Source organism: Rhopalosiphum padi, chromosome 1 (assembly GCF_020882245.1).
Source record: "Rhopalosiphum padi isolate XX-2018 chromosome 1, ASM2088224v1, whole genome shotgun sequence".
Classification (NCBI taxonomy): domain Eukaryota; kingdom Metazoa; phylum Arthropoda; class Insecta; order Hemiptera; family Aphididae; genus Rhopalosiphum; species Rhopalosiphum padi.
Window position 1 is genome coordinate 64,440,344 of NC_083597.1, and position 144,179 is coordinate 64,584,522.

The window sequence follows — 144,179 nt, forward strand, 5'->3', positions numbered from 1 at the left end:
AATAAATGATCAACTGATTTTGTTCACTTTTCTAAAGAATTTTAACTTAGAATGTAAAAAATGTAATAAATATATGCAAGTGACTCATTTTTGACATATTGAGATGAATGTGGAAAAAGTAAATTTTCAAGTGAACTCTCCAAACAGTTCAAACACTGATTAAAATAAAATTAAAAGTTAATAAAAATAATAGAGATTGAGATTAGTAAAAAAATATTTTGTAAGCAACATATAATATATGATGTCATAAAAAATAGAAATACTACATTATTAAGATAATATAATTTTCATAAGTAAATATCATATTAAACCAACATAAAATTATAATATAAAATTTAACTACAGTAGATAGCATTGAGAATATTGTAATAAAAATAGTTTACCTTAAATTTTTGTAATTCAGACTTAGATATAGTATCTGCTTTGGCAATTATTGGAATCACATTTACCTTAGTATCAAGTTTTTTCATACATACTAAATCAATTGATTTTAATCTAAAAAAACAAGATGATAATAATCAAAATTAAATTGTTTACATAATTAATTTATACTAAATGATCAATTTATTGAATTACTTTGAATCATAAATATTTTCAAAAGAGAATGAAATTAAAAATATCAATAAAAAATGTAAATTTAATCATGATAAAATAATAATAAAAAATCCTCAATTAAATATTATATACAATTTTATCTGAAAGAAAATGATTAAACACAAAAGAAAATGCAATGTACCCAGTAATAACTACCCATATCCTACTCTTTATAAATGCGAAGTAGCTACATTTTTTCGGCAAATAGAGTATAGATAACAGGTAATTATAAATTAAATATTGTATTATTGATAGTTGATACATTTAACTTAAAATAGTGTATATTACTTAATTAAAGCAAAATACATTTTAAGTAAAGATTATAACATACCCATGTCCTGTAGGACAGATGAAATACAAACAGGTATGAACTCTAGTGTCATGATATGTCGACAATAAACGTTTTACTTTCAGTTCTTCTTGTAAATAATATTCAAATTGTGTATCAATATAGTCTACAATAGATTTGAAGCTGTCTTCTTTGTTTATTTGATCACCATAACCAACTGTCTCAACAAGTGTTAACTAAATAAATAGAATACAATTAAAACATCATTAGTAATAAATAATATGAGTTGATTATTGTTTTTTTTATTTGATACATTTGACATAAGAAGGGATCATTAGTATTATATTTATTAACATTAGATAATTTGCTTGATTACAGTTTATTGAAATTTACTAAATTGACATCAATATTTTTTTCATTTCATAATTATAAATTGAAAACTTTAAATAGTTTTCATATCATTAAAATTTAATGACTGTTATGAGTTGATGAGATAGTATTATTTATTCCTATTTTCTCATATTTTGGTCATTTTAAACAGTTTGTAGTTAGTCCATTTCTACATCAAATTGTTGTACTCTTTTATTATGCTAACTAGACAACATTTAGAAACTTAGTATACTATCTACAATTTTGTTTATACCTAAAACTCTATTTAGTTTGGTAAACATCCACATTTTAAAACAATGTCAGATAGACAAACCAAGTATCAAAAAGTAATCAAAAACAAAACTAAAATTGAAGCTCATATATACATTTTTTTTAATAATATAAAAAAAAATATTTTAGTAACTTAGTAAATGGATAATAATCATGTTTTATGACTTATGAAATCAGTAAATATCTATTTAGGTGTCTAATAAGTATAATTGGTTTATAAATAATAATACTCCAAATATATACCTTAAGTTGAACATTACTCTCTTGCAATTCATAAGTGTGAGCCTTGAGTTTCACGTTTGGCAAACTGTGTGTGGACGGGGTAGATTCGAAATTGGTATTAAATAGAGAATCCATAAGTGTTGATTTTCCCAGACCCGTTTCACCTGAAAACATAACAAATAAATGGTGTTAGATTTTAATGTCCATTTGATAGTAGATTATTCAAACCCACCGATGCACAATATGTTGAATACGAAGCCGTTTTGCGCAGACTTGTGCGTTAACTGGTCGGGCATGCTGTCAAAACCTACATGTCCGTTTAGATTGAGGGTGCGCATTGTCGACTTGTTGGTCTCGTCCACCTGTAACACAAGTTGTAAAATAAAATACTCTGTGTCATTGAATGGGCATCATTAAAAAATCTCAGAACACATACCTTCGGTCTGTTCATCACTGCGGCCATGATTCCAAGGAAACTACGAGTATCCGCTTGAAAACGATAAACGTCTGTTGTCACAACAACGCGATTCTTGTGACTTGTGGAAAAATTTATTCGACAACGCCTATTAATTAAATTTATAATTCATATAAAGCAATGTTTACTGTTTTAAATGTTATTTTTACTTTTTTTTTTTTATCGTCGAATTCCGTCTTGATAGCGTTTGCGATGACTCATTCTCATTGGATGACTAGTCTAACGCCGTTTTTATCACACGCACTCTCTAGTCTCTTGCGTTGCCGTACATAATTGACCGGCAGATAGCGTGCCGGTATCGCCGCCATCTATTATTCATACAATTAATTTTCTCATCTATACACACCATGTTGTTATTCTAAATTTTCATTATATTACGCGTTATTGTACAGTATTATAAGTACTAAAATAAACACTGACATTACTAACCACTACAATAATACGTCAATCGTCCACGATCTATCAAATATTCGTTCGAGGGTATTCATTAATAAAATAAAAATTACGATCACATTCACCGTGATGAATAGGTTGTACCTGTTTTATATCCGCGTTTATCATAGCTAATTACGATCCAGTGTACATACAAAAAATTCGTGGTTTAGATTTCAGATATTGTAACATAATAACATTGTGTACACTCATAAAAGGTTTGTTTTTATTGCTGTTCCGAAACGATTTATTTGTCTACAAAAATATTAACTGGATTTTATAATAAACAATAACACTACTGTCTATACTAGGAAATTTTCGTAAAAAATATTAAGATGCACCTACATAGTAAGTTATTTATATTATTATTTATTATCAAGTTATTTATTATTACACATTTTATCACATATTTCGAAATAACGTCAAACTTATACGTAAGAAATCGTTTAGATCGCTAATTAATAGTTACATGATGCTTTAAATCTTTAATATAATACATAGAAATAGTCGTGTTTGTTAAATCGTCTCGTAGTACGAATACAATCGACAATGTGTGTAGAAAAAATTATAGAATCAATTAAATTGTTTTTGTTAATTATTGTTATACCTATTCATTCCGGTTGACGGCCGTATCAAACAAGAATATAATATAATATAATATATACAGATAGTGGTTCAATCGGGAACCACTCGGCATAATATCGCATCTATTTCAGCTGTGTGTTGTACGAATTTAATTTTTAACTTCAAATGTCAGAACTGAGAACCGTGTATTTAAGTGTACTCTTATAAGAACTTAAAAATTAAAATAAAATCGTACAATGCTCGGACAGTCGGACAAGATATTGTAAGGTTTCAGGTTTGTGATAAAAAATAAATAAATATTGTCCTGTACACAGCGTTTCACATATACGTAAAATAATAATAATATTGTGCGCAATATTGTTTCATATAATGAAATCAATTTGCATATTATAAATAAATAATATATATAACCATGTATGGGTAATACACATCAGTAGGTACTACACAACGACATGACCGTTGTTATTTATTATTTTTACCAAACGACAATATTATAAAAAAAAAAACCAATAACAAATTAAAATAAATGTGATGTACGATCATATACCTACGCATAAATATAGTATTTTTATTCTGATAATTTAGTAAAATTATAACTTATAACCTACTAACTAGTAACTACCCAGTCATACTTTTCTTGTCATATACGTCTATTTATAAATATTAATTCACAATTGTGATGAGTCATCACTGATGACTGATAAATTACATACCAGGAGTATTAAGGGCTTTTTAATTATTTATTTATTATTTTTTTAATAAAAATTTTACAATGCCGCGATGGGCATAATTTTCTAACATATTTTTTTACAATTTAATTTTATTTCTAATTTTAATAATTAATTCAGAATTAAAAAACCTACCGGAAAATACTACCTACTTACTTTGAAATTTTTTTAAAAAAATGTATAATGTATACCTATAATGTTACCTTCAACCTTTGTAAAATTCAAGTCCATAAAAGAACTATAAAATTTTTTGATATTTTTCAGCTTAAAAAAGTTTTTAGAAGAAATTAGGAAAGGTTACATCATAAGAACCTGCTGCTCCTGTCAGAAAGTGTATAAACTGGAAACACATAATGTATACTATATGTTATATATTCGTAACTAAGTCAAAATAATAGCAATATTAGTTATTAAAAATATTGCCTATCGTTAATTTTAGTTATTATTCAACTCGAATCTAGAGTTCAGAAAACGTTGTGTTTTCCCTGCACATTTTAATGATTTAGTTTGTTAGTCTGTGGGTGTGGGTGTGCGTGTCAAAGCTAGTATAAACAAAAAAAATAAGCTGAACAATACAATTAATTTGACGGACAGGTTTAAGTCTCTTTACATTAATTACGTTTATTATATATTTATATACCCATGCAAAAAATAATAACTCTTAACTCTCCTTTAAATTTTAATCGGTAAATTAATTTAATTTACTTAATTAATTATATTTTTTTAACCATTAATTCTAGTAATTTTACAATATATTTATATATATACAGAGTGATTATTTTAAGACGTATCACTCTATTATACCTCTTTTAACATTTAAATTATTTGCGAGTAGATTTGAAATATAAAACGTATTATGTTTGCATAGTTTTCAAAGTATTTATATATTTATATATAATTATATAGATACACTTCTACATAGTTGACTTGGTTAAGTAGCGTTAACTTACGAATTTCAATGTTAACAAATAAAATTGTATTACTATTATTATTACATAGTGTTGGTATATAGGTACGATATACTTATAGTTAATTTTCTTAGCGAATAATTTTTTAAATTTTTATCGTTAAATTATTAAAATGTTAATTTCTTTAGTAATAGTCGAATGTACGTCAAAAGCATTGATATGTCTTACCAATATAATAAATATTAATATTATAAATTGTCATTATTATTTATTACAAATTATCATCTGATAAGTTCATTATAATATCATGCAGTATAAAAAAACTCGTCGAATAACAATTATAATTCATAGGTACTAACTGCAAACAAAGTATAATTTATACTATCTATATTCAATATCTATATCCTAACTCGACCACATTGCTTTTACGTTAAACGTCATTGAAATTATTTATAAGCTATCAAATGTTTGTTAGTAATTGTATTTGATAAATATTAGAATTTTTTGATTTTTTTTTCAATTACTCGGCTTTCTAAATCCTTAAATAAGCTTTTAGCAACAAATTCTTGAAATTCTGAAGTCATCATTATGATTATTTCTATCGTCATCAATTACACATCTAAGAGATGGTTGAATTTGTACACCATTGATACTTTTAATGTTATAGGACGGCTTATCGCTGAGACTGTTGCCGTAAAGATGTTGGTTAGTACATCATCCAGTTTTGATTATTATACTGCCATTGATTATAATAAATGTATAAATAATAAATATAACATTTGAAGTTCATGGTTCTACAAACATAATAAATTATATTATATAGATATTCATATGCTTTGATGGCGTTGCATAAAAACATTTAAAATACTGTTGGTATTAAATGGTAGTAAATACTGTGTATACAAACATTACAAACTACCTGCATGCAACATTAACTATTATGTATAAATTATAATTTTAAAAGTCCTGTAACACTGCTTATAAATACATCAAACATACATTTTATTCGGGAGGGGCACCCATTTTTTTTCTCCATAGTTTTTAGTGTATTTACAATGTTGGAATACCAATTTGTTTTACATAGATATCTGCATTATTATTTATAACTTTTATTTCTTATCTAAAATCCATGCTTAACAATATTATTTTTCATTAATGAATTCTGATTCGTATCATTTATGTTGTTACGAATGACTTAAAAATGTAACTATTTACAAATATAAATTACAAATACCAAATTTATCAAAGATTTACCTTGTATTATATTAATTAATGATATAAATTAGAAGAACTTTTTGTACACTACACTACGATAGAACGGCCTATAAAAAAAAAAAATAGGGGCGAGCCGGCGAGGAAGGAGTTTTTACTCCTACATCAGACTATGCTACTGAAATATATAGGTAATATTTTTAATAAATTAAATATAAAAATAATTACATCGTTTATAGTATATTATAAAGGTAATTTAATTTCGTTAGTTTAACTTTAATAGAATTCGTCTTTTAATTATTCTTGGATTGATTACCTACTATTAGTACTATTACTGATTAACAAAATTCTAAACATAAAGGGTATTTCAAAATTTTACATTTTAAAATTGAGATTATAGATAATATAGGTTTTTCTGTAATTGTAAAACAAGTGTTAGTGCAGTATAGTAAAATACACTATACTATACTTACTCCCAGTTATTTCATAAATTGTAAAAATGTATAAATCACTAGAATATATTCAACATGAAGATATATTTCTTATAATGTTTGAATTTTTTCTTTGTTAATAGTAGTAAACAATATGCAATAGTTAAAGTTTATAAATTATTCAATCAAGATAAATTACCGACACTCGACCTTTATATATTTATTAAAATATTACCTCGCGACACTTGTAGTCACTGGTCATGTTATATTAATTGTTAGGTATCGAGTTTATTAGTTAAATTAGCTATAATAATGATTACAAACTATATAAACCACAATGATATACGATATACCTAAATATTATTAGCCAGCCATTTTAAAGTTTAAAAAAGGCTACAAGATAATTAAATTTAGTAGGAATGTTAAATAAAAAATATTTTATTTGTAGTTTTGTTTAAAAAATTACTTGTAACTTATAAGTTATAAATCATAATTAATTTATGAGTAATCGACGAATTATATACCTAATACTAAAAATACGTGTGATGTGAGTTAAAACTTTGAAGGAAAGCTATGTGTTATAATGTTTAGAAACCATTTCTGTTCAGTATTTTTTACTTGGTTATGTGGATATAAAAATAAAAACCATTATATTGTTTTACACATATTATGTATCATGTGTGGTAACTGCAGAATTTTATTTTATCGAATAAATAAATATAATATATAATATTATTACTACAAGTTAATATTTAATACTTCTATATTATAAACCCTCTTACATAATACATAATACAAGTACACACCCCAGTAATGTTTTTGAGCCTTAAATGTGTATGGATACATAAAGTATGTCATTTTTCAAAATTATTTGTAATATATTATAACATTTTTAATGCACGCGTTTCGTTGCAAGATCACTTACCGAGACAAAACTTAGAAAACATATATTTACTCATTATTTTTTTAAACTTTGAAACACTAAAACACACACACATATATATATATATCCAATTACATAAATATCTTTAATTCTTAAAAGACATACATATAATTTGCAATGAATAAAACTGTATAGTATACGAGTACATAGTATAGCCACATAAAGTACACAAAAGTATGTACACTTGTCCTATGGTTCATATAAATACCTAAGTTTAAAAAAATAATTAGATTATACATGACGTTTTTTAATGAACTCGATTTTTTCAATTTGGTTTTCTTTTAATATTATACCGTAGTATTTCTAATGAATTTTTCTTTGTCTATTATATTAGTCTATATGATTATTTAAATAGGTACGTATTTAATAGTTTTATATAGGTATTCTCATTGTATATTTTTCAAAACATCGATGAAAACTAAAACATTTCAAAATACATTGTTGTACAACATGCCGTTGAACTTTAAATGAATAGCATCATATCTATTAGTAATTCATGTAGAAGTCGTAATTATTAAATGGGCCGCAAAAGTATATAATATTATATAGGTATGAAAGACACAATTTAAAATAGTAAATATTAAATGGTTTGAAACTGATTAAGATAGGTACAAAAACCCGGATGTAAATTCTGATTAGACCTTTTTCGTAGCTATTTTTGGGACACAGCTATAGTATATAGCCTTTGTTTTATATTAGTAGTTACCTACCACCTATTATAGTAATATAGTATTACCTACTTGGTTATGAATAGAGTTCGGAAGTTGATGACCTTAAAACATTTAAAAATGCAAATAATGGTTTAAAATTAATTAGTAAAGATTTATAAATAAAACATTTTTTTTTTTTTTAATTCATAAAATACAAATTATATAAGCCTACAAATTACTCGAATTGATTACATTTTATATGCTAATAGAGTATATTTTTATTTACAAAATTAAATGAATGCCATTTATCGAATTGTAAATGTTTGTATTTAGAAAATTCCTGCCCACGTTCACTGGAGTGTCTGAAGTGATTAGAGAAAATTTGAAATGATCCTAATATTCAGCACTGAAGTCATTAGAAAAAGACTCGTTTAAAGCTTCTTCAACATTAAAATTGCTAACGTCGTTTGAAATTCAGTATTTTTCTCAAGTACAGTCTTCAATTTGTTTTTAATTACATATCCAATGCAATTAACTGCAACTGATTCAATTTTAATCTTGACAATTTTATGATTTATATGATGACTTACATCCTGAAGTTTTTAACTTGGTAATAAAATCAGTGAACGTCTAAAAGTTAGCGTTAATATAAATTAAAATACTGTTTACATTATAATCTCCCATAAGATCCTGATTTTTTTTCAATCGATGTAACATTAATTTATTCATTTTTGTTTGACCCAAAACATCTAAATTTAAAAATAACGGTAACAGCTTTTAGCCATGTATCTCATTTAGTCAATACCGGTTGTGGCGGGAAAAAAAATTTAGGTGTGATTTGATTAAAATATTAAACGTGATGGACATTTATTTTCAAAAATGTTTTTTCAAATCTCTTCTTCAAACATAAACAGTGGGCCAAACAAGCCCACAAGCCAATATTTTAATTTTCAGTATTTAACATTTTTTTTTATTATTTTTATTAAAAGAATTCATTACAATTTATGCATACGTAATAATACAATAAATAAAAATTATAATACGTGTAAAGAACGTCATATAGTATTGAGTCATTGAAAGAAGGGGAGTGTCCAGTGACACCGAAAATGTTACAAAAAAATAATAAAAATATGTACTTATATGTTTTCAACTTAACACGACAGAAACATGACAACAGCGATTTACTCGATGACATAAAATTGGATATTATATCTAAGTTGTTGCCTAATTTCATTAATGGTTAACGAGAACAATAAGAAGGGAAGCATTTGGACTAATTATTAAATGTAGATACATATACATATAGTTATTATTTTGACGAATGATGAAGGATATGATTTAATAATGAGTTTTTAATTAACTCATTTATTTCTTTAACTAGTGGGAAATTAGTAAAATAATAAAAAATTTCGAAAAATGACCCAAAAAGTAAAAAAAAAAAGCCCGGAAAATGCAAAATAAAATTTATTTATTTAAATTCACATGCTATTAAAACACGTTTTTAGCTATAAGTAAGCATTACCTATAAGAAGATTTAAAAACATATCGACTTCCGAATTTTAATTATATGTCTTTTATGAGTTTATGACTATTGTATATATTACTAAATTATATTATATATTATAATTATAAAAAAATAGTTATTGCCAAAGTATACCTCACGTTCTTAGTCCTCACCAGCAATAGTAGGTTACCTAGTACGTTTTCATTTGAAAAATAAATAAATAATAAAACTAATAAATAACCATAAATACATTTAGGTAAATAAGTAAATTGTTCTTTTTCTTGTATAGTAATAAATTTCTTTCTGAGGACTAAAAAAGCTCGTAAAATCGTGACAAACGTAATTAACGTATATAAAAAATTTAAATATAATATTAATATATTACTTTATAAATTCTTTAAGAACTAAAATATCATTAAAATCTAACGCGAGAGCACAGATAATGTTTTTACCTTTAAGTTTCATAATAAGTAGATTCACTTTATATATTAAAGCTAACAATAAAAAAAATTTAACTGCTGAAGTTTATTTTGATATATTATGCTTTAGTAAGATGGAGCAACACATGCGAGTACAACACCCTAGTTAATCGAATTTTGATTATTCGGCGATGTATACTTATAAACAAATAATAATCGGTTAAAACGATCAATCTATGTGGAATATTGATTAATTTAAATAATCAAATATCAGGTTTATTATGTACTATTAATTATTATATATTACACTTAAATTAATACATATAAAACATTAATACATGAAATACAAACTAGTTAGATTTTCAATTATATTACCTATAGTAATTTAGTGGCTAATTGTCTATATAATATATCTATTAGACGATAATATAGTACAGTAGAATTATTAAAAAGTAAATAAAACATAAAAGTTGTATTTTATAGTGTTAACTGTTGAAAATATTTAAAAAAAAAATCGATTCGTGATCTTGAATCTAATACGTATAAAATATTGTTGAATGTAAACTGAATAATTCATTGAAATATTAAGAATCAAAGCAGTTCCTTATTATTTAAATGACAATTATCGTACAAGATACGATTAAGTTTATTTGTGTAAATATATTGTGAAATATTATTGTCGTTGTATACCAGTAAGTTGTAGCCTGTAGGTATTTCCTGTTTTAAATATTTCTTCAATCAAGCATTGATTTAAGTTGTGAAATACGTAGTCATGGAAATTGTCCAAAGGTTAAAGATGTATAAATCACAAAAAAAAAAATCATTGAATACCTCCTAATAATGAGGTTTTTGTTCGGAAAATGTTGATTCATAATTTATGATTAAATTGGAAAAATAAAATAACAAGCGGTTATAACAGCGGTCAGCGACTATTATATTATAAGTGTTATAGAGGGATGTTATATTATAGTAAAATACTTTTATAAAACTATAAAACTCCTACAGTCAAACTTGATGACCGATTGTTTATTTTTCTTGACTACAAAAACTATGGACGAGGGGGACTCGTTTAGACCAAAGCCATTTTAATTGTTTTAAAATTAAGTTGGCAATGGTCTTTTAATAATATAATATTATATCATTATTTTTTACTAACATTTTTGTTAAAAGTTATTTCAAATTGTTATTTTTTTAAATTTCAACACTTACTTTTCACGCTTATATACCTGTTAATTTCGACAGAGCAATATAAACATAGGTATACGTTTTTCGTTGTATTCTTGTTTATCCTTCTTTTTTTTTTTACTTTTTTTTGGGGGGTTTTTCAACACTATTTATTTTGATAAGTTTCTGAATGAATATCATTGCGTTTGCGTATAATATTCAACCAACTTATGATTGATAGGGAATCAGAATAAAAGCTTTTATTAAAATATGAGTGAAACACTCGTATACAAGTAATACAAGTGAAATCCACACGAATTTGTTAATTAAATACTCGTTGAATTTTACACGCCCCTAATGTTGGATTAATAACACTGTCCTCAGAAACTTTTATAACAATGTGGAAATTCCTTCATAATAGTCATCATTTCATTAATTTGATAAAAATGTTTACATGTGGTCGAAATATATTATGTGATCTCGACCACTTCGAATCTGCGTAATAAATATTATGTTTTGGTTTCTCGTGGTTTTCTCTGGATAACGATAAAAGAAACTCAAAATAATATATTGAAAAACAATTGCCAACTTAATTTTAAAACATCTAAAATGACTTTGGTATAAACGGGCCGCGCCCAGGTGAACGATATCGGTTTGTCGATTAATTATTAGGTATCAGTTATCTGATATTGTCCAGACCCGGTCAGCGGAAGACGATCGTAATGATGCATTATGTAGCCTCTGTGCTGAAAACGATACGTATTGGATGAGATCGTTTTCGTTTAGTCGACGCCACAACCAATCAGAATACGTTGACGAGCGCGCGCACCCTGTACATTTCGTGTGTTTTATACTTTTATAAATGCAAACCTGATCGCGAAGAATTTACTTTAGAACAATTCATCATAAACCGTGTGTGCACCGTGTAACTCTATAAGGAATAATTCACCACACCACGTATTCACTGCGATAACGTGAACCATATATAATTTCTGACGAAGCTATCATCTTGAAATATTATGGTAAGATTTTTATGTGATATTCAAGTGTTTTGTAAATCTTTTTTTTTTAATATTCTAGCGTACTTGCGTACCCTTTCTAATTGTATTTTAACCTTTAAATTTTAATCAATAATAATAATTTTAAGATGTTTAAATTTTACTATTAAACTTCCACGATAATATATAATGTATACATGCAGCATATTGCATATACCTAGTTATATCTATCTTTACAACAGGTTCTAGAACACAAATTTATTGCCATCATAGGCGCAAATAGTGTTTGAAGTTTGTAGGTAGCTCAGTTCTATACCGGTTTTCCAATGTATTACCTATGTAGTTAAATCATTAGTTTTTTTTGGGAGGGGGGGGGGCTATAGCAGTTCTATAAGGGACTAAGCCTCTCCAAACCCCACCCTATTAGCACCTATGCGGATGGCTATATTTATTTATAATTTATATAAGTTGGCTTCAATTTTGCTCCAGATTTTTTTACGTCCAATATTCTTTCTATTTTCTTTGCTCATACACTCATAACATCCATTTTTTTCGATTTCACTGTAAAAAAATTGTATGCACAATTCACTCACTGTCACCATAGATATATCTATTAACATATTATATCAATTTGACCACAGTTGAAATTATAACTAATCAGACTACTGATTGTTATTAAATCGCACAGTGATATTTATGTGAATCCAACTATCTATAGGTTGTAAACTATGGTAATAAACGATAAATATTTAAATAAAAATTAAAAAAATTCTCTTAACAAATATAGAAAATTTTATTTTATTGTTAAACAAAATGTTTAATGTTGCATTTTTAATAGAATGGTACTAAAAAAAGTTTTGGTACCCGCACAGCTGCGCTTCCTACCAGCAATACGCTAGAATCACCACTAAATAATTCACAACTCTGTGAATAAACCGACCAACACTCAGCAGGAGATTGATTTTAAATAAAATAACAACCAATGGAAAAAATAAACCGCACAGCCGCATTAAAACATTTATGTGGTGAGTAAGTTCGTTTAGCTTCTTATACGATTTAGGATTATATGTCGTCAATACTTTTATATACATGACCTCAAATTGTATATACGATATAATATCTAGGTATAAAAGTACACACACACACACGGACACACTAGACTTTGAAACTAAAACACTCATTAGCTATAAGAAAAACAATATAGCCAATATAGGTATAGACTATAGAATAAAATATAAATTGAGGACGAGGAAAAACAAATGTAAAAATACGCAAAACTCTTTGTTTTTGTTTTTTATTACATTTTTATTTTCAACACAACTTTTTGTTTAAAAATTAAGTATACATGCATACAAACGAAAATTATTGATAAAAAGTCGCTTATAATTAATGTATGTCTGAGTACACGAACTATAAAGACTAATCACACAACATAATAATATAATAATAATAATAATAATAATAATAAATAATTAATATTTTAATTTAAACAAATGATGTACTTATTGTATTGTAAATTTTTTTTTGTTTTTTTTTTTTTGTTAGGTGTTCGGATAAGATCAGCTCTACTACAACCTATATTAATATATTATTATATATTTTATTGAGCCGCGAACGGCGACCATCGATTTCACAGTTGTGCTTTGAATTATTATTCGAATAAGTATAATACGAGTATAATACTGTTCAAACTATTTCGAAGGTTATACATTAAATACATAATATAGGAAATCAGTAGAGGGATACAATAAAGCAATTATTTATAAAATCATATATGATTATACACTATATATAGATATGGTCTCCTATTACAACACAGAGAAGTAAAAATAGGTATTCAAGAAAACAGTTGGTCCTTAATAGCGTAGTTTCAACCCCATTTTTTAAATTTTTTTTATACAAGTAGTAAAACGTTTTTTGCAATAACTTAATATTTATTATTTTATTTTTTGATCAACAACAACAAAAATGTTCAAATATTATCTGAGCACTAATATAAGCAAATACCGATTATTTAACTCCTTTTATACAATTCTCAAATAGTTTTAATGAAAAAATAGACTTTTTTGCCAAAACAACATCATCAGTCTTTGTTCAAGTACTTTTTTTTAACATTTAAAAAATTCTTAATTTATTTTTCTTGGCGCTACCGTATATTATAATGTCTACAAGTGCGTTTCGATGTAAAACATTCAGTATTGATTTTATTATATCGTATTGATTGTTAGTATTATAATATTATTATATATATTTTTTTTAACATTCGTTATTTGTGCATCGACATAGCGTTTTTTGATTTACTGTTATTATTATATTAATACATTAATCGGTTTTCCTGAACAACACCCAGTTAGACTTCCACGCGAACAAGAAAGAGTTGTGTCTGAAGGATACAAAAAATGACGATTGTCCTAACAAAAACAACGCTTATACATAATAAAACAGTTGTGAGGCACCTAAAAATTAATTACGATACAATATATGAACTTTGTTTTTGTTTAAGTCTACATAATATCATATAATAAATGTATCATTTTCATTTTTTTTTTCAAATTTGTTTTTCTAATGTTTACGTTTCACAAATAATAACTTAATATAATAATATATAAAATGCACTAGCGTACACGTGCGCTTAAAATATTAACAACGCGCCTTATTTTTAAACTTAATATCTTATTGAATAAATAGCTAGCCTAGATATTGTATAATATGATATACCTATAAAATAGAAATTCAAAAAAAAATTACAATAATGTTAAAAAAAATGGATACCAATACACTACAGGTGTGGATTCCACCCGCAAGATATGTAACATATAGAGTATAATATTATGTTTTACAAGTACCTATAATACATAAATATGTATGTTTCCGTTTTCCGAGCTTTTTTTGGGGAGGAGGACCTCCACGCCGCGACAAAACATTAAAAAATATCGCATACACATAATATATACTATAATAAATTATTCATGTGACTAGAAGTATATTTGGGTATGCATAAAGTGTAGCTAAATAAGTTTCTTGTCTTTTTATAAGTATTATCGACCTATACGCATCGTACGAGCTTTCTTGCCTTAGGGCTTAGATGGTCGTCAGAGAAAAGGTTCTATCAAAAAAACATAATATACAGGTATAATATCAAACGGCATACCATTCTACGTGAAACATCATATTAATTATTAATATATTACTATGCTAAACAATTACACTAAAATCCTACTTAAATATATATATATATATATATATAATATGTACGCGCACACACACACACACACACACACACACACGCGCGTATACATATATATTATATATTTAAACATACAAATAGAAATACATGTATTATTGTATATTATATAGATAGTTATTATATGCACTATTATAAATGTTGTTGATAATATATAAAAAAGTATAAAAATATTTACATAAAGTAGACTACACGAACAAGTGGTGTAGGTATATTATGCATAATTATTATATTGAGTCCGACTGACATTTTGTTTTTATCGACCCGTTCAATATTTATTATTATTTTTTTTTCAATTTTATATTCTTAACAAGTGGTAGAGTAATAATGTGATTCGTTTGTTTGAAAATGATTAAAAAATTAAAATCGTGAGCGAAAAACAGAAAATTACATTCAACTTCCATAATATATATATGTATAAAATTGACATACGTTTTTATCCTATATATATTATCAAATACCTATCGACCACCATTGAAGCAGCGGTTTTCACGATCATTTCGACTAGGTAAGTATATATACTGTGGACACATTTTTTTCATCTAAATAGGTATGTACCATAATAACACAATAATATCTTATAAAATATAATAATAATAATAATAATAATAATAATAATAATAATAGTAATAATGAATAATGATAGTAGTGATAATGATAATAAATAGGTAACGAAAAAAATAGAGAAATAAAAATTGTACGCATTAAGAATTGACACGAAATATGTTAACATAGAAATGCACATATGGTATATTATAATTATTGTCATAATAATATAATATGCGCGTATATAATATTATTATATAATGTAAAGGTACCCGAATGGGATGGAGTTGGACCCTGATGTGGCACATGCGTTATACAATATAAATCGTTGTATTGAGGACCCGACACCGGGGAAGACCTATACAGAAAATTGTAACGCTATATTTTATTAAAGATTATTATTCATAATTAATTTATTCGAATTTTTTTTGTTTTTATTTTTTGGTGCTTTGCCACAGATTTTTCGTATTTGATTATCATAAGCTTGGCCGACACGATATAGGTACTACAACACCCCTAAACTACGAAGTGATAAGAAAAATAAACACGTCAACGACGGTGAAATATTATTATAATTTATAGGTATATAATACGAAATATAGAATATATAATATATAATAATATATCGATTTATCTTTCCTCTCTAATGTAGTAATGTATTATTTTGAAGTATTATATTAATTTAGATGCCCTGATAGTAGGTACTATACTGTTAGCACATTTAACGATTGTATTTATGTTTTGTCCTATACACAGGGAAGGTATATATTTTAATAATACATTATATTATTATTGGCCCCACGACAACTATCCCCAACGCGAAGCAAACGATGGTTGACTAAGTACCTACGTAAGAGAAGAAAACGATTTTTTTGAAATCGGTATAGACGATCTCAATTAAGTACATTATTATGTTAAAGCGTCACGTATCATAATAACCGTAATGATCTATCTATGAGTGTGTGTCTGATAAAAATCGATCATTAATCGGCGGTGAAACGATGAGGAGGGCAATTGTTCGAGATCGAACTTTTAACGTGGTAAAATATAATTTAATGACACATTGTTGTGAAACGGCTACCTCCTACACGATAATTGACATGGGTTTTTTTTTTTAAATTGTTATTATTATATTATATTATTATGAATACGGTTAAAAAAGACTTAAAATATTATATGCAATACATTATACCTAAAAATTGTATAGCGAAGTAATTATGTTGGCGATAATATGCTACGATGACGCTGCGTATGAACCAATCCATATCACGGTCGAAACGTACGAAAAAGTAAGTTGGTAGGTGGTGTGTGGCACCTTCCATTGGGAGGGGAAAGTGAAAAACGTCTGTCGCGAACACAGCGCAGAATTTGTGCATGTGCCCGTTGATTTTGGCTGGATAAGCGCACTAATTATCATGGTACAACAACAATAATAATAATAATAATAATAATAATAATAGAAATAATAATGGCACATAATCAACAAAACATTAAATATTATTATTGGTAGAAGTGGCAGAGGGGAAAATATAACTGAATAGCAGAATTAACCGAAAGTAGTAATTTGTTATCATTAGTAGTCTAAAATAGTAAAATATATAAAATATAATCAATCGTAAATATTATGTCAAACAAAACTTAACACGGTCGAAAAATACGCACCCTGATTAAATTGTTCGGAGTTCGGGAATCTATATTATATTATATATTTTTAATATTAGTGTCTGTTACCAATACCAATTGGAAACGCTCCCATCTTTATGGTGAGCGATGATTAATGAAAACGAACAAAAATTCACTTTACACGTCATCGGTGGCGATGATGATAATTATGATAATAACATAGTAAATTTAAACAGGGGGGAAATTTCTCCTCTTTTTCCCTACGTAATATTTTTATAATTATTATTCTATTGCTATAAAAGTTACGTTGGCACGGTCATTATTAAATAGTAATAAATAATAATATTTATAAATATTATTAAAATACACGTTGTCTACAAGTCTAAAATATCAATAATAATAATAATAATAATAATAATAATAATAGTAATGATAATAATAGTATTAATAGTTATAATAATAATAATAAATTATATTATATAATATACGATAAAAATAAAAAATAAATGCACTATTACAACTATTATAATATAATATAAGCCATTCGTCGTAGATGTCAATGGTATACTGTTCCAATGACGACTCTATATGGACATATTATATATAATAAACGATACATAGGAAACGTGAAACCAGTGTACAAATACGGGCGGGGCGAACACTAACCTTACGCTACTAAGAATGATTATTACCAATATGAAAAGGCACGGTTTGTTTGTTTTCACACACGCACGACGTACCGATGTCATTACCATATTTATTATTATAAAATATGTCGTAAGTGTGCGACGTTCTAATAACTACGGAATAAAATTTATAAAATTAAAAACTAAACCGAAATATAAAATATATCATACAAACATTAAGGGAAATACTTACTTAATAATATCATCTAATGTCAAGCGAATAAAATCTACTTACAGAAAATATAAATAAAAATAATTCAAAACCACACACAAAAAATCACTGACTAGAGGAAATATTTTTTTTCTTTTTTTTTTTTTAAACCTTAGATATAAGAAAAATAAAATAATTGTGGAATGTATATGTACGTATGGGCCATTAAAAACTTATATAGGTAAAAAACACACGAGGAAGTAATAAAAATGTTAGTAGGACGTTTGGAAGAACTTACACGTTAATACAAATATAGTAATATTATGTTACTGATTGGAAAGCGACATCGCTTGGAAAGTAAAAAAATAAAATATTTGGAAATATATTTTCGAAATTAATTATCATGTATTATAAAAATTATATTAAAAAAAAATGTATAACAAGTTTTAATTATCTTTAAACAAAAAAAAAAATAAAAATAAATAATAAGAAATAAATAAAACAAAAAAATGCGCATTGCCGTATAAAAATAATTATAGGAGACAATAATATAATGTGTTATTATTCATTGATAAACATAATAATATTTGATAGTGTTCATATTGTTTAACTTATATTACGATGACGAGGACATTATTTATTACGTTTTCTATTTTAACTTGTTTTCAAATCGAGAACACGAACTTTAGCAACTAATCACGTAACTTAAATGGAGAGACAAGCGCAAGTTTACAAAGCTATTATTAGCTAACTAAATGCCTCATTATTAATTAATATTATAATCGTCAATAATAAATAATAATAAATTCGAAAATATCATTAAAAATGCAAAAATAATAATAATAATAATAATAATAAAAAATAATAATAATAATAATAATAATAATAATAATAATAATAATAATAAACGCGTAAAACACAAACACAAACACTACATTAAAGCTACATTATCATATTAATTTTATTTCTTGGTGCATAAAAAAAAAAAATTAAGAAAAAAATTAAATACTGTGAAGACACTATTATCCTTAACTATAAGAATACGAAAGTACAAAAAATCAATTAAGAATAAAAAGTCTAATGGAATACCGCACATTATACTTTTTTTATATATAAAAAGATGAAAATTAACTAAAATTAAACTCAACAATAATAATATCCAATAACTACTTAGACAAAGAAAAACAAAAACTAGTGAGCAATCCCACTATAACAATTATTACTCCCAATTAAAAAATTATAAATTTTTGTTGATTTAGTACTTTTTGTTTGTACGTTTTATAATTAAGATTTCGTTTTAAACGCTTGATTATTAATATAAAATAACAACGCAAAATATGAGAATTACACACTTACACAAAAATTGATTTAGTAATTATTATAATTCTAGTATAAGTAATTATGTATAATAAATGTATAATTAGGACAAAAAATATTGTAAACCTGTACACGTACTAAAATATTTTTGAGTTCGAATATATAGAAATGAACGAAAAATAAAGGATAAACAACTTAAATAATATATTTTTAGGTAGGTATTTTATCTCAAATAATACAGGTTAAAAAAAATATGGTGCGAGTATCCGTACATTAAGTGGCGAAAAAAAAATAGGAGACTCGGAATCCGAAATTTGACTAGCAAAGTCCCATGGAAAGGAACGCTTCAACAAATCAGAGCAGATACTTTGATGTAATAACAAAAATATTAAAATTAAAATTAAAACAATTAAACAAAATTAAAATTAATTTAGTTTAAAGGCATGTTGGTAAGAAAACTATCCTGGGATTTCAGTACATTTTAATGAATACAAAAATAATAACAAAAATAAGTAAGTTTCGCGCACTAAAGAGGACAAAGACACTCGCTAGCCTAATTATTTTTTTCTTCTACTACTTTTTAAAAGTTATGTTTAATAATAATTAATTCACATAATAATAATACAAAATAACAGTCCTTAAGTTACAAATTACAAGTCTCAGAATTTCAATCTAACCTGGTTACAATAAAATATGTATTTAAAAAAAACATCCAAAGAATAAAAACCCCGCGAAGTTAAAATATTAAAAACGTTAAAAGTTAGAGGTAAAAAAACACAAAAAAAAAAAATCATAATAAAACTAACATGTAATGTTGATGGTTTTTTTTTTTTTTTTTTTTTTTTTTAACTGACATATATTTTTTGTGGGTTTAAGTACTCAAAATGTAACAGGTTTACACTGTGAATTTGCTAAAATGAAACAATAATAATTTACTCAATTAATAAAAACATAATTATGTAACTGTACTCCTGACAGGCATTAAACGCTCAGGACATAATGATAATATATGTATATGTATGTATATAATAAACGCGCACAAACCTGCGACATTTTTTTTTTGCATAACAAAATAATGTGTGATGAGCAGTGGACACAAAGAGAGCGAACAACTTTTTTTAGTTTGGGTGGGGGAGAAGAAAAGAAAAAAATGTTAACAGATTTTTTTTTACAAAACAAAAAAAAATACCGTTGACATTTTTTTGTTTTTCATGGCGACTTGATTCAATTTAATTTTTAGGAATGCTTAATAATGAGATCTACATTAACATCGGAGGTATTTGAATGTAACGGTAGATGTACAGCCGATAGTCCTTGCTGGCCAGCACGACGGAGCCGTCGTCCATGAGGGCGACGTCGAAGCACTGTGCGTGCTTGACCTTGGACTCGAGGGCGGACACCAGCTGGCCCTCCTGCGTGAATATGGTCAGATTGAAATTGTTGTGGTTGTCGGCGATGAGTATCTCCCCCGAGGCATTTATGCCCACACCGATCGGATAGTTGGTGATGCCCTGACTGCCAATCTGCCGCAGATACTGGCCCTCGTAGTTGAATACCTTGACGCAGTGTGCCCGGTTGTCGGATATGAATATCTCCTGTTTGTCGTTGACCACCACGCCATTGGGGAACTCCAGGTGTTTGGAGCAACCGAACTTGACCAGCACGTTGCCAGCCTGGTCGAAGATGATGACACGCATCACTTTGCACTCAACCACCACGATGCGGCCTTTATTGTCGACGGTGATGCCGCGCGGGTGCTGCAGTATGTTAGCGCCGAACTTACGGACGAACTGTCCGTACTGATTGTAGATCTGGATCTGGTGCGTAGGCGACCGCTCTGTGACGATTATGTCACCAGACGGCTTAACCACAGCCACGCGGTTCGGGTACAACAATTGCCCGTCCCGTTTGCCACACTCGCCAAACTGGAACTTGAATCGGCCCTCCTTGTCGAATATCTGGATTCGGTGGTTGTTGGTGTCCGCCACAATGATGTCGTTCTGAGCGTTCACTGCAACGCCACTGGGCTCAGTGAACTGTCCCTCCATAGCGCCGAACTCGCCGAACTTGCAGTGGTAGATCATCTTGTGCCGTTTGATTTGGGACTTTGGCGGAAATATAGACGCAGTAAACAGCTTGCTGGACAGGTCTAGTATGGAGTCGTTATTGTCGATGGTCAGCGGGAAGTCAGCGCTGCCGTTCTGGAATATGTCACCACTGCCGCCATTGGACCACTTCTCGTACGGGTTGATGCTGTTCATACCACCACCACCGCCGCCGCCACCACCGTTGCCACCATTGCCACCACCCATGCCGTTAATTCCATTCATGTTGCCGATGGCGTTCAAGTTCAAGTCACCAATTGAGCTGGCCGAGAACGGTCCCAAACTGTTTACACTATTGAATCGCTTGGACAATATGTTGTTGGTGTCGTACTGGCCGGATGACAGCGGGCTAGTGGACGTCAGCCCGTTAGAGTACGGACGTTCGATGATACCTCCGTTGCCGCCTCCACCGTTGGTGCAGTTTCCCCCGTTGTGCTGCTGCAGCAGGTCCGCGGGACCACCACCACCGTTCATGCAACCGTTGGAGATGATTGCCGAGTTTCCGTTCATCAACGACCCGTTTGTCGGACGGGCGATTGGCGGCTGTTTGCCTGGTCCGATCACTCCCAGTTCGGTGCTGGACCGCACGTACCCAAACGTGTTCCGTACGCCCACCTGTATGGCCTGATAGTTGGACACGAATTCCAGATCACATATGTTCTGTACGCTGTTATCGGGTTCGTAGCTCATCAGCGACTGCAGCTTGGAGTCCAAAAGTTTCTTGAACAGCAGGCATTCGACCACATTGGCGTTTTTGGTCAGACGGTCAACAAACTCGCCAGTCTGATAGATCTTGTCCACCACCTCCAAGCCTTTCTGTGACGCCTCATTTAGCGTCAGCTGCTTGGCGCTGTACACGCTCTCTACTTCCTTCAGTAGCTCCTGTTTACGTTCCTCAAGCATGGACCGGTAAAAGGCGAACGTCTCGTTGATCTCGTTCTGTGCTTTGTGGTACTGCACCTGCAATTTGTTGGATGTGTGTTCAATGTTCTTCACCATGTTGCGGATGTCGGTCGCCTTGACCTTGCTCTCCTGTACCGTTCCGTTGAGTATGTCCAGCAGCTTGACCCCAATGTCGCTCAGGTGCTCCACGTCATGCATGCTGAACTGATGGTCACTGAGCGTACATTCCTTACACACGGGTACGTTGCACGTGCGGCAAAAGTATTTGAGCGACTCGTTCTTGTGACGGGAACAGAACACCACGCGGTCACCCACGCTGGTCGGTATGAACGCGTTCTTCGTATCGTCACCGTTCTCGAACGTCAGACCGTGCAGGCGGTGGTCTTCGAAACAATTCATGAATTGGTGAGCCATCATGCAGTTTGCGCACAGCGTTTGCTGACAGTCGTAACAGTATGCTACTACGTTTGTGTTGAGATTCTTGCAGCCTTTGCACACGCCCGCAAACTTGTCAGGGTTCACTTCGATCGATCCGTTCACGGTGAAGTCTGGCAACAGTCCGGATATTCCGCGGTTTGTGAGGATGCACTCCTGGTGACAGTTGGGGCACGTGATTTTCTCCGGTTGGTCCTGGTTATTCTCTAAGCAGGCGTGACAGAACGTGTGTAGACAAGGAAGCACTCGCGGGTTTGAGAATATCTCATGGCACAACTGGCATTTGCGGGGACCAGTGTTGTTGCTCGTTCCACTGCCACCTGTGGACACGCCCGAACCGCTGCTATCTGAGTCGGTTGGTGAGTGGCTAGATGACAATGATCTATTGTAGTCCGGGCCGAACGTGTTGAATCCGGATAACGAATCTAGAGACGGCGTAGGAGAAGCCATCATTTAATCCAACGGGTTTAAATCTATAACACATCAAAATAGACAGGTCAATAAAAATGTTATACTACTATAACGTAAAGCGATGAATATAATATTAATATTATATTTTTCCATATAATTATTATTACGCTAGTGAGCAATTCGTCACATAACGCAATTAAAACAACTAACAACAACAATGATATACATAATTTTTCAATTCATATTGTTTGTTTATATTTTATTATATATAAATATATGGATAATAAAAGGCTCATGTGTTTGGTGTATTTCTGAATTTTCAAACTATGAGTCATCGCGAACGATAACTATATAGCCGGTGCGGGGTTACTATGGTTACCGACGCTGCATCATCATCTGCACGATTCCACGGGGAGAAAACGCACACTTCCGCCATTGACCTCTCTGCCGTCACCTGCGTCCACCCACCTACTGGCCCTAACTATGCAGCGCACGCGCATCCTATAGCTTTTGTGTTGACACTCAGTTCGTGACTACACACCGCCACAAGGGTCAATGAACCATAAACATTTCCGACCGTTAAACTTCTGATGTTGTTACAATAATACCAAACGTTTTATCTTTAAACTTGTAAACAAAATTATTTAAGATAATAAACACCTATGACTATGAGTCAATATTAGCTTGAAATTTTAAATTTAAGGGAAGACATAATTAAATAATAATAATAAAAAAATCTAGAAACAAAAATGAATTAATGGGTAGTATAATTTAATATATTTGTTATTGTATTTAATGTAATTATAAAAGGACTTTTGGAGTTTATAAATAAATGGGTATATTTTGGTACATTCTACACAGAAAGCGGTCAAAATGTTTATTCTAATACATATGGGTAAAGTATCTTTGTTCAAGTTCAGTTTAATTTGGTAATCTACTTCAGATATTTATTTGCCAAAAGAAAACATTGAATTCTTGACACGCCCGATGCCCGAGAATATATTATAACTATTAAAGCAAATTTTAAGACTCGAGGAACACCACTCAAGGTGGCCCGTTTGTTGATTTTGCCGTTATTTTTCTACTCCGCACAACAATAGCTTGAACATGTTTGTCAAGGGGCGACAAAAAAATATAAATGGCTCACCTACCTGAGAGAAAATAATAAAATGTTGAAATAAAAAAAAATGCTTTTGTTAATACGTCGATTAACGTTATATAAGGATTAACATAATTTTTCGGACACACACATGACTGACATGGGTTTCTATACAACTAAGAAAATCTGTATACACAAACTTGTACCACCGTGTATGAGAACCAAACAATTTGTAGGGTAATGAGACCGCTTTTACATGGTGGTGAGGACGCGACGTATAAACACATAATATGGCGGGACTTGTGAGAAATAACGTGACAACGGGGGGGCCCATCTTCTAAAAGGTGGTTCCCTTGTGTGCATTTTCCCCCTATCCTTTCATGTTTATTAACTAAAAATATTTTAAAAGGATCCACACCCCGCGGATTTTTTTTATTAAGCGGTTTTATTGCTATTTTTCCCTCCACTGCTAATTTTTGGTTTTCAAAAACCTCCTTATACCGTGGTTGTTCTTACAAACACGAGTTGCTGTACTATATCTACTTGTTATTATTGTATTTATTTACCGACTAAAAGCCGTACGAATGATATTATTTCTCTGTTAGGCGAGAATGGTTAGAGAATAAACGCATTATTATACGACGCGGCAATGCGGGGGCGAGAAAAACAGTATACTAGTGGTCGATTGCTTTCGTTTCCACGGCAACTAGTTGTTGCTCCCTCGTACAAGTACATAAGACTAAAACAATGGCATTATATGCACGGTGTGCATATATGGTCGTTTCTCCGGAAACCGAACATAATATAACAACGAAAAGAAGCTCAATTTCATACAAAATATACATATTATGTTTATGCGTATAAATAGCAAATTACGATAAAGCAATGCAATCAAAATATTTTCAAGACTTTATTATTAAATTTAAAATGTTGAAGTTAATAGTGAACATTGCTCTAAAGCTTTAATTACGATTTTCAATAATCTTAAGTACTTATGAAATATTATCATAAATAACACACCTGCTGTGCAATATCGAGGTAATTCAAGTTTTTCACCTCGAAATAACATTTAAAAATGTTAAATCTTAAGGACCTACTGTTAAGGCACGTGAGCAGTAATAAATAATAATTAGCAATCGCTCTAAATTTCGACAAATAATTTTTTTTTTGCTGCGGGTGGTCTGAAATCTGAAGGCTTCTTTAATACATTTTATAACAACAACGAAGAAAAAATATACACACACATGCACAATCGACCTTGGCAGAGTGTCTAGACGTTATATTCTTTTGGCTCCTCTGGTCCAGCTGCAATGTACAAAACGTGGGCGGGCGGGGTTATCCCCACAAACATTATTATTTAGCTGTATAACTCGTTGTTCTTTGATTCTTTTTTATTATTGCCTTTTTTTATTGTTGTCTGGCGCGATTCTTGGAAAATTCTAACCTGCAGATAAACGGCACATTCGAAATTTAACCATGTGGGTTCCCAATACAATTAAAGTGTATACACCTACCCAATAAATAAAAATCAAAAATATCACTGCAGTTTGTAGCCTTCAAATTTTCGGTGGAGTACCTTATTATATTATTTTTTTTATTATAATGTGGTTAGTAATATCCGTATATAAGCAACAGGGACAAACAGCGTGGATTATTGATTCGCCTTGGGGGAGGACCTTGAGCCCGGGCGCTCGCGTGGACAACTGGGGTCGGCGACCGCAATTCCCGACTAAAAAAAAACAAACTTCCCGTTTCCCCTAAAAAAATACAACCAGAATTGTTGGAGGGAGTTGGCAAAAAATATCTAGTAATTTTTCAAAATCAGAAAGAATAAAAATTGTAGCAAACTTTTGTTTTTATTCATTACAATACGTATTGTAAACCTATTGAAGACGTTAATTAAAATAAATAAAACTTCTATTTTTCTTCCGAACAATCTCTGTCCAAGACTTTATTATAAGTCTAACACGGTCAGTGGTAAATGTTTGTTGAATATTTTAACCGTTGTCAAGTAAACGCGCTTGTAAAATGTTTCCGGTTTTTTTTTTAAATCAAATGATTCATCATTGGTACAGAAATATTGAAAAACCAGAACCTTTACAAAAATACATTTAATATAGCCTAACCGCGGTAGTATCTTATGGGGCCATGACTGCAGGCTCCGATAGGGAGTAGCAACTTTTCACTATTATCATTATGTTGAAACTCCTAATTAACCCGGGTACTGAGATCATTACCTCTATAGAAACACCGATACCGATAGCGAACAATCAATTTTCTCATTTTGTTTTATTATATTTTTGTTTTAGTTTTGACCCGGATTTTTGTTTTGTTTCCTTCGAAATCTATCACACCTCAGTACTGTAAAACAATTGGAGGTGCGTCGACCAAAACCAAACTAAATAACGACCCCATTATAATAACATAATATATCCATGACTCCATGTGCCATACTGTCATTTATGATGATTAGAATAATAAAAAAAAAATTATTCTGAATCGAAAAAGAAAGAAACGCATGAGGCGCGGTGTTCCCGATGGTAGTGGCGGCGGAAAACAGTGTGACCAACAGCGATCACCACCTCCATACGAACCTTAACCTTGGCGTGCGTAAATGTTGTGGTAGGTCGAAAATGAGAAAATTCATACGCATACACGACGGAGAGTATGGTGTTAATCCGGTTTTTACGCATCGCGTTTGCGCCGGCGGCTACGCGTATACAACTTTGCCATAAATATTATATATTTATATACAATATACATATATACATACATAGGTACCTCCATTAAATTATACACAATATCACATCATATTGAACATATAATATTGAATAACATTTTACGATGGTTGGGGGTCTTCGTTTACTAACTATTGATATGACGAATCATGTACACAGCACACACGTGGTCATAGTTATAGTGGCGTACGTGCAGACCGTGTGCGAATGTAAATTACTATTACATCGATATATAGTATATATATGTATAATATATAATATATTACATTATACATATATTATTTGTATCGATATACCGTGCGCACGACCGGCTGTGGAGGCGAGTTATTAAGACGAAACGTTGGCAAAAACGTTACAATACTATATTTAATATAATTCGTTATATTTCGTCTCTTGCATAATCCGCTTGGTAAACGACACAATACATGATAATCATCATTACGTGAAAAAAATAACGCCGATGACAGAGTGGGTGGAAAGGGAGCCTTTACATATTATTATAATATTAACAATATTCGAGTGCGATACACATTTTCATAGCACATTAGAGAAAGTGCGTCGAAGAAACAACGTTTATTGAGCGAAGGGAAAAAGAGAAGGATAAAAACCTTTTTTTCTTTTGTTCCACCGTGGCGCCAAATTGAGAATACGACATACGAAAACCGCTGCCAAAACAACAACGCGGTAATTGTACGGAAAAAACACGGCACGCAAGTCTTTTGTCGGCAGCGGGTGCCGGAGCACCTGGCGGCGGCTGTGGTGGTCGGGCGAGCATAACAGTCACCTGCTCGATCGTCGGTCTTTTGTTGGGTTTCGCGCAGTGAAAGGCGGCAAGCAAACTTCAAAAAAACGGTTTCAGGGCGTCGGCCGATATACACGATGTTTGGTCACAAAATAATAATAATAATAATAACATAGAAAATGCGATTTGGGTCGTCGATGTGTGGTGTGTGTATTTTATTATATTTATTATTATGTGCAGTGACCGGCGTCCCGATGATTACAGCCTGAAGCTTGCTTGCGTTTTAAAACTGCACCCCTACTATGATACTAATAATATTAAAACTATAATAACAACAACTTAAGTGCACACGCGTTAAAGACGCCAAAGAGGGACAAATCACACGCGTGTATCGCAGCGTGGTGGGAGAAAGTACTATATACGCACGATAAATGGGGTTTAGATCCGGTCTGATATACATATTATTATGATGTTACACAACACACATACATACACCACACATAAACCGGTGACATAACACGGACAAAAGCGTACATAAAAATATAAGTAACGCATAGTAAAAAGGTATCATATCCTTTTTAGTAGAAAACCACACATTATTTATTGCCTCGCGTGTAGATGTATATACGAAAAGACATCGTAAATTATCGACGATCGCACGTCCAAGAAACATAACGCACTAAAAGATATATTTTACCGACTTTAGGAAAGTACAGGTAATTAACGTTTATGACTGAAATTATTACATAAACCGAATGCTTTATATTTGTTCAAGTATGGATGGACGTCATACGTCAATCCGTGCGAAATTATGATCGAATTGGGTCACTGGGTTGCGTCGAACGTATTTCGCGCGTCCGTTAAACAATCGCAAGTGTCCTCGTCAGCCGACCGTCGACGTCGTATGTCAAGGTCCGAAAAACCATGCGAAATTTGGTGCAAAAACGAGGGGAAAAAAGTCATCTCTCAATGACACACGGTACGATTAAACGGGGCGGATGCGAGGACGGTGCAAAATTATAAAGCCGGAGTGGAAATCACAAAAAAACCGATCGAGGTCGTCGTGATCGCGTATTAATTGTTGATGCGCGTTTTACATCAACCACGAGGACACAGGGTGTAAATGCGACTTTTGATAACTCGACCGGGAAGCACAAACTCGGATGACTGGAGGACGACCGAATGCGCGAGCGAGAATTATCCAACCATATAATCAATATATGCCTCATCGTCGTAATTTGCGTGTAAAGTATAATATTATTATTATGTTGCGACCAACCTTCGACGGACGATGATAATACAACATAACATGACCCATTGGCACAGATAAGTCTCGCACTAGCACACAATATTAAACATACAACATACATAATAATAATATGAGAATAATAATGATAATAAGACGCGCGCAATCGGACTACTTTCTAACAAAATACACGTCGTCGCCTATGGTTACGTATTGTGTGCGGCGGCGACGACGACGGGCGTGTGCGCTGCACGACATAATATTATGTCTTTCGATTCTGCCAGATATAATAAAATACGATTTACAGTGTTACGTGTGTAGTGTGTTTGTCTTGGCATGACGACAACGACACTATACGTTTCGTGGAAGAGAAAAAAAATCGAAATTAACAAATAAAAAATTTGAGATTTCCGAAGAGCCAAGCGACCGCCGGCCCGTGAAGGTCATCGTCGTCGAGGCGACAACGGCGTGAAAACACACGTACCTACAATACATGTTGTGTGCACGTCGCGGCGGTGCGATCGACCGGCCGCCGCGGCAACTAGTGGGAAATCGCATATTAGTCACGCGAAGCGCAAGGTCTTCGGCCGGAAAACCATGCGGTCCGGACCTGCTTGCCGCCGCCCAACGACTTTTCCTTTCTATAAGATGACTACCATAATACGCGTTCACCCTTCACGCGTCTTCTGCAGCCTTCACGGATCGCGTGTAATCCATCATCTTCGCGTCATCGTTGTCGCCGTCTTAGAAATTATATTATTCAACGTGGCGTTACCAGCTTATGATATTACGTATCAGGTGAGTGATTCTTTTATCAAAGAACATTAATTATTTCAAAAACATTGACGTTTTTGAAAACAATTTTTATTAGAAATAGAAATTAAAAATTCTATTAAGAAATGAATAAAAAAAAGATAAAAACTATGGTCAATGATATAATTTTTTCAAAAATGTAGTTTTCAAATGACCTAAAATTGTAATTAAATACTAATAGAAATACGTCATGTGTGTGATATGATTATTTGTACACTGTTAACGAAAAAACTACCATAGTTTGTTGTATGTATGACGACAACGACGATTTCGAAATTAAAACGCGCGCACGCAAAAATATAATAATATTGCAAATACGATTAATGTATTACGCGAGCGGAAGATTTGGGTCGTTCGAGAACGAGTTACGAAAACGTTCCTACTATTGGACTACTCTGCGTGACGTATTATAACGAATTATTATGCGAATCCACCGCACTGCGTGACAATCCATACAAACGTTTAAATTATTATTATTAATAATATTATATTTCCATAATTTTTTCTTCAATGACTGCCACATCGGTATTACTGCCGGTACATAGCTGCCCACGTAAGAAATCATCGCCGAAGACGACATTGTACGAATATTCATTATCAAAATAACGAGCACTTTAAAAAATACTTGTGTGTTATTAGGACCGCGTCCAGTATTGTTAGCTCGTGTCAATTTCAAAAAATGTACACTGCAACGACGGCGGTGGTCGTCGTCGACATAGAACTTATATGAGACGTGTAATGGATAAAAGGAAACAATAAAAATGATGATAATAATAATAATAATAATAATAATTTGACGATATTGTGTATTCGCGACAACGTATTTCCGCCACGTGCTTGTTGCTGCATTGGTTCTCAAAACAAATTATATAAACCATTACCGAATATATTTTTTATGGTGGGGGTGAGCAGAGGAGGTTGTAAGAATAATTATTTTTTTGAACACACGCGACGAAGAAACGGGGTCGTCAAGACAAAATGACGTAATCTGAAGCAAAATAAATGCCGTTCTCGTTATAAGTCATCCTCTCGGTATATCTCGAAGTCTACAAAACCATAGTCTAACGCGAATTTTTATTTGCCATAATACGGATTGCGCAATTTTTGTTTTTGGCACACACTACTCAACTACCGTCGTTACCTCTCCGTCCGGTTATTAAAATACAGTGTAACCGAGGAGAGTTGCACTACACCCAATAATATAACATATAATACCACAACAATAACAGTATAATATAATAATAATAATAATCGTCAAAATGTCATAACCGCGTTCGTCGCAAGAACTTCAAATCGTAGAGAGGTTGAAATAAAACCTAATCCGGCGTAATTGTTACGCAATATTTATTAGTATATAATGCGTGAAATAGTAATACTGGAGTCTCCTTTTACAGCGTGGGCGCAAATTATTATCATTATTATTATTATTATTATTGCACGACAAACAGAAAACTCATTTTTTAAATATCATTATTACAATAATTATTATTGAATAATGATATTACTTTACGACGACAACACCCGCCGCCAAGTAGTGGAAATACTGGTTGCGGCGGCCACTACCCTGGGCGGCGGCGCGACGGTTAACGCCCGGGAAAAAAATAAAAGTGGTCCCGCTGCCCTACCGTTCGTTGTTACAGACCGCATGCGAACGACAGTGAAATAATAATAAAACCGACAGGCGCGCTAGCGCACAGCTCACTATACGGTGGAACGCACACGATCGTCTGTGAAAAAAAAATACGACGAACGAGCTGCAGTTTCGACATATTGTGATAAATATACCACGCGTGTGCGTATATAATATTATTCTTATAAACATAGTTTGCATGTCGTAATGCACGATCGGAATCCACGACGATTAGTACCATAAGCAAAAATAAACGATATTATTAAGTATTCTCGTCGTAACGGCATTTCAGAAAACCCGATAAGTTTATGAAAAAATACAATTTAAATATTCTTCTTTGGATACCACTATAAAATATTATAACAGAAAGGATTAAAACAAAATAGGTTAGCGCGAATCATAAACCAGATATTATATTATTATTTATGTTTATTGTAAAGCCAACGCGGTCATTATTTAATAATAATAATATTACGTAGAGTATAATTTACGTAATTGCACACAACACACGCCGTCGAGTACCTATTGCTAATACGAGCGGGCGCACGCGCGTAGGAGTAAGTAACGAGACAACACGCTCGGTTGGCCCGCCGGTGAGTCACAGCGACTTACACTTGCGCGCCCATGCGATCTTAAGGAAAACAACAATCGCGTGTAAACGACCGGCGAGGCGGCGGAGGGGTTAGATAATATTACATGTGCGATGTGCATCAGCGGACTATAATATATTAGCATAAATTTAAAACTCCACTGTCACGAAAGTTTGAAAACTCGACTGGGAGAACTAAACTTACCTACAACTACTAAAATGATATTATATATACCTAGTGTGTGTGAGAGAGAGTGTATGTATATGTGCATGTCACCTGCCGGAAAAGTATATAAATAAACAAAATAAACCCAACAAGAGTAGACGCGAGAGATAACTTTTAACGTATCCGGCGGGCAGGTCTGGTGGTAATCCAGATTAATTGGTCAAGCGAAACGTCCGAATCCTAAGTACCGCCGTACCGGGCTAGATGCTTTAAATAGATAACGTCGACGACGGAAGGAAAAATCGTTCGTGTGTTATCGCGAAGGTTCCGAGGATCGCGATAATATGCATTAAGCGTATTATAGTGTACGAAACATCGTCGTATAAAGTTTTTTTTATTTAAAAACTATATAGAAAACACGCAACCATGTGATTAAAAGTTCAAAAAACAATTTCGAGTCATCCATGACGTCATTATCATCGCTAGAAATATTTAATGTTAATTAATAATTTTAAGTATAAAAACATAAGACATAAATCTTCGTATTGGTTAAAACAATAACCATTTTTTCCAAGAAGAAAAATATCGAACGGAATTATTACAAGTGAAATTTTCGATCTAACAAAAAAATTTATTTTTAAACACAATACAAACGACATCGTAAATAAAAAAATACAATTTTCACAAACACTAACGACATAACCAATAATGTTGACCACGTTTTTGTGTATTGGATATTTCACCGAAACGATGGTATTGCTGCTGCTACTGCAACAAAGCATATTATACTATTATACAACTCGAACGTCGTAGAAGATTCATTTACGAGTGTTGGATCGAGTTTATTACCGACCAGTTTTAATGACGATCATCTGGATCAGCAACAGAGACCGGCGTGGCCGACTGGTTTTGAGTAATGAATATAGTAGTGTCACAAGGGTAAAATATCTGTACGAAATGTCATGTAATATTATTATTATTATCGTTATTCTTGAGCACCAATAAAAAATCTAAAAAATTGTCTTTAACGTTATGTTTTAATTATTAGCATTAATTCTTCAAAAATCGGTTGTTTTATAGTTAAATAAAATATATGAAATGAAAAACACAAGCAACAGTTCGAATGTCTACTACCGTGTATATTCGACGACAATGAAATCGAAACGAATGTAAACAAAAACGGGTTTTGAGAACCCCTTGGGTATTTTGGGAACGCGCGCGCCAGCCAGGTCCTCTGTGCAGACGCGTCGCATATTATTATATATTGCTGCGACGACGACGACGACGCAAGGGGATCAATAAAACGAGACGGAGAGAAACGACATCGTCGTAGTCCGTCGAACACAACACGTGTGTATGTTATGTGTATAATATTATTATGTGTGAGTGCCACTGTACCCCATCGTTCTCAACACACGAACGCTAGCAGACATTATGTACGTGTATAATAATGATAATAATAATAATAATGAAAATAAATGCAGCGATCAGAAACGTACCATCATCAGCACAGGTCGAGCCATACGGTCGTCACAGTCGTTCTAAATCTCCCCTCGTCATACCACCGACGCCGCCACCACCACCACAAACTCATGGCTATTATATGGCATAGAAACCATGAGCGTCGAGCAAACAATGAATGAAGCTTTTGTTTTAAATTTTCATAAACAAAATGGAAAGGAATTCTGTCGCATAACACGACGACCGCGACGGAGGAAAAATAAAAAAGCCCAATTAACGGTGTTTTGGACTGCAATGTAAACATGCGACACAAACGGACCACGTGTTTTACGCCGCCAGAGTACAAAATGCACAAGACGACGACCGTGTGCGTCTATAAATATGGCTATGGGTAAAATAAAAATAAATAAATAAAAGGAAGGAAAACGGGAGTACCACCCGGTAGCTGACGCTTGGCACCAGCTGGTTTTTGGCCCAAAGAAGAATATAATATGTGTTTGGATTAACTCTCCGTCGCGCTCTATCGTAGTAATCTTTCTCTCCTTTTCGGTTTTTTTTATCTCTCCGTCACTCTAGTCAAGAACACCCCTCCAGGCACGAAAAAGAATAATATACCCAACGAATTACACACATGTGGCCCCGACACGTAATTGTCGCTCTATTTATTACACACGCACACGGCCGTAACCAGGGCCACCTCGAGTAAAGAAGTTTACAAAATAATATTATAAAATATATTCAATATAATGTGTGTACCTTTTTCTTATTTACAATACGATTATTTAAAAAGTTACACGAAAAATAAATATATAATAACGTATACTCGGCGGACTACGACGACGATGATAATATTATACAATGTCGTTAAGGAATAAGGATATGATGAAATAATACGCACTCGTTATTACACGATTGTGTTTCGAATAAGAAATCCAATACGTCTTTATTGTACAACAACTAATACTACTGCTGCTACTACTTCTACAACTTACAACTAACTACTATTACACTGCAGCAGCATACCTCTCTAATGTATTATGTTATTGCTTGTTAAACGAATGTAACGAGTAAAGACGACGAATCATTACGACAAATTGCTTTCGTACCGTTGTCGATTTAACGTATTTCTCGGGAAAATATCTGGGATAATAAACTACGTCCAAAAACCACCACCAGTCATGTGTGAAGCAGATTTTTCTTCAAAACTATAGGTTCGGTCGAAAAACCACGTAAAATAAAAATCGGTATACATTTTGACGATACAAAATGTGTATTCGATTAGAATTCGGTCGGGTCGAAACACACACAATATAATCATACAAATGCGCCGAAAAGAGATGATTACAAAATGACACATGCATTGCCCACAAAATAATAATAATGACATGTACGCGTATATAAATCGTCCGTAGCACATTACTCAACAGCGGGAGAAAGTCTAGTCGTCCTTGAAAACAAAAACATCGCTATGACCCTAACCTCCGAGCCAGCGGCGGGTCATTAAAAGTCCGCCCCCTACTACTGCTTAACACTACTCTTCTTCTCCCGTCACGGACGGTTCTCGTAAATTTTCGTTACCTTTTGAAAAATACGATCATATACCGAAAAGACGTCGCCGGTTTTCTCACGACCAATGTGTGTGGGTGTGTGGGAGTACCCAGTACTTAACGCGGTGTATACATAATATCGTTATTACCTGTACCGCGCGTATGGTATAGATATATAGATATAAACGTGGGGTAGTCGACCTGTTGGAAGGACAAAGGTATATCTTCGACAGAGATGGACCGTGACGTCGGCGGCGGCAGAGAGCCTCTCCGCGCCGGTCGACCGTAACAATAATTGGTGTGGGACGACGGTCGGCGGGCAGAGGAGAGCATCCGTCCGAAACAAAGAACCTCGGTCGACCGTCGTCACTGCCGCCGCCTTGCCCCTACCCCGTCCATATGCCGGCCATGTCGGTCGGTCGGTCGGCTGGCAATGTTGTCGCGTCTGCCAGTAGCCACCGCCGCCGCTGTAACGACAAAAGAAAAAAAAAAGCGCGCGAGCGTTCTCGACGAAAAACTGGTCGCACGCGACCGTCGGATCGGCGCGCCGCTCAAAGGTTGTCGACCGGTCGTACACGAGTTTTTATTTTTCTACAACACACGACCGAGTTGAGCACTTAAAATAGTAAAAGTTAAATAATTAATAATGATAATATTATTATGTTCTATACCGGCGCCCCTCAAACAAGGCCGCCGCCGGCAGACAATGACCACGTGTCTCACGCCCACACCATGCGGTCTCCCCCGACATAGTACTCCCCTCTCCGCTTTAGAACAACGAGGCTTTACGCTTTTCTCTCGGTCGGAATGACCTCGGTTGGGTCACACTCGTCTGTACTGCTCTACAACTAACATCTCAGAAAATGATATGATGGCGGCGAAGAAGAGCGGGGTGAGGTGACTGGAATGAAGGCGTTGTGATCGTGTATGGGTTTTTTAATTTTTCGAGTTTCGTTGTACGAATTTAGTTTTTCAAGAAAAAAAAAATTTAACGCCCAACGTCGACGGGTGACATAGATTAAGTACTTGTGATGAGTTCTCAAAAGTCGGGGAACGAGCGCAGCAATTTGATGTGTTGCATCATCGATTTGAAAATTTGAAAGAGAGGGGAAGTGAATAAAAACAACGGATTCGACAGAAACGATTAATACTATTTCAAAAACAACGCATAATATGATATTTTCATTTGTTTTATCGAAATTCTGCAGATTATTATTATTTTTTTTTTTTATTCTAAATGTGTACATTATTTTGATTTTTTTTGTTTTTATCATATGTGCCGACGTCCGTCACAGTTATAACAAAACGTGCTCGCTATCGCCGTCGTCCGACTACGATATTGTATGCATGTGTGCGCGAGTTACTAATAAGTAATAACTACTAACTACGGTATTAAAACATAAATTTACTTCCTCGGCGGCGATACAAGGGCATGGCTATATAATAATATGACGGCCAACTGCGCAAAACCCCACGAGTGTTGTTCGTAACGTGTCAAGGGCCCTGCGTCGCTCTATCGTCGCCTAATAGGAGGAGGAGGACGTGTACATAACGTGCACAAAGGACCAGCTGATTTTTACCTGCCAACGACTAAAAACTACCCCCTAAACCTACAACAATACACCTTGTGTGGAATGCACACCGGGAGGGTTGAGATCCGTCCGTAGATTCGTCGTCGTGGTCAATAAGAATTACCTACGAAAGAACGTTTTTTCAGTTGTTGAATATAACACGCTCTTAAGGGTTATTATTATTCTAAAAGGGACGCTAACTCGAAATCAAACGTGGAAAAATATCTAATATTAGCTAACTAAATAATGATAATATTATCGTGAAAACGTCTCTTACCTTTGACACTGTTCAACAAATTACAGCAATTCGGTCGTCTCAATTCCATTCTGAAACACGAACAAAATTTTTCCACATTAGTCGGGCTAAATATATAACATGGCATATAATATCATAACACGTCACATTATCGTTGTGTACGTCGTTCGCTATACACGCGCGGAATATATATATATATATATATATAAATTAACGTTAAAATACACACACACACGCGCACGGCGTGAATTTAAGCGGGATACAAGGAAATTCCGTTTGCGCGATAAAAACATGGGAATAGATGCGTGCGTGCAAGTGTGTACGGCCGACGCGACTGCAACGGCGGTGACGATGGCGACGAAAACTTACCACCAAAGTCCTGTGGTGCGCTATTGTACAGCGTGCGTGCGTGTTATTCTTATTATTCTGCTGTGTGTATTTTTTTCTCTCACCGATCGGAAACGAACACACTTGCGGATCTTCAACGAATGATTAAAAAAAACGTAATAATAATAATAACACTTAACACTTATAAAATAAAAATATAATAATAATAAAACAAACAAACAAACGAGCGAGGAAAAATTATTTGATAATAAACAAAATATAACAACTATACTGTTGCACACACGCGCGTGCGGTCGTGACGATTTTGTTATTACTGAAAATTTCCTTTTTTTTCCATTCGTTTTTGTTTCACTTGAACATTTTTTATTTCATTTTTTTTTGTTCTTAAATCACGAGGAAAATAAAAAAAAAAAATCAATAATAATGAGAAAAAAACTTAACAGCGGACTAACACACACATACGGAATTTAAAAATTAAAAAAAATTAAAACTTATTATTTCCATCTACTTTACAACAAAACATAAACGTGAATTTTTTTTTTTTTTTTTGAACCGGCTCGCGCACGTAAGCGACGTCTGCATGAATGACGGTATGGGAACCGGCCGATCAACTAAACTGCGTGATCGTCTGCCGTGGCGCGGTGGTGACGGCGGCGACCCGGTAGCCCAGGTGATGGGACCGAGTGCGCGCCGGCTACGCGCCACCAGCAGCGCGCTCTACCGGGACACGCGTTTTCTTCTCTCGCCGTCCCCCACCGGCACCCGTTGCAACCGCCGTCCGCCGACGCCGCAACGCTCCAACAAACCATCCGACCGCGCTTGACCGGCCATTGATTACGCGACGTAATTTCATTATTTTTCATTTCCACGCCATCGAAATAGAAAACAAATGCCCACCCGTTACACTACGCACCACCATCACGAGTTTAACGGTCTCAAAGTATTCGAAAACTCGGTTGAATGGCGCGGATCAGGGAGTTGGCAAAAGGCGATACCCCTCCCGGTAGTCAGTATGATTGGAATACATTGGTAAAATATGTAAAAAATCAGTTTTTGTTTTTTATATTTAAGCTGGAATAGTATGCAATATGTGGAGAGGGAAATATGTTCTGTATCCACGTTTGGGATAGGTAATCGTCTGTACATGCAATTTACACACTTTAGTTGACTATCCATCATTACACCGCACTGGTAAAGTATTGTTAAGCAGACTTACAGCGGCGCTGCAGTCGTGAGAACGAGTAATATTTTTCACATTTGGTCTTTGCGGGTCTTAATAAAATAAAATTCCTACGATATTATCCAAGTGTTTATTTGAAACAAAATTTTAATAATTTTAATAGATAATATTATGCTTGTAATTTACAATATAGATCACACGATTATTTTTTATACTGTAAAATATTTTATTTTGGATTCACAACAATTATTTACATATTTAAATATTTAATATTATATTTATATTATTAAAAGTATTTTGTTTTGTCTAAAAATGAGATTAAACAGTTAGTTAATACTAAATACACTGCTGTTAGTTATACTTATACATTGATTTATGTTATTTCTGCATGTTATCTGGATGTTATTTAGGTTTATTTTCCGTGTTTGTAAAATAAATATTATGTAAATATTTGTTATTCATTTGACATTTCAACTTTTATCGAACGAGTAAGTAATATCGAGTGCATACGCGACTACGGGAGTGTACATACATATTATCATTACAGAACAAGAGTCTATAATTTGTACACTGTTGTAAACATGATATTATAATACGTGGAATAAAAGTATTTCTATTTCTGTGCCATAAGACGGATAAACACGAACTTATCGATAATATCTAATGATTAATATTTAATACCGTCTAGAACGTTTCAAAAGGCATTTTATACACGCATGTTATTATAGTGTTTCACCGAGTTTGTAATATTTGTACAGGTTTGGTCTAAAAAGTTACTACCGAAAAGAAGTAATAAAAACGTATGCAGATACCTACACGTACGGTACAAAAAGAACCAGCGCTAATGATACTATTGTATAACAAAGCAATATTATAAATTATAATACATAGCCACATAAGTACTTTCGTGAAATAACACGATGACAAATAATATGAAAAGCACACATATTGTTTAATAAATTATAATAATATATGGAAAAGAAACGAAAGAACGAGGATGACGAATGAACATTGAACGCGCGTACGCTGCCATAGTAACTTTTTAGTATACAAAAAATAAGATATAGTACCTACTACACTATTATTGTAATACACATAAACAATATAATTGCCGTGTTTGTACACGTACAAATATTATCATGTTGAATAAAATGTACGCAACGTAAACCGGAAAGAGTCGGAGAAAGAATATTTTCGTGACAATAATATTATATTATATACCTACGATTCGCTCAGAGCACATACGTCGTTGTCATCGTCGTCGTCGTCGTCGACGCCATCGATGACACGCCAAGTCATAAACATCCGGACAATTTACAATAAAAAATAATAGTAACGATAAACAAATACAACTTTATATAATATGATTATATACTATTTATATTTTATATTACACGATAATATATTATTATTACATTATTACTGTCGTAATTAAAACTCCGAAGAACACACATTGTGTAAACAATAAAACTTGTACAATAATTATAATGATGATAGTATAGTAATAACAATGATAATATATGGAGAAATATCGAGACAATAGAGCGGCGTTGGCGGCGGCGCGACAACAACAATAATAATATTATAATATAAATCTAAATGGTTCGCATTTGTTGCATGTTTTGATATATTGAAATAACTACTGCCGCAGAAAGCGGAGAGAGAACGTGGTTTATTGGCACGAACCGACCGTCAGAGTAATGTTTAACGATTCTAATTAAAAAAAAAAATAATAATAATAAAACCTCTCTTTGCGTACTATTACTTGTACCCCTCCGATCCCCTTTCCATGCCTATCTTCCGGACATCAATCGTGTGCAGCATAATATCTAATATGTACACGTGAGAATGCTTGCCAATTACAATAATTGAATAATATATATTATACACAGTATACGACGAATAAAGCTCGGGAGACTGAGAGCGACTTTTCGTTCCGCACCGATGGGATTTACGATTTTGTTACACTTTGCATCCTCCGCCGATACTCACCTCACCGACACTGCTGTTCGCCGATTTAACCGGAGAAAAAGTCGAGACCAAGAAGTTTTTAATACTTTGGTGTCTCGCCGTGCAGTAGATATAGTATGCCGCGAGCGGTGTACATTCGGAAACGTTTCTTTTCCCGCGCGATAAATCATTCCCCCACCAGTGACACTATATACCGCGTATAGACTAGAGGACTTAAATCTTCTTCGGAAAAACAATTCAACGAGTCATTAATTTATCACTATCTACCGCCACCTTTTTTATATGACCAAAGACGGACTTTGCGGTAAACGGAAATCATAAATACACACACTGCACACATACTCGTACATATAACCGTATATAATATTAAATTTGATTTAAAAATATCATCATAGTTTTACGTAGATAAGCTTTTGCACTGCACAAGAAATATATTAATGTTTGCTACTCAATTTAGTTTGTCAATTTAATGAAATAATAATTATAATGAATGAAAACAACGACCGTGCAAATATAATAATTAATAAAGTGAATTATATTCGGTTGCTTTACTTTTTCTTATCGAACGACAAAAGTTATTATTAAAATTATTATACATTACATTTAGGCTTTCGGGTAGTCGGGTGTACAACACAATAAATTAGCCCACTATTATAATTACTGTCACAGTATTATCATATTTTTCACGGTGTTTATCGTTATATTATCGACGGTCAGTACTCAGTATACATAATATATTACACGACACACGACGTATATTAATATATTATCATGTATGCGCAAAAATCTCTGTTATCGATTATTATTATGCTACATTAGTTTAATATATAATGAAAAAAAAAATGGTAATAATTTCGATTTTGAGCAGTAGTGCGAGAAAAACGTGTCTGTCGGTGTGTGGATTAAAAACCTCTGAAGAACACAATGCATATTATAATATATAGACAGAAGTAAATTGTTTCTCGCGAATGACACAACCAATTGAGGAAAAGAAACAGCAGCAGAAGAAAATCTTAATCACGTGTTGCATGTATAACGAAAAATCGCACACAACAAAAAACCAGAAATTGCCCATTTTGAATACAATTTTATTAATATAATAATATGATGCATATCAATCATAATATAGTAATTTAGTTTATTGTAAATTATCCCTAATTCGTAAATTCGTACAATGTAAAGATTAAGGAAGTGGATATGGACGCGCTCTTCGCGTCCGGTTTGTCGTCGGTTCATTGTTTAGGAACGTGGTTGTGGCGGTCCGTCTGTAGTGGACATAATGTTATTGATTATTATAAAATAAAGGTACCCATTTCGAAGTACAAATAATAATAATAATCATTATCGTTTTCAATGTTACGGCTAGCAACCAAAAGATGCGCGTGCAGTGCATAATGCGTTATACTCCGGAAAATATTCTATAAAATATTCTATATATGTATAGTGTTACACGGCGGTGGCGGAAATAACCGGCTTTGTTGTCATCGTCGTCGTCGTATATAGTTCGTGGCGACACAAGGTTTCTCGTCGTGTACATAATAATATTAATATTATACGTCCTCGTTCGGCGCGCGTTGAGTGTAAAAACAAAAAACGGATAGCACAATATTAAGTGTCTCGGTGGGTCATTAGAGAGACGGAAAGAGAGAGAGACAGAGACAAAGAGACACACCAGTCCTCACTTAACCGTATGCGTGCCACGGGGAGGTTCGACCGCCACAGGGTCGTTTGAGAGGTGCGCATTTCACACGTGTCGTCGTGTCGCGTTTCTTCAGCGTTATACACTTATACATAATATATTATTATATACGTCGCCGAAAGAGGAAATGTCGGCCGAAAAACACTGCACGTGTGGTACCCGCACGACGAAGTTCGGGTTACGTCTGGTCTTTGGTTTGGTCCGTACGTGGGAGAACGTCTATAATATAATATATATCTTATTTACAACGTATAAAATATATATTATATATGTAACACATGGTATTCCGTTGCGACCTTTTTGGATTCATGATTTTGTACGTTCCAGCAGACGACGACGAAACTGCAGAGTACATAAAATGGCGTATGCTTAATCAATAATAAAAAAAAGCGTATATTATGTGACTGTCCGACTCAAGAAGAAACCGGTAATATTCGATTATAATCGATCTATCGGTGACGAATGACGATTTCGGGTTCAGAAGATCGTATAAAAAGAATATCGGTTTTAATGCGATTTAACGCGGGCGTGTCAAAATCCATACCCTGGTGAGTGGTGATATACCATACATTATAATTTATAAGATGTTGTTCAGCAAATTAATGTCGAAGGCGTGTGACCAGAACGATTGACCGTTATTACAATATAGGTATTGAAGAATAACCGTCGTCTGTCGAGTTTCTTTTTTTTCTCGGGATATAGACGACGTAATTTTGTGTTGACGAGATGAGAAGTATCGATTTTCTCCCAAACCATTGAATAACACTCACATACGAAGAATCCTACCAGATCACTGATCAGTTGGCTGGACGCCCACGCCGGTTCTGATCCGACGAGCGAATACACTTATAGGAAAGCGCCACATATTATACTATTATAAATTGCACAACACATAGAAAACAAAGAGTGGCGACAAAATAGTCGTGCATAATATAAATCATCATGTATACTGTAGTATATGAAATAAAACCAGCTAACCTGCACGTCAACACCTGCTTTCTGCAGGACTGAACACGTTATCTATTACGAAAGAAAACGACAAAATAAACGCTCACTGGAATAGTGGAATTTATTCGATAATACAACATGATTATAATAATGTTCATTTCGTTAATAGATGCAAATGTATGCGACTCGGTCAATTGATTTTACTTTCGCTCTTGGCTCCGGAAGTATAGATCGCGTACACAAACAAACACCAGTGCAGCAGTGTGAGAAATCTTCGGTATAAAAAATGCGAATATTTGCAGCAGTGGACCTACATTATGCGCTTAAAACTAATATATTCTGTAGTGGTTGACGATAACGTGGCTTTTTAATGGTGTGGAATTCCGTTTTTGTCATTAAATCCGGTTCATTTAATCTTATAAACATATACGTTTCGTGGAAAATGTGCGCATGCAGTGGTTCAAACGCCATTGATTTGTCAGAATATATTTGAGATAGAAAAAAAATCCACGGGGGATAAACAGATTTCCCTCAACACAAGGGTGTATTTTACACATTTTTTTTCACATTTTAAATGGTTTTAACATAAAAAATACTACGAAAAGAAAACGTATACTACTCATTTTCAATCTCTTTTCCCTCAGAACAAAATGAAAATAAAAATGTTTTACAAACTACTTTCATTATTTGACATAATATTTGTATTAAAAGTTTATAGTATTAATACTTAATAGTATTATCAACACTACGCCATACCAATAATATGACATGATGTATATATATATTTCTGTTTTAATACTGCACATCACACGGAGCTATTGTTCATTTCAAAATTGTTTGACGAAGAAACTTTTGGGATAAAAAATAAATGGATTGGAAATTAAGTATAGTATACACTACACTTAACCAATAACCTATCAAAGTTCAATGTACAAAGTAGTTCAAGGTTAATTGGCACTTGTCATACGTCCAAAATAAACCGATAACCAATCGTTTATATTATAATAGTTTTATATATACAGTTAACGTAACGAGCACCATACTATGCATAATATATGCATTAAATTAAGGATATGTAACAACGTAACAATATTGATGTTTACCCGAGATATAAAAAGAGAACCACATACCTTTAGGTATTTCGTCAATTGGTTTGATCTGTGATAGCGAACGCTCTTGGATACAATATAAAATGAATAATGGGATCAAGTTTGTCAATTTAGTTAGGAGAAAAGAACATTTATTATTTTTATTTTAATCACGACGAATATAGCCATATAGGCGGTAGATAACAAAATTAAAAGTGTTGACAAGTGACTATAGTCTAATATTATACATAACATAAACCTATTCAACAAGGTGATTGACAGAAACCTTACAGGTTACAGTTAGCATTAATATTGCATACCAATGAAGATTATATTGTTATGAGCCATTATAATATTAATGTATATAACAACAGTATATGTATAGATTAAATATAAAAATATATAGTTCAAGTTCAATTAAAAAAGAAACAAAACAAACAAACGAATTAATAATTTAATTTACAAATCTCATGAACTAGTTCGCGTAACACCGAGGTCAATTAAATATATGTATATAATGTACTGAAATATTACACAGTTACATGCGTATTATTACGTGAAAAAACACGTCCAGACTTGTGCACTTTATTTAGTATTTTGAAATTTTCGAACACTTGATAAAAAAATGTACCTATAGAAAATGGTTCTATCTTAAATTATTAGGTATACCTATATTATTTTATACACCTTTGAATTAAGAATATTTTTTAGATTTTCGAAGTCTTAAGTGCGAATGGTGAAGGTGCTATATAACCCCACATCAAAAACCGTCGTTGGACATATTATGCGCGTGCATTTAGAGTTCATTATAATACATGAAATAGAATGAATAGAATTTATAAAATTTAAAATCCAAGCTGGTTGGCGAAAAATATTTGTATCCCGGTCGCGCCCTTTCTTTAGACGTTGTGCGAGCGAAGAGCTAGCCATGTATATAATACGACTGCTGCTTAAAATAATGTGCACACGGCCGCGACGAAACGTTTCGTTTCTCACGTCCCTTTGACCTCGACATAAACATATTACAATATTATATAATATCGGATTACACTATTGTGCAAACACCCAAAGAAAACGGTCACAGGGTGATGTGCTCCTCTCACCCCGCTGAGCCCGCGTGTATTGCCGGAGATACCACTTGACCCTCCAACTTCAGCTGACCCACGCGCAGCTCCCACAGCTCCGCTGCACAGAGGAAAACCCTCGAAAATCGCTCCCCCGCCATAAAGACCGGTTTTCCTAGCCGCCCCCGAAATAAAAAAACAATAATATTATAATAATGCATTTATGCGCACTCGACGTTAATACGCAGAACGTAATAACACTGTGCCATCTGCGATCGCGACCAACGACGACGACGACGTCAAAACGGTATAACATCATGGGCGACGTATGAACAAAGGACATAATATATAATATATATATATATAAATATATGTATTAGGTATTTATTATAATATAGTATAGAGATTGGTGGTGTACACGAGCAGAGCACGCGGGTACACCTCGCGGGTTCAAAGCCCGCAGATGATCTGTATGTGTTCGTACGCAGTCGTGTGCTCGTGTGTATGTGTGTGCATGTGTGCGAGCAATGCTCTGCAGTAACTGCGTTTTATTCTTATGTATATATAATAATATGTGTGTGTATGTGTGTGAGTATAAATATAACAGCGTAGTTTACCCATCCCCCACCACACCCCTTTCACAATGTATTCTCCGTACGTACCTACATATATAATATATTACACACACACATGTATATATATTTATTTATTATCCAAACACATAAACGTACGGTTATATATATGTATGTAATGATATACGCGAGTGTATATATATTGTACATATAGTAATAATATTCTATTCTCGGTAGGTAACACAACTGGTTCCACTAAGTAGTAGTGGGCGAAGGGGCGAAGGGTATACGTGCGTGTGAGAGTGTGCAGAGCTACATAATATTATAGCGATCTCTGTCTTTCTGAGCGCGCTGGGGGAAGCGGCTGCGTTATGGTGGAGTGGTGTTGTGGCAAGGGGAGAGCGTTAAACTTTAGCAAAACCGTCGGCCGCCGTTTAATTATTATAATAGCGTCCCGCCACACCATTCACGACGACGACAATCGCGAACGGGGTGGACTGGTCGTATCTGTCCGTTTTTTTTCGCACCGTTAATTAAAAACAAGCCAAATTTCTCTGCATCGTTGTAGTTTGTTAACGCGTACAATAAATTATTATTATTATTATTATTATTATAGACACGTCAGATTGTTTCGCGTTCAGTAGGATTTCGAACTTCGATATTTTTGATCTCCGATATGGAATCGTGTCGCTATACGAAGTGACGATAAACCATTTGTATTATAGGTGTATTATATAATAAGATATTACTACTATAGGCAGGTTGTCCCATTACACTGGCGGCGTGGTGTGAAATTTGAGCCTTTTTATGATGCGTTGTGCCGATCGACGGTCACAATTTATTATATTTTTATTGTTGTGTTACCGACGGCTGTATATCGTAGAAAATAAATAATTCTACTAAAATCTATCATACCATAATAATATAGTGCTATTATAATTTATAGTAGATTGTATAGATAATCGTGGATTTAACAAATAGTAGAGACAGAGACATTACAATAATATTATGATCTTAATTATTTCATGCTGTCGTTTCGTTATAATTAAAATGGCGGCTTGTGGTCAGTTAAAAAGTATTAAAAAGTAATATTTTTTTTCAGAATCAAATTTACTATCAGAAATATTTAAAAAAAATACTATTGTTTAATTAAAGATAGGTCCTAGCTATAGTACTAAATTTCTATTTTTTTATCTACTGTCAAGTATATAGCAACAGTGAATATTATTGGTGCATTTATTTAATGAAAATATATAAAAATTATTTTTTAACTTTAACTCTGTTGCCGCTAAGACTTAAAATATAATTTTTACGGCTATTCTCGAGATCAGTGCTCGAATTTGGAGAAATTAAGTAGAGGAACTCAATCCAACGATTTAAAAACTGCGTTCCAAATGCATAATTACTTAACACAGACCCATGGCAAGCTTTGCCCCCACACTCCCTTACCAACCTTACTTATATATTTTGAACACCACTTTTCAGCTATATAGATGTTTAAATTCAAAGTATAATATATTTTGATAGTAATACCTACGTCCTATATGTTACAGTAGAAAATAAAATAATAAGAATAATCAAAATACATAATTTATTCAATATACTAAATAGATAACAAAATTAATAATTATATTGTTTTTTATATTAAAAATTGTAAAATTCGTTGTATAATTGATGTAAATTTAAATCCACATTTTAATAAAAATTATTTTGGACATAAGTTTGAGCTGTCCACCCGTTTCAGTAAAAAAATCTAGTTGGGGTACGTAAAAAAAATAAAAAAATAGTAGTTGTGCTCTGTCCCCATATACACCCCCTCCCAATTCGAGCACTGCTCGAGATGCTGGAAAAAAAAAATATTCGCGACAATCATCGTTTGATTATTATGCTTTTCTGATACCACCGATATGACTTAAATAATAAAACATTTAATGTACATAGGGAATTTTTCAAACTACACTCAGAAAAGTCAATTGTTTTGTGAATAAGATAAAAAGCGTATTAAAATTTAAAACGAATCAGAAAAGTGATCAAATCAGATCGATTGTGAACAGTAATCTCTTCATAAAGTGTAAACGAAAAGAAAAAGTTTGACACAAAAACTTAAAAAAACTTTATTCTCCTTACTTGTAGTGCTGCGAAGAGGAGCATAGAAGCTCGTTATAGAAAGCTCCCGACGATTTTGTCTGACAGTAAACATGTATGTATAATAATATAACCGTCGTTCGTTATATAGCGTAATAAAAATATAATATTATAATGAACACTGTACTACTGTATTAACACTTCACAAACAAGATATGCATTTTGGTCATTTGTCTAAACTCAAATTCGACCGCCGAATGACGTCGCGTTTTCCACAGAACTCTATATTATACACTCTCGCGCCACGTAAAATCATATACAAACACACTTGTTGTTCGTACGACGCACCAAATCTATATAGGCGAGTACGAGGCTTCTATAAGCACACTATGTATACAATATATACGTATAGTTTTTTTTGTCCTCTCTCACTCTTTGGCTCTGTAATACAAACACACACACACACACACACACACAGATAAGCGAGCGCGCACATACTTTGGGTTCACTATTCCCACCCGTCGTCGTGTGCAGCCCACTGCAACACTGCAACTGAACAGTGACGAAATACCCGACTGTAAAATACGTAAATATAGCCTGTAGTAGTGATAGAAATATAAAAACTACAACGGCAAGTGAACACATTATTATAATAATATTGTGTACACCGCGATACGAAAAACGAAATAATATATCGGAATTGGGATGTAGTACCTACATATATTATATAAGTACGTGTATCGGTAGCGATCGGGTGTCGACGAAAACATATTGTCCGGTGCAGCTCAGCAGCTGCAGCAGTCGTCGAACGAAACAAAAATATTACATATTATACATTACCACACAATGGTTAATTCTAATTCACAAATGCATATATAATATATATGTACAATGTACATATTCCGTGGAGACGTTTAAATAGGTGTAGGTACAGGCGTGCGTTGTGTATATATATATAGGTGTACATATATACATAAATATAGACGAAAAAATGTGTACAAGTTCAACGTACTTATCGCGTCGGTATTTAAGTAGATATATGTTTATTCTTTCAATTTTTTCTTCGCTTGAAATTTTTTTTGTGTGTCCGCAACTTTTTTTGTTGATGTGAGCAGAGTAGTAGTGATGTGACCCGAATGAGATATAATATTACGTCGTGGCCTGAGACTATTATTACTGAATAATATAGAGTTGCATATCATTGCACTGTCCCCGAAACCGACCGACTACAAAAAAATAGTACATAATTTCTATAATAATAGAAAAGCCCGAAACCGCGGCGTCGGTTTGTATACGTTATTATTTTTGACGACACGGTAAACTTGTATTGATACTCGTAGGTATAGTCGTATGCGACCGGCACGACCGCGGTAACACAATATCATCATATTGTACGATATCCGTTGTCGAGTCTTTCCGCGACCCCTTCCCGCTTGACGGGCCAGCATATCGCGCGTATTATTATACCCGCACCGCTACGTATAATATTACACACCACGACGTCTAGTGTTTTAAGTACTTTATTTATTTTTTTGGCGTGTGCATTCTTGTGGACGACTTGTTCGCAACCAGCACTACAGCGGCAGTGGTAGCAGGAACTGCTGACGGTCGGTGGGCACCGCATACACATATATAGGTATGTCTCTATATAATGTATAATATAATATGTATTTATATAGGTAGGTAGATAGATAGGTATTAACTGAAGCGGCGCGGTGAAGCGCAGGGTTTACAATAGGATATACGGCGATTATTAATAACGCGGCTTTTGTAATACGCGACACGGTTTTGACGGTGGTGAGGGGGAGACGCAGAAAATTATTGCAGCACCCGGTGGTGGTGGTGGCGCGGCCAGGTGAAGTCGGCAAACACAGCACACATATAAATATATAATATGTATTGGTAAGGACGTGAGGTACGATTGTATATAATATATATATATGTGTGTAACTGGTATAATATTATATTTAGGTTTACGCAGGTAGTGTATACAATATAATATGTATACACGCACGCACTCGGGGCGTCATTAATAATTCCGACATTAGGACACCCTGTGCCCGCAGCAGTGGGCCTTTGCACAGCGGGACTCTACCCGGTCGATAATAGAAACGTTTAGCTTGTTGAATCGAAAACGTCATTATTCGGAAACGAGAGAGCCGAGCGCGACGACCGTGCAAGCCATTGGGTGGCAGGGAGGTAGAGACACAGAAACACTGTGGAGGGCATATCGCATAAATACATGTACATATTATTATATTGTTATTGTGGGGGTAAACCAGTTAAACCGGCAAAATTTCGACGGCGACGATGTGTAGTGTGTTAGCGTGGAGGGTATTGTGTCCGTGACAAATGTCGACGAAAAACCGAAATACTATACCGCCAACAGTATTTCCGAACAATGGGACACTCCCCTCCCCCAGATCGATCAACGTCTCCAATGATAATAATTATTGGACTTGACACAGAATTGCAGCGATACACGCAGCGCAAACGCATGGATTGGTTTTTTTCCATGCCATTCCATCAAAACCAGTTACATACGCACAGATGTTCCGGTGAATAAAAATATCGTGTTAAAGGGAGAACAACCGAATATATACCCACTTTCCAATCATTCGATATCGAACGCGTCATTAACTTTAAATAATAATAATATTAATAATAAGTAATGTGATGAAAAAAATTCGAGATGATTTCAATAACTGTCGTCTTTGTTGCGTAACGCTGCGTCGTACTCAACATATTATATTTTATATATATGTGAGCCATGATGGATCAGACACACTTTAATATTATTATCTATGTACGTATGTGACGAGTGAATCGAGCGATTATATTTTTCAAAACGTATATTAATTAAATACGTGCCTATAGTACACAAAACATTGGAAACATACGGATAGGCTTATTGGATCTGCAAAATAACAACAATTTATCGGTAAAATATTGTTAAACAACAGTTGTAGGTAACATCACAGTGCAAAGATATATTACATTATTACCCTATATTGCATATCAATAAATATGCTAAATTAAAAATTATTAGATAATATGTTTATCAGTGGCGAATTTAAAATTGTCTCTGGGGAGGGAGGGAGGGAGGTATACTGTATACACATTTTTTATGTATATATGTAATGTATTTAAAACTCCTTTATGCGTACAAGTGAAAAGGGTACACAATTTTAATATTGGTACGAATGGCTGAAATCAGTTATAATAAAATTAAGTTGAGCTTATGTGGAAATGGTGACTTACTACTAATACGAATTACAGCCGTTACGGATGCCAAGACGATTGACTTAATGAAGTACTTGGATAATGATGGATGTTTTAAAATGTGTATAATAATGTAACTATTACATTGTAACTGCAAGTACACAATACAATGATATACTTGTATATTATTAAGGAGGTGTCACAGTAATCACGAAATTGCAACTATAAAATACTCTCGACTGTAATAATAAATAATATGTACCCGCAGCTACAGTAGTAGCATGGATTTTGTTCTTTTGGATTCACTGCGCGTGTGTGTCATGAGTGGGTTTATATACAGTTTAAGTGCCGTGTATATATTATATACTATATACATATAATAATACATAATATAATACATATTATAATATAAGGTATGTACGGTTTCGCATATATAAAAGTCGGGAGTTATTACTGAATGATGAGTCGATGAATGTATAATAATACCCGCCACTTGTATTATTGTATATAATATAATATATTATATATAGGTAGATATGTTTTAATGTTATAATGTATACGTATAATAATAATACAATGCCCCAGCATAACATAATAATAATAATATTATTATGATGATATTTTGATAAGTCACAATTGTGCAAACAATTCACTACATGTCTACATCGACATCTCAATTGTAACACGTTTTTAATCGACCAAAACAACAAAATATGATCATGTACACGCCGCGTAATATTAACACGAATGTACAAACGTATATGTTAGGTATAGACAGTACTGTGTTTTTATTATGTTGTATTTTTACAACGTTTATGCGGTGTTCATTCTGCAGGGTCGACCAGAAACGATGAGGTGAACAATTTTTTTCCGATTTTTTCGACCTCAAAGACCGACGACAATGGGAACCGAAATCTTTACTTTCTCATGGAGGCGTCTCGTCCACCCCTTCACCGACCTTGATTCAATAGGATTTTTCGACCTGATTGCACAACGGTGTCTACGCTTAAACTGCCGCAGTGGCATGCGCACATATTACTCATATACAATGTCTACGCGCTCGTCCTCGTTAATTTATGTACCCTGTTTTTTTCTCACTCTCTCTCACTCTGCGAGTCATGTGCCGTTTGTATACATGGGAGTGAGAAGCGAAACACGCAGCGTCGTTGTCTACCTGCGACTATATGATATATGTGTACCTATATTAACATATAATATTATATATATATACCGTAGACTTTATACCACACACGCGGATAAACGACATACCTATATAATATAATATACATTATAATAAAACCGCGACACCGGCAATATCGTCACATCTTGAGTGCCGCCGCCGCCAAACGGATTTCGTTGCTAAATTTCGGGGAAAAACTCGTTTCGAAATGCAAAATATATGTATAACAATTGTATATATATCTTAATAATATTATACGTGTATGAAAAGCCGCGCAGTGCCGAAAAACATTCGTACCGCGACGAAAGCTGAAGTTATGTTAAAATAATGTCTGGAAAGACATTTATCAAAAAAATTATAAATATTATTTACAATTTTAAATCATAAATGAACCAAATGTCAAAATTTGAATTCAGTATTGACTAAAATTATTATAAATAAATACATATTTTGGTTCCCTAAAATAAAAATATATAGCCTTGCGGGCTGTTAATGATATCATGCTTACTACTGAAATGTCGAGGTTATATTATAATACGGAGTCGCGTGTCAAAGGTGAATTATCGGTTTTTATTTTTAATTGCCTGGTGTCTGGGCGTGTTCTAAAAATATCTTGTCTTAGGTCATACCTACGCCGCGTACAAGATTGTGTCACACTATTATATTATATTTTGTGCACATATTACACACACATTAATATTGATTAAGAAGGAGGCAGATGAGACTTAAAACAATACTAACTAACTAGTAAGTACTCCTCAATTTTAAGTAAAATCATTTTTATCTCAAAAAAATCATTGAAAATAAAAAAAATTAATTATAATATTGTTTTTGTGATTCATTATTATTTATATCTGTTAGGTGATATAAACACACCGATGACAAGTGTTTAAATTTTTTCGATAGAAAATGTGAATAATATGTAATGTAATATTGTACCACATATACCACCTACCTGTTTGTCAGCTGTTCCTATTTTAAATAGATATTATATTGAATGTAAATGATGTAACAATTGATCTAAATAATAGTTGCTTAATAATACTTCTCGTAGCTTGTATTTGTTTAAAAATTACAAAAATTAGTATATTGTATATAGCCTGTATAACTGTATACTATGTCGATAATTATGAATTTATATAGATTGGAAGTTAATAAGAAAGTGCCGAGTTGAGTAGCTTCGCCTCGTGTTTTTATAAATCAATATTATAAATTTATTAAAACTTCCCTAAAAAAAAAATTGGATATTTTCACCTATACATGTACCTACAACCTTCATACTAATATGCAATACGTGATTTTATTATAATATATAATCTATACATAAAATATGCGCGAGGGACTACAAGAAATAATATTGTGTACCGGTGCGTTATGTTTTCTTCAAGACGACGCGACGACTACACGAGACAACGAGACTATCGTACTACACTGCATCCAGCTAATATAGTATTATAGCTTGTTGCGATCGGTTTCGTTTGAAATTCGGTGCCAATAAAAATAATAATATATTAACATACAAATATTAGATAGATGGCCGGAAATCTCTCGTTCCGGAAACGTTTCGAACCGTGTCGGTAAATATTATTTATTAATCTTATTTTCTTCGATATAGCGTAGTTGACTGCCCCGAGTTAAAAAAAAAAACAAAAATTGTCACGATGGACCGTTGCCAAGTCGAATTCTGGTGAAATGACGTAATCCAAATGCACAAAATACCGCGTAGACTCAATCTGGTTTGTGAATAATAATAAGAGAAGACGTGACCGCGGATACATATACATCGATCAATGGACAGATATGAGTAAATCATCATTGTCGAGTGATTCGGCATGAACGGATCTGTGACATTTGAGTCATGACAACAATATTTTTGCGCGCACAGTGTGATTTATTGCTGAAATATTGTCGAATTGTCGATATTGTGTATCTAGAGATATAATTTCAGAATTATTTTGCGTGCTAATGGAAAATAGTAAACATTGGCCAACCATAGTATAAGAGCCGCTAATAGTCATAAATGAATACTCATAGATTAAAAAAAATATTACACATAACAAAATTGATAAATTGAATAATTGGTATTTTTTTAAATACAACTGAATAAGCAAATAGGTACATACATAATGCAAGTCAAAAATATTATTAAAATTTTTATTCTAAAAAAAATCAGAATATATATTAAATTATTAACTAATGTTTAATAAATATATTATCTAGCTAATAGAATTTAAACTAAAAATATATCACTTATCGTTAAAATTGTCTAGAACCATCAATATGTTATTATTTATGTAAAAAAAGCGTCAATCAATGTCAATAACAAATCTCTAGAATATAAAACGCGTTAGTTATGGGATGGGTATCTCTGAGAACGAGGCTGTTCCGATGATCGGAATAGAGAGATATAAAATATACAATACTCGCGTTTTCGTTTTAAATTTTCCGTCTTCTACGGTTTCTGACGTATAAATAATGCCGAATATATATAATTCCAAAAACCAATCGACAATATTAACGATTCGGACAATATTCAATATTATTAGACGTCTGTTGTAGTTGTTGCACGTTACGACTGTTATGAGTCTCGTGACATATTATTTTTATACACTTAGGCGGGATAAATTCCAAGAAAATCGTAAAACCATGCAAAAACACTGACGGGGACTCTCGGAATCGAAGAGAATAATATTGAAACTTTTGTGCATTTTGAATATTACTCGATTGTTGTGTGCCTATATCTCAGAAATCGGTCGAACCGCACGATTCGAAGAATCACAGAAGTCCATCCCTATTGTCAACGTATTATTTCCACAATAAAAATACGCTGCCAAAGGGCTCCTCCTACGTGTGCCGACTGTGCCGTACTAGTAAACCCGTTGGAACGTTCGCGCATAATATAATACACTCGACCCGCGACGTCGTTTGCTAGTTTTGGTGTGTGTTAAGGAGTGGGTTTCGTGTTTTTATCGCCGTACAACGAATAATACAATAATTGAAACATAGCGCGTGTAAACGAAATAATAACAAAGGCGCGTCGTCGATGTTTGCACAAATCTCGTGGAACGCCTTTTATTTTGGGTTTATAAACAACAACCCCTTTCACGGAAATTATGTATTATTATTATGACGTTATGCGTGTTGTTACCACCGTTAATATTACCTACGTAATATTTTTGAAGACTTAACAATAGTTAAACAAATAATTAGGTAAAGTGAAATCGAAATTCTGTGAATTATTGCGGAATAGCATTAATACTTTTTTAACGCATCGCGATTATGCGAGTATGACGATTATTAACATACATCAAACACGAAACAAACTGACTTGAATCGTCTTCACGACGAGAGACGATGATAAAACTGTTTCATTTGCAGTGTTTAATGAACGTTTCTCCGGTTCACAAATGATTCCAATAATACTCCAATATCGACTTAGTGCCATTAGCATATTACTGCTATAGTGCTATTTACCTATATACATATGCCGTAATCAGTGTATGTACGGAGAATCGAGTATTTAGTGTGGGATTCTGCTGGGGTAACTATAAATCCAAATCATGACGTGTGGTTTGTTTCAAAATAATTACACGGCGGTTCCAGCGAACAAGGGAACGGAGATTAAATAATACATATCTATTGAAAAACCATAAACGTAAAGTTTATAATTTATTTATTTATTTATTTTGTTAAGTATATAAATGATAATTTCGTAATGTAATCCATATTTTATAAAATTATGGTCTTGGTTGTTAAGTTCAACAAAAGTTGAAATATGATAATATTCACTGAACAAATATACAATTTCTCCTTAATATATTCTCTCAAGTGATACAAATTTACTTTTTATGTAAAAATAATTCAAGAACATCAAAAAATATGCTTTAATATTATGCTAATTTTATTTTTTATTTTATTAGTAAATGATATAAAACATTTGTAAAAGTAGGTCTCAAAATTAAAATTACGCTTAAGTATCTATTTTTTTCATTAGGTATTTACAAACTTAACCCCCGAAATATTCTCAATTATTCAAAAAAACTTTTTCTAGATGAACGAATCGCCTACATTTTTTAATCTTATCAAATTTACTATTATTATAATATGTAAACAATTTAAAAATCTGGACCCGGGTTAAAAAAGTTCAATCTATAATAATAATTAAAGTTATATCCATCTTTCGTATTGACGTTCATTTCGCATATTTCCATATGCACATCGTATTTATCATGAACATTTGATGGAATATAAAGTTATGTAAGCCGAAGACAATATTAATAAAAACAATAATATTAATATGTACATAATAAGAAAAATTGGTGTTGACCTTTTTTGAAACAGTTTATTTCGTGTGTTGGAAATATATTTATAACATGTACACGAATTTTCACTCGTATTATAATTATAATGGCCGTATGCAATAGGAAAAAACTAGTAAGGTTCAAGAAGTACTACAATATATAATAGAGATCTATGATTTACAGTTTCATTTATTTATATGTTGTTTATCGCCATAGATTTTTTTATCCATTTACGTGAGGTACAGTAATACAATATTATTATTACATCGCATGTAAACAATTTCGCTTTCTGATATTATGTTTTATTTTTTTTTCTGTTGCGGTTTTATTTCTATTGACACGGATCCTATGGCATTCGGTTTCAAAGGGACGCATGCCGTATGCGGCGTTCGAGCAATATTTGATTTGGACGTATAAATACACATACGCGTAACTCTAAAGGAAATAGTCTGGGGAGTTGTTGAGACATTTCGAATAAAAAGAATCCCAGAACGTCTTGTTAAATGTATTTCCGTATCGCTTAGTATTTTTCCCGGGTTGTTATCACGCCGCAGCAACTACATAATATTATATAATATTATATATATATGTATATTGTATACTGTAGTTAAAAAAAAAGTCGATTGGTTGACGAGACTATAAATCCGTTAAGTTTCCGTTCGGGTGAATAAAAAAAAAAATCAACTCACCCGTCACAGTGGCAGGGAGGGATTGGGGTAAACCATAAATTTTGACGGAAAACTTTGCAGCGATCTTTTTTATTTTATACGTGATTGTGCTACACCACATGTGTGGTTTTCACGATCTCTTTTTCTTTTGTCCGTCCGTCCAGCAGCGATGAGCAGCTAATGAGGCTGGCGAACATGTTCTCCATTGTTCGCGGGAGACAAATCGTCCTGCCCTTGAGATAAACAAAAACGGTGGCGGAAAAGCGAAAGCTATTTCTGTTGCCTCTTTACAGGGTGAACCAATTGATTTAAATAATGTGTACCCATATGACACGATGTGGTAAGAAATAATTATGTAGGTAGCAGTAGTGGCGCCAAAATCAATTATTAATAAGTAATAACTCGTCCGTAAACCATCACCGCTAATTTTTTAACACATACTACACCCCCTCAAGACCTTACTGAATTTAACCCTTTTATTAAATCATTTGAAAAAACGTTGTCAAAAGTTAAATAAATATAACATAAAATTATATTTATCTACTTAAGTTGTATTGTTCTTGTATTAAACTGTTTAAACTTATATAGTCATATAGGTTAACTATTACCTAAATATATGTCACGTTATAAATACCTCGACGAGACGCATAACTTAAGATAGTAGATACTCAATCATCTGAATCTCAATGGATTACTATAATAATATTTTAATCCAAGATATTAACATCGATTAAAATTTAAAATATTTTAATATAGGTACGAACTTCCATATTAGTTTATTACTTATCTTGAGACTACACAGAGCAGTAGAGCACTGTGTAACTGCAAAAATTAAGTTTATGCCCTGTAGTGGGTTCAGAGTAGATAACAACCGATCACCACCCACCCATAACTTATATGGCGACCACAATATATGTACATATTATATAGGGATCGGTACCACTGATATGTGAGTACCTTGATAGGTATAAAAAATGTCTCGACCGTCGGCCATCGATCAACGGGAGTATAAAAAACGAGGGACTATCAACACGACCGTCGTCGTCATATTATCGTCGTTTAATGTCGTACGTCATCCGAGACGTCTCTCGGCGTTTGAGACGTCGTTTTTTTCCATTCCGTTTTCTGAACAGGTAAGACGACAAAAAAAAAAAACCCCGAACAAAACGCGAAACGGACTGTTTGTTTATTTTTTTCGCTGTTCCCACCGATTGACGAACGAGCGTCGTGAAACAATGACGGACGTCGGACACATAATAATAATAGCGATAATCATTATTATTAAAGCATAATATTATATCGTTGGTAATAAATCACAAAGCTATATTATATTATTATTTTATTATTAAGCACGTGAGCTCGTGTATTGTAGGTACTTGTATTATACGTGTCCGTCGGCGATGTTCGACGAGCACGACTATAAAGTCGATCCGTCTCTAGACACCTCTATATAATACCGCCGTTTCTTTCGTGGGATGCTGACAATAACAATATGCGATATTTTAATAAATTAATATTATTAAGTACTAATTACTCAATATTATACGTACACACATTTGGATCATGATAATACTATAACATGTTCCGCGGTATTTCGATCCGATTATTATTGTACAATTTGTATTATATTATTGTGTTTGTCACTAATTGGGGCACGCTGTATATACCTAAAATACTCATTGTATAGCCTGTGCATAATCGTATATATTTAGACGGGACTAATGGTGTAGCCGGTTTGATCGCGGAGTCACGCGATTATAATATATATATATATCGGTACGATATTATTATGAGTGTACACTGTTACAAGTACTGTACACAAGTTGTAACTTTATAAAACTTTTCTATACGTACAGCGGCGACGCATGAATCATCATCACGAAAACTGCAAATCATTATAATAATACACGAATGAATGATCCGTGGCCGAGACCTACCAGTTGACGTCTCGTTGCAGAGTCGCATCAAATACATAAAGTGCAGTAAAATTATTATATATTATCAACTCAAAATGGTTTAATAAATAAAATTATAAATAACTTATAATTTTTTTATTGTACTTGAAAAACATAGCAAAACATGATATTTGATTCATAGAACAAAAAATTATATAATTTACAATTTTTTTTCTGGATTGCTATTTACTTTTCGAGTGGTTCATAAAATTCCAATTTACAAGCACACAGTATAGTTAATATTATCGAGTTAATTAGTGTGTTTTATACATGTTTTTGTTTCTCTATCGAGATTGTAGTTATTGTCATAATATAAAGAAATATGAAATTCAAAAATTCGATTAAAACACAACAAACAAAAAAAATCGTTTTTGCCATTAGATATTTTAAAAACATTAATTCTGTTTTATTTGTAAAGATTAAAATATGGTATACATTCAACGAATTACGAAGGTTTTAAGCACAGATAGATTTAGTAAATACTTGAAATCCACACATTTTTTTTTAATGTTGTAGTTTACAATATTATGTCTTGTGTCATAATAATAATAATAATAATGGTAAATTGGTAAACATCTAATCATCATTATAAAATATTGTGTTAAATCATTTGTGGTTGAATAACATTCAATGAAATTAGTCTACGAAAATAATAATTAAAATGCACTTTGACATCATCATATTGATACTTAATTGCAACTTTTTAGTTTACATCAAATAATGATTGCCGCTTTAAAGAAAACAACAATAAACAGACTTATCTCGAAACGTATATTTTAAAAAAAGTTATAATTTTACAATCACGTTTGTGAGAGATAAAATTATATAACCTATAGTCTTAAGCAACTACTTGTGTAATGTTGTATAATTTGAATTTAACTCCCGTGGTATGTCACCGAAATACATTATATGCATATCATAATAATATATATTATATTGCAGTTGTTATTTTTGAATTCATATTTCATAAACGATGTCATTAAAATGACCTTATGATTAATTAATAACAATTTATTAATTCCGGTCTGATAATAAATCCCGGCGGATACCACACGCGTAATATGGGTATACGGAGCGAAAATATCACATAATATACGTGAGTCTGTGTGTACACAAACATAATATAATATAATATAAACAGATAAAAACTCGGATCGTAGAAAAAAAATAAATAAAAATTACGTCCGAGGACCGTGGGTCGTTGACACTCGGTCCCTATCCGTTCTTTTGTTTCAAGTCCGGAGGAGAACGCTGCTTTGAAGAATGCGTCGCGCAGCGGTGGCGGCGGAGGAGTGACGATACGCGGGTAAGTGGGGAGGACTACGACCGGCCGGCCGGCGAGCGCGTAGCAGCAGCAGCGACTACATACACACGACTCCCCCACCGTGTACGACGTCGAACAGGTGTTGTTATTATTATGATTATGATTATTATTGTTGTGTTTTCTTCACTCACCTTGACTCATCAAAAGGAAACGGAGTGACGCTGAGAAATTGACTGGAAAACAACAGTGTTTATCCGTATCACCGCAGTGGTGTGAGACTGGCGATGGAATACGCACGCGCACGCGCCGCAAAACGGATATTATTTAAAAATACGCTTGTCGTGACCACGATATTTCAAAGATATTGTGTGCGGCTATTCCGTCTTGACGATTACGTTAAAAACGGATACCGGTCGATAAAAAAACTCTTTTGTTTACAATAACAATAACATCAGCAACAACAATAAAAGTATTGTACTATAGTGTTAATTCGTACGGGGATCACAAGGGACTAGAATCGGTTGAAAATAAAATATAGACAATTAAAATAATAATAACGTATTATATAATATTATATAAGTACCGCGGAATAATTCGTTTTTGTACGTACGAGTCGAAAACAACGCACTCGCGACGACTACTGCACGATTGTTGTTGTAATGATTTTTTATCTGAACAAAGTCTGTGTGCACGTTTATAATAATAATTTACAATATTTATTTATTGGACGAATGTTGTGTGTGCAACTTTCGGACGGCGCGCTCGGTGTCTCGCGTTGGGAACGACTAAATCGGCGTGAGCGCACACGACAACTGCTTGCCGGCGGCGTTGTTTTATCCGACAGGGTCCCTGCCGCCGCCGCCGCCACCCCTTTTTCACGTTGCGGAGGGGAAGAGTCCATCCGCGCGTTCCCCGCTCGCCCGCCTGAACGCCCGCCCGACCACCCCTATGACGCCGTGGGGTGGGAAACATATTATACCCGATTTCGAGGATCCCTTCGTCGCCACTGCCACACCAGCCGGCCACGATACGGTGGCCGGCCACCCACCCCCATGCGTGAAACGGTGGCGTTGGCGGCGCTCTCCCCTGCAGGGTGCTTTGGGTGAGGGAGGTAGCGGTGGCGGTGGCGGTAGCAGCGGCGGTAGGGTGAAACGATCGCAAGCGCGATTGACAGGGACTCGCAGCGACGGCGGCGGTGGTGGTAGCGCGGCAGGCCGACGCGCCGGGGAAACACCACCGCCCCGCGACTGGTTAGGGGTGCGCGCGCGGTCGATACGCGAAACCATCCCCTTATTGCCGCCGTCTCTCCCTCGTCAGTCGCACATACCCGCCCGCCAGCCGACGGTTATCACCGCGCTTTACACTTTTTTCACATATTTGTATTTTATTTTTCTTCGTTATTTTCCCAACCCGGCTGATAGACTAACTGTACAATCCCTCCTCTTTTATGCATAATATGATTTTATCACGCGTATGCTGTATGCACGCGGACCACGGGTTTGGCGGCGGAAGAGATATACTTTTACGTTTGATGTACTTCCGCTATCCAAGCCACATATATATACCACATGTTGTTCCGGCCCAACCGTATACACCGTAATACGACCGTCGTCGGACGTTTAGACGATCTTTCCCCATAAGTTGTTTGCTTTTTGCCCGTTTTCATCACTTATTATAATTTATAATAATATGTGTGTATAATATGTAAATACGTTTATTATACATGTGAGCAGTATGTTTAAACTGTGGCTACAATACAATAGTGAGGTTTTCAGATTTTATAGTTAGGACAGTTTTTAGTGTTTAGTCTCGATAAATCTTCTGCACGCGCCTTGCACACGTATATTTCATACATGAATTATAAATATATCATTGTAAGTTAATACTACCTATATATAATAATTAATAATATAGGTATCTACGGTTGTAAATAGTAATAGAGCGAATAGTAAACTTATGATTATACGTATAATAAAACTGCAGTGACACAATAATTGTTTGCAGCGACGGTTTAGGGATTTAAACGCGGGTTGGATGCGCGGGGATAATAGTTTGGAACGTTTTGGTGCTCAGGCTGTGTTACATTATACAATGTATGCAATATAGTTTATATATAATATTATTATATCAGTGCCTATACTGCCTGCACAGAAAGGCCGAAATTCTTATATCATAATATTGTCTGTTGTAGATGCTGCAGCCTGCAATCTATACCAGCGATTTGTTACCAACGCCGCTCGTTCGAAATTGTATAACAATTTATAAATGTCACATATATACTTATGGTTATTGAATTCGATTTGACAATGTGTGCGTTTAAATAGTGTATTATGTACGTGCCCCGGGTTATCAATAACCGCATCGTTTAGCTCCGAGCTATGACAGCTGAAGAGCTACAATAGTGCGCATAATATTTTTTTCAACTTCTGTAGCTTCTCGATTAATCACTATATAATCCCTCACCGTCGCAGCGTGGTAGATTTATTGAAACGTGTTGAAGTTATGAATAGAAAACTAATGGCAGTGCAAACCAGGGCCTAAATTGCCGTATAAATTGTTTATATCTCGAATATTGTTATATACGAGGCTATTATATATAACGCACATAGATTGTCTCATATATTCACATCACTGATGTTTATATGTATTGCATACGAATAAAAATAAATTAATAATTGAGGTGTTCTCACAATACAATCAACAAGTGACTAAACAAAGAATGAAATAGTACTTCCAACGATTATTTAGCTATTTAAGTGAATACTGATGTATACGCATCGTTTATATCGTATATACTTAAGGCATACTTATACAGCGGACACGTAATATATTCGATGACACGCTAGAGACAATAATAGTAATAATTTTATTTAACGGAGGAGTATTAAGAAACTTATCGAAGAATCGATTGTTCAAATTGTAGTTGTATGCTGCCGGTTATGTATTTTAAGAAGGAAAAAATGTTGTTTTTAGTATTTACCGTCTATCATTTTTCCATTCGACCTACACCCTGAAATATTAATGTAATTTTTTTTCATACGTTTTTTAAATGAAAAAAAGCCCTCGATATTCTCTTTAAACCACCTGTGATGGGTCATGGTTTCCCTGTCAGCAGGCAAAAACATACTGATGGCCTTATATTATATTATTATGTGGCGAATTGTTAATCAAATAAACAATATTCATGACCTAAAAATGTATTAAGTTTAAAATCTATAAGGCCAAAAAAGTACTTTTAATACTATTTTCTTGCTTTACAGGGTCGACAATAATAATTGAATACAACATCAATAATAATATATGCTCTACTAGGCATTAATATGTAATTACTAGTATAAAAATATTTATAAAAAATATTATTAGCTATGTCAGGATAAGACAAACAAATTACTTTTTAAACTATTTCATAATTATTCATCAGTTAATACTCGTTACTTATTAGTTATTAGTTATTAGTTTATTACATATTATATCTCATACATTACCAAAATTGCAAAATATATTGACCTGTTATGGATAGGTATAATAGGTACCTACTATGTGATAAGTAAAGTAGTGTACACTTTTGAGAATTAAAAATTTATCTTTTTAAATATTCATGTTTAATTTGTATATTTTATTATTTTTTTAATGGCAGACGAGGATTTCAACTAACTATTTTATTTAATGCTTAAAATATTTTAATTTATTTAATCAATTTTATGTACAATTTGTATAATTACTATAAAATAAATTATAGATATGTAAAATATTATAAATGTTGGCATGTTGCGTTTAATAATTTCAAATTAAAACTGCATCTTACTGATTTCTCAATTGATGAATGATTAAAAAAAATAGAATAAAAATATAAGAATGACAAAAAATAATGTAAGAATAATATAGAATAATTAGAAATAATAATAATTATTATTTATTATTTATTAAAATAATCTATCATAGTTATGCTTAATATATTTATAAAGATGTTTAATGTAATATAATATATATTTATAATATTTATTAGACATGTTCGTATATTGTGATAATGCTTTAATTTACTATAATAATGTAATAATATTTTATTAATTGACAAATAGGTTAAATTGATAAATAATAGTTGGCAGCGTTGTATCACTTTTATCTTGTATTATTATTTTTAATCATTGCACTAAAACTAAACGGATGAAATAAAAATTTTATATTTTTAGGTCTTATTAGTTATGTCTTATTATGTGTGTAACCTGTACTTACAATAATCTTAATTCTATAACCATCATAAAAGTATATAAATTCAATTTAAAAACAAGTGTTGACAGTAACAATTATGATAATAATAAATTTATTGCTATTCTTCGATTAGCTACTTAATATTGGGTAAAAAATTAATAATTTGATGCCCATATTACAGTTATTTATTTAAATTGTTTTAGTAACGATCTTAATAATAATAAAAATATTACCAAAAACCAATTTATTTAGAATTTTATTCTTCTCGAATATCACCAATATAAGCTCATTACGTTTTAATTTATTCTTGGATCAAATATAACATTTTATTTCATTTTACTCTAGTTATAAGAAACAAAGAATGAAAACCTGTTTTTTTTTAGAAAGCATAAATAATTTTGGGTGGTCAAAGTCCTCTCGCCCTTTAAATATGCTATTGTATAGTAATAACCATTAACGTTAACGAATTATGTATTTAAATCCTGCTCTGTCCCTGTTCAGCCTATTGGCTATATCTGATATCATATTATAACAGTTTGACAAAGGTGCCCGTCGTACTCGTATCGGCTGTATAATATCGATTTATCTCTTTGTCGTGTTATATTGTTTAGTTTTTATTATACATTCTAGATTGAGTTATGTTATATTTTATAATACCTACCTAGTAAATGTGATTATATTGTGATGTAGTATTTTGTATTATAATTACTATATACCTAGTATTTTGTTGTTGTATAAAATATGCATAACAGAATACGCATATAAATTATTCTCATTACCAGAAACATATTATAATACCTATACGAATGTGTAATATTTTAGTGTACCTATAATATACCATTAAAATAAATAGTATCACTAAATAATGTATACTTGAATTATTATAGAAATCTAATTCTAGGGATTACACTTGATTACTAATCTATATAATACACTACCGTCTGCTATGTGTATATCTATTAAACCTATAGTACAATATTATTATAATATTGTACAAGTAGCTGTTAGTAGTGCTGTAGTATAATATAGGTTAACTAACTAAAAATTGTATTTGTTTTTTATTTTTCAATAAACATGGTAGATCGTTCTATATAGAAATAGAATTATCTTTACAACTGCAGCCTGTACCCGATAAATAAATTAAGCGCTTGTATAATGTATATATTATGATAATTACCTTCTCATTAGTCATTAGATTCGTATTAAATGTTGTTTATTGAGTAAAAAAGACGGCAGGTGGTCACTAAAAATCATTAGCAGCGACAAATGACTAATGAAAATGTCTATGTTGATATTGACGATGTGCTTCAGGCTTCATAATACTTCTTTAACAAGTTTACGAATACAATTATTTATTACATGCATCTGAATGTTTTCGAAATAGTATTTACACATAATACCTGTGTATAATGGAGGCGTATAATCAAATAAATTATACATATTAATGCTAATGCACAAGTATCATCGACATAATCTTAGAGTAATAAACTCGAGTAAAGATCGTTATAACTATTTTTTTGTAGATACTATATTCGCGTTAATATACTCACCGAAAAGGGAGAAAATTTATAGTTTCGTTTGGCAGTTTTAAAGTATGTATACTGTATAGCTGGTTAGGTAAGTTACATATATCATGCATGGGGTCAACTCAATATATTATTTTGAGATCAGAATTCAGAATACCTGATTAAATAACTAATAAATTACCTTGTTATTGGTCGGGAAATTTAACAGAAAAGGTACACAGCAAAGGCAATAATGGAGTGTACACAACGTTACTTTATCTAAATGTCGGGTCATTTGTTTCCAATTTCTGATAGTGGGCTATTGACAAATTACCATCGTCAGAGATAAACGCACTCGTCATTCGAGTACACAGAGAGCTATATGATAAAATAATGCGTGTTATATTTTCGTGCTGGTAATTTTGTTCACCCGTAGCACTTCTACAAGTTATTCTTGCTTTCCGAAAAAAAAACGAGAAATTGATGAGGAATCGACATGATTCTAATAGTGCAATAATGATAGTTGTTATAATGTAATTATATTTAAAAAATATAAAAATCGATAGTATACTGTCTACGCCACTTGGTTAATATAATACATTATATTATACTATCTGTGTATCTAATATTATATTTGTATATAATATATAATATAATAGCCATGCGTTGACGCGTGTGAACATCCAATTTCGTGCGTTATTTTTTTCCAAGGTTAACCATAGGACGATCGAGTTAATTTAATGTAGAAAATCCGTAAAATCAGAAATCAAGATAATCGTAGCGGGTTCTAACCGGAGCAGACTATAATATAATATTATTATTGTGGTATTGCGAGGCTGTACGAATTATGTTTAATAATTATTGAGGAGGATTCGTGGACTATGAGATATTCAAACACTTGAAGTTCGCCAAGTTATCAAGTTTTGCATTTTTTTCGTCATAATCTACTATACGGAAATATAGATGTATTTGTACCACCACCGAGTTAAAATTTATCACAAAAGAGTGTCAAATTCACAAAATCAAGCGAATAATCAATTAATTGCGTTCTTGATAATATTAAAGTTTGACACATCCTTATTATTAATAATATTTAATAATAAAGTCTATCATTATATCATATATGTGTGCTAGTAAAGAGTTTCCACGCTTTAGGTAGCCTATATCGTGTATAGTTGTTACGACCGCATGGTGTTTACTGTTTATGGAAAACTGTCACGTTCGGCGGGTGGTGAAATCGAACTTCGAACGCTCAGCGACCGCACCAAATCGACCGTGCGCCGGACACGTTTTCCCAAAAAAAAAAAACGATAGAAAGAAAAAAAATAAAATAATAAAAACGACTATACATTTAAAACCTGTCGTGTATATGCGTTCAATTCCATTAGGCCTCTACCTCGCCATCATCCACCGCGACCCACCGGGGACATTATTAATACTATCAACATTATTATACATTATGTACTTGCGTTTTCCACCACCTGTCACACGAGCGCGCGATCCACATATAAATTTATGATATAAAATATATATTATTATTATATTCGTCGACCGCCAACGCGTGTACATACTATTTGCGCACACGGAAATTACATTTATTATATTATATATAAACGGAAAGTCCGCAGTCTTGTTGAGTCTATATTATAAACCGTCATAGTATTTTTATTTTTGGCAGTTACATATTTATTGTCCGCAGCGGAAAAGCTCACGACGATGGTCAATGAATACGTTGCATATTAATTTCTATTAACGGGTTTTATAAATATGTGAAAATTGAATAATAGAAATTGTTTTTTCATACGGTCGTTTGAAAAATAATAAAACAGGTCGATCGCGTTCAGAGTAGGAATATAGCTTATTTTAAAATGTAGACAATTTAATAAAGTATGAAGATAATCTTATCGCCGCGGTCGTAAACCTATATATATATATTATATTATACGTTTTGCCGTCAATTAAACTTCAACAATTTAAACGTCGATGATGGAAAACAAAGGGCAACGGTGCGATTTCGATAGGTATGTCTTCAAAATACTGTTGAATTAATAATAAATATCTTAACTCAATACATTATTACGATACTATTTGATCTGCATATCAATGAAAATTTACAAATAATTTTAACACAAAAATGAATGTCGTCATTTGGGAAATGTGAATTAAATCGCTTCTGAACATAAAATGATTATAAAATGAATATCGGCCAGAGTATACGCACATCCGATTGTGGGAAGTCGAACTCAAGTCGATGAACCGCATTTATTAATGTACGGGTAATAATTTCCGTACTTATTTATTATATTAAATGTTATGTGTGCGAGCGAACGATTTTGTCAACGGGCAATAAATACAAAACACTCGTGAAACTCATATACTCAATTTATATCGATTATTGACATTATAAATCGTGAATTAAAAATCGATTTCAAATTATTTACGATGGATAAAGTGATTCGCAAAATAATAATTAATTAGTATTACGCTTGTATGGCTCGCACAGCACGTAACCTTCGCGGCGTGCGATTTTTACCTTTGTAGATACACTTGAATAATATTATGTATTAACAATTTAAGTTTGGTAAATTGATTATCGTCTTTTTCCAGACATCTCGGCGTCGGACCCGTTGAGATCGTGTGTACAGTCACACGCTGTACCTCGTAGAGGTCATCATTAATTTATCAAAATATGAATTAAATGTTATGTAGTTTTTTTTTTTTAGTTTTCTATCGATCGATAATAATATGCCGGACGTCCGGATAATATTTATTATGGTCGATTTTAGCCGACTAACCATAGTAACCCATTTTATAACTTTACTATCATCATACACCACGTACACTTCAGTCGCCCAAAAAATATGTGTCTTACGTAGACGAATATAATGAAAAGTGATGATAATAAAATCATGCTTAAGTATGTTATTATTATTATTATATAAACAAATACAAATTCTATGTATATACTTACGTTTTATCTTTTATAAATAATATGTTAGAATTATTGTTAGATCAGATCATAAATACAAATAATACAATTACTAATTAAAGTAAAATAGTGTAGTTGTAGTTGTTCTTAAATTAATTTATCGTGGTCTGTTTTGGGTGCCGGGAGAGCGCATGCATTTAATTTCGATGAGATTAGGTCGCGTCTCAAATCGCGGTAAACAACATAATATTATGTACTTTTTGATTCGTTTGATATTGTCTTGTATTTACCCTCTCCACATTCCTGATCCTAGCTGTATTTGTTAAGACGTATGCGACGACAACAACAACAACAACAACAACAACAACAACACCAACACCAACAATAATATGATAATGATATAGATAATAACAGCGGTATAACACACGCATATATATATATATATATATATAATATTATATGGGGATTCACCAAGCATATTCCCCTTCCAATTTTTTTTCATTGAATTATTAATTTATTTAAATTCTGATTTTTGGAAATTTTAAATATACATAAAGATTAGTATAAAAGGGATATTAGGTATGTTTGAAAAACCGAAGTACGCATCTTCATTCTTCGCGGAATACTTCTTAAGTATATTCGTAGTACAAAAATTCTTAAGTATTTGAAAATATGGACATTAAGCATAATTGAAAATTTCTAAAATCATATTTTAAACAACTGCATTATTGAAGCAAAAAAGGGGGTGATCATGCTTGGTATACCACTCTGTAAACGTATAGCTGTGCATTATATATTATAATATTATATTATGTTTTAATTATGTATATTATATGGTCTACCGGTTATAAAATATAATCGTTGGTAAAATTAAAAAATTGTTGGCGAACTTGGAATAGTTATTATTGACAGAATTGATTTAACATTGACATTGAACAAATCAAATTAGTCTTGGACCTAACCGAGCCACGGTCTTCGAACCTTGAATGAGTACAAGGACCCCTCTTGGCGACTTAATTTTCGCATACAACAAGTTTTTTTCCCGTAATAGCTCTGTGTAATGTGTGTACTGTGTGTACTGCGAATACTACACAAGATTCATAGTTCATATTATATTCAGTTTCATTTGCGCCAAAAACAAGGACGTATTATAAATTCATTATTTTACCCCTCCTCTAGATTTTTTTTTAAATAATATTTCTAAAATTGCAGAAATATTTTATCTTAAAGTATATGATGGTTCATGTCGAGGTTACTGTATCGACTAAATACTAAAGAAAAAGTGCTACTACCTCACTACGATTTTTATTATAAAACCAAAACTATATTTAGTCATTTTTTAACACCAGTCTGTTAAGTTAATATCCGCCTTCCCTATCAATTATTTATCACTCGTTATTCATCTGGTCTGGGACTTGGATCAAAAATACGTCATGACGGTGTTACGTATATCAAATTATAGTCAAAGTTACGTTATTTATATTTCCGCAAAATAAAATACTGTAAATTATTTTCAAGGAAAATCAAATCCATACAATTTATTTTAACTACCTATAATATATAAATTATATTATTATATTATCAAAATAAAATTTAAATTAAAAAAAGACGCCACAAACTTAATATAAAATTTTTATTTTATTTTATTTAGTTGGTATTTAGACAATAATTTGATGATTCGTTCATCAATAATTTTGTAACGAGTAAAAAATTAATTTAATTTAAACAAATTAACTAGATAAATGGACTAGTAATTAAAATATATTTTTCGGGGTTATACGATTATATGAAACGAAAACAAAACACAAAATCTAAAAAATCTTTACGAAAAAGAAGTTGTTATTGACAATTTACAAAAGAACTAAATTCTCAAAATATTATATCTATTTGTATTTCAACAATAAAAATATACAATGTAAAATTACTTTAATATAGTATATTCATTCTAAAATCTTGTACCTCTATTTTATAATTTAAGATTTAAATGAGATATTATATTATATTAAACATGTTAATATACGTCGCACTTTCAATGTTAAAATGATTTTAAATAGAATGTACGTGTATTCTACTTTATACATATTATATAGCCAATATTATCTAGTATAATTAAAAATTTAAAAATGAAACTTTTATCATCAATTTAGTGTAAATAATATTTGTATTGGTATTTATCAATATTATCCAACTAATATTTAAAGGAATAATTTTTTGTAAAAGCTTATTTATTTTAAATTTCAATGATAGTTAATATAATATGGATTATATATATATCATAATATATATGATATTGTTATATTCATACTTTTTATGCACCTAGTTAAATAAATAATTATTATTGCATAATAACTTTCAACATATTTTATTCCTTAACCGTTTTTGTTTCATAATTATACATTAATACATTTGAGATTAATGGGATTAATTATTATATATTTTTAATTTGAAATTTGAACTATACACTATAGAAAGATCTATTGATCTATAAAAGGTCTTTTAAAACTGGTATAAGTGATTTTAAAATAATAATTATTAATTTAACTCAAATTTATCAAAATTGTAAATGTTTATTTTTTAATAATATTCACCTTCTTTTAACATAACTATTTAAATTGATTAAATTCTCTCTTTTTACGTAGTATATATAAATACATCAATTACACGCTCACCCAAGGAGACAAGTAGTAGATCCCGTGAAATTTCCACCAAAGTCGAGTGAAGTGAAACTATACTGCCTAATACAGGAATCACTCAGCCGATTTTTGTTTTTTTTTTTTTACTAATTGTTCTCATTTATTAGAATCATATTTTCGAAGGTAAAACACAGGAAGATTAATTGATTAATAACAATCAAGGTACTTTGTGAAAACAACTAGCAAGGTCAAAGCTTAGATTTGAAGAAATTGTAAAGGATTAGAAATTATAGGTAAGTAAATGAAACTTATTGAAACATATCATAAATTCATAACAGAAATACAATCAGGGTTCAATAATTTAAAATCTAACACTATTTTTGTAAACTCGACGAATAGATTTATTTCAGAAGATATTTTAATTTTAAAATAATAAATTAACTACGAATTTAAATATAAATTGTATTATTTATTCTATTTTCATGACATTGTGGTGGTTTTAATTTTTTTGGTATTGGTTCTAAGGTCAAAATAGTTTTAAAACCTCAAATTTAAACTACAGCACGATAGTTGAGGCCAATGAGAACATGGCCTTCAAAACACCTCAGTAAACGTTTATAAAAAATAAAAAAATAAAATAAAAATTGAGTGATTTTATTACAACGGTTGAATACATGCAATACATGTGTAACTATAATATGGTCAAAACATGTCTGAAAAGTACTTATTTAATTTGTGTTCGAGGCACCCAATAATTATTGTTAGTTCAAATATTATTGTTAATAGTTAATAAACTAATAATATAAATTAGTAAATTGCATTTAGATGGTGTTCTACATTTATTGTGTACTGTGTATCTGTATACAACTTCCTAGCTTTGTTTTTTAAGCATCAATATGCGTTTAAAATAATAATATTACACTACAAATATTAATGTTCTATATTGGAATATATAATGGAATATTGTGTAATATTAGTAAAACAAATATATATATATAAAATATTATTAGTATATTATATTACTATTTAATATTAATTCATAATTTATTCACAAATGTATTAATTTAAGTACTATGTATTATTTAACTTTGTTGAATACATGGTATTTTCAATATTTATGTAAAGAGTAAATGGATTTTGAACCCGGTTAAAAGCTTATTATATTATACAGTGTGGTTGCAGCTCTGGAATAAATTTGAATAAACAGTAGGTATGTTATATAGTTTTAGTTGGACACTAAAGTTGTGTTATATTATATTATTAAATACCTGTAAGCATTTGTTGAAGTTTATAGATTATAAATTATAATTAATAAAAAAAAGAAGTCCGTATGCTAAAGTATATATGATTGAACATTTTATTCAGATCATTTTAGATTATTGGAAGTATAATATAAGTATTAATAGTATTATAGTATATAATTAATTATAATATGCATTTTTAATATAGCCTATATAATAATTAGTATAGAATAAAAAACTTAAATTTAAAGTCGACAGCTCAAAGTTTGTAATTATGCTAAACTTAATTTTACTTAAATATAAAAAATAAGGAACTGTAAGTAGTAATTTTTGTTTTAAATTTATATTAAATCCAAAATATTGTGTTAGATAATTTAAATTTTAAATTACATAATAAATATCATATTTACTTTGTATACAGATGTACACAATAATATTATAGATTATACTGTATAATTAAATATCTCTATTAATGATAATAATAATAATTAATTATTAATATTTAAGACTTAAGTACCATAAGTAAGCTAAGTTTGTTAAATATTAAAAAAAAATTCGAATTGAATAATATGAGTATAAATACAATAATTAATTATTTTAAGTAATTATGAATAAAATATAAGTATAGAATATCATAATATAGGTATACCTATATAGAAGTACTTAATTAAATTACATTTTTTTATTTAGTATAAAATATTATTTACCTAATATATATGTTGGTTTTATTTATTATGAAATTGTTTCATAAGATCCCATTGATGTCAATAAAACTTTAAATTCTTTACGTGCTATGAAACTAATATAATAAATATCTCTACTTATACGTCAATTTATTTAGTTAATTGTTTTAGAAGTAGTTGATAGTATGACTCATCAATATCAAATTTTAAATAAACAATCGTCATACTTTATATGGTGTAAGTATATAAATGTAGAACTTATCACAATATACGCAATTTCTTTAAAATAATCTTTTCCATGCTTTATTATAATCAAAGAGTGCTTTCTCGATATCAATAGACATTAATTTTATTAATAACACCTGTATATAAATTAGTATTATAATAGTTTTGTAATATAATATTTGTATTCTTTAATAAATTAAGTATGGATTTTAATTTTATATTATAAAATAGAATTATTTAAAGTACACAACAACACAACCGCTCAGTAAAATACTAGTATTAAGCATCTGATTAATTTTAATATATTATATACACTATAATATAGGCTACAATCCACATGAGTATATATTATAATATATATAATATTATTATTATATCGTTATTATTAAAATATAATTTTTATTTCAATGGAAATTATATTATATAATTATAATTGTGTGTTTTTTAAGTATTGACTAATTGATGAGAATAATAAATAGTAAGTATACTCGTTTATATTAAAATATGTGAATCAATTTTTAAAGTAAACGTTGCAATTTTTGTTATAAAACTTAGATATATTTATGTTAAATCACCTGAAGAGAGAAAGTTATTTAAAGAGGAATTCATTTTTTTCTATTTATCCTACTGCTTAAAGGATCAAAACATTTTGTTGAAAAGCTGTGTACTTCTTATATTGTATATGTATGTACACGACTGTGGCATCGAACGGATTTTGATTGAATTTTTATCCACGACGCATCTAGCATAACAATTGGACCTTTAGAAATGTTACGTTTTCCCTGAAAATTCTATCATTTATTGTATATATTAGATAACAGGTGTATCTATGGATGACTTGGTTAAATTTTTTTTTACAAATAAAGAAACTTGTTTTATTTCCTTTCTCGAAAAATTCCAACAACTAATAACTATAAATGTATCTACATGACTGCATATATATAATATGTAAGTATATATAGGCACTGAAAAATTTAATTTTGAAAACCCATAAAAAATAACTACATAAGACAAAAATGAGTATTATTTATTCAAATATAGATACTTCAATAAAATAAATAATAAATATTCTTGTAAAAATTATGTTGAATATATAAAGATACGCACCTAAAATACCTATTAGAGAGGAGTAAGTTAAAGTTTTTTTTTAATATTTATTATACAAATAATCATAATATGTCTTTGAATAAATATTTAAAATGCGAATTTATTATATTTAAATGTATAGTACTATAAGTCTATAAATATAGATCAAATTAGAAGTTAGATGTAATGATATTTTGAAAAATCTATTATTTATTTTGTAGGTTATTTTATAAAGTGAATTATATTAAGGTTTTATCTCTTTTTATGTTTATTAAGTTTATTTATTTTTGAATTTTCTTTAGTTAGGCCCATTAATTTAGAATATCGTTATGCAGAAAATATTATTGGTTGTTTGTATTTAATAAGAGGGGGTATTGATTACTTATTTATTATATCTATTTGTTATTATTGATTATTTTAATGCCGTCCCCCGCAAAAACTTAAATTACCTATTGCAGTTAATATAAGACAGACATTATTGCACAAAAATCAAGGTACCTAATGATCAATTATTACAATTTGTACAAAATATATTCATAATTATTAATTTGTATTATTATAACACTGCTAAGTTGACGCGCACAAACAGGTTTAAACTAGGTATATTATAATTATTTATAATGGTAGTATACTATATATTATAAAACGTAGAACAAATTAGTCGAAGAAGCATATCTATTTTAGTGGTTTATTATGATAAGGAGGGATGAGTGGGCTACTAATTAATATGAATAGTATTCAACATCTTGCAACGAAAAAAATGTACGGCGTCTGAAATAAATTATTTTTATTTATTTTTTAATGTCAGTTTAAATGTTAACAAAATGTTCCATTGAAATAAATTGGTAATACCTAATATTATCATAGTATAGTCCTCGCATGCAAGTATAATTGCCAATTGGTGATGGTTGATGGTCGGATAGAGAAAGTGAATGAACTGAAAAACGACACCCTGTCAAGAGAAGGCACCCCTTCTATAATAGACGATAAATCTAGTAGCCGAAATCAAGTATAAAATAAGCTCTGCGTACTTATATTTCCTCAGTTTTATTTTGGGGCGATTGGGTAGATTATATATTATTATTTGAGCGTTAAAATGTCTGCCGTCCTGGGGCTATAAAATCCTAGTTGTGGTATTAGGGTCTGGGAGGAATCTATATATAAGTATGTTATATAAATAGATATTGTATAGAACGTATTTTATGAAGAGGGAAAATACGGTTTCTGCCATACGTAATGTCCGTGATGTGAAATAGAAAATTCTGTCGAGTTTAAATAACCTAGGATAAATATAGGGTAACAAGAAATATATTTTAAAATAAGTATTGAGAACAATAGGATTAAATAGGAATTTATTATGTAGATTAATACATTTATATTAAGTGTACAATTTTACTATTAATAAATATCAAATTACATTGTAAGTATAAAAAAAAACATTTAATAACTTAAAACTCTTTAATGTAGATATATATGTCTAATGTGTTAGGTCACCTATTTTTTAACCTTAAGCCTTAAACATAAAAAATTATTAGAATTTAAAATTATATATATCAACAAATATGTTATATGATATCGATACATGTAGTACCTAAAAATACTGCTATGAGTTTAGATAGACAGATAGTAAGTAATGGTAAAAGAAACACGATAATGATATCGTAGTGGTATAAGTTTTATGGTACTAAATTGAGAACTATTGTATTTTATCACCTAAGTGTTAGTCCAAATAGAGATGAGTCGATTCCACACCAGTTAAAAAAATAATTAATAAATCTTTTCTTATTGCGCGTTAATTTATTTGAAAATAAATAAACAAGATACAAGTCGTCAACCTGTCGCACAACACATTAAAGACGGATAAAATATAAAATAATATAGTGGCTTGAATCCACGAAAACATCGTCCACTATAATTGTACAACAGTAAAGTTGTAGTTCGTCCTCCTAAACGGTTTGATGCCATTGATGGTGTAAACGACTCGTCGTGTGCACGTTACAGGACGTCGACAGTCGACTTGACAACCTTATCGCGGGCGTTCACTCGCGGACACGATATTATTATTATATGATTTAGTGTGTTGTTTCTCTCACTCTGTTTCAGGCGTCTTGCCGACATCGCCATAGCATTAGTCTCCCCGAGCTCAATATCGCGGAAGATTCGCTGATTCGCACCGATCCACGGAAATGTTTCACCGTGTTTACGTTTGGGGCGGCGAAAAACCTGTGCCACCGTTGCATTGTCTGCAGTCGAGTCTTTGACTTTACGTAGATGTGCGTATGTTCGAGTGTGTGTATGTGTGTGTGTGTGTGTGTGTGTATTATAATGAGATCTCACCGTCACGACCGTGAGAGAGCTCAGGTTGATTTATCGTGAGCAGCCAATCCAATTATTATACAGCGGTGGCTGAAGGTGCTGTGTGCGAGCGAGAGCGCGCGCGCAAGGCAACAAGGTCACCCACCTCCGCCGCCACAGCCGCCGCACGACAAAACCCGGTCAACGCCGCCGCCGCTCGCGAGTTTATATTATTTTCTTCTTCTTTTTCTCCTCCACCTCCACGTCATCCTACTACTTCGCCTTCATCTCTCCGTCGTCTCCTTCATCTCCGCGGCGCGCGAGTTGACCCCACGCCGTCGCCCCATCGCCCGCCGGTCCGTCCGCTGCAGTCTCTTGGACATTTGCACCGCGCCGTACAGACGACTATGATGGCGACGGCGGTGTCGGCAACAGAGTTGGATGACCAGCGGCAAAATGAAGTAAAAAATAAATAAATAAATAAGTACAAAAAGAACGCCATGTGTGCACGTCTCGCGATATACGTAACGCGTATTATTTGTATACCTATACGATAATAAAACGCACGCGAGATGTGCAACGGCCGCGTAAACAAGACCACTGCCGCCAAGGTCGTCTCTCTTTGTATACGCGCGCGCGCCATCGTCCCACACGCGCGCGCCGCGCACACACTTTGCGTTCGATACATCGCGGCGCGGCGGTGCATAGTATATATGTATATATATTATTATATATATGCTACTTGTGCGTCCCGCCGAATCGTAATCGGTATGAAAGTTGCGTCCGGCCAATTATTATCACTGCAGGCTATAATGACGTATGGGTATTATATAGTCTGCGGCACAACAATTACGATAAAAAAAAAAAATTGATCACTGCTAATTTGCGTCCCCGCGCATAATACGTAGGTATAATATACTTTTATTTTTTTTTTTTTTACCAAACCATAGGTACGTCCGTAAACGATACTGTAGCGGGCGACCAACTGTTTTATAATTTATAATAATCATCATTCACACGACACTTATTATAATATTTCGAACAAGTTGTTAACTTTCGTAGGTATACATAGATATCTCGGATAATATAGATTAAAATAACCAGTTGAAAATTGATATGATTATTATTATTAGCATTACTGTCGAACAAATTAATTACAATATTACAATTTAAGCCTTTACTGTATATAGTCATTAGTCATACAGATCTACATAATAAGTAAGAACAATAAAAACAACGCATATATATGTAGGTATATGTATAGGTGTATAAGGTATAACTATATAAGTAATAATAGTTTATAAATATTTAATGAAATTTATAAGACCAATATATATATTTTTTAAATTACCAATACTTGGTAAGTATGTTTTATATATTATTATAATAATACATTTTTTTTGTTGATATCGAATTGTTTCATATTTTATAGTATATAGCCAATATGGGTCTGATAATTTGCAGGAAAAGAAATAAGATTCCTATTAAATTTCATACCTGTTTATTACGAGTATAGGCCTTTTTTGGGAGTTAAGTGCTAAAATTTGTGAAACCGTTTTCTACCAGTGTTCAGTATAGTATAGTTCCCTTATTGCTGTGGGCTGTGTGTTCGTTACCGGTTCACCCAGCAGGTTGGGTCATGTAATAGTACTGTCGTGTACACTGCATACTAACAATTCCAATGGGGGGGGGGGTATTTATATATGTATATTATGTTTTGTAAAACGAGTTAACTTTTTTTGAATTAGCTTATTTACTAGGAACTTCCGTAGAATAATTCATAAGAGATAAAAAATAAAAATAAACATCATATATATCCATTGAAAACTACCATTAAAGCATTTTCACGATTTTATGCAGAGAAAAAAGCCAAGGTAGGCTATTGTGTAAACCACTCTAGTATATTTTATCTCGTGTAATTCGATATGATATTTTAGAAGTACCATTTCCACTCCTGATCACTTGCATTACACCCTGTTATTTATTATTATTTATATATTGTGTGAAGAATATAATGTGTACAGAATTCCAACCGCCGGGCTATAGTCGAATTGTACCTATTAGACGCAGAAAATTTTTAGTTTTTATATTTTCGGCGTCACGACGATTAGGAGTCGTTTCTCGATATAATTAAAAAAGTACTTGTGAGTTATAAGAGATTTCGTGTAGTTAAAAATGATTTAATTGAAAATAAATGTTATTCTGTAATATTGATGTTATTATAATAATTATTACAAGCAAATTATTAAATCAAAAACAATATCATATATATATATGTCATAAAAAAGGTAGTGATTTGAATATTAACATTAATACTTTTTATATGCTATTAAATCATATATTCCATATAACGTATGACTTTCCTAGAATCAGTACACAAAGTGTGATAAAAAATAATACAATTGTACACACAAGTACATTTTTTTAACTGGGTTATACTGGCCCAATAAATAATTGTGTTGCAACACAACTCGATTTATCCGACGAAAAAACCTACTCTATGTAAAAGTATAGTAATAATTTAACACATTAAATGACGAAATTAGAAAGATCATTTGGAGTTTGAGCATGTTCAAATGCATTGCAATCACAATAATGTTTGTTGTAAAAATTGTATTATCTTTTAATGTTCTTAAGTAAATTATTGTTAAACTCGATATTCATTGAATTTACTAGGTATATACTTAAATGAAATCACATATCTACATTCTACAGTCCTATAGAATACAAACAATTCGTTTTAAAGTTTTTAATAATGTTAAACACTAGTTTAAATTACATTAATCTTGTGTGAATTTAAGTTTAGATAATGAGCTTTAAAATAATTTGTCTTGTTATTGAATATAATTTATTAACATTTTTTAAAAGAATAAAAAAAACCTAATACAAATATATTCTTAATGATACATATATATTGTACAAGTAACTTAATTGTGCTTATTTTAATGTTATTTATCTTTGGGTCGTAGAAGATAACAAACATTTTTTTAAATTTAATTTATACAAAAGGCATGGTTTGTTTTGTTTAAAATTGTTTATCATGCTGTTTTTCTAACAATTGAATTTAACAAATATTTGTTATCAAGGAGACAACGTAAAAAAATATTTATACTAAGTTTAAAACAAATATTATACTGAAAATTAGGTAAGAATAGTATGAGTATGTCAAGATCTTCTAAAATGAAATACGCGTATACACCGCGTACAGGTAGAAGTGGTTTTGAGTAAATACTTATGTCATAACTTATGCAAATAACTAATAATAAGTGAATGCGGTTGTCGTTGAAGCAAATAGTATTAATAAACCATGTTTTATATCATACACAATTTCGTTTTAAATGCGTTTTAAAATACATATAAAATATACTTCAACGAGTTAGAATAACATTCATAAATTACTCCGATGAGCACAATAAATGTATCGTATATGTTATTTTTATAATAAATAATTGGGTGAATCAACTCTAATTATATCATAGATGATATTTACACAAACTGTTAATTAATTACATTACAATAATATATCTTGATTTTAAAAAAATCATTACCTACTCACAAAAGTATAGTTTTAGGTATAATAAAACGATATATAAGAATTTATCATAACATTTGAAACAATATTTAAATGAGTAAAAATAAGTTAGTCATTTTTGTTCGGTTTAATCTTATGTCTGATAGAGGAATATTGTCTACAAACACAATTGAATGAAATTGAATAACAAGGCTAAAACACAATCTATCAATTTAAATAAATACATAATATATGCTTAGAAATAATGATTATGGTAGATATTTATTTTTTGCAAATTTTTACTTATTAGGTTTTGTTTTATTTAATCAACACAATTATAAAATATATTCATATCAAGAAAATCAATTAATTATAAATTATAATGATAATATGTCAATGTTATTATTACTAGAACAATTAATATGCTGTACTCTATAATATTATGTAAGATGTAACTATATACCATAAATAGGTGTCAAGTTCGCAGAAATAAGACATTATAATCAATAACTTAATCAGGTTTTTGTTATACTTGCATATTATATTATGTAAAATAAACGTTAATGAGTGAATTATGTAAGTAAATATTTGTAATTGTCATACTGTTGAGGATTATATTTAGTTTAAACTTTAAAGGTTAGATTGCTAATATTTTTAACCAATTATATGCGAAGCCCATTTTGGTACTAATTAAATTACATAATTAATTAACAAGAATTTAATTTTTCATATTATCTGTATTTTGCAGTATTCACAACTTTGTGTATTTAAAAACAAAGCATTTTTTTAAAATATCATTTATTCGTGGTTTTTATTTTAGTTAAAAAAAAGTTCTAATTTAATTGTACTTAATGAGATTTTAATTTGTAAAAAACTTTTTTCTCAATTTTTTAGAATCTTATGATGGTTTTGTTATATCTTGCTTAACATAGTTTGAAAAATGTTTATTAAAATATATAATTTACACAAGCTTTTATTTTTCAGATAAGATGATTTAAGAAGGCTATAAATATTTTTAAATAACATAATATGACGATGTTTAATTCAGTTTTTTATTTCGTTCATAAATACAGAGCTCTGAAATCTATGAACTCTGGAGTCTGGACAAACTGTTTATTGTATATGTAAAATATGAAACATTGATGTGTACGTGCGTATATAATAATAAAATGGTATTTTATGTATTCATTGGGAATTTTTAACCGTTGAAACTTATAAGAATATACTTTCTCGTAATCCAAAACTATAAAATTAAGTATATTTTAGTATTATAAAACATTTTAATTCCTTAAGATAATATCCAACGAAACACGCACATTGAATAGATTTAATGCACCATTTATTTTGGATATGTAAAGTATAAATGTACAATAGTACCTAACCTTGTAAAAAATATATTACTTAAAGTTGCATGAAGTAAGTTATATTATATAGAAAAAGGAACCACAAATAGAAATATTAAAAATAACTCCATTACAATTAAAATGAACAACATATTATCTAATAGAAAATAATATTATTATAAGTACATCCTCGTGTAAAATTTAATTATCGATTATATATGTATAGGTTTATAAAAGATAAATGATAATAGTATGCTGTACTAAAACGTTAGTAAATTAAATTGTTGCATTTTTTGTATCTTATTCTTCAGTGACTTAATTGAATTCAATAAAAATATAATAATGATTCCTTCGATAGAAAATTAGTAAATAATATTTTATCGAAACTATGTATATATATTATAATAAACGTGTACATTATTTGCCGTGTAGATAAATTTATTTGTTTTATAAAATATACCCGTTTTCAATGTTGTTATAATGATGTTATAAATTTATGATGATAAATCTAAACATAATTAATACATAATAATAACATAATAAGAATTAAGAATAGGTGTTATCTTTTTTCTTCGTAATTGAATATCCAAAAAATTAAAATTAAAGATAATTTGCAGTATAAATGGAATACATCTATCGAGATCATTGGAATTGAACGGAGTAATGAACCATCTGTTTTGTTTATTCATCGTTGACGACTTTATGGCGATGTCATAATATTATGCGCGCGATAGTATTATGCACTGATAACGAATGACATGCATTAACTATTATTTATGATACGAAATATAATAGTACGAAGCATCAACGTTTGATTTTCTACACAGTTATACAAGTACAATTCGTATTCATTTTTATGACCAATACCAATCACACGGTATTAAGTGCTTTCCCGACATACCCACACACGCGCACGCGCACAATTTCGCAGTAGTGGTACTTCTATAACTTATAAGTAGTTACTTAACGCTATATTTCGTAATATCTTTCTGTGCGCGGTTTAACGTGGACGGCGGTCCTGGAGGTTGGACAGACGGCCACTGTATGATTGTACTCAGTGCAAGATCAGTAGGAAGAGACTATATACATATAGAGGTACCTAGTAAATTTATGTCGTAATAACATCGCAATAATCAACGGAAACGTATTTGTACATATTTTAAATCTCGTGAAAACCAAAATAATTGATGAAATCAATATTGTTTCCAAGACCTTTATTTTTCAGTACTTGTTTCAAATTTCTATTCGTCACCTGTGTTAAATTAATAGTGCGACCGTGCTGATATTATTTTACATTTTATTGGCGAAAACATTTTAATTGCATATTTTGGGATAGTTACGAAAAAAAGTTCAATCGTAGAAAATGTTTCAATACAATAATAGAACCGTTGTATAAACGGTGTCACGACATTTTTATCCACTTTGCGTTTGAGACCACCTCGCAGGCCCGTCTAGTCACAAACAACAAGCGGTTAATCGTGCACTCTTTTTTACACGGTTTGGTATGGTAATATTGGTAATACATCATATAATTGTATAATATTATTTTAATAATAACAATTGTACCTATCCGTGACATAATGATTGTATACACTTACCTATATCGACGACGGGCGAAATGGAAGACAACAATCGACGAAACGGGAACGCGAAACGGACAACTGTGTATAGTAATGAATTGCAATGGTATACTTATTATTAGTTATTAGTTTATTACATATTATTATTAAATATATGTAAATCAACGATTAGTAAAAACAATGACGTAGATAAAAATAAAAAATACCAATAACTTGGACGAAAATTAGCGCGCGTGCGCACAGGTGGAGTAGTAGGATAGATCACGGTAATTATTAACGAAAACGACCGACGGATGGGGGAAAGGGAAGGAAAGCAAAAGAAAATCCCGATAAGCCGCAGTAGAGTGATACGATTAATAAAACAGCCGGCGACTGCACAATAATAATAATAATAATAATAATAATAGTAATAATAACAACAACAATAATAATAATAATAATAGTAATAGTAAAATATTATCACGCGTACGGAACGTCTTCTCACTCTCAAGGCGTGTCGACTGCACAAAGCACGACTCCGGAGTGCGCGACGCGTCGCCCAAGTTCAATGTCAAAAACGCGGTCGGCGCATCCCATCCCCTCGCCGTCGCGCCTACATCGCTATAGCCGCCGCCGGCAGCAGGGCTGCGGCCGAACTTTTTTCACGGCGACCCGCGGGCTGCACGCACGTTTATAATATTGTTATTATAAACGTGCGTACTTTTATAATGTATTCATAGTTCATCACGACCACAGTAAGTAAGATCGTACGAATAGCCGGCAATAACGGTAATGATAAAAAAATATTTAACATTATGTGGACTAAGCATATCATTATGTAAATGTGCCCATCCGCGGTTGTTCTGTGCAGTTTACTCGACTGTTGTACAGTATACACGTATTGATTAGTGCGTGTCACAAAATTGTATCGATCGAATATCGTATACGTACATATATACCTTTATAATCATGTTAAAAACGAACTATATCAACATAAAAAACGTTCGTATAACTTAACCGATAGTCGATATAGGTATACGTAGTATATATTATGACAATATTGTTATATATTACTCTATCCGTTTTTATAATATTTCTACACGATGCACCCGGGTCATGTCGAAAATATGAGCCACAATTTGAACAACTGTCTAAAAAACCGTAAACCTTATTCACTAGCTATAGTTTATCAAAAACAGTATATTGTGTACCACTACGGCACCACTGAGCATTTTTATTTTTTTCACACTGTTTATTGTCTTCTAACTTATTATAACAATAGTATAATATAATATTTTATATCTGTATATACAGTCAACAAACGTGTGCCATATACGTTACACCGTTATAATTCCCCGTAATAGTCTATCTATGCACACACATTGAAGTGTAGAATCTTGCATTACACATTTACACAGAGTGATCATTATAATGTCTAATCAGCTATAAACTTGTCATAATAGTACATGGTGATTGTATAATATATTGTCCGACTATATACACTCTATACAGGCTGATATTTTATCGAACAACACTCATTATTATTTTAAAATGTATTAACGTTTAAAAAATATTTTTTTTTACACAATTTCCGCAGTCGAAATAAAATAATATTTTCTTAAAAAAAGTTATATTTTTAATTTCATATTCTGAACCAGGTTAGGATACATATACAAATCGAAATTCAGACGAGTATAGTTCATGAGTAATAAACTTAAAAGTATTTAAAGTTTAGGTTAGAGGAGTGGAGTGGTTAACACCACAAAATGTTGGTCTACTACTATACTCACCTAAGCTTCTTATAACTTTTAAACTACACTTCCAAATTTTGATTTTTATGAATCAAAATTCTGTGAAAAATATACTGATTTAAAAATATGAAATCAAAAATGTGTGTCATTCAAAAAAGTAAAAACATAATAATTTTAAATAACAATTATTTAATAATTAAGTAATAAGTATGTATTAAATTATTAGTTATGACAAATTACTTTGAACGCAAACTCATAAGAAGTTTTTATTAAATTTTAAAATGTAACAATAATACTAACTTAAAATCTCCATCAGTAAATTTCAGCTCAAAATGTTTGATCTGAATTTTAAAACAACACGTCACTTGTCTTACTAGACATATTGCAATTTCACCAATCTGATAAAATATTTTATAGTTTAATGTATACAATAATTATTGCCTACACTAACAATATTTATAATCAATTATAACTGAATAGTAATGTAAAGGTACATATTAAAATTATTATTTTATTTATGGTAAAATATTATTAATTTTATGAAAATTTAAATTTTTTTTTATAAAATCAATATACAATATAAAACAAACTTTTATTAATAGTCTACTAACGTCCAACACACGAAATGGATTACGTAAACAAAATGACTCATATTATAAATAATACTCTTATATTCTTTAGAATTATTGTTATACTTATTAAATTTAAAAAAAAATGTGTATACCTTTATCTAAAGTAATAACTAATAACTATGTGTATATTTTAATATTAATGAATAACTTATAAATCCCGCCAGATATTAGTTTTATGTTATATATTAAACAAGATACATATTATCATAAAAAAAGAGCTGATCAATCAAATATTTCAAATAAAAGCTACATTTTAAAATAATGCTACATATAATTTATAAATACGTATATTATATTTTTTACATAGGACATGATGCTTGATTGTATAAATCAAGAATCAATGTGTAATTTCGACCTTCTGCAGAAGATAAATGTTATTAAAATGAAATTGATTTTAATCCTTAAACATTATTTGCCCATTAGAGCAAAGAGAACGTAACATAATAATAAGATGGAATAAATGTGAAACAGTGCACCAACGCTACACCAATCACTCTGTAGTCTGAATAAGTTCGGTGTTGTGAAATTTCGTATAACGTAGACTTCCAACGATATTTCCAAGGTATATACGGTTAATCTTACCCCATGGCATATAGGGTATACGAAAAAATAAGTGTAGGGGTTGTGCGGCGCTTGCGCCTGAGCTTTTTAGGGTGGCTTTTATGAGCGACCAAGAGGGGAATGCACGCACGCACGTACACACAGACGCAGACAAACGTGAATTCTATTTCTACCGCACAGTTCTCTCTGTTCCTATATATCCATCTCGCATTCACCCCCATATACTACTTTCTCTTTCTCTCGTTCTATATTTCTTCCTCGACTACTCTCGATCTGCACTTACTTTCTATCTCTCTCTTTACCAACATCACTATGTGTGTGTGCGTGCGTACGGATGTTGTAAGGAGGAATATTGCCAGGAGCTTGGCCCCTTATTAAACTCGCACCCTCTCGCCAAATACACATAACGGCCACGACGCTACGCACATATAAATTATTCGGTCCCCATAATGAAGGGGGTGGAAAATGGACTGGATCCCTTCGCAGTCGCCGCAGCAGCAGTGGGTTTTATCTACGACGAGACGCTTTTGCCGAAACACCTGGGCTTGCCGTGATAATTTAACTTTGCGAAGAAATTTTAAACGTACCACACCGTCATCCCACTCGTTCATTGTTCGGTACGGTTAGGATATTATGTATCTAAAGTGCTCCAATAAACTTACGGCTGAACGGAATTTAATTACACACCAAAACAAGTGTTTGCTGTTGCTGCATCGTGTGCCGTTTTCTTAGACTCCGATGTGTAGTAGATTGTATATTTGTCGGACACTCGGGCTCGAGTGCGTACGTTACGTTACGTGAGGGTTTATATAGTTCAGTCTTGACGTTTAATTTCACCAGACTTACAAAAATGCAATTTAAACAAAATATAATATTTCAATGATGTTTCCGGTTTGCTTTTAACATTTAGACATGTATATCATCGAAATTTTAATAAAAAATAATCTTAAAATGACTAAATATTTTAAACTCTTCGATTTTTCTTTTGTTTATGATAACTATATTAAAATAAAGAAAAATATTTGATCACGAACATTGAAATAGAGTATCGTATTTACGTAGTTAAGTCTTATCATAAAATGTGTGAACTTTTTTACGTATTTAATATTTAAGTTGTATATATTATTCTATAGTATTGTTTTTAGTATATTAGGTATATAGATTAAGTGGTATGTACTAATCAAATATTGTATTATTTTTTTTTTATTGGGTAACAGTTTTGAAGAAAACGTCTCTGCTTTCTACTGCAGCTCGACGTAGTTCCGTTGCAACTTCCATAGGATTACATATTTACATACGTTAAGTTAATGCATTGCCAACTGTTTTCCTACAGTTACGCCCTTGGAAGACTCGTTAAGTTCCGGATAATTATCGTCCGGAACCGTCCAGGCCCAAGGTTTTCAGACACCGGAACAAGCAATATCCTGAAAACTTCGTGACCGTCTGCTTCACCGACACTATTCAATGTTAAGAGTGTACCCACTAGGGACATAGGTAGGTACATAGCGGCACAATGCACATATTAAGTCAGTAAACTCGAACCGAACTTATCTAAACTTTATTAATTTTTTTTTTTTGTTTTTCCAAACGTGTGCAAGCGTGATAAACGTATTGACGAAGAGGATTACAACCAAAAATAATATGCATGTAGAATGTGTTATGAGCATTTTGTATAATTGGCTAAACATACAATGTATATCGTTGTCCTCAAAACTTTAAAAATATATAAATTATAAGTTCTGAAATAGGGTGTTATGCATATACATAAGTATATCTACACTAGATATTTGATTTGGTTCAAATTACTCGTGAAACACGACGGTAAACTAATATGGCATCGCAATAATTTCGCACATTATTCAAAGGGTTCAAAACGAGAACATCAATCGCTGCAGAATGTAATGATTACTACCAACCACAGGGTACAATTGGCGACGCCCCCTTCCCTCGAGCATTCATCTCGGTCATTCATTAAAACGTTTTGACTAATGAACGAAACCCGTCGTCAGCATGGCCCGTTGTATTCGACAAATCTGCGTGGACGACATTAATCCAAGAATTAATGACAGTATCCTTTCGGAAATAAAAAAGAAATAATGAATTATTTTCGCTTACATTCGCATTTGTTGTATGTATAATTAATAATTATTTGTACTGTATTAAATTGGCACGAAATAAAAGCCACACTAATAATTACAATGTTATTTTCAAACAACTAACTTATTATACGCATAATTATTAGCTAATATAGATAATTATAGTACCTTTACCAAAGGTCCTTGCGAAGTTGCGAATAATTTTCGTTAACATACCCGAGTAATTTTAAAAATACTGACTCAAATATGTAGATATTTTATTATGGGTATTAGAAATTAGTTTTAAATTATAAATATATAATATTGCAACGGTCAATGTATTTCAAAACAATTTAAATGTTAAATTTATTATACCACTTATAATGAAAAAACATGTAATAATACATGTTGGTAAATAGTTTTCAAAATACGATGGTAATAAATTAATTTTTCATTGTATTTTTGTTTAATTCTACCAATAATCTATTCTATTGTATGTTTAAAATTATGACGAGTTAGATGTTTTTGTAAACAGATTTGTCATAGCTTTTACAGAACGGGGACACTGTGAACTATATTATGGAACAATTGACTCAATTATTCATGTTTCCAAGGTTCTTACCGAAATAGTTTGTAGGAGGACAAAGAGTTTATACAGTAGGATCTAACAAATTTAATTTCTTATCTTATAAAGTAACGCAATACAGGCTATTTTCAGGTTGGCTTGGTATTATTAATCTAATGCAAGTTGATATTAGTTTTCCCAATTTAATGAAACGGGATATGTTATATTAAAGTAATATATTTTTTAAAATAATTTTTTGTAGGTTTTCTATACCCCCCCCCCATGATCTATTATTTATAAAATAAATCATAGTTATAATGAATAACCAACATCGATGTAATTACGAGTCAAAGAGATGTACATTTTCTAAAAAAATACATATATTTAAAAAAAAAATTTAAGTTGATTATTTGAATGAAAAATTAACTTATGGTGATTAGTAATGATTTAATTTGATAAAGAACTAAAGAAGGCACCCCCATTAATGAAGATTTATTTTATTTTCTAACTTTAGTTAAAATACCAGCTATGCTTAAACTGACAACGGGGATTGCCTGATAAGCAAAGTAGTGCATTTACGAGGGGATTTGTATAATTTTGGTCGATTATGAAAACATTTATAAAATATTACAGTTATCTTGTACTACTTTAACTTAAAGAACACAAATTGATATGATATTTAAAATTAAGAAGTTTACTATTGGTGAATTTATTGATTTTAATAATGTTCTGAAATTGTTGACTATTATTTACGCCTTATTTATTGTACATATAGATTAGCTTAGATATGCCAATTGTATACCAGTAAAATGGTTTTACTTAGATATGTTCACGAGATTTCAGATTTAATAACTAGTTGATCAATTATTGATCATTAAATCATGGGAATTATTGAACAATATTGAATGTATCATTTGGAGACATAAAATTAATTTATACTTGAAAATCAACTGCCAAAACTATTTTTAAAACATCAAAAATATTAAGAGGTATAAATAAATGAAAAATCTTACTTTAAAAAAATAAATATATATTTACCTATACTTATATTAAAAAGTAAAAAACATTTTATTTTTATAACAAGTAATGTAAAAGTATGTAAGTCAAGACTATTCAAGAATAGTATTAAATATAATTTGTATGTATTTAAAAATGTAATAGAAAGATTTAAAGTGAAGAACAAATAAGTGTGTGGGCTGTTAATACATACATATATATATATTTATTTAATGAGATTTAAACTTTAAATTATTATATCTCAGCAATTATTTGAGCTGTTTATATCATATAGGTAACTATATAAAAAGTGGTTTTGCCGCTGTTGGACATTTTAAAAATATTAACAATAAAAAATGAACAATTATTAAGAACGAAAAACTTTAAGTTATAAAGAAAAAATGCATATGATAAGTCACGTAAATCTGGCAAAAAGGAAATTACAAGAGAACGATAGAAAGATAAAAGATTCAAAAGTGAGAAAAAAATGTCCTTGGGGGAAAGCCGTTAAGTTGAAACGAATATTTTTAGGACCGCGTTTATAAATGAAACAATAAATTATGTAACAACTGCATTTATAATAAGCAAAATTTAATTACAAGTGTATATGAGTTGCTTTTGAACGAGTTATATAATAATATAATATAATACGGATCTTAGGAGTCGTTTGCCTGTCATATTATAAATTATAATTACTGTGAGTAATAAAGTTTGAATTAATGTTTAGGTAATCAATACATACAATAAACTATATTCAAATAATATATAAAATCATTAAACATACCTAATAAGTAGTATAATATGTGTTAACCAATGAATATATAATATAATATATTATATACCTATATTATAGGTACATTCGATTTGTGTGTATTATTGTATTAACGTTTATATTTATTGAAAATCAGTATTAAAATATCGAATTTGTTTTTTTGTTTTATTAGCTACAATAATTTAAGTATGAAAAATTTAGAAGTATTTTCTGTTATTAAACTAAGTACAGTTTGGAGTTAATTCTTTACTGAAAAAGAGTAAATATTAAAATATATTCAACAAAAATGTATATTGTGTTTCACGATCAGCTATACATAGTTTTACGTAAGACGTAAATTAAGCATTAGTTTGAACGTTTGTGCTGATATGTTTATTAGAAGATTTAATTATTAAAACTATTAGTAGGTATTGTGTATAAAACTACAAAACATCAAATAATATGCATGCCAAAGAAAAATATAAATTAATAAATTTAATTTTTTCAAATTGTGTAGTATACTATACACTAGTATACATTTATTTTTTCTGATACAGAATTAATTCATTAATTGTATGATGCGTGCTAATAAAATTAAAATGAAAACCTAATGGCGTGTGTAAGTGAAAGTGTACTGTGCAGGGCACCCACAGGGGCCGCTGAGCTGGAGTACAAGATTCTGACTATTTTTAGGAGTATATTTAAACGAATTCGTAATTTTTGAAATTTTGATATACATTAAATAATATTTAATAATAAATATACATTGCAATTTTGATATTTTAAACTGCGGATTAACCATTGATTAATTATAAATTATAATCGTGTATACTGTATGGGATACCCGTATTGATTGTAATGATGATAACTATTTTCGATAAGAATTGATTAGATTTATATACCTGTCTCTAAGCTATATATTACAAAAGAAAAAACGTCTTCTAATAAGTTTGGAAATTCTTGAATACGTGGCAAAGGTCAACAACGAGTGAAAAACAATTATAAAATTATATTACTCTTTTATCTATAGAGACATATCGGCTCTACAATAAATTTCGATGATGTCATAGCTGAGTGTGTAAAACTCGTAAAATGAAATTTTAAATTAAATAAAAAAATACAGTTACACAATGTATTCGAATTAAAATATACCAATTTTTTTTTTCATTTGTCATTTAAAATATATTGTTACACAAATAAAAATAAAAAATGAGATAATTATTCTTATTTTTCACTTTTAAAATGTATGGTAAATTGGTAAATATTGTATTATTGGAATTTGGAAGTTTTATAAATGGCTCGTAAAATCATTTAGTACAGCGTTGTTACTTGAGCATAATATAATATTTAACGTAAATATCTACATTAAAATACAATTTGGATATATGTTTGTAGAGGTTGCGAATAATTATAACGCGTTATAAATTTTAATGTTTGTTAGATGTTTGTCGATCGAATTAGTTAAAATCTTTGAAATATAAACGATAATACAGTATACTATAACATACTAAATTACTAATATTTAATGGGATATCGTAAATTACTTACATATAATATAATATACAATTTACATAATATAAAATATTATTATAGTTGTATTTTAACAAATTGTGCTCTGGCCATTTTGGGTATGAATTATTGTTATACATCCGAGATTCGACTTATCCTAAACACGTTTCGCCGCAATGATTTATCAATCGTCGCGAGTTGAACGATATTTTGGGTAACGTGGTTTACACACAGAATTTCTTAGCGTCAGTGACTTGATCCCTTCTTTAATCAGATTATATAAATAGCTTATATATTATGTTGAGACGAAAAAAAAAATCGCTTATTTATATGAATGGAATAGAAGATAGAACATGTATAATGACGCAGACTATATTATACGGCTCACGTGTGAATTTATCGAAATAATATCCCTATATAAATAGTTAATAGGTAAACGGTCACTTTGTAGTATCTATAGATACTATATTAATAAATAAATAATATATTATTTAATTTGCATACCACGGACACACTTTGTACAGTGAAAATAAACTGGGTAATATATTTTAAAAGATGAAATAGATTAGATTGCTCAAGAATAGATATTTAGATCTCTCGATTTTTTATAATATTATTATTTTATTTATAATATCTACTCGTATTATTAACTCATTAGTATTTAAAATCTACAATCAAACTATAATGCCCACCTGAAAATACTGAATTACATTTTCTTTTATCTGAAATAGTACAAACAGTTCACATTTTTCATTTTTTCTATGTGACCATCATAGTGTCATACAAAGTGTCAAAGGTTACAAGGTATATCAAAAGTACAAGCTACAACAATATAAATATGGTATTTTTGGTCTGGTTTACATTTATATCTATAATTTAGTATACACAATTATATATTGTGAATATAAGGTTTATAATTTATAATTATTTAATACCTATACTCTATACAGTATACATAATATATTATAAATATTTTTATTTTTCATTTTTTTGTTTGCAACAAAGGTAAAAAACAAAAATCACTACAGTGATAAAAAAAGAAAAAAACAACTAATAAGTATGGATGTGAACTTAAAACGTTTTTATATTTAGTTTACGTTGTTTTTCGTGAAAAATGATGCAGGTGCTATCCGCAGTTTGCAGTCCATCCACGAGTGCAGTAAATACGTATAATAATTTATTATTTTCGGTCCAGACGATTATTTTTGAAAACAATATCGTTAAAAGAGAGAAAAAAATGAGTAGATATAGTTGATGTAGGTACCGAAAATACGTTTCGATGTTATTGTTTTATTATTGCGCTGAACGTTTTGAAATTCCATTGCCAGTAAACTGCATTGTCCCTTTGTGTTGCGATGTTACCCGTGCTCAGTGCTCTTTTATTATTACTATTTTTTTTTAATTGTTTTCTTTTAATCGCTCGGATAGAATCTCACACGAAATCCCCAGAGAATTTCGTCTCAGTAATATACATATACGTACGTCACGTTTTTCATCGTTTTATCAAAATATATCGGAAGACGTAATAACTATCATAATACACTCTTTTGCAGTTTCACCGTTCTGTTGACTGATCCTTTTTAAATAGTTAGACATCAAAGAAATACTATGAATTAAGTACTGGCATACGCCATACACCAACTATAATATACCAAGTATTTTATTATTATCATAAAACATTGGTTCTTCATACCAAAGCATACCCATACAAATGTACAATAGCGTCTTATATATTGCAACGTGTTATTGTTATTTTTGTTAGGGAAAGTGTCTAGAACTTTACATGTACCTATTGTAGGTTACTTACGTTCAGACGTTTTTGAAATATTATAAACGTAATATATTTTCTTATCAATTAGGTATCTATTGGTAAGCTTCGTTTAAAAGAGAAAATATAACCTCGTCGTAATAGATATAGTGCTAATACATGATATACCTAATAGTGAATAATTTCAATAATTTTGACTTTTGAAAATTGCATTTTCTTATAGGTAACTATAATTAAAAAAATATGGTAAAAATAGCAAATGTTTACGACAATTTAAGCGGAGTTAATCACTCTAATATCTAATTTGCTTCACGACCCATCATTCTGAGACATTTAAATTTTGAAAATATCTTAGAAAAAGACTAAAGTACCTGTTATTTGTACACATTAAAAATTTAAAAACAAGTGATACAATTAAAGATGAAAATAAAAATGATTATTGTATAATGAATAAAAAACTATTAACCACAACGTTATTTAATAAAATATTTCATGTTAAAATTTCAATAAAAAAGAAAAATAACCTGTTCAGTAATTCTGTTATAATTCGTCACACAATAGTTAGAATAATAATAATTATTTATAAGCAATAGCAAACAAAGCTTGTTTGGACCAGAAATAAAAAATCTCAAAGAAAAATTTAAAAATTGCAACCCTTCTGGGCCAATTATTAATTATTTATACAAGAAAATTATAATTTATTATAAAATTGTTGGTTAATAATATTTAATTTTTTTCTTAAGTAATCCTTATTGTGCAGTATTTACGTTTAGTAGAACACTAAGGCTGAATTACTTTATAATTTATTAGAATATATTTATAAAAGAAAAAAACCATAATATGCATACTTTAATCGGTGATAACATTCTATCGAAGTATAATAGGTTTATTGTTTATAGTGCAAACTGCTATAGGCAACGATTCGTGTCGTTACAATGATAAAATATTAACTCGCTGAGTTCGTGCCATATTCCTAATCAACTCGTTATTGTCCATAATATTTTAATAATGCTGAAGATCTAGTATACGTGATCACTGATCACTCTAATACTCTATTAGGGGCAGGGCAGGTCGGCGAGTCAGCGGTTTCCGTTTGGACTGTCGCGTGTCGGTTAATTGTGCTCTATATATAGAGCTATGTATTAAAATCCATATAGTGGATTATCTTATACTACATTTTGTGTTAGTTATATCATTATTTGATATGTTTTTGGAGTCCCTCTACATTTTAAGAGTTCTAAGATAATTACAATCAAAATAAACTTTATTGTTCTTAAATACTTTGAAAACTTTAAAAGTAAAATCTAATTTTTAGTATATATATATGTTTATTGTAAACATTAGTGTTAGAGCTATTTAGATAATTTTATAGATTTTTCATAGTTTGTTTTAGTGAGGACATTGGTCCTTATTAATTTACCTCATTGGGAGTATACGCTAAATTAAGAACTGGGACTAAGAATAAAATAATTAATATTGTTATATGAATATATATATATATATTATTTTTTTTGCTGGGGTTGGTAGAGGGAGTTAATTATTAACAGTTACTTTAGTTATTTTATATTATCAAATATATATAATCAAATTGATTAATATTATACCCAGTAAAATTATTTTAAGTGCGTATATGTATACTTGCACAATGCACATGGATAGTTTAACATTTATAGTAAATTGCTTTACAAAAATGTACTTTTGAAAAAAAATGCACCAAGAAATTATTTTGTCCTGTACTAAGACCCGCAAATCTTGTAGCGTCATGTTAACATATTATTAAAATAGATTACAGCAAATAAGCATTTCAATATTTCGGTACGTATAATGTTGTATGATAATGAACAAGTAAAATAAAATATCAACGTCTTGTAGGGTAAAATATGCGATCGTTATTATTTAATGTTCGTTTACGATCACTTATACCTTCAATCGTCGTGCCTCGAATGTTTTGTCGAAACCAGGAGACACGAACGTTTGTGCAGCATAAATCGACACGCACGCGCTTAAGCTGCGATAGAAAACAAAATGAAAAAACGAGAAAACGATTACTAATTATTATGTTATTATATTATTAAGTCGCGCACTCGGACATAATAAAAACTGCAGACTCGTCGCCAAATAACCTTAGATCATATATTATGATCTAAGCAAATTACTAATGATAGTTGATAGACATAAAAATGTTGTGCGTAAAACGATTATATAATGCTGCGCTAGAGGCGGCGAACGTCAGCTGCTTTGTTTGCAACGTGACGGTAATATAAAGCACTTTTGTGTATAGTATAACGTATGATGTTATTTAAAGTCCCACGGCAAGACACTAAGAATCTTTTGAGTTTTTCGAGCAAATCCGAAAGTCTCATTCCCCCGCTAGTACACTATAAACAAGTATAGGTAACGTATAGACTCGGTTTATTACAATAAAATATATACCTATTGTGCATAGCATACGCTAATATTTAAATTATTATTAAAATTACCACGAAAAACAATGAGTCCAATGAGGTCTGAGACTATAAAAATAATCCATCATGATAATACCCTGTGAAATACATTTTAAATCTAAAAAACTGAACAATTAGAACAATACAACTGTAAAAAAAAATAACAGAAACCCAATATTTTATATATATTTTATTTATTATTATATACAATAAAGTAAAAAATGTTATCTAAGTGTAGTAATGCCAGACTAATAAAAAATTGTGAAATCAAATGTACGGAATTGAAAAAGAATAATATTTTAATGGAAAAAATTATCATTAGGTGAAGCGATCGTTTTAGTGCATATACAGGTACCAGGGGTGACCAAACCGCGGCTCGCATCTTATCGTAACATTTTTACAAAAAAAAATTTTTATATGAATTTATGTATATTTATATTTATGTATGACCTTTTTTTTTTACATTTCGTCTCTTCCATATTTATTAATATATTTGGTGACTCGCGAGTATCTCCTCGCTGGCCACCCCTGATATATACTAAGCATATACACTATACACTATACACTATACAGGTATATGACACTGTTGTGTATAGCGTACAAGATAAGCATTAATGTATATACTATAAGTGCACAATGCGAGCAAAATTACTTATATATATTATATTACATTAACAGTGAAATAATTCTTTCACATCATATAATATTAATGAAATGTTCAAGATTGTAAGTTTATCTCATTCGAAACTTACTTCATATACACATGATAATCTTGTGATAATCAATAATTAGCATAAGCACTGTTTCAATATTATACTTTGAAGAAGTTGGGTTAAAAAAAGTTGTGCCAAACAATCACACGAGAGGTTTTGCCGGGATAATATTGTTTTTCTAGTTTTTCATTTTTCTACTAAAAATGTTCAATAAAAGACATCTTAAAATAAAAGAACACCTACATTACTAAAGTTTGATTTCGGGACAATTGGTCATCCTGATTCACGAAACACATTTCATATGGGATATTCTAGATTTGGCCGCGTAACGTACCCTTTTACCGCACCACCACCCGAATATTCCTTATGATTATAATTAGGCTCATTTTACCACTATAATCATGTGAAATATGATAATATAAATAGTCTTTCTATAACTACTAAAATAAGTAATCGACTGTGCTGGAAAATTTCGATGACTTCTATTTTATGTATAATTTAAAATGTTCATATTACTATGTTGTTTATATATACTGTGCAATCTATGACATATGTACATCAACTATGTGAATCGTACGCACTAATTGCGAAACCATAAGGATAACAGAGATAACCATAGTTTTAGAATTTGTATAGAGTTTGTAATAATAATATTGCATAGTATACATAAGTAATTATAATGATCTATAGTTTTTTTTTAGGTATAAACAGTAAATTATCATAAAAAACAATATATATATAAAAATAATACAACCAATCTCAGGAATATTTTATTATTTTGTACTCGTTAGATTGTTTAACCATATTGTGGTAAGCGGAAATCGAGTTGGGTGGGTTAGTTTCTATTAAACTGTTGTGGGTGGAGTATAAAGTTTACATTTTTTCATACTGATATTCTTTTGACTGACAGATATTATAACACTTACTATATTATTATAAAAGATTAAAACTTATTTTGATCTTTTGTCATTTTTTTTATTGACTTGTATTTTGTTTTACTTTAACGACTTTTAAAAGAATATACATACTTTTCTTACGCGTTTTCGTATAATAATAATCCATCTATAATTATTTATTAAAATCTTGTTTGGCTGATAGTTGAAAATAATTCATAATCCATTGATAATGGATGTTAAAGTTAAAATTGTGCGGGGTTAATTTGGTATCAAAAAAATTTCATCAAATAATAATATTTAATATTTTAAAAACATTTAAAATATTTAATTGTTATTGATCTACGGATAATTAAATATTAAAATTGAAAAGCAACAAAGTCGGAAAGTATTGACGTATAATTTTGAAACTGTTGTAGTTGAATTGACCGATTGTATGTGGAAATTTAATTATATTTGATATATTTTTTAACCTTTTATAATATGGGTATATATAGTTTTATATTAATTATTGTTACAATTATGGGTAAAATATATTTAATAATGTTTCTTTCACGAATTTGCTTGTATAATATAGATTCTTTGTCTTGAAAATACTACTTGTAAAAATTAGTAAATATACAAGTTTACTATATAGTATAATATTAAATATATATAGATACTATATATTATATTCATCTTATTGATACAATTAAAAATATTAATTACGTTTTAATAATGTATATTATAATGCGTGTGACAATTTTTTTTTTTTACAATCAAATAAACATAATTCGTATAATTTTACTTTCCTTAGGGAAAATTTGGATAATTACCATTTTTAAGGAAAATTTTATTTTTATTTATTTATAGTTTCCTTGACAAAGTCATTTAGACTTATTGATTTTATAATACATTATTTTTAACATATTAAGGAAGTAAAGAATATCATAATGGTTATATTATTTATTTATATAATTTTTTTTTTAATTATTCATATATATACCTACTGTGTTTTCAAGTCCTTGCATGGTGATTTTAGGAATTCTGCTTTAAAAAATAATAAATATGGTTTTGTGTGTAGAATTATTGTAATATTATAATTTATAATGTACGTTACTACGTTGCTTACTTTAAATTAGTTCTTACGTAGTTACGCTCCAACTAGTGTAAACAATTAAAAGTCTAAGTATATTTCATTTAATTTTACTTTGAATTTTAAAAGCGAAAAACTAAATATAATGTAAGAGAAAAACAACAAACATTTGGATCACTTTGTGTGAATATAAAAAGAAAAAAAAATAATATTAAAGTACCTATTTCATTTTCAAAAATTAGATTTGCAAAAAGTCCGAACAACATATCTATTTTAATATTACAATTCATTTAAGCGTTAGCGATCATAATACTATTAAGTATGTATGAAATATTATTATTTACTTAAATAATTGTATAATACAGTATAAGTATACATATACTTTACTTTAAGTATACCGTTCGTAAAATTTGTAAACAACCAATTACATCCATATTTGTGACATCATCACATAATATGTTGTTCAGTATACTTTTGTATTTTAAAAAATCATATTCAATTATTCAGTTTTAATATAATTTTTCAAATTTTAATTAATTTTTTTAATGAAATTCGAAATAGAATTTTAATCGACTTTAGCTAAAACTATAATAATATGTTGTATGAAACGCAATTATAAATTGAATGAAATGTTCCAACTTTTAATTTTTAATAGAACGTGTGTGTAGATTATGAGTTTTTAGTTTACTAAACAGTATAAAACAATATGTGCACAAAAACTACCCAACTTTAATAGTATTTTAATACATTTTGTATCATTATAACTCAAGCGTGGGTTGTGAATTATGGCTTTTACCTTTTACTGATGAACGATAATATTTAATTGTTACAGTGGAATGGTTTAATGGAAATGAAACTTACCAATAATGGCTATCTCACCCATCTGCCTAAATCACTAAAATATATAGGGTTATTCACTAAGTATGCGAACCTTCATTTTTTCTTTAATAATAAATTTAATAAATTTCTGGTTTTTGAAATTATTAAATATACTTAAAAACTATATTTTTAAATTCTATAATATAATTGTTGACTGATGTACTATTTAATGAGTTTTCTATGACAATACAACTTCAATTTTTCAAATTATAACTTCTTTTCTTTTTTGTAAATTATTTAATGGATATTTTTTTGGTAAATATTTGATGTATTAAAATAAAAATTCGAACAAATAGTTTTTGAGATACTGAATTTTTATACTAAGGATACTATGATTAGGTCAATGATATTGGGTTACAAGGTCCAATATTACATCTATTTTATATTTTTGTAAAATGATTTTTAAGAACTAACTATTCTTAGTATAAATATTTCAATAACTGAGGAACTACTCGTTCATTTTTCAAATCAAGAACATCAAATTGGAAGTGTCCATTAAAGAAGAAGAATCTCGTTTTAAAAACAGAATTTTTTATCACTGCAAAACACTTCTTAAATAATAAAATAATAATAATGCTAATAAAATATTCTAAGAATTTAAAAATTCATTATTTATGGAATAAAAGGTTTAAATATACTTGATGAACTACTTTGTGTAGCCAAATATTGTTACTATTAGGTAGAAGCAAAATTATTAATCCATTTATATTTTTAATATTATTTAAATAAAATTAAATAGATTTTAAACACATAGTTTTTTTTGCACAAATGCACAAATGCACATCATATATTTACTTTTTATTTTTAATTTAATAATTTATTTATTACTGTCTATACTCTGTATCACTGTATGTGTACACTAAGTAAATTTTATCTAATGCTAAATTAGAAATGTAAGTTATGAAAAAAGGCCCATAGTTAGGATAGGTTAACCTGAATATTAATTATTAAGTTATGATTACATAGTTTTTTTTTATTTTTTAAGTGCTGAGTCAGTATTTGGGCCATGCACGGTTTAATATTAGTCTTGAGTCGCAACATTGTTTTTATTTAGTACTATTTTGAGTTCATTTGCATTCTTGGTGATTCTGTTGTTGTTCTATATGAATACGGATAAGGATGTTATTTTTTTTCATTTTTTTCGATAACAAAGATGAGCAGTGAGTAAAAGATTTATTAATGGTTTTAAATCAAAATTTAACTGAATTGGCTAGAGTTACAGAAACTACTTTTGGAAGAATTGATTGTTTGGTTAAAAGTTTTTTAAAAGAGTAGAGGAAAATCTGTTGAGTTGATTTGTGGTTTATCGTTAGTGTAAGAAATTTCTGGCTGAGATAATTTGTTTTCAGACCAATGATTATCTGATTGAGATTTTCGAAATTTATTTATGTTTTAACTTTAAAATAATAAATTAAATTATGATTATTACATTTCTCGAGATTTTGTTGTATACATTTTCAATAAATTACTTTTACTATTGACAGCTTAACATGATTATAGTTACTTAATTTAGTTTTATCAATGCTTATTTCTTAGTCAAACATTAATTTGGTTGTACAGGATATGGTTGTAAGTTAAAATTTTGAAAAAATTGTATTTTTTAACAAAAATAAAAATTTCAATTTTTTTTTGTGACTAAAACTTTTTACCTAAATTGTAATTTACTTTAATTGTTATTTATTTTATACACAATGGATTTTCAAAATATTTAGACTAATTTTAGGTATTCACACCACTGCTCATACCATATCCTTTTTGCAGATGGACATTCAAGTTGATAACAAATCTGAGGTTGTTATGTTCTTTTACATGATATCATTATAGAATTTAAATTTTGGATTTTGAATTTATTTAGAAATTAACGCTAACAATAATAGTATAAACAGATTTATATATATTTTTTTATAAGTGGACAACGATCATTGTGTAATAATAATAATAATAATAATAATAATAATAATAATGATAATGATATTATATTTACTATGTCGGAAAAAATAAATAAACAATAGCTATTATTCAATTGTTTTGCCCTTAAGTCTTTTAAATAAGTGTTATAAAAGTGGAATGTCGTAAATTAAATTTAAAAAAAAAGTTTGACGATAGTTAAAATAATATGGTGAAGTGTTAGAGCGTAACGATATTCTATTAATAATATTGGCGAAAACCCATATTTACGGACCTGAATAGTTAGTGCGTAACTGCGTCACTATACTCGGCCTTTAAAAATATATAAAAGTTGATTGTACTTCAATAAGTACGATAACGTCTGAAAACATCAAAATTAAATCACTTAATTTTTCAATATATAAGTGCCAAGTGATGGTCTACTTTTAAATTTTAAGTTTTTTGTTTTATCTTTAAAATGAATAAAAAATGCCATAATGGTTTTAAGAATGACGATATATTATAATATATATATATATATATATATACCTACTTTATAACAATATTTTAGCATGTTTATACTTTATTGGTGTATTGTACATATACATAAGTCATAAATTATTATGGACAGTAATTTTTTTTCAGTAATAAATAATTGAAAATAATGAAAATATATTAGATATATTATGTAAAACTTAATTACCTATTGTTACAGCTGCTATTTAGGATAATGGTTGTTCACTTTAAAGTTTTGATGTGAAATACATACAATTAGTGGTTAACCAATGTTAAAATTTGTTTAGTAAATTAAGGCTGATTTGAAATTTATCAGAAAACATATAATATGGGTTTATTAATGAATAATAAACATTAAATAATTGTATAAAAAGCCATTAGGGTGGAAAATAATTAATTTTTCTACCGATGTTATGGTTATCTAAATAATGTTGACGGTAAACAGTATGTGTTAGCCATAAGTTACTGTTTTGGTTATTTACTAATCGTGTTTAACATTTTAATTTTCATATTTTGTTTTTACGGCGGTAATTCTTCATGCAGTAAACGTTAAAATTATTCTGTTTCTCTGTCAAACAACTTTGACCCAAAACACACGGGTTAGCCAATTTGTATATGGCCGTTGGTAATATTAATTAAAAAAGATTTAGCTTTGAAATTAGAAATCGAGAAAAATTAGAGGTCGCGTTATAGGTTTTCTTTATTGTTCACAATCACACGTAATAATATATTTTTATATAATGATATATAAATACAACGCTCGTTGTTAGAAACAATAACAGTATAATAATATATACACTTTTTTTATTTATCAGTCAATGAATATTTCTAAGATTTTTTAAAATTGATACAATGGGTTGAGTGAAAGTCGTGGACACTATTTAATATATTATATTTATTTTTTTGTTTAGAGTTTAATTATTTGTCTTAGGAAAAATAATAAATTTAATTATTGAAGGTCAGGTTATTTCTAGGCTAATTACGCGTAAGCCGACGAGTTGGATTGTCGGGGAAAGTGATGGAAAAAAAGTTGGATATAACTGAGTTACAATGATTATTCGTATTTTTATGAAATTTTTTATGTAATAGTATGAGACTAGCGCAAACATTTTCGGAATTTTAAGGTCTATCTATAAGGATAGGTTTCTAACGTATCCAATGAATGATAAACTAATAACTGATAAGGAAAGTATTTAGGTATATTGATTAAAATGATAAAAAAATACTGATGTTTGATATTTTATGCCTGTATCCGTCGACATAACTAGGGGAGAGCTTATACCATCATCATAGTTATTATAACTCCATATAAATGTTTTTAGTTTTTAAGCTCTCTTGGTTAAAATTGAAATCCTTGCATTAAAGGAAAAAATGATCATGGGTTCATTGTGTAAAATATTTAATAATTTCTATATAGTATACATATATATACCTACCTATATTTGTATTAATACAGTGGATGTACCTTGTACGAGTTGATATTATATACAAGGAGAATCAAAACATAAATGGTACATCAGGTCAACTATGACCCAAAACAGCTAGATTCAGTGATTTGGCTATAATATATCAGTACGTGCGAGTATTATACAGGATTATTTATCTAGACTATCGATAATGATATTTTATATAGGTCATAGGTGTAATTGTGCAATATCTTAATACGCGTATGGAGTTATAAAATATATATTATATACGATATAGTTACTTACTTATTTTATTGCTTACATTTTATTTATAATGACAAAGAAGGGGGAGGGGGGTCGCGATTTATTCAATGGTTTATTTTAAACTTGAATTGTACATTACTATCCTTAGTCTATATGACTACTAAATTGTAGAGGTACTTATGATGGAGCTTATTTTGAACTTTGGTTTTCTAGAATTCTAGCTCCTATAACTATTTAATCCTGGTTACGCTCATGGCTGTACCCCACATAGTTGGATACACTGGGCATAGGTCATCATTGGACGGATTGTTTGTTTGTAGAGGGAGAGTTTAATAGTGAGTGGGGTATTCGATTTATAAGAGGGAGTTTGTAAGCATAGGTCATCATTGGACGGATTGTTTGTTTGTAGAGGGAGAGTTTAATAGTGAGTGGGGTATTCGATTTATAAGAGGGAGTTTGTAAAGTTTATGTTGAAATTTTAATATTATGAATTATAATAATATAGTACTAAAGACAACAGTATTACAGTCGTGCACATTCAGTGGAAATAGTAGAATGGCAGTAGTATTGACTGCTTTCACGTATGCATATTACGTATATAGCACCTATATTACTTATATTATATCGTGCAAAAATATAATATACGTAATACCTGCGATATATCTTTTCTTATTTTTTGCAGGAAAGTAATGAATATAAAATATTATTATTATTATTATACCTATATAAATCTTAATATGTTGTACGTATATTTACCATTGTGCCGAGCTCACTAAATGTACCAAATGTTGGCCCATGAACTAATTTTATCTGGCCCACTGACGGGAAATTTATTTTTGAAATTATTATTATTATTTTTTTTTTGAAGATGAGTGAAATGAAGTTTTCATAATTTTTTTTTATTTCGCCTTTATTTTCTTTAAACACATATACTGCACATTACATTTTAATGGACTCCGAAATTCCTAAAGTAGCCCTCCAAAAATATTAATTGGTGATTTCAACCATTATATAGTGATTGGGTAGTAGTGTAAAATGTGTTCACTGTTCATGTATAATAATTGTACAATCAAAAACGTCCTCTCGAGAGTTATCGAGTAGTCAAATCGCTGTCGGATTAGTGTATTGAGCCAGTCGTATCTCGTGTTTGCGGGAAAACTTGGTAATCTCGTCCTGGTCATCATAAAATCTCAGCGGTTTCTGTCGTACCGGTTAGGTATTTTACAGAGAGCGATGTTTTGGCAAAGTTGAGTTATTATTTTTTTTATGATAATTTTGTAGTTATTGCAAGACTGTCTAAACGAACAATTTATGCATACTTAACTTATATTGTGCTCCTTGTGTCGCCGGGAATTAAAAAATTAAACAGACCTAAAACCTACCCTAACCACTTTCCTAAACATAGTGAATGTACCGCAAACGACTAGGGTTATTTATCTTTGTCTGCCGATCGAGCGGTAGGTACGCTATAATAATATTATCATAAATATTATAATATTATAATCGACTGACGAATTTGTTTTTTTGATAGTTCTTAAAGTATAATATTTCCTATCTACTTATAAAATGTACCTTATACATTTATACCCCATTGGTAGGCAATACACATTCGCACAGTATTATGTGCAGGATGTACATATTATATTATAATAGGTATTCCTCCTACTCGACGGAATGTCTTGGTTCGCCACAGGTGGCCATAAAACACATTTATTATTATTATTATTGTTATATTGAAATACTCAATGCGAAGGGACCGACCGATTGTCCATATTCATCGCGGACTCGGCAATGGTGGTGGTGGCGGTGAAGAAGGAGCGCCGTGATCATTATATATTATTATAATATACTCATGTGCGTTCCTATATTGTACATGCGAAACTTGTTGTGCAGTGTATTATATGTTATAATATATATATATATATATACACAAACACACGAGATAGGCCTTGTGTGTGCACAAAAGGACATATTATATTGTATGTAAGTATACGTGAAAAATGCGGGTCCGCTGCGACGCGTTCAAAAACAGCCCTTCTCGAATATGTCTCCGCGGGCTGCAAAAAATGAATATAATAATAATAAAAAAAAATTGTAAATATAAAAAGAGGCGACCGTTTCTTTCTTCTTTTTATTCGTTTTACCTTTGCTTATCTTACCGCCATAATCTGCAGCGCGCGTTAATTCACAATGGCCATTTTTCTCTCACTCTCTTGTCTAGTCGTCAACGCCATCGTATACTATACATATATTATTATTACACGGTCGTCGCGGCCAGCCGGGCGGTTAACGTCATACAGAGCGATTGCGCAGGGTACCCGTATGCATATTATTATTATGTTATAATTTGTGTACGCGCGTATTATGTACGCTCACCGTATGGGGTATGCCATATACCTGACAAACAAAAATATGGTGAAAATTTTAATCTATAGATCCCACAGCCGTTTTTTCAACCCTCTCCCTCGTCGATCGTCATCGATAAACTGTGTAGAAATATATAATGTATTATTATAGCTGTACCTTTTTTAACCGTCCAAAAATTGATTTGACGTAATTCTTTATTTTAGTTTTTTTTTTTTTATGATGGTGGATACCACCTATATACCTATAATAACAAATACGTTTCAATATATTAATATTAACAACTGTTCAAACATTATGGAATATTATACATTTGACGCGAAATAATAATCAATTATACCAGTCGTCTGACAATTATCATTATATTTTTGTGACAGGATTAAAATAGTTGAATATACGTTTTTTTACAAATCGAAATATTATAATAGCATTTATAATACAAATAATATCATATAAAAATATGCTTACTTAGAAATATATGTACGTGTTTAATTTCAGTTTGATTAATAATGTTGTAGACTTCGAGTATTATCGTATAATATTATAGTTTAAAAGTATTCTTTAATTTGATATCCATAACCGTTCATTTAATATAATGTGAGAAACATTGTGCGTATTATGAGGTATGACCTACCCTTTGTCGTTAATTGTACATGGATAGCATTTACCGACCTTAATAAATTCAAGAATCGAACACGATAATAATATAATAACATGTAGGTAGTTACTAGTTTCATTGGAATGCATTGGTGCATTATATTATATAGGTACATATTAATTCTTCTCGTGTTATAATTTATTTATTTTTTTACTGAAGTTAAATTATTATCTATACACATACAAGAATAACAATAATAATTCATTTTGGATCTGATTTTAATGGGACGATGACGATTAACAATAAAAAATTTGTTCTTTCTCGTCCAAACCTCATCCTAGTCCGCAGCATACAGTGTTACAGTATGATGATGAGACCGGGAATGGCATCCTATATATTATTATATATTATACTCGTATAGAGAGGTTGCACGCGCGGGAATTCGTTATTCTCGGACAACCGTCTGTTATATAGGTACTCTATAGGTACACACCGCGGGGCTGTATAAATGTACAGGGAACAACGACGGTATATACATACATTATGTATATACATATCTGCTCTAAACGATCATAATGGACATCACGTCTTCAAAACACGTCACACAAATGAGATACATGTGAACTTCCTACATAGTCATGTTACAACAATCGTCCTTAAAGAAAACGTTAAATTTTTTTATGAAAGTCTACCCACCCTTTCTGAATATTTTTCTCCGTGCGCGCAACAATATAATGTTATTATTAATGTTTAGAGTCAAATGACGTGTCGTGTTCCTTATCCCTTTCACCGGATTATATTATTATATTCTCTATCTCCCTATATATATATATATATATATATATTTGTGTGTATTGTATTTACATATATCACCAGGAATGATTAACGACGCACACGATAATGTCATCCAAATGATATTTTTCAATGAACCCAAAATTGAATATTATTATAATAGCTGTGATACCTATAACATTTAGTATATAGACGTGTAACTATATAGGTATTATTTATATATTAGGTACACAGTATATTTTACGTTTTATGATTTTTATGATGTACGGTTTGAAATACGAAAATATTCTAAGTCGACCGTGAGTCGCGACAATTAAAAGTCATAATATATAATAATTTTGAAAATTTAATTGCATTGGTATCAGGAAATTAATAACATTATGCGGAAAAACGGCTAGAGTATATTTAGTTAATTATGAAATTATTATAGCTATATTTTAATAAATTAATTCGATAAAAGAAATTTAAAAAATATATTCAAGTGCAAAATCGAAAATTTTAATTAAATTATTATTATTTATTTTTCTGCGTTACACTTGATTTTAATTTCTACATTAATTCAAATCGATCGAAAAAAGGAGTACCTACTAAAATATTTGATAAAATCATTCAATGTTGAAAATATCGATTCAAAAACTTTAATTTTTTATAAATATAGTTTATAAATGTCACTAATTATTGAGTACATTATTAATTATTTCAGGATACAACATGGTATATTAACGACAAATAATGAATTAATTACCTATAGTATAATTATATCTGTGGAATATAATACTGCACATGCAGTGTAAAGTATAAGCATTTAAGTTAGATCATGTTCAATCGCGGATAGTGGTTATTGTATTATGTATTTGTATTGATTTCCAAAGTACTTATTTATAATACCTATACCTTAGTACGTTATATATATATATATCGTTAAGACGGATCAGGAGCGTAGTTTTATTTTACGAATAGTTGCGCGTTTTTTCCTAACCGTATTAAATATAATATAGAATATTCTTAGGATAAAAAATATTCGCATATTTTCAACTTTTGGCGCATCATAAATAAAATATACATTTTCATTAGTATACATCATCATAAACGTAGTAAGTACACACGTAACAGCCAACAGGTATACTTATGTGTTGCACAGGTTGTGAACACTATAAATTATAATAATATGCGACGTTTCGCTAGCGCTTTTTTTCACGTTGTCCATTGCGGGAAAATCGCTTTAGCTGATTGGATTTCTACGTCTCCAGACCGCGTGCGTACCATATAGGCAATAGATTAAAGGATTAGTACATAATGTTATGTATTATATTATTATCTTATTAAATAAAAGCGATGCAGTCTATACCGGGAAAACGACGGTTCAATTAAAAACTGTAGTAGTCTCGAGATCGTAATAATAATAATATTATTATTTTTATGTATAAACAGCACACACACACACACACGACTATACCGCCTGCATGTATATTGGATAATACAGACCGAGAACGGACTAAAAATAAAAATAAATGACTCTGTCCGGTGGTCGTTTCAATCTTATCGCGAAGACGGTGCGCAGTGCGCGTGCAGTATATATTATTATATACGGACACATACGGTGTACATGCGGCTATATTATATACGCTTACAATAAAACATTTTATACACATGATACGACGACATACGCGGAGTTCACGACGATATAATGTTATGCATTAGTGCGAGGTGACCGGTTGACAGACCGTTCGTGGCTTCGTGCGTCTATAAATTAACGGAGATATTCGCGAGGATAACTTTGTTACCGGTCCGAAGTTTATGCGCTCGCACAACACGCCATATCGGTCGGTGCCCTCTCGTCCGTCGTAGTGGTCCACGTTCGTTCCACCACGCGGCGCACACACGCGCGCGACCGCCAGCGAATCCATCGGCGTCGGCCGTCGACGACAGCCCGCACGAGTGTCCATAATATTATGCAGGTTATATTCGGAAGTTAAGTGTATTGCACCGTCCACCGAGTATAGACTTTTGTACAGTACATAATAATGTAGTGTGGATTTGTGTTTGGGGAAAACTTTCTCGGCAAATGACGAGTTTAACTGTGACATTTTATAGACTCTCGAGTAGTGACTTCACCGGTCGCAGACAGTCAATATTAATATTGTCGACGATATTATTGTCGAATTAACGCAGTATATGAATAACGTAAATACGTAATATTTAGGTACGTTAATATCTAATTAGTCATCCACTCATCAAAAACGATTTATTATCAAATATCAATCATTATTTTGAAATCGAAATTAATAAATTCAATAATAATAATGGTGTAAATGTATTTTTTCATAACATTTTGCTATAAATTAAAACGTTTGTTAAAAATTATATTAAGTCCACGAAAACAAGCGATAATCAGAGAAGACCGAAATTGCCTCTCCTGCTCGTAGCAGTAATCTGTAGGTGTTTATAAATTATGAGTAATGTTTATAACTTTTTAATCGTTATAGTCTGATGGTGTATTTTATGTTTAACGCTTTTCTCGTGGTGTGTTTAATTTTTTTCACGTTTTCAAAGAATCCATTTTCAAAAAGCGACTACAATAGCGTAAACCTATTCACTACAAGTTATTTATTATTTCAGTCGAACACTTTACAACTAGTAATTAAGCGTATACAGCAGTATACATTATAGCATTTATAGCTCATAGGCTACAGGTTACGTATAAGCTATATCAGCTATTACACATATGATTATGTTTATTAATTATTTACATACTATTTTTTTTAAGAAACAGACTAATTACCATTTTTCAATCACATATTTTCCTATTAATTATTATTATATTTTACAATTTTGTCAGAAAATTAGTGTTCCGTTATTCATTAATTAATGAAATTCCATGTTCTATAAAATTAATAATAATAGGTTAATTTTTGTTATTAAAAAACGGTAATAGTATAAATATGGATAAATATAAATAAAAATGTATAATTTAAATATATATATATATATATGTTTAAATCATTAAAGGTGAAAATATATGTCTTTAAATAATTATAGTTGTATTTAGTTTATATAGTTTGAATTATATTTCTATTTCGTTACGTAATGTAGAATAAAACCACAAAATAGTATACTGTTTTACCGAAAGTCTATATTCTAGTTAGTAAGCTATTTGTATAGTGTTTTATAATAATTATTGATAAAATGTAAAATACAATATAATTATGGAACATTGTTGTTATTATCATTAATGTTATATAACATAGTCAACGTTGGTCAGTATTATTAGTTTTTATTAACAATTATGATAATTATAATTTATAACACAGGTATACAAGTAGGCAGTAGTTTATTTATTACTTTTTGAAATGTTATTGTAGAAATAAAAATTGACGTATTAAATAGGTATTATCTATAATAGGCATACGTCGTTTATGAGTTATTAGTTATTACGTATAACATAATATTTGTTTTTCTTCTCGGAGCTTATCATATTTTTTATTTTATAGAATTGAGTTACCTGATGCCAGGTGCTCGTGATAGTTAGGTATATAGTATTATTGCAGCTATGACTTAGTATGTATATACGCGTCACATACACACATACAAATATTTATTTGTGTATTACATAGGGGATGTTTGACGTTAATTGGAACATCGCATGCACAACAGACTTTTTCATTAAATATTCGTGTATGTTTGTTTACATTATGTTTAACGATATTAGACAAATTATAATTTATTCAGACCGGTTGTATATACATCAGATGAGATGGTTTTAAGGAACATTACAACTAATAGTTTTGGTAAGATTTACAAACGTACCTATCACAAGAACATTAATCTATACTTTTTTTTGTAAATGTATGCTAAATTGTTTTTATTTTTTTTACATAAATACTTACCTATATTTATTGTTAGTTATGCCCGTACTTATAAAACATAATCGTTTATTTTATTCGATATTATTTACATCTCATAAGTTGTATTTTTGATGTCTATAGTGACTAGACTAGTACAGAGTACTAGAAGAAATAGGCACGCCCCGTAGTAGGAATAATAAATAAAAAGTCATGTTACCTATAAACTGCAATATTCACATTATTTGAGAAATATTTAAAATAAGTATTTATTATTTGTCAATAGTAACTTTGTGCTGAATTATATTGAATTCATTGCGTATTTCGTAATAAATTAAGGAAAATTTTAAATGTATTTTACGCACGAATTAGTCATCACCGATAACGTATCAGTATTGGCCGGATATTATGAATGTCTCATAAATTAAGCGACAATCGATATTTTATATTTATATTTTGACAAATTGTAGTAAATGTTTACAGAGATACATTTGAACAACTCGTTTAGTACAGGGATAAAAATAATATTCTGTAACTTTGGTAACCACTGTAGATTATTGGAGTATATCCTACCTGTTTCTTAGGAGGGTGTAATCGGTGCGCATACAGAAAGGTCAGAGGGGTCGGAATGGGATGAAATCGGAAAAATATCGTTCCAAAAGAGTGTTCGAAATCATTCGACTGGCTAAAGAGGATTTGGACGATTTGAAATATAGAAATGATTTTAACTTTAAGAAGCATTTAGAGTGAAAACTTTTAGCTTATCTAAACATTTTAACTATCGGAAGGATTTATTTTTTTAATACAAACTTTCTAAAAAGTTTACTAATGTCTTTTTGAAGCTTAAAAAAGGTATACCTAAGTGAATGCAGCAATTAAATATATTTTATTTTACAAATGTTATGTGTTCCAGTCGTATGCGTGTGTTTTATATGTATATAATATGAAGTATACACATACATGCAAGTACATATTATGTATAGTATATGTATATATATGTATATAAATATAATATATAATGTTTATATATAGGTATACATATAATATATAATGTAAAATTGTAAATCCCAATGGTACAAAATATGTCGTCGAAAGGTATTTACTTAAAACCTTCCGGCGCGTGTTTTTCCATCATAAATATGTCAAAACTCTTATTAAAAGGGTTACTACTTCTTATCCGACCGTAGTTTTTTGCAGGTGGTATATTTGTTTCGGAATAATAATTATTATAGCGGCATGTGTTCGTTTGCGAAAGTTTTCAACGCATTTTCGGTAAAACTTTAAAAGGTAACCGTAACGCATTGCTTTTACAGACTTTGATGTAATAATGCTTTAATTGATATCGGGTGTTCCTATGTATAGATGTTTTAATTTGCTCGCTAAATAAATGTCGTGGGCGTATATTTTAATATTATTATTTGTGCGCACGCGGTTTTATAATGTATTACATAACCGCGTGTATAGTTCGCGTTTTATTTTGTACGCTGTGTCTATATATACATATTATATTATGTATATTTGTGCGTGCACAATTTTATGATGTTCGCCCGCGTCGCACAGGTACAAAATAACAAAATGATAAAATCCGTATGATATTAAATAAATTGCACTGTCGTTTATTAATTGTGTGGCTTAAACAACCTCTGTTGTTCGATGAAACGAAAATAATCGAATGGTTTTTTTCGTGGGTACCTTGTATTAATTTTCGGAGATATTGCTCGCGTTTATCGCGATTATATAGAACACTGCTGTGTGATGCGGTGATGTGCGTATTTTTATAACCTTTCTTGATTTTATTATTTCGCAAAACACCTGCGTTCAGTGAATTATTGGTAAAATAGTGATGACCTTTTTTTTCGTCTTCACCTAAAAAACTCGCATTGCCACTGAAATATTCACAAACAATAATATAATATGTTATATAATACATAATATGGATCACAACTTTCGAGTATTTTGTTCACGCTACTTAGAAGTGTATTGCATGACTACCCGTGAACCCAATTATAAATACAAATCATTTTATCATTATATTTAATGTGACACATAAGTACGAAATAACAAACATATACAACTATACAATATTTTAGGAGGGAATTACGATTTTTACTTATAAACATAATAGGTCTTCCAAGAGATTTAGAATACCTACACCGTGGTTTTATTCGTCTATTTATAGTTATGTGCATAACTAGACCAATAATAAAGCGACAAGCATATATTTTCAGTGTTAGCCAATAAATATATAGGCTACCTAAAACATAAAATGTTTTATCAATATTATATTATATTATACACATATATAAATATGACTGCGTATTTTTTTTGTAATTTTTGAAAACGTATATTAATAATGAAGTCTTAACACGTGAAACGAGAGCTGTATAATTTTTTAAGTTTATCGACCCGTCTTGTTATTCTTTAAAGCTACTACTAAGTACTAATGACATTACACGAAGAGTTTCGTGTTCGTTAGATGTTAAGGTGTTTAGTGTCATGTTTACAAGTACACGGAAATAACTGAACTTTTTGTTGAACTCAATTGTTCAAATTGTTGTTTAGACAAAAATTAAGTAGCTTTATACATTGTAAATGCGTGGGTATACCAGTAGACTCTATAGTCTATATTATACCGTATTGTCTTTTCTAGTTATACTATATTAGTAGAAAGTAATGATTAGCTGCAGTATTGAGATATACAAATAATTAATCATTAATCATACCTAATCATTATTCGTGAGTAATCTGAGAACATAAAATTTAAAATTGTGTTTTTTTAACAGGTGATAGTATAGGTTTTCATATCCTAAAAAATCAATTAACCATTTTAGTATCTTTTATTTAAAAGATAAATAAGCAGTAAATTACAAGATATTATTAAGAAAACAAATTGTTACAATCACAGTTGAAAATTGTTAATAAATCAATTAGTTTTTTTGAAAAATCAACTAATAAAATAATCAATATTTGTTGGAAAAATTACAATTTGAATGAACCCATTAGAATGATAATCTTATTCGAAGTTTTTTAATCAACGTTAAGTTATAATACATACGTTAAGTATAACGAGATTATGGTTAGTAAAATGTATATATTTTAATGGTGGGTGCGGGATACTTTCCACAATAAGATAATACACTTCTTATAGAAAAAATATAACTCATTTATCACATATAAATTCTAAAGATATCTTCAATGTTCATCGTCTCTGCCATCTGGGAATACGCGAGTAAAAAACAGAAATAGTCTTTAGATTTAGACATTTAGCTTTTGTAAGTCTTCGTCTCAGAAGTCAGAATGAAATCATTTAAATGAAAATTTAAGTAAAAAGTCGAAAATAATAGTGAAGTTTTATGTAAATTTATTCGTAGGTTTAAATATGGTTGGTAATTAAAAAAATGATAATACTTACAGTTTTGCGTATAACTGTTAAATAACCGATTAAATATACGACTACAAGATTGATTAAAATAAACACAATTTGTATAATTCATAAGTCTTTGTAATAGATTCGCAAGAATTGTGCCATTAAAATATAGAATATTAAATTTGTTTCTATAATACCTGCTAGTTATTCATGGTTTTCAATTAGAGACATTTTAACTCGAAACCTTAAAATCAACCACAACGCTCAATTTTTTTAAATTGTTAATTGATTAACTGTATTAATTGATTTGTTAAAATGTGTTTATAAAAATCAGGTTTGACTAAAAAATTATTTTAAAAATGCTAAAGAAAGGATCTAATTATATATTTTTACCAGACACGAAGTATTTTTCGAACAACATTAAAATGTCACGAATAGCATTGAATAAATTTGTGATACTATATAGATAGTACGTATTTTGAAATCTAAGGTTATTACTTATTAGAATTACGTCAGATCTTTGGACTTGCTCCAAAGTACCAAAAATTAATTTACAAGTCATAATAATAAAAACTTAAGCATTCTGGCTCGTTTGTTTTATTAATGTTGGATTGTTACGGGTTTCAAGGTTTTAAAACAATTTTTACAGACAATTTACTTGCGTTGATGTTTTCAATAATATGGACTACTTCCAAGAATTTGACGACTTTATCTGGTTCAGTTTGGTTAGTTTATAATCCGTTAACTCGATAAATTAAAACTAATGTTTGTTTTTACATTTTCAAATTACTGTTTTTGGAATTCAGATTATTTTCTATCAACTATATAATAATGACACGATTACGACGCCATTAAACATTATGATATCGTTAATACCTATAATGAACAATATTAAAAACGAATTTTAAATATATTTAGTAATATATTCAATGAATTTACAAAATAATAAATATTTTGTCGTTGGCCAATAGAATGTCATGTAGCTTGCACTAAATCGAGAATGCCAATACATCTCATCATGGATAGAAAATCTATTAAAAGCTTATTATAAAGCCTTATGCATACGATTTTTCTACTGATCATTGTATGTGTGCGTGTATGTATGTGTGTGAGATGACGATATTTTTCCAGATGAAAAATTGTTTTTATCCTTTAGTAGATGTTATTATAGTTAATAATAATAATAATTGACCTTCGTCAGACATGTTTCTACTGCGGATTTAAAGACTCCGTTGGTGCTTTAAATATCCACGGGTAAAATATGATCAATATTTTATTTTTTTAAATCCGGTACGCATCTCTTCTATCCGAGTCTCTGCGCAGACTAAATTTAGCTTTAAACTATTTCACTTTGTCGGGTAAGTGTAGTACTACTTGTCACAGTTACGCGTGCGACGTGTACAAACGACCCATGTTTCGATCGAGCTCGGTGTGGTAGAACGTTGAACATATTTTCTGCATACACAAAAATATCATTTTGAAAGGCGATACCCAGGGTATTATGACCAGCCAAAATTGTAATGGACAACACAAAAACCTCATGAATATTATTATTTACCCTCGTCGTGTGTATTCGAGAATCGAACAAACGGTCGGAACTCAGTTCACCCGCTGCTAGTCACGTATGTACGCTTATACACACATTTACCAATAATATTATATTATAGTTGTACAGACAGGTAGGTAGCTGGTACGTAGGTGTAGGCAGGTCACAAGTATGCGGTAGGTATATAGTACGGAAAATATACGTATAGTAAGTGCGTATATGTGTTGTTGTGTAAACACATCGATCGTCTTTTTAGAAAACATAATATGTTACCCAGGGGCCTGCAGGGATAAATACATATTATATATACAGCGTGATTCACCAAACACGCATAGGCAACATTTTTTTTAAATTTAATAACTAATGTTTTCAAATTCTAATTTTTTGAATTTTTAAATATACTTAAAAATCATATTTTCAAGTTGTTGAGTTATTTTGTGCTACTTAAGGAGCATCCTGTCGTAATACAAACTTTTTTTTTTCAAATGAGAATTTTCAATTTTAATTTAAAATGATTTAGTGGATAATTATTTTGAAAATCTTGATGTACCTAATTCAAAATTCGATAGATTAATATGAATTAATAAAATACCTAAGTCATCATTATAGCTCTCATCTTTTGAAAACCTATTATCCTTAGTACTTTAGTATAGGTACATAAAGTTAAATAACTCAAAACTATACTCGTATACGAATTTAGATTTGGATACATCAATATTTTTAGAAAAATTATTGGTGAATAATTTACCGAAGTCGGTATTTGAAAAACATAAGTTAGGTTAGCATTATCGTCATAGAAGACTAGTTAAACAGTACAAACAAATTTCATGAATTTGAAAAGTATGGTCTTCAAGTAGTTCAAGTAAATTTATGCATTCCAAAAATCAGGATTAGAATAAATGTACTATTAGCTAAAAAAAGGGGGTGTGCATGCTTGGTGAATCGCCCTGTATACAGCCGACTAAGATTTAGTGCGAAAACCACGTTTTCGGGTACCGTGTGTTCGGAATCGCATCGTCTGTTCCGAAGACGGACGAATTTGTGATGTTTTCTCCCCTTCTGCAGCGGTCCGTCGAAATCCTCCGCGCAAACTTTGCCGCGTGCGATACGTGCGCGCGCGTCGAGTAAAAGCATTGGCGCCCGTCCAGCGTCGGCGCCGGCGCGCGCCGGGGACGAGATTAAAACAAAATTCCCGGGACTCGCGGGCGAAACGGCATTTGTCGATCGCGCAAAACTCGTGCACCGCCGTGAGATTTACACGTATTATAATATGTATTATATAATAATACATATAATAAACGAGAAAATAATAATAATAATGAAAAAATAAAAAATAATATAATATACATATCGCATTGTTGGAATGCTGACAAGTATTGGCGGCGGCGGCGGCGGCGGCGGCGGTCGTCTGGTGGCCCGGCGAGGTTCAAGGCTTTGTCCTTGGCGGTGTGCGCTGACTCCGAATCCGGCTGCCAACAGAATTATTATATTATATATCCTACACGTATACACACACACACACACACACATATAGAGAGAGGTATATAGGTACACGGAGCAGCTATACAAATGCCTTGTCTATGCGCCTGGGATAAATCCGCTGCTGGCATTGTTCGGAAGAAAGAGAGAAAAAATTATATACCATAATATACTATAAAGGTGTACATGTTATGTGTACTCATAATACTGCAGGTATCTGTATGAAACTGTTATTTTGGATTTTTTTTTTCATACCTATAGTACCTATATCAGTCGTGTGGGCTATTGTCGGTAATTGAAACGACCGTGCGGGAAATGGTGAGGGGGGATTGTAATTGACGGTTATGGGGCCGACTGAAAGTGAAAGTCGTCACACACATATAATGCACACACACACACACACACACGCGAGCGCGCGCGCGCACAGATGGACTGGCTTTGATAAATATTTTGTATTATATTATTATATTATTATAATGTGCATGTAAATGTGTGCGGTACATTTATTTTGGTAAAGAGCGTCGAATGGACTCGAAAATTCATAATTGTAGACGTCGCGGGTCGGTACAATGTAATAACACCGATCTCCTTCTTAATTATACAGGTACACCAGCACAACTCGAATAAATTGATTTTTAAATATTAATAAAAAAAAAAAATAAAAAACGTTCAAGTATACTCTCGTTCCTTCCAACCGTACACTGTTCGTTTTACCTTTAATATATATTTTAATAAAATATAGGTAAGGTATGTTATATAAATATTTTCGAGAACGTCTATTTAACTTGACTCGACTAGTAGATTTTATGATTTATTTGTGGAATTGTATTTATTATTATTAAATATATATACTGACTGCTCTATACGCAATACGCCTATCGAATACAATTTCAGTATTATATATATATATAGATTTTTTTTTAATAATAACACTTATACTGTGAGTTACTGTGGTGGGTATAGTTTATATTATATATCATGCGATAAAGTAAACATCGAAAAATAATAGACAATTATTGTTATTATAATAAAGAAGCCTTGCACTGAAAACATTCCTAATGCAACCGTTGTGGATATACTAGACAGACAGTGAAACTCCCGTTAATGACTTTTTGTGATATCATTTAAAATGAACCCCAATTCGATTAAAATGTTGTCTTAAACTACATCATTAAAATTCATAATACTATATTTTGTTTAAATTGCGGGGCTATGGATTGTATATTTTGTCATTGTGAAACGAATTTATAAAACAGGCATTATTGATAGAAAATTCCTTAAATCCTTCGTATAGACAGACCATATAAGCCCATTGTATATGTTTGTCATTCCACCACAAAACGAGCGTGCCAACTACCATGTACTTGATCGATCACCATTTATATACGTTACATTCACAGATCATCACTAAGAAACTTAGTCACACTTCAATACATCATTGTGAAAAATAAATAATACTAGTCTATGAAAAATTACGGTTAGTATAGTATTATATAAACATTAAACATAATAGTTTTGAATTTAATTATAAAATACGATGGGTTAAAATTTATTTTGCTGATGTATTTATTTTAATTCAATGCTATTTTTTTTCTTACTATATTCTATTTAATTGCCATAGTCATTACACAATACACAAGTAACTCTAAATTATCATGATTTATAAAAAAAAAATGCTATTTAGTAATAATACTTAACAAGACTAATAGTAGGTATTTGCTAAATGTTTGACTATTTTAATATTTAATATTATAATTTTAATCAATACATCACATGGATTTAAAACTATTTCTTTATGTTGTCCCATTTCTGAATTTATTATTTTCATGGTCGTTGTTTTAGTTAATATATATAATAAAAGTAGTCTGCGTGTGGCTTTATGTATTATTTCATAGTTTAATACTATCGTAGGTCCTGCGGTGTGAAATAAGGCAACTAAATGTATACATAAATTCTATGGCATTTGACCTTTCAAGTTTTTTCAGTCCACTATGGGTCAGTGCACCATGGTCACTAGATAGAGTGCACACTATACATACAATTATAAATTATAAATTATTGATCCAATAAAAATAATGAGCAACTTTATAAAGTCTCTAAAATGTAAGTAAAATTGACTGTAAAAACAGTTTGCACTGCTTACAACATGTTTTAACAAATGTACGTTGAGATAATATACTTATTATTACAAATGAGAAAAATGTATTATCCTCATGTATAGGACTAATATAAACATTCTCGTTGTACCTTATTTAATTTTGATTCTAGGGAAGAATTAATAAGAATGGTTACTTTCCTTAAATATGTATCGATCAAACGTCAAAGTATATGGAGGACTATGGTAGTGGATATATATTAGGAGATTTTACGCCGTTTCCGTGGATCTATGACCTTATCTTTATTTTCTATGCAGGTAATTAAACTCATGACAACTATCTATTATAATTTTATAACACGTTATTATATGACTCACGGATTTTTGATTGTCGCAGTGAAAAATCGTTAAACTTCAATGCCATCGATGGACGATGACACACCATTACGAGGAGATACCTATACTATAGGTAACGAAAATGTTTTGAAATTCGTATAAGGTTCACGCGATAACGCTACACAATATCATATAATATTTTACATTTATATAACAATAATAATTAGAATCTGTTTAGATATAAGTGATATAACCCCAGACGGGTTGGAAAACCGACGAGAAAGCTGAGACGGATCGCGGAGTTGACTTTTTTTTTGAAAAGCCCGCGTTTCCATGTACGTATCACAGACGGCTGTAGCATTACAGTCTCGGACCGAGCGATGCGGTGAGGCTGCAGGGGTCAAGGGCAGCACGTATACGAGCGCATAAAAAGGGTCCGCGTCTCGGTCGTCGCCGTCGTGTACGTATACAATGCACATAAAAGACATCATCGCCATAGCACAAAACTATATATAAATGTGTTTATATTATGTTATTATATATTATATTATATCGTGTATATATGGTGTGTATATACAAGTGCGTGTGTGTGAAAGACACGGATCAAGAGACCGCGTACAGGCGGAAATAATGCGTCGGCCTCTTAAAAACGCCGACGAAAACTCACATAAACGTGGAGCACATGTGCACCAGCAGGAGCACCAGCGGCAGTAGAAGAGGAGGCGACGGCGGCCGGAGGAGATCTCGTCTGGCCGACGGGCACCTGCTCCGGCAGTTTTTACTGCGCCCGGACGCCGCTGCTGCCGTCTCTTTTTCTCCAGCGGAATATCTCCGTCTGCCAAAACGTTCTTTTTCCTATACATATATACACGTCCTGTTATTATATTCCTTTATTTAATATATTATATTGTGTATAACACACACACGCACACACACACACACACACACACACACACACACACACATATATATAATGTACATATACGCACACCACTATATCTCATATTTTAGCCATTCGGTATTTACGCGAGCACGTCGTCGCCGGCGGTTCCTTATCGTCTGCACGCACAGGACTCATCATACGCGTGTGTTTTCGTGATATTCGTTTCCCAGAACCATCAGAACCCAGTGCAATGGAGTGTATTTGCGACGGGCTGGTTTTTTTTCGGAGAAAAACCACCCTCGTCGGGTTTTAAATTAATTTCGAAACGGCGTTCTTCCGACAGCCCGTCGTTGCCGGTCCACACCCACCCAACCGAAATCCCTCTTCTCGGTCGCGGTCGTACTGCAGCGAGTATAATAATATAATAATTAATCACCACGGTGCAGCACCCGCGCGAGCCTTGTCCGATCCGCTGGCCTTCAGTTTACCGTTTTCCCAACGAAAATATTTTACTCGGTCGATCGAGAGAGCACTGTACACCGCGCGCGTATTATTGTACCACCGTGGCAACAACAACAACAGTGTGTACATGGGCATTTGGGTATCATATAATATATGCACGATCCCGGGAATATCGGTTCGTTTTCAGAACATACGGCGGTGGTCTATTTGCGTGTTTTGGGTTTCGCAGTAAATGTTTATTGGGCCTCCGCTCGCGGTTGTTATTATATATTTTTCGACATGAAAGTTTGTTACATTTCTTTATTATTCTTTAATTTCGATTTTTGTTTTTCGTTTGACCGAATAATAATAATACTACGAATATAAAAAAAAATAACTTAATTATATAGGTATACTAGGTATAGTGCTATCGATAATTGTATAACCGCTTTCAACCTTAAAAATGATATCATACAATATTCATGTCGTATTATTGTGTCATATTTTTTTACTTCGCTCGACGATTGTTATTTTCGATTGTGAGTTTCGATTTCAAACGTATATATTACCGACTGCGGTCCTTGAAAACGATAAAAATTTAAATTTATTACAAAAACGATTGTTCGTGATTAAGTAATGCACTGCTATATTTCACTTTTGGTCTGAGCGTCTATGAACTACGTTTTGAACAAATACGTATATTTTCTGTGTAGACTTTGATTCAATGGAATTCGACATGAACATTGTTCTAATGTACAATGGAACGAGGGGCAATTTCCGTGGAGTCAACCGAGCGATAAGAGACAATTGACACAAGTGTATCGGATGTTATATTCAAGGTTGTGAGCTACTTAATTGCATTTTGACGTCGAGTTATTAAAAACAAATTTGGACTAACTTATTACACTGCTTGTGTTATAATAATAATAATTATTAAAAAAAAAAATGAAATATTTTTTTGACTTACGAACCATTTTATAATCATCATCTCACCTTGCAGGTAACGTTCATCTTGGATGATGTAAACGTCGTCGTTATTCGTCTAATACGAAGGTATTAACATTCCTTATTTTTTTTTTTTATGGTAGAATGGTAGACTTCTTAGTTTAGGTACAATATACGTATATTGTAACAAAAGATGTTTTTTCGTCAGATGTATTCTTTTCGGCTCGCTATATTATAGTGCATTTGAATACGGCTCAGTGGAATTTCATGTTCAGTAACTTATTTGAAACGGTTTAACATATGTTTAATAAATAAGAAATATCTTCTTTTACTCGACTTTAAAAAAAAAAAATACAGATACAATGTAATATTATTATGTTTTAATAAATATTTACAATTAAGTATAAGTATAAAATAATGGTATTATATTCAATTATTGAATTATTGAAGTATCCTTACAATAATCGTTGGTAAAATTAATATTTTTGTGAATACATTTTTCGAATATTTATATTATTTTTCATGTAGGTATTATAATATTATTATCTCATATAGTCATATCCACTAAAAATGTTGGTAGGAAACCATAAAGTTTATGATTTAATGGATTTAACACTTGAATAGTCTTTGTTGTGCCGTATTGTATTGTTCATTTCAGTGTTCGGGACTATTTTTGGAGAAAAGATAAATCTTGTGCGTTTATTTTTCTTCCACAACAGTGACTGTCAATCGTAATCAATTATGAAATGTTTTTGTACTGTACATCTATTCTATTGGGATTAGGTGTACATTTCGTGGGCATGTCAACCCTAAATACGGGTTCTATATAATGCACAGTGAATTGTGACATCGAAGACCCGCACGGTATGTCTGGAACATCTGTCCAATAATTTTGAATTCCTACAGAATATTATTATTCAAATAGATTTTAGACACATCCGCCAGGAGATTAATTACCACCATCGTTTAACTTATACAGTTATACACTTTAGCAGTGTTATTTAATGAGACTAGAACGAATTTTTAACATAAGATGTAGGTATTTACTTTAAAAATAATTTATTGTTAAAAGAAAAAGATATGTATTCAAAAAATAATATAAAATAATATTTTCTCATTCAGTTATATTGCAATTTGGAATAAAATTTATGTATTCATTTTTCGTATCAAACATTTTATTATTACTTAATTTTACATTATCGCTTATCGAATAAATGAAAATAATAATTAAACAATTTAATGTTTTCAAAAAAGTGTCGTTTTTATAGATCTGTTTAATTTGTATATAATATACATAATATGTGTATTTACATATTATGTATTTAAAATGACTGCTTTCAATAACGCTTGCGTCGACATTATAATAATTATAACATCTGAAATAAATAAGTATTAAAATATATTTATTGAGTTGTAAGTACACATTATTTTATGTACACCTCTGATATTCACCTTGTAACTAGTTGTAATAAAATAATGACGAAAATGTTTACATTGAAGTTTGGTGAAGTGATTTACCCCTACCTTTACTCTAGTAAGATAATTTTGACAAAGCGATCATTTTGTTTCTCAAAAAACGTGTATATAATATAAAATATGAATAGATACCGCTTTGTATACATATTATTATCATTATTATCAAAAATATCAATAGTATAGAACCAAGCGTAGGTATGTGCACGTTTATCAAGACACTGCCGCGAGATGTATTTTCAATATTTTCGAAAGCTTTTATATTTACCGAAAAAATACGTTGTAAGATTGACGTGGTTTCTGTAAAAATCTCATATATTATAATGCGACGCCCGCAGTTTTCGAAACCACTGTATCGGTCTATTTGTAAATAAGAGCAGCTTTCGTCGGGGAAATAACGAACGTGTACGTACGCCATACTGCCATGGGATTTTCGTGGGATTTGCAAAAAAAAAAAAAAATAATAATAATAATAAATGTAACTGCGTTGTAGAGTTTTTATTTTTTCTCTCGGTTTATTCGTAACATGCCGCATAAAACCTCGAGTTTTCGTTCGCGTTTCCGGGCAGTCGTCGGCCTTTGTTGTTATTATTTTTTTTTTGCTCTCTACGCGCACCCTCTTTTTTCGACTGAAAGTTTCGCGTCCCCCTGACAACAGGTTTTCGGCGTCGGCAACCACCCCAAAATGCGTAGCGAGGGCGGTGGCAAAGTGTATATAGGGACGCTAGCGCACACACCCCTCGGCGGCGACTGAATGAGGGGTCGGAACAAATGCGGATCGATTATTTCGGCGGCATCGGTGGCGGTGTTGCGGGCGGGCAGAGCGTCAGCAGACATTGCAGCGTGCGTGCGTGTTTGTGACCTTCAAACGAATTGACCTCTAAAATTCATTTCGTCCTCGCTGCCGACAGGATATAACTATCGCCGTCACCGTGCATTTAGATATCGTCTTTTATACGAAAGACAATATTGTTATGATATGTAGTATTATACATGAACATGATATACATATTATTTTGATCATTCGTCGGTCACTAAGTTTACCGAAAAAAATGAAAAACGTGTTTCAATAAATGATACAACAACCACAATATTGTATCCAGCATTTGCCATTATGTATAGTAGCAGTGGGTATATAGGTAGACTTGAAACATAGATATATGCGCTGTGTGTAAATATTAGGGATGTCAAAATTGAAAAATGTTTATACAAGAGATTTTCGTACAACCACTAGAATGAGCTATGGTGCCGGATAAAATTATATAGAAGCTATATAGCATATGTACGCTGAAGTATTTCTAATAAGAAAATAAATAGATATTTCGTCTTCTATGCGTCATTCACTTCCACCTTACAAAACCACCAACAATTTAAGCCACTACGTGTTATAATATATGTTACTCACTATAATATAATATTGTGAACTCCGCGAATATGTGCTAGTGCTATGCGTATATGATTTAATATATATATGTATATACAGGATGATTCCATGCTCACCCTATTTTTCTTCTTCAATATTGCAGTTATTCAAAATATAATTTTTCGAGCTTTTAAATATACTTAAAGACCATATTATATTCATAAATTTATTTATTTATTCATTGTAGTTACAAAAAATATACATTGTACAACAACAAATATAGAGATAGTGTTACTAGATACACATATGTATTTTCATATTATGAAATGTGGTAATAATAATAAAATATATTATATATTAATATGGCCTTAAGTATAATACCTATTATTATTATTATTTAAAAATATCAAAAATCAGAATTTGAATAAATTAATAGCTATAGAAGAATACGGGGGTGAGTTTACTTTGTGAATCACTCTGTATATAATAATATTGTTTGAAATCGTCATAAAAATAAAATCGAAACGAAGACTACGGCCGTCACTGGTGTTGACGCGCGCGCATCTATAGTGTTATGTATTTATATAATGCGCTATACGACCAGAGCGACGTGCGGGTGTATGTGAGTGTATATAGTATATTTACACGCCAATCTGCTTTGCGGGTGATAAAAACTCGCCCACGCGGTTTTATCCGGCGTAAAACGACACGGTTCAAATGTACATTATCACGGACGGTGTGCGTTACAAAATTTTTTTTTTTAATACTCACGCGTTTTGGCCGTTTCCCATAAATCATTTAAATAGAGTTTTGAAAAGCACACGAGGTTTGGATCTAACAGGTTTTTAAAAGTAAAAAAACAAGGCAGTAATATGCACACTATTTTGAATATTTATTTTAGAATACACAGTTTGACTTAATCTTTTTCTCAGGAACCCGTGAAAACCGAAATCAGTAAAACTCTAAAATATTATCTCACTAGTGAGACTTGAGACAGTCAAGTCAAGCGTGACCTAAGATATTCCCTATTTACATTTATGCCAATTCCCGCACGGTCGGTCTATAATTCGAAGTAAACACAGGGTTTACACTGCAGGGTGCGACGTACGAGTTAGCCAACGCCCTCTGATTTACGTTTATCTTTCGCCGCAGACACGAAATGTCCCCCCTCTCTCTTTTTACCTTTGTCTTCTTCTCTGTCCAACAAGTAATAACATAGCAGTTTCTGAAGATATTAATGATACTATACACATTATAATGTAGTAGGGTCTAAGGTTTTTAGCGTTGGAGTGGTTGTTGGTTCATTTCATACGATATTTAGTCAAGCGCGTCTCCTGGCCGGACAAAGGTATAGCGCCCTAATAACGTATTTCTTTCGGTTTTTAAATTTTTCATCTCTCCCTTTTCCTCTATCGCTCTCGCAACGTTATTAAGCGACGTGTGACTGAATAGGTTTATATATATATAATATATTTATATACATATTATACATGCTGCAGTCAGATAAAGAGAATACGACGTTTTAATCGAACAACAGGTGTATATCATCGTAATATACCTGCGTTTTATAGCCCCAATAAATAATATACCGCAGCACTATAATTTTGTAAAAATATTTTTCGTTCTCAAACTATATCTATTTTTAGGAGAATATACAATAAAATCGGACCGCCTCATAAGTTTCGATTACTACAGGGCGAGATGCTATACATACACCTCGAAAACGAGTATTATATTATATACGTATACTGTAACGTGTGCAGTGTGTAGCAGAAGAAAAAGATACGAATAAGAAAAAAAAAGAAGAGAGGAATTCGTTTCATTCACGAAAATCGAGCATATAATACACCGCACGATGTGTTTTCTTTGTCCTCACATGTGCGTTCAACGGAAGATTATTGAATTACCTTCGCTGTATTTAATACAAATCCCGTGTAACATCAGATTAGAAACACCTGTTCCCTATCAATGCATAATATCGTTTTCACAAAATAGGAAGTCGATTCGATCGTTTTATTTCGTATACACCTAGGCGGCACACTATATGCGCGTCTCATAAGTTACAACACACCGCACAGGCTTCTGTGTGCGTGCGTATTATAGGAGGGCATGTCCATAAAAATTCTACGCACAGGTATCTCATTTACACGAGGTTTCCATCGCCGGGAAATATTGTGTTCCCACAAAAGTCTAGAGGCCAACAAGAACATAATATTGTATTCGGCCGTATTATACGATGTGGCCACCAAGGCTATACACATTACGCAGGCATTACCATCACCTATACACATACTCACTTTCTCGCCGATTTTATTATTATTTTTTATTTTTTATTTTTTTTTTTGTGTACACCTATATGTATATAAATATATAACAATATATTATACTGTGCGTATGTACCTACCTATACGGTGCGCGCGCGGCACTGATTATTATCGTTAATTTTCTCAAGAAAAAGATGATAGTAGCAATAATAATAACAATAATAATAATATATTTTATTCATTTCATTCGGGTATATTATATATTATACTTATATACTTGTGTTTTAAAGTCAAATTCGACTGCGGCTGTACGTTAAAACGTGGTTTCGTTGGGTTGTCGACACGTCGTCGATTTTCTCAATAATAATATTATCCCACCGTGATCTTATCCAGCCTAAATGCGTAATAAAAACAAGAGAAAAAAAACCAAGACGTATACATATAGCCAGCAGAGTGCGCGCGTTTGTGTGTTTACTATATATACGTATAAACAATATATACATGCGTATAATGTATATATTACGTACCTATATATAATAATATATTATATTCGGTCTGACGGAAACGGGCCCGCCTTGTAAGTCACGCGTTTCCGTTGGCCACTCGAGTGGTCTGCGGCGGCTATAGAGAATACCAAAAATCCTACGGGGAACACGTATTTATCGAACCGTTCATTTTTTTTCCCTGCGCACTCGACAGCCATTGTAAACGTCTCGTCTTTATGACTGAAGATATATAAATAATTGTTATTGTAACAGCTATGTTCGTATATAGTCAACTGAACTCTGGTCTATTATAATGTCAAAGAAAAATTGACGCTATAGAAGATTTGAACAAAAATGTATGACACTGGTTAAAAAAAAAAAATATAAATATGACGAATATAATATAATAGATTGTAATATAAGTTTCGTCATCATCCCACCACAAAATAATAAATATTATGTTAGTGAGCCGACGTGTGTGCGTACTCATCACACACGCGCACACTGTACATGTGCAGTGTACAAAATATCTTTTCATGTCATCAATATACACAGTAATATAGTATACCTACACTTGATAATTATTATGTGTCAAGCATTTAAAAAATATTTTAAGATGATAAGTTTTACCATATCCATTCATTCCCATTTTATTTTGGTTTATTCAGCTTTTCTCACTTGTTTTTTTTCCTTACTCTTTTTTTAATCTTTTTTTTTATGTCATCGGTTCGGTTTTATTTATATAATGTCTTTAAACAATAGTGCAATAGTGATACTTGAACCTTACGGAAAGTAAACATTTTAATTATTTGAAAATGTATTTGAATATGAAAATAAAAAATGAATATTAGAAAATTATATATATTTATAATTATTAAATATTATAATACCTACATCTATAAAAGTATTCTTCTAGAGATAAACTTAAATTATTTTAAAAAATCATGAATATCAATAATTTTATCATACATACCAACAACATAATAACATGGAGAAAAAATATGTAAAATATCAGCTCTAGTTATAAGTAGATTTTACGGTTAAGTTTTCTAATAGTGCTAAACACATATAGATACACTATTTTATAGTATTTTATTAACTTATTATTATTATCATATAAGTTCATAAAAAATCATGATATATTTTGTGAAGGTACGATAATAATATAGGTACGTATAATATTTAATTTCGTAATGTAACTTCCAATGCAAGTATTCCAAAAATATATTATTATTTTATCCAGAATATATTTTATATTTTCGTTTTTGTACAAAACTTCAGTTTTACATATTAATATTTAATGGTGTTTCTGAACTAAACAATTATTATATTTTATCAGAAGAAGTCTGTATTTTATAAATTATATATGTATTGGCGTATTGCTTATAACTGTGCAATGCATACATGCATTTTAATAAAATAAGCATTGGTTGTATCTATATTTACTATTTAGTATAGTTATTGAAAAAAAAGAACTACTAACAATAATAAAGTGTAATAATCGTCTACATACGTTTTATATTAAAATAATTATAAAGTATACAGACATCATTTTGCATAATTAATATCCAGAGTTAAATGGTTATGCAAGTGCATTTAATTAATGAAATATAATATTATGCACATTGATGAGCAATTTACATCATAATATATTTTATTATTCATGTATTTTATTACTTTGTTTAATTTTATTAATTTTTATCGTTTTAAATACATATTTACAGACAAGCATTAGATTTGGATTAGTCGAGTTAGCATAATTATAATTATTAGACTTAAAATAGTAGAATTCTATGTGTAATAACTAATTAAACTTAACAGGACATGACAAGAACATTTTTAAAAATTAAATTAATACTTTGAATAAGTTATTCGTAATCACTTTGTCTTGTTTGTTTCTCAAGTCCCACGTGTAACCATATTACTTAAAATTAATGAACTTCACAGTCAATGACAATAAAATTGTATAATTTAATATTTGGATTGTTTGAGACTAAGACTGACATGATCAATTTTGTAATCAATCAAAATAACACTCTCGTATACATTTTTGAAAATACGTTTTACTCACTTTTACATATAGATGTATGATTCTCTTAATAAAATAGATGTTATAAAAACTGTATTTGAGTTAACTGTAATGTGTAATTTTTTAATGTAAAAAAAAACTTTTCAAAAGTTATCGTAATAGGTCGATAATTTGGTATTTTTTTATACTCTTGTCTATTACAAATATTGGGCTCGAAAAATAGATTAACAGAAAAAATTATGTAGATTAATACCAAATATAATTGTATCGTTGTGTTTCTCAACTACTCGTGTCAGACACCGAATCGAAATTCCAATCAGTAGACGATGGTATCAGTCGTATAACGTAGTATTATATATGTATATAGTAACATAACATTGAGCGTAACAATGTATTATTGTTCGTTCTAAACAGTTAAACATTGTGGTGGCCGTTGCTCTTCGATGGATTACTGAATTTGGGTTACCAGTTTACCACAGCAGCTCGGTACGCTTGTGTTATAACAGTGTAAGTGTATTATAACACGCACCGTTGTTCAATAAAAATCTTCAAACCGTGCAACCGTGGTTGCAGACGAAACTCACGGCATCGCGTACAGAACCTACGATACTGATCCTTTGTTCTCGATGGGACCGATTCCAGCGACCTTGACACCAAAACACATATTATAAATCATAAAATATACGAATGGCGTCGTCAGATTATATAATAATTAAATTAAGTCGTTCAAGCATAATATGTATTATAGTATTATACTACATGATATTATATTATATTGTTAGCGGCGTACCAAAGAGGGGACGAGGAGTCGGGACTGGACCACATTATTGAAATTTGAACGTTAAAGAATGTTTTCATACCATTCAAAATAAGTTTAAAATATATTTATAATAAAATTAAATAATATAATATGAGAAATTTACGATTTTAAAATATTTACAAGTTGCTTTAAAATAAAAATATAAAAATCTATGTGAGGGCTTAGACAGAAGATAATATTTTTACTTTTATATTTGATAATTGGCTAATTCAACGCTATTATAAAAAACAACAGAGTAAAATTTACTATTTTAGTATGTTTTACTAAGCGGAGATAACTGTACACGTGGGCACAACGTTATTTTAATAAATTAATATAATCTAAATTTTAATAATTATATATAGGTGGTACTATTTATTTTATTATCATTTATCAAATATCAGTTTATAATTGATACGTTTAACTATTATTATTTCAGTAAGTAACTTCTTAATGATTTAACAAAATATTATTTTTAATTTTAATAGTATTTAAATATTACTTAATAAATAAGTTGACATTCATTACATACCAACATATACTAGCATTTTTTTAACATTATATAATATGTTTATGAATAAGCTATATACTTGTATGAAAAGATCATCAAATAAACTTCGTAATAATTATTAACTAATAATATTGTGTTGATATTGAATTTGTTCTAGAATCGAGGACGATGAGGTTATATATATATAAGTTTGCTCGAAGGTATATCTCGCACTTATGACTGAAAAGAATTCACGCATGACTTGATCGAATCTCATTGACAATCATAATAGTGATAATGCATATATGTTTACGTCGTTTATGATGTCACATTGCAGTAGAAAACTAACGATGATTTGCAGTGTTCTCTTGTAATAATAATAATAACGTCTTATACGTGGTGGGAAAAATAATAACGACATGATTATAACATATAGGTATATAGTACGAATGCAACGCAACCCTTTGGCCGTCGTTACTTAATCCGACACCCGTACTATGTGTCACGTCTGCCACAATAAGTGCGTGTGTTTCATATACAACGAAGACCAGGCGCCGTATTGAAATAATAATAATAATAAGAAGTATAAATAATAATAAAAACATATTTATTTTGAATAGTGGTCGAGTTTTTTTTTTAACGATCTCGGTGAGCTAAGTATATACTCAAAAACAGCCAAGATTGTGTTTAAAACATGCACTTAACTCTTACTTAATTACGCTTGGTTAGCCCGGTTAATTTATTTTTTACTGTTTTCTCAAAAACTGTTGAAAGATTCATAAATTTAAGCTTTCAATAAATAAGTAGGTAATATACTTATGGAACTTTTTTAAAGCGCAAACCAAGAAAATGATTTAAAAAAATCACGAGTGTTAGAAAAATATACTATATTGTTCTACTTTAAAAATGTATTAATATAATATTTCGTCAACAGTTGTTTCACTATAGCGGAGAACAACGATGCTGCATACGAATACTGGGAAAAAGAATATTTATAATTTTTTTTTTTTATTATTTTACTAAAATTAAGAGTATCTATAACCAAAATGCTTGATCGATGCAGGTGCTGTAAGAATTAATTATTGAAAACGATTAGACTGTTTTTTACTGATATTTAATAATATTTTAATACATGTTAATATGTTACAGGTATTAAGATAATAATGACGATAGTTCCCTTTCTTTCCCTGCGTATAAAAAATTACACAATCATTATACAATAATAATTGCATTACCTATTATACGATTATTATTATCTAAAATTTAATTATTTACATCTTTATTACGTTTTTTTGAGCGTCTAATTTTCTCCGTAATACTATGATATATGTTACAGGTACATTCGAAAAATTATTCTGCGGCGATAACCGCGAATTCGGAAATCGGCTAACTCCCGTGACGAGAGATTGCTGATGTTTTGTGGGTGCGTTAAAAAAATATATAGTCAAGTCACAGACAAGTTTATTTCGACATCCGTATCGGGTGTATGCGGATGTGTATCGTATACCAATATCCTATACCGCCGTATACCGCGTATACGGTTGATAACCACCTTCACCACCACAGCCGCCGTTGTGTAGCCGAACCCTTTTATCACGTACTCCGTGTAGGCGGGTTGGTATATACCTTCTTATACGCCGCGCGTGGTTATAAGGCGTGCGGCGTCTCTTCCAAAACGACCGAAACATTATATCGCCGTCATGGCGACTGCGGTGTTTCTGTATGTATAATACAATGCTGCAGTCTGCGGATGGGGTGTGTTTTATCTCCCGAGGGGCCGCCGCGGGTCGCTGCGTTCTAAAAACCAAACGTCGGCCGCCGCACGGAGGGACTACTGCTGCTGCGTCGGCGGCGGTGGAGATTGCCGCTGCGTGCACGCGCATGCGCAACACCTCAATGCGTACACAACAATATTATATTATTATATTGTATACACAGTAGGGCTGTGCCTATATACGCTATAATAATATAATATTATATTGTTGTTTCTTGTGTGCAGCAGAGATGCACTGCTGCATCGTGTGCTGTACACGACGGATGACCGTTTACTGACTGCATCAGAGAGTATAAAACCGAAAATCTTATTTTACTCGCATTTATCTAACCATGCGGACCGTGTCCGAATACACTACACGCGTATTAAATATAATATTGGCCTCGTCGTCTCTATAAACTATTACTCGTCACGCGCGCAAACACACACACACACATCTGTTTTCTGTGCACAATAATGTGTACCTTACGTTAGGTATTTATATAATCGTAGTTGGTATTATAAGAGATGTTTAAAAATCGTTTTTTTTAAATATGTAAAAATAAGAGCGTTTTAATATTGTTTTGATAAATGTTTTCCATATATTATTATTCCGACCCTCTGAGTCTGAGATATTCAACAACAATATATAGGTATACAAATTACAAAACTACAAAATACTTTTTTACCTTTATATATTTTGATTAATTTCAATTATGATTCGTATTCGTTGTCTTCACATATTTCTAATCGAATAACAAAAAACTTGCGTTTACTGATAAAATATAAAAATAATATTTAATTGGATTATTTATTGTTACCTATATAATATACGTTGTACATTTATTGACATAATATATTGTGTACACTATTATAGAATTAGAATAGATAGTATTTTAATTCCGCATTAATCAATGAGATAAATTCAGATAATTATATAATATTATGATGAAACGCAATACTGAAATGTACAATTACTTCATAAATCATACCGAAATAAGCCTATACATATACATATTATATTATTGTACTAATATATAGATATTATAATGTATTTAATCATCGCGAGTCACTCGGCGACAAGTGTGTAGGTATTATAAATTAAATCATACATTATAATGTCATAGTCAGATAGTCTGTCGTCTAATACCGAATAATAGTATGCAATATACATATAGGAGGTACCTATACTAACAAGTAAATATGTAAGTGGTTTAAATTTGAGTTTTGATGTATTTTGTCGGTTTCGTGATAATTAGCCACGAATTTTAACTAATTTTAGTACAACACATTATACTACTATGGGTTGAACATCTGGAATAACATGTCAATAAAAATTGAAACGAATTTAACAATAAATAACAATGTGACGAAATTGAATAAAAAATATACGTTTTAAATAATTTAAAAACTAAAAATGATTAATAGGTATACAATCATTCAGTGAGTTTTGAAACAAAGTAGGTATCTATCTATAAATTAAAATGTTAAATTTAATTGGTTTATATATTAATATTTATTATTTATATATATTTCATTATTCATTTATTAAAATAATATTATTTATAATATTTGGAAACTTTTATTATTTTTACTACATAATGCGTTGATTTCAACAAAATGAAATTCACTAGTTTTCTAGGTAAAAACTGAACAATTTCAACAAAATATATACCTAGCTAGTATACATCATATTTGATTTCTATAAACCATGTTGCATTTTTCCTATGCATTTTTCAACGTTGTTAGAATTATTATCACACACACGCACATCACTATAAGCATATACACAGAACACGCATACATACATACTAAGTGATTATTTTAACAGTAATCACTCATTATCTCGATAAGAATAACCGTTAATTTTTTTTCACAGCTGAATTTATAGTGAAACAATAATATCATTTTTTTTTTCAAAAATGTTATTTTATAATCAATTAAAATCATGTAAAAAAAACGTTTACACTCTGAGTTAATGAGAGTTTACTGTTAAAATAATAATCATTTTATATTGCTTGTAGTTTTAAATTAAAATTAAATCACAAATAGGGGATGGAACATATTTTAATATTGTAAAAGAATTATAGGTGACAGAAGTACAAAACTGTACTCCATTTTCCGGTCGATTAAGAAATATATATATATATATATATATATATAATTTAAAGTAGATACATCCTATATAGTTACTAATGTTCCTATAGTTTCTAAGTTAAATTTTATGATAACCCATATAATTCCGTGTGTAAAATATACGAATCGTATAAAAATGTAGCAATGTAGGCAAAGGTATACAATTTTGTAACATAATACACGAAGAGGCGAAGATGATAACCACGACGTTCGAATTGCAATAACATGATTATTTTGTTTTTTAATCTCATCGATGTTTCATGTACCACATATAGATACCGAACACACACGCATATATGCATACAAGTATCAGAATATTTATCATATATGTGCACTATACAGGGTGATTCATAACACATGCTCATCCCCATATTTTAATTATAAACCTAACGGAATTTCTAAATATATTATTATATACCATTTATATGTATTTGAATTCTTGAAATTGCTTGTATACTATATACAAGGAATGTGCTGTGAAGATACAAACTTATGTTTTTCAAATGAGAACCTTCCTTTTTTACTTCATTATATTTTGACCATTTTAATAAATTATAAATGTTAATATAAATTAATATTGATTACAACAATTTTCAAATAACTATAGTTTTAAACGCATTATCATAAAACTATTTTTTTATTCATAAAGTCAAATAATTCAAAACCCTTTTTTCAAATTAGATTTGATCCACTAGATAATTTACAGTTGAAAAGAAAAGTTCTAATTTGAAAAACAGAATTTTACATATCTATAAGACACTCCTTAATAGTAATAGGTACAGAACATTTCTGGAATTTGAAAGGTATATTTCGAAATTCCAAAAATCAGATTTTAAGTATCTGCATTATTGAAGAAAAAAGGGGACGAACATGCTCGGCAAATCATTCTGTATATGTTATGTACCTATATAATGAGCTGGTGCAGGACTTGGCGATATTCTCGGTCCGATTGTGTATATTGTAAGTTTAAGGCTCGTGGCGACAGAAAGTGAAACCATATAGCCGACGTGATGATAATACATTACATTATAATAATACATAATATTATATAGGTTTTACACCTCGGCGTACCCCACAACGTAATAGCTATATTATGTATGTACACACGTTATACAATATTTACACATACATGATAAATAGTGATCGCCGATCGGTGTACACCCATTTGCTGTAATCCCGATAAATAATCGGCGGATATGTGTAGATGTCAATTCGTATTTCATTTAACAACGTACGTATAAATATTATGCATACACCACACGTCGTATATGTTATATTATATAGTGCGAATACTATCGCGTCCGAATCGAATGTGCTCAAATACAAAAATATACGTATGCACTTAATAATATTGATGTATGTGCTCATATCAAAACGCGTATGCCTCCACATCTAACTATATTATAATAATATGTATATTGGTACCGCGCAAGGCGTGGTCGTGTGAAACCCGATAATACGAATATGTGGCACGCAGCTATATAGTCGCGATGACGGGACCAGTGCGAACGAATGATAATATTATTATTAACGTGTCAGTAGGATATACGAATCAGATATTATATATTTTGTATAGGTTTTACAACATAATAATTGTACGGCATTATATGTGCAAAGCTCGAGCGAAATTTAGTTTAGTTTTTTTTTTTTTTTTAATTTTCTGCCCCAGACCGAGTCGACCGCGATATATTTTGTTTTTACGAGAAATAACAACTATTTCCACGTTTTTGTTTATACAAATCGCATAGATGAGTTGTACAAAATTATACTTCATCGTTATTTTTTATTTTATTTTATGTTCATCGTATACACACAATGCATTCTTAATGGGTTTTTTTCATTTAATAACTCCTCCACAATGGCGTACTTAAATTTAATGGTAACTTAAAACTTCGAGATTTTGTTTTAATTTAATTTTTTGCCTTGATTTATAATTCGGCAGTCAACTAACTAGTAAACTTAAAGTTCTTAATTTTTTCGCTAAACATTTTGGGTATTTAAGAATTTAAATTACATGATTCACCTGTCGGTTGTCAAGCTATCTAAAAAAAGTAATGAAATCTTAACCAGCTCCGACAATTAATTGTATTTATTTTATCATTCAATTTTTTAAACATTATTAAATCTTTTTCTTTTGGCCCGGAAATAGAATAATGATATGCGTGCATTATTAAGATGATATTTTATCGGTTATTTAATTTCACTAAGCGACATTAATATGAAATATTTAACGGCTCTCGAGAACATAATTTGAATATTAATATATATATATATATATATATCTTTTTTAATATAATTAAAATTATCAGACGTGAATGACGTACTACCATTTAAGTATATTTTAACAGTTAATTAATCCGATATTGAACATATAATATATAATATGTACTTCACAAGAGTTAACATGCATTAGTCATTTGTTAGTTTCTACATGGAAAAACTTTTCATGTTACTTGAATATTATAAATAAATTTTGATTCGAGTGTTGCATGTGTGACAACATTATGTATCATGATTTTATATTACACTCAATTGCAGCTATGTCAAATAAAATCATTATCTCGTTTAGACAGTATGATATACATGCATGACATATCTCATGATAAATATATAGGTACCTATAGTGTCGCTGGTGATAATACGCGTGGAAGATTCTTCAGACAACTTTTGTAAGTGTTTGAAATAATTTAGCGACTCTAATTAACAGAATTGTATTACAATTAGTTATTCATCTCTATTCTCTGTTATATTACGCTCGTAAGTCGAAACATAATACCTAGCTAGATATATTATATTATACGTATTATACCATCTCTATACCCCTTACATGTACACACTGGAACACTACAATGTCTACAATAATTATCGTTTGAAGCGTATTCGTCCTCTGAGATTAATATCCCGAGCTTCGACGCGACGCGTTAACTATAATAATTATTAATACTTATATGCTACACGATGCAACATATATCTAGAATACAGAGTGATGCCAATCATGCTCACTCTCATTTTTTATTTTAACGATGCATTTATTCAACTGTCTTAGTTTTTGAAATTCTTAAATAGACTTAAAGGCATTAATACTTTCTATACAACCTAAGAAGTGTTCTGTGGTCATATTATAAACGCCTGTTTTTCAAATGGGAATCCCCTCTTTATACTGTTAATACTTTAGTAGATAATTTTTTTTTTGAAAGTCTCAGGTTAGGTTAGGTTTTTTCTCAGTTATCAATATGTTTATATTAACTATTAAGTATAATAGATCTTATAAAAATGGTGTTAAAAAATTATAAAATAGATATAAAATTGTATCTAGCATTTATAACTACACTTGGATCATTTTTACAAATTATAAATACTGAGAGGTTAATATTAATTACCTACTACAATTTTCAAATCATCATGTTCTTCAATTTTCCAAGCCCATTGTAATGAACCAAGTGTTCATAATACACAAAATTAAATAACTTAAAAACTACCCATTCAAAATTTTAATTGGGTACTTTAAGATTTTCCAAAAAATTATCCACTAAATAATTCACACTAGAAAAAGGGGTTCTTGTTCAAAAATAGAAGTTTGTTTCTCCACAAGATTCTACTCAAGAAGTATAAAAAAATCTCAAGAATTTTAATATATTATGTTTAAGTATATTTAAAAATTCCAAAATTTAGATTTTAAATAACCACATTATTGAAGAATAAAGGGGGTGAACATGTTTGGTGAATCATCCTGTATACATAATATACAGCAAATTTATACATACTCATTGTCATTAATATCTGTAACGAAAAATCTAACTTTCTATTTTTTAAACTTAAACGTCAATGACTTCATCTGTCATAATTTTAATATTCCGGTGACATTGCAGGTACCAATAAGGAAAACGCGTTTTAGTTTACTCTTAGCAGTGCGTGATTTTTTGATTTGTTAGGCAATACCTAGCTATTATAATTATACATTATTATAGTATCTTATAGTACTTATATCCTTGTATATCCACAATATAATATTGTAGTCAATAGATTATCGTTCTATTGTGAATATTAATTTTTAAATTGTATAATTACTTTCCTCTAACGTATGCATATTATATAGTATCAATAACATCAATATCATCAAGTTACAACGGCCTAGTGTATTATTTTAATTTTAAAAGTACCATTAGTACCAATTCATATAAATATATATCTTCTCAAAATACAAAAAATGAAAAAAAAGCTAAGGGAATCCATTTCTTATACACTCCTTAAATATGCCACTATTCGCACATCATATCATACCTAAAATATATTAGATATCGTTGTTTGCGGCGTATTCGTTTTCAGCGATCGTTGTGATGCAAATTGATTGTGGGTACTCTTATACCTGATGTCTGCCTTCCTGAAAATACCCCCAACAACATTCGAATTTTGCACGTTTATTTTTTGTTTCGAAGCAGATGAGCCGGAAAAAAATTTCCACGCACCGATAGGTAAAACAATAAATTATAACAACAACGCGTGTATCGTACGCAATAAATTTGCAAACGAAACGAGAATAAATCAACCACACATAATATTCATGTCGATAATAAAATATATTGTGAGTGTTTATTCACTCATATTTCGTAGCGGTTAAATGGTCGAATGTGTGCGTGCATTTGCCTGTACATATAATATATACTACCGTACGACTGATATTATGCGAATAACGAACTTCGCAATTTCGAACACACGCGCAATAAAAAATTGTTAATATCACATTAATAATAGTTATTATTATTGGTCGTCGAACGTCGTCGGATCGTGCATAATACGCAAAACGCTGCGTATATAATAATATATTATGTGAATCGTTTGTTTATATGAAAAGGATTCATTAACGTGTTTTTGATCAAATCACTATTAAGTATATGATAAAAATACGTCTTTATGAATATTATGTTAAACCATTGTTTATTCCTAAAAGGGATTAGTTAACTGTAAAAAAGCATTTATCTCTGTCATATAAGTGTTTGAATGTTTATTTTAGATGTCTGGTATGCATGATGGTGCAGTTAGGTAGTGTTATTAATTATTATGTTAGGTTAGGTTTATTAATGAACTCAATTTTTTTTTAGTTTACCTACCATATTTTTATTTTACATAATCTAAAGTTTCATGAATAAATGGTTCGTGTATGTTAATCACAGTATACTGGTGTTTTTTCACTCGCGTCGTTTTTTATTCAAACACGATGTATAATTATAATATTAATATAATTATCTTATGATAACGTTCGCGTAGGATAGAGAGAGAGAAAAAACACGTTTATTCTCTTCGGACAAAGTTATTAACGCTTATAATTTATAATATATATATTGGTATTATTCAAGTGCCTTTATGATACAACTGACCTGCACTAGAAATTTAAGTAAAAGAATATATTATTTTAAGGTACCTATAGCGTAATTCAATATAACACTAAAAATAATAGTGTTTACTATAATGTCGGTCGACCGATCAACACCTCCTTGAAAAAGACCCATAAAATATATTGGAAGCGCTTAACCTGTAGAATTATTATATATTTATTTGGTCACTGTGGCTGCCACGAGTTGGCAGCTTTTGTTGCGCTTATTTTATTTTGTTTTTTTACCCGACGTGATTCAACTGATGCTACGCCGCCTGCACACTCATTCTCTCTTGCGATAACGATTACTTTTATCATCGTTTTTTAAATACTGTATTAAAAAAATAAAAACAAATCTAAATTGGTGTCGCGTGTTGGAGTAGTTTGACGGATTCGATTTTTAATGATTGCACATTATTTCGAATCGGACGTAACCGCGACAACGTAACTGACGTTGCCGTTTTTAAAGCGCAATTTGCCGTGTGTGCATAATATTTACGTCCCGGATAACCGTACTGCCGTGTGATCGCGAGTCAAAAGTTTTTTGAGCAAGATTAAAGGACTAAGAGAGAGACTTCCGCGGTGTCAACATTTAATCTACGACAAATATTTCTCATTGTAGGAAGGGAGAGGCTTAGTGCTCCTACGTCTGTCGGCTATATACTTCCACTTAAAACCGCATTCGATATGATCCGGAGCATTATTTCTGTGATTTGTGCTGCGTACAAAATAAAATAGTACAACAATAGTTCTACTTTAAAATAATTTACAGGTACTTTGCCCAATCGCATTGCATATTCGCATAGGTGTACTTGCATCGCTATAGTGGGTACGTGTGTGTTGGATAAATTAACGAGTTCGTGAACAATGATAAGCGTACGAAAATCAACGGGAGTTTTATCTGTTTAAAAAGAGCTATTCGCCAAAATGAATTTCAGTCCTCGTAGAAATCTCTACGAGTGTTTCAATCCGTTTGACTGTTTGTTTTCTCTCGCACTCACCGCGCGCCCGACGTTATATATATATATATATATGTATATACGAGTATATATAGGCGCCGCCGCTGAGCTTGGCGCAAACAAGTATTCAGATGAACTTCAATAAAGAAAAATATACATGTACATAATATACAACATTTATATATATATATATACGATCTGACGGAACAGCCACGACACGCGGAGTAAATGTAACTTTTTCATTTAATCCTCTTATTACATTAACATATAATTCAAATAAATTGAGTCTGAAAACTTTAAACAGTGTTTACCCCAGATAACATTTTTTTCGTCCTCTGCAGATTATTGTGATCCCGCGAGAACAGCTCACTGTTTTGGTCAGCAGTTGACGGCGAACGCATTATAATACATGCGTACACGACCTTTGTTATAGTTTAGATTTTTGGACGTAAACTGAATGAACGTAATGCATACAAATTCTACTAAATAAGCTCAAAGGCCGAATAATATACACATCATTTTATGGATGACGGCGCTCCTACGGCGTATTATAGTATATGCACTGCGATATCGTTGCTATTATATAAATATATTTTATTTAATGCCAATTAGCTATTCTACCTTATATACGCTCGACGCTCTTATGAGTGATCGTAATTTTCACGTGGCTTTTTGACGTTAGGGCAAATGATTCGAAATAATCGTATCGACTTTCAAAATATAGAATCGTATAGTTTTTTTACTCAATGATTCTTTTTTAAATACAAATTAATATGTCTATACAATATACATAGTTGAAATTTCTTAGTCAATTATCTTAAACTCTTATACCGGACAGTTGCCAGATGTTTATTATACATATATACCTGTCTATAATACAGGCATATCAATTATTATTATGTATTCACTATTATACTCAGATAATCTTCTTTACTTAATCAGTGCCCATGTTAAATGTCAAATTGTAATTAAAAATATTAACCAATAGAAGTGATTGATACAATACTATAAATTATTTTTTATGGTTCAATATACAGTTTTTGAAAAAATAATCAATAAGTCTTTTGGCGTAGTTAAAATTGTGTAATTTTCCATTTTTAAGATTTAAAATTATCACTACGCATTAAAAAAAAAAAAAAAAACATTAAAATAAATTATTATAAATTGCTATCGAAAAATATAAAACGGTTCGTGGTTTATCACCTATATATATTTTCAAGTCAAATTTTTAGGTATTTCACTAAGTGTTAGTAAGTATACTTACTTCATTCGACTTGTCTGTTTACTAATAAAAAAGCCCAGTAGAAAGTTTTGAGAAACTTTGAGATTAAACTTGTAAAAAGTGAAAAGTAACAGTTATTTAATATTTTGTATATTATATAGTATGTAAGTTGTACTTAGCAATTTCCTTTGGAGATTTAAATGTC

At 30.9% G+C, this 144,179-nt stretch overlaps 2 protein-coding genes and 1 long non-coding RNA gene across 6 annotated transcripts in view; 1 reads left to right on the forward strand and 2 right to left on the reverse strand.

Moving 5' to 3' along the window:
* LOC132917097 (septin-2) overlaps positions 1-2,505 on the reverse strand; it is a 7,364-nt gene extending 4,859 nt beyond the window's left edge. Inside the window, exons 1-6 of the mRNA XM_060977654.1 lie at positions 2,390-2,505; positions 2,202-2,328; positions 1,998-2,127; positions 1,787-1,929; positions 926-1,119; positions 384-495 (exon numbers count right to left, since the gene is read on the reverse strand). Of these exons, the coding sequence (XP_060833637.1) occupies positions 384-495; positions 926-1,119; positions 1,787-1,929; positions 1,998-2,127; positions 2,202-2,228 (606 nt within the window). The 5' untranslated portion in view covers positions 2,229-2,328; positions 2,390-2,505. The remainder of the gene's footprint in view (positions 1-383; positions 496-925; positions 1,120-1,786; positions 1,930-1,997; positions 2,128-2,201; positions 2,329-2,389) is intronic.
* Positions 2,506-18,845: 16,340 nt separating this feature from the next.
* On the reverse strand, positions 18,846-84,774 carry LOC132918493 (brain tumor protein). Of its 4 annotated transcripts, none has more exons than XM_060979761.1 (3): positions 84,297-84,774; positions 37,515-37,564; positions 18,846-23,697 (listed from the first exon to the last, which is right to left on the reverse strand). In XM_060979761.1, exon 3 carries the CDS (start codon positions 23,675-23,677, stop codon positions 21,041-21,043), a length of 2,637 nt encoding a protein of 878 aa, XP_060835744.1. In that variant the 5' UTR covers positions 23,678-23,697; positions 37,515-37,564; positions 84,297-84,774; the 3' UTR covers positions 18,846-21,040. The 4 variants fall into 4 exon arrangements, with proteins under 4 accessions (XP_060835744.1, XP_060835735.1, XP_060835749.1 ...); XM_060979752.1 differs by lacking the exon at positions 84,297-84,774 and adding an exon at positions 61,230-61,855; XM_060979766.1 differs by lacking the exon at positions 84,297-84,774 and adding an exon at positions 48,491-48,776.
* A 32,482-nt stretch (positions 84,775-117,256) lies between these two features.
* On the forward strand, positions 117,257-124,729 carry LOC132918453 (uncharacterized). Its single transcript, XR_009660500.1, has 5 exons — positions 117,257-117,527; positions 121,199-121,343; positions 121,423-121,494; positions 121,600-121,821; positions 123,399-124,729. It is a non-coding gene; the product is annotated as an uncharacterized LOC132918453 (long non-coding RNA).
* The last annotated feature ends 19,450 nt before the right edge of the window (positions 124,730-144,179 follow it).

What these genes read in the sequence shown, in the direction of transcription:
- LOC132918493 (XM_060979761.1), bottom strand. Translation starts at nt 23,677, where the DNA reads ATGATGGCTTCTCCTACGCCGTCTCTAGATTCGTTATCCGGATTCAAC.